At 40.6% G+C, this 144,179-nt stretch overlaps 1 protein-coding gene and 1 long non-coding RNA gene across 4 annotated transcripts; both read left to right on the top strand.

The window, feature by feature from the left end:
* Positions 1-39,549: 39,549 nt before the first annotated feature.
* Positions 39,550-47,386, top strand: LOC129204276 (uncharacterized). The gene is made up of 4 exons (XR_008576311.1): positions 39,550-42,621; positions 44,075-44,158; positions 46,035-46,172; positions 46,953-47,386. It is a non-coding gene; the product is annotated as an uncharacterized LOC129204276 (long non-coding RNA).
* A 574-nt stretch (positions 47,387-47,960) lies between these two features.
* Positions 47,961-140,510, top strand: GALNT2 (polypeptide N-acetylgalactosaminyltransferase 2). 3 transcript variants are annotated; one of them, XM_054819907.1, is made up of 17 exons: positions 50,882-51,008; positions 51,126-51,293; positions 98,197-98,287; positions 104,077-104,230; positions 109,379-109,477; positions 110,071-110,138; positions 110,431-110,496; positions 113,795-113,916; positions 119,207-119,294; positions 122,997-123,084; positions 123,631-123,734; positions 128,497-128,623; positions 132,509-132,601; positions 132,798-132,881; positions 134,658-134,784; positions 138,579-138,698; positions 140,010-140,510. In XM_054819907.1, exons 2-17 carry the CDS (start codon positions 51,252-51,254, stop codon positions 140,163-140,165), a joined length of 1,629 nt encoding a protein of 542 aa, XP_054675882.1. In that variant the 5' UTR covers positions 50,882-51,008; positions 51,126-51,251; the 3' UTR covers positions 140,166-140,510. The 3 variants fall into 3 exon arrangements, with proteins under 3 accessions (XP_054675881.1, XP_054675882.1, XP_054675883.1); XM_054819906.1 differs by lacking the exons at positions 50,882-51,008; positions 51,126-51,293 and adding an exon at positions 47,961-48,153; XM_054819908.1 differs by lacking the exons at positions 50,882-51,008; positions 51,126-51,293 and adding an exon at positions 89,287-89,305.
* The last annotated feature ends 3,669 nt before the right edge of the window (positions 140,511-144,179 follow it).

Raw genomic sequence — 144,179 nt, 5'->3', positions numbered from 1 at the left:
TTGCCTCCTGCCAGGCTCGGGGCAGGTGTGGGGTGAGCCCGCCTTGGAGGGCAGGCAGAGAAAGGCAAACTGCAAGTTTCCAGAGAGGACCTGGCTCTATGAAGCTGTAAGTGAGGCTTTATCGTCAAGCCGTAAACTGGCCCCACAACATCACTTGGCTGGCTAATGTCACACATAATAAATTGAATGAGCACACAAAGATTTACCAACTTGAGTGTCTCTGTCCTTATTATGAATTCACCAAGTGGAGCGAGGTAAGAGCCCAGGCTCTGCAAGGCAAAGTAAATAAAATAAAATAAAATTAAAATCTAATTTTCTCTGGATTCCTACAAGCCCCTGGGAGGACAAGAGGATCACAAAGGGTATTTGTTTTCCTATAGATTTCCAATCATAATTTTGTTGCCTCGTATTACATACGTATACACAATGCCTGTTTATTTCTTTCCCATTCCATAAAAAAAGTGAAAATAAATTGGGGGAGTCCAATTACTGAAACTTAATTAAAACAATTTAAAAATGACTTAAGCAATTATCTAACAAGTGATCTTTTTGGTAACAGCTGTACACAGGCAATTTATTAGTTACTGAAGCCAACCCTGTTTTTTAATATAAACAGACTAATTAATCAGTGGTTAACTCTTGTAATGACCAGCTCTGGAATTTAATTATTGCTGCTGTCATGAAGCATAATAGCTTATTTCCCAGGGTTATTATGCAAATTGCCACCAGTGACCACTCTGTGTGAAGCTGAAAGCACTTTCCATGATTATCTCTCATTTCCACATTCTCGTGACTTTTTGGAACGCGCGGTTTTCCTAGTGTGAAAAGTTTCATGCAGCCTTTCAGCTCAGTAGCAAGTTTCTGGGAACACTGGAGTGAAACAACCCAGTTCTTCCAGGTTTTGGTTGCTGGAGGGGAAAGGAGGAGGAAAAAATGTTTACTTCCCACATTAGAAACTGGCTCTATGCACACCTTTTTGAATGGGGCTGTGGAAAAAAATGGCCAGGATCTGCAACAGGCAGATGTTGGAGAGATTTATTTAAGCATTTAGCTCAGTTTGGCGATAGGGTCCTGTGCATCCAGCGAAGCGAGGCAGACCCCTGTGGAGGAGAGCTGAGACCTCTCCACAGCTCAGCAGAAGGCAGGAGTCTAAGTGCAGGCAGATAAGAAAAATGCTCAATGTGAGACTAAGAGGAGAAGGCAAGAAACCTCCTGGAGTCCCCAGAGCTCATGAACAGCAGACTAAGAGCTGCTTGCGGTTAGAAGAAAGGGAGAAGAAAAAAACCACAGAGATGACCTAGTCCTCACCTTCACCTTGGCCTTTGAAAAGGCTTTGGGATGATGACTAAGTTAAGAGTAGTACATTGAATAATAACACTTCAAAGGAGGATGAGCATTAAGAAAGACATAAAAATCTCTGAGGTGAGCTTGCATATCTGGACTGTGTATCCGTGGACGTGGCAAGTGGGCAGGAAGGTGGATGGATGTGTGCGTACAGCCAGCCCGTACATCACCTCCCTGCCCCTCCTCCTGCTCACCCCCCCAGGAATTGCCCCCCAGGACCGAGTACCTAACCAGCATAAACTGTGCGTGCACAGGGACCCCCCGGGCCACCCCTTCTGCTTCCCTGCCATTACCCAGCCCTGTGCACATTACAGAGTTAAAGATTTTTTAACAGCTTTAATAAACCTGAAATGTCCAGCAACAGAAGCCAAATTTGATCATCTCGCCAGAGCTGACAATAAAGAGGTTCACATAAACGCGGTGGGAAGGAAAGCAGAGAGCAGAGGAGCTGTTAGAGAAGAGGCTAGCATGAAGCAATTGCAGGCAGCAGTCAGTAGGGCAGTAAAAGCTAATAAAACCTTGATGTACAAACCAGACTAATCAAAGAACAGGTCTCGCATTCGTATCTCCCGTCTCCTCAGCCTTCACATGGCAGCTGGTGGGAATAGCTTGATTGTTTTTGTAGATAAACAGATCCCAAGTAAGCTATACCTGAGCATCTCTGTCAGCCCACTGAAGTGCAACAAGCCTTCAAAATCCCTAAAATGAAGCCATGAACTTCCACGAGTTTTCAAACTGCCAGCTGTCCCCAGCCTTGTGGTAGAGAAAAGGCTCGGGGTTGGCTTTGAAGGTCTGAGTCAGCACGGGGGAAAGGAGGGAGGGAGAGGCAGCCTTTCTCCAGATCCTGTTTCTGGTCTATCAGACAACCTATGTTAACCTCATGAATACAAAGGGAGAACAGGTAGGAGTTGCTGTAATGGACCTAGACTAGACATGAATCTCAATTTCTGCCTGCCATAACCACCCCTGCCCAATTTTTAGGATGAAGGCACCCAGTCCTCCCTCCCCATCACACAAATTCCCCCACATCTGCAGCCCTCTCTGAGGTTAGCTCACATCTGGGGAAAAGTGAGACACTTTTCTCAGAGGCCTCATAACGTAGGTTAGTCCCGGTCATGACTAGGATTGAACTCTTTTTGAGAAATCTAGCACCCTTCCACCACCGGCGAAGGCAGAACAGGTGGTTTTGAAGCTCTTTAAACCCTGGCCATTATTCTTGGCAATGGAACAGTGTTTTAGTGGCTCAGCATCCAGAGCTGGGGTTAACCCAGCTTCCACTTAATTCAAACACCAAACCCAGAAGGAAGCAGAAGAGCAGCTTTGCTGGCTGGAAACGCACCATGGAGGCAGCTGGCTTTGCCCTGGCTGCTCAGACCACAATAAAGCGATGTATGGCCTGACAGCACGGGCATTTACTAGCCAGGCGTTGCAAGCCTGCACGGGTTGTAAACAGGTTGCGCACATGCTGCACATGTTTCCTTGCTGGGGAAGAATTCGTCAGGGTCGGCGTCTGCCCTCACACTGTCACTGGAGACAACAGGAGGGACTTTGCCGACGTCAGTGACTCTCTGCAGCTGTAAAAGCATCCTCCTTCTGCAAGGGCAGAAACAGGCTCCGGCAGTGATGGGTCAGACCCCTGAATGTTGCGTCTCCTGAACACCAGGAAGCAGCTGAGATGTGTGGCCTGTGTGCCACCATCCCTGGGGAGCGGAGAAGGTGGTTTGCCTGCCTGCGAGGCAGGACAGCAGGAGGAGTGCTCCACTGGTGAGCTGGGCACTGCCCTCTGCGTGTGTTTCTCCGTTATCTCGAAGGTTTGATGACTCAGAAGTTTGTTTTCATGGGTGGGGAAAAGGGTAGTTATTGCATTATTCCTTGTTTGCATACCACGGCGTGTCTCCAGGAGCACAGATGCTCTTACAGCTCTTGAAGCCGATGGAGCAGAGATTAGTCCGGTCCAAAACATCACATTTATACTGAGCGTCAGGGGGCAGCACTCCCCCCACGTGCTGGCAGAACCAAGTGGCTCTGTAACTGATGTTCACACCTTTCATCTGAAAGCACATGGAAGTAGGGCAGTCATATATTTCTTCCAATTTGGCATTGAACCGGAGGCACAGAACAAGCATAATTTCCACGCCAGGCTGGAGATGTAATAGGAAAGCCATCTAACAGGTGAAAAATGACGTGGCCCCTGATACAGGCAGCTACTCCCTCCTGCCTGTCACAGCCTTCCCCGCTGCTCCCTGACGTCTCTGTGTAATGTAAACTGTGCTCATTTTGCAAGCTCACTGCAGGCCAAATGGCTGTTAATCGCACTCAACTGTGCTTCTGTAATTGTCTGCAGGCATTCAGCTCCTATGCGGGGTATCTTCATGCTGCAGCTGGAATATAATATTGAATTATGTGTTGCAATACCCAGACCGCTTGTAATCCAGGGTGGGCTGTGAAATCTGATGCTGTAGAAGCACAGGCTTCAGTGTGGGCTGTCAAAGCTTGCTGGGAGTCTGGATACCTCCCTGCGCTGTCACGACTGACCACGACCAGCTCTGTTGTGTCTGCACATATCATGGTCACACCTCTTGGCAGCGGGGTGGATGTGCCTGAGACAGTAAACACTTGGAGGGGGACCATCTTTTTGATTCACAGTGATGCAGTAGCTGGTGGGTTGAGGTCCCGGTTGCTAGCAGGACCCTTGGAGTTTGGCCAGGAGAGAGCACTCCTGCCTGGCCTTGCTGCTCCGGGTCTGACACAGCAGGTCCTGGCTGCAGGGTGAGCCCTGCAGGTGGAGGTGTGAGCAGCTGCGCACACTGGAGGTGGTGGGTAACAAGCACAGGTTGCCAAAGCTTAGTAGTAAAAGCTGTTCAGTAAGTGCTTTGTGTGTAACATTCCTAAAGAACAGCCACCTCCTTGCTTTTGCTGTGCCTTCCCTTTGCAGTCCAGTGTCAAGGCATGACTTGCTGGCTCTGCGTTCCTGGAGGAGCCCTCTTCCTTCCACAGTGGACCACTCTCAGATGTGCCTCATCACCACCAGGGATGTCTTTCCACGGTCCTAAAATCATTCAAATGTATTTCATTAGCAAAAGAGGATCTGTTTTGACAGAGAGATTTTTCTTTAACAGATGTTCCTCTTTGTGGTTATCCTATCTTAATATACCAGTCTTGTTTTTGTAATATTTAACTGCATCCCAAATGGGATGCCCCTGCTCTTGTTTTGTCTCCCAGTATGCTGTACTTCCTCCCATGGATATTGACCTGCATTAAGTGAAAACAGTCTTTTTTTTAATACCCAGTATCTTGAGTATTTGCTGTTTCGATTGCGTTAGCCCCTAGAAGGACCTCACTATACTGCCTACTGTATAAGCAAATGGCTAGGGAATTTGTTCATTTTCAAAACAAAATGCATCCTTAAACCTAGACCTGGATGACTGATGAGCAAAATAACGTTGTGACTATGGCTTGATTAGACCTTAGCATTTAAAATAAATTAATCTGCTTTAGTGATGCTTAGACAGTTTTCCTGCCTACTCCTCAGTAGCCATGACATGGTGGAGCTTGATTAAAGGAACATGGATTTAAAAATCGTGTTCATACACATGTTCACTCGAACTGAATTTGAAATGTTTAAATATCCTTGTCTGCATTGCCTTCATGCTAATCAATCACAGAGGTGAATGGGCACATTACCCATTAGCTAGCCAATTAGGCAGCACAGCTCACAAATTCTAAGTAAAATATTGGGCAAGATAGCTGTCCATCACATCTGAAAACAAATTACCCTTGTTGCTAACATTTTTGTCCTGTTTCTTATCTGAATTAGTCCTGCTTCAGCTTTCAGCCATGGGATCTTATTACGCCTTTACACCGCCAGATTACAGATCCAGCTGCCGTCAGAAATCTCTTTCATAATGGTGTTTGTAAGTCAGGATCAAGTCACCTTTTATCTTCTTTTGAATAAGCTAGAAACATTAAGCTTTGTTTGTCTTTTACTACACAGCCAGGTTATCCCATCTTGGATTATTCTTGCAGCTTCTGTCTGAACCTTTTTTTTTTTTTTTTCTGCTTTTATGAGGCAGACACAAAATTTCCTTAGAATTGCCAAAACCCGTAGCTGGCAATTCCCTGCCTGGGGACTGCATCCAGCCTCACATAGCTCCGAATTAGCCATTAACTCAGCAAGAAGGGTGCATTGGGCACGGAGCTGAAACTTGTCGATTGCTGGAGCGCAGTGATGGTGGCTCAAGTGTCTCTATTATATTCAAAGAAGCTAAAGTCCAAGTCAGTAATGTATAAAAACTTTGTAGTTTAAAAGTCCAGTTTCATGAAGTTGAAAACCTTTAAAAGCCAAATCATACTAGAGAAAGAATTTTAAATGCAAGACATCACGGAAGTCCATGCAGTTTTGTTTTCCTGCATCTCAACAAGGGTAAAGGAGAAGTAGAAAGGTTCAGAGCAGGACAAGAAGAGTGATCACAGGTATGGTGAAAATAATTTCACTCAAGGAGTGATTAAATAGACTAGACTTCGTCAGCTTGGAAAGGAGTTGATTGGGGAGGGAAGGCGACAGAATACAACTGAAAATGATGTAGAAAAGGTGAATGGCGATGACTGAGTGCAATGATGAGGAGGCATCGAATGAAAAGACAGAGTGAGCAAAAAGAGATGCTTCTTTATCCGTCCTCTAATCAAACTCGAATGTTTCCTGTCATGTGGGCTGTGGGGCTGCTAAAAGTCCATACGGATTCCAAAAGCGACTGGGCAAAGGAAGGGAAGAAAGATCCAGCAAGCCCCGTGGGATGCAAACGCCGCAGCTGCCGGCTCAGACTGCTCTGGAGGGGGGACACAGGAGCTGGGGGGGACAGAGGGGAGGTACAGGGAGGCGCTGGCTGTGTTTGTGCTGCTCAGTTGTTTGTGGCAAGCTGGCCACTGATGGAGGGTCACTGGATGGGCCTTTGATTGCACCCCATCCAGCTGTTCTCATGGTCTTAAAATGAGAAGTGTAATTGGGAATTTTATACAATCATTTATTACATGCCCCAAAGCCACACAGCTGCCCAAGTAAGAGAAAAAAAAAAAGTTGCGTTGGTAAAAAGAACCAGGCTGGCTTGAAATAGGCAAATGTAGCTGAATACAAATGCACACACACACATAGAGGAAGAAGAGATAGTAATGAATATAAATTAGAAGGGTGAAAACCAGAAAATGTATTAATGAAGTGACAGGACACAAGGAAAAACCTAAGGCAAGAGAGCAAATGGCAGTAAACCAAAGTTTTTAGTATGTCTCTTAATACAAAAAAATCATAACAATGATACTAGTCTGTAAAAACATGTTTTTAATGTAGAAATGGCAAATAGTTTCAATATATCTTCTTGTTCCAAGTGTTTTTTTTTTTTTTAAAGTCTGCATGAAGAATTCACTGAGGGCGAAGATGAAATCTGTTCCCTTCCAACAGTAACTTGGCAATATGTGAAGCAAGAGCTAATAAGCTGGCTGTTTTTAACCAGTAGGTCTGGCTGCAGCAAGAACTTTAAAGAGCTGGATGAGGAGATGTGTGGGCTATTGAAGTTGGTAAATCATGTGAATGCTACAAAGACTTGCTTGCCTGGAGAAACAGAAGATACAGATATTCGAGGTGACCCACTTAGTGGATGAGGGAAAGGCTGTGGATGTTGTTTACCTGGACTTTAGTAAAGCTTTTGACACCATTTCCCACATCATTCTCCTGGAGAAAGTGGCTGCTTGTGGCTTGGATGGGCGTACGCTTCGCTGGGTGAAAACTGGCTGAATGGCTGGGCCCAAAGAGTTGTGGTGAATGGAGTTAGATCCAGGTGGTGGCTGGTCACAAGTGGTGTTCCCCAGGGCTCAGAACTGGGGCCTGTTCTCTTTAATATCTTGATCAATGACCTGGACGAGAGGACTGAGCGCACCCTCAGTCAGTTTACAGACGACACCAGGTTGTGCAGGAGTGTTGATCTGCTTGAGGGAAGAAAGGCTCTACAGAGGGATCTGGACAGGCTGGATCGATGGGCTGAGACCAACTGTATGAGGTTCAACAAGGCTCAGTGCTGGGTCCTGTACTTGGGTCACAACAACCCCATGCAGTGCTACAGGCTTGGGGAAGAGTGGCTGGAAAGCTGCCTGGCAGAAAAGGACCTGGGGGTGTTGGTCAACAGCTGGCTGAACATGAGCCAGCAGTGTGCCCAGGTGGCCAAGGTGGCCAACAGCATCCTGGCTTGCGTCAGCAATAGTGTGGCCAGCAGGACTAGGGAAGTGATTGTCCCCCTGTATTCAACACTGGTGAGGTATCACCTCAAGTACTGCATACTGCATACTGATATCACCCTAATGTGCCAAAAATGAAGTTAGAGACAAAGAGAGTGGCGGAGAGGAAAAGAAAGAGAGAGAGAGAGAGGAAAAGAAGAAAGATATCACCACTGTTGGATCCAGCGATGTTCTCTGCTCATTGTGGTAGTCCTCAGGTGGCGGGCACACGCCAAAAACTTATGTTTTCCCTTTTTATAAACCAAAGTGCCCACCCCATAGGCAGGGGTCTGTCGTCACTGAGCAGGCACAGTATGCACTCAGGAATGTTCAGAAATGTTCTAGAAATGAGTTGATGGGTTGTGGGGGTCTTGGGGGTCTCACTGTCTCCCCCCTTCGGGGCTGACCAAGTGAGTGATGATCTTTCACAGGCACACATGTGCAGAAGACAGATGGTCTTTGTTTGCATGTTTCAGGAATAGGGGAGTAGGCTCACAAGATGTTATCCTGCCTCCACAGGTTCCATTCTTGGTCGACACTCCCTCGTCATTAGCCCATCCCTGCCCGTGTCAAGACGGGTGTTTGCGAAATTCACTTGTTATCAGAGCCTTACAGCCCCTCACTACAAGAAGGACATTGAGGTGCTGGAGCGTTTCCAAAGAAGGGCAATGGAGCTGGTGAAGGGTCTAGAGAACAAGTCTTATGAGGAGTGGCTGAGGGAACTGGGGTTGTTTAGCCTGGAGAAAAGGAGGCTGAGGGGAGACCTTATCACTCTCTGCAACTGCCTGAAAGGAGGGTGTAGCCAGGTGGGTGTTGGTCTCTTCTCCCAAATAACAAGCAATAGGACAAGAGGAAATGGCCTGAAATTGCACCAGGAGAGGTTTAGATTGGATGTTAGGAAAAATTTCTTCACCAAAAGGGTTATCAAGCATTTAAACAGGCTGCCCAGGGAAGTGGTTAAGTCACCATCCCTGGAGGTATTTAAAAGACACGTAGATGTGGCACTTAGGGACATGGTTTAGTGGTGGACTTGGCAGTGCTAGGTTAATGGTTGGACTTGATTATCTTAAAAGTCTTTTCCAACCTAAACTATTCTATGATTCTATGAAAGTATTGGTAATTATAGGCATATCAGCCTGACATTGACAGTGATCCTGAGCAAAATAATGTGATTTCATTAACAATAAGGCAAAGAAAGAACTATACTTAACAGTAATCAGTTTAGGCTTAAGGGAAACAAATTGTTCAATACCAGCATGGTACCATGTGTGTGTGTTTGGTAGCAGAGGTGTTGGGAGTAATGTATTCATATTTCTCTGAGGTATTTGTTATGCTAATGATTTTTTTTGACAATTATTCAAAATAACATGTCATATTACATGGGATTAAAAATATGTTAACAGACTCGGCCCAAACCCTACTGTTAAGTATAGGACCATCTTCAGTAGGCAACTGCTGGCTTTCTTGACCTGTGCAGTTTAACCCTTGACTGTATGAATGATCTAAAAGCAAAACTACAAATATTGCCAAAGGCTGGGGAATGAGGTTAATGAAGAAGACATGTCACTGAGCTGAATTACTTCTTAAAACGAGAGCCTGCAAATACTGTGTGCTTCAGTACAGCCATAAGTGAAGTGATACTTGTAGGGAGAAGACGAGTAGGCTGCTCTTACAGAAACAGGGGTGCTGCCTTGGGTGTCAGCAAGCCCAGAAAGGACTTGACTGAAGCCTACATAGCTAGACCAAGAACAGAAATCTGATCCTAGAGGGCTCCTCACCCTACGGGCTTAACAAGGTCCAACAGTTTGGAGCTGAGGCTACAAAGATCCATTCTGAGATAAGATTCACTCTTTTTAACACTAGTTCCTGGCCATCTACCTACTTCCCAAGATTTCTGGCAGACCCTTTGTCACTGCAAATCTTTTGTTTGAGAGAGCCTGTAAAGGTCTTTTTATACAGGAGGTCAAACTAGAACAGCAATTTTCACCTTTTTTTAGTAAATGGACATAAAATTTTCCAGATGCCTACTGCTCTTTTTGTGCTCTTTTACAGACCTTCTAGAAGTAGCCTGTGGACCCGTCAGGAGCCCAAATTGGAGCACTGATCCCTTCTGCATACCTAACCAACAAATTTACAAGAAAGTCTCTGAAATGGGCACAGTGTTACTGTGATAGTTTCACTGGCTTTATACAGATGATTCCTCCACCTCCTTGATATTTCCTTGTGTTCCCCACATCCCTGTACTATTGCATGGGATGCTCAGCTCTGTGTCCAGGCTGATCACTCCCACCCTTTTCAGTATCCTGTGGTCCAGCTTTTAACGCTCACCATGTTCTTTGTTCCTACAGACACGATCTGGCTCCTGCATTACAAACTGCCCAGGCTGGTATGTATAAATGAGTTTCTCCCTCACTACTTCATACTCATTTGTTTTTATGCTCAGATAAAAGCACTGTCATTGATGATTTTTATAATTTATTTCAAATAAAAGTATTCAATGTGGCTAGCTTGCAGGCTAATAGTAAGCAGAGATATTTATTGTCCAGCCTTATTCCTGACCATCTAGGAAAAATCTTTGACTTTGATAGGAGCTGGATTAAGATTTGACCAAGCAAGTTATGTTAGGATTAGGATTACAATTTTGTGATTAGTTTGCTTTTCCTGTTTGGACTGCTAGATGACACTTCTGCCTCATTTCTATAACAGCAAGAAGGGACAAAGCCAGGATTCAATTAAGTCAAAGAATGAAAGGCAGAAGAAATGATCTTCAGTGGTGCAGGATTGTTTCTTTCTGCAGAAGCACACAAAGTGCCTGTTTGTTGTGTGTGCATTTGCCAAGCTGAGAAGTTATAGGCAATATTGATTTGGGCTCCCAGCTCTTTGGAAGCTGGCACTGGGTGGAGGCCAAGAAGGCCGAAGTCTAAAGGCAAAGTCAGTCGGCCTCAATAGGCCGTTCTTCGAGAGAGGGGTCCCTTCTTTTCAGTGTTTGCACCTGTGTGTGTTGTGTGCGTGCCCGTACGGAGCTAACAAGAGGCACCATTGTCCAGAGACCAGAGCATGGAAACCGAGGGAAGGACGCTCCACGCTAGTCCGTGGTTTCAAGCTCTCTTGCTGTGACGGCAGGCAGTCCGTGTGAGCTCTTCCCTTGCCTAAATTTAAGGGCTGTGAAATGGGAATAACATGATGCATGATATGTCAAAGGTGGTTTGGAAGGCTCTGGGTGAAAGCTCAAAAGTAAACAAGTACTAAGTTTCATTATGAAATTTCATAAATCCTTTTCCTGAATTGTGATGGATATTAGCTTTTCATATCGCTTCATGACTGTGTAAACTGGGAACCGAGACCTTGTTTCTCCAACAGTGAGACAACTTAATCCAAATTGATTTGATTTTTATATTTTCAGGTAAGCCCTACAAGATTCCACAATAATTGCTCGGCAGTGGCTCCGTGCAGGTAAGAAGAAATACAACTTCACCAGCCCTTCTGGGCAGAGTGCTTGAACTAGGTGTGGAAGGTGAAGTCTCCATAATTACACAGTCTTCTGCCATTTGAAATGTTTCTGCCGTGTTTTCTTCCTGCTGGGGGAGTGTGGCAACAGATCTGGCACTTCTCTATCACAAAACGTGCTGGAAAATGCGAATTTAAATTATCTTTTCCTCTTTTATAAACAATAGAATTTATATAATAACATTTACAAAGCTTATGACTCTATCAGATTTATATGGCCTGTAAATGTGGAAAATGTGTGCCAAAGAAGAAGGGCAAAAGCACTCTCAGAAATCAATATAATATGAATGTCTCTGTACAGCCAGCCTACAAGAAAAAGGTGATGGTTGACAAATTCTTTGCTCCCTGCAGTACTCTGGGTTCTTGGCTGACCTCAAACGTGCATCAGTTAAAGCTCCACATGGACAGGAGGATTTTGCTCACATCGGCATTGTCTGACCTCTCCGTTTCTGCTGAATATCTGTGTCACCTCCTGATTGCTCTCTCTGTAAAATAATCCTCCTTAAATTATTTAGATACATATTCCGCCTTCCCCTTGGCTGGTGTTCTAATTCTGGTGAGTGAAATGACCTCAATTAGAAATTCTTGCTTAAACGTATAACATCACTGAGAGGGTTGCAGTTTGTCTTGTCCCTTCTTGATTTTCTTCAAGCCCCATTTTGTATGTTTTTGCTTGTCTGCAACTCATTAGCTCCTGTCATTACCTTCCCTTAAAACAAAACTTACTAGAAGATAATTATTCAGTTTGCAAAAAGGAATTTTAAAATGCCATAATTAAGGTTACAGTTTTCCTTTTTATATCCTTGGGGGGATACTGTGTTCTCTAATTATATAATCATACAGAACCAGGCCCCATATACACATATGTGCATGTTTTATATCAACATAATTTTTTTTGTTTCATTAGAAATACTTCCAATTTACAGAAGCAAAAGTGAAATCAGTGTTATGGCTATTCATTGGTAACTCAGAGCCTTTTATTGTTGCTCAGGTTACTATACTAATTAAGATGTACAGCATTGTGTGTCTCAGCCACTTTGTTTTAGTACCATTTCCAAATACATTTTGCACATTATTCTTATGTCAAAATCAGTAATAATGTGGCTCCAAAAGTAGTTGTTTTCTGACAGAGAGAGGACTTCAGCTTCACCAATTCTTGCAAAGAAAATTGAATTGTTTGTTTCTTAGAAATGATCTGGCACCTACTCTGAAATTTAATTCTGTGGCCCACTAAAAATTTTATCATGTTTTTATTTTTTAATTCATACATAGTAAACCTCTGGTGCGTCCTCCTTCATTTTATATTGCCCCCGAGAAAATGAGGATGGATAGTATTGAACTCTGACCTTCACGTGAGCCAAGGCCCTCTCTGTCAGGACAGGCTTTTCAAGGTCACCCCTGGCTGTCACATCCACGTGATTTGAAATTTATTGAGAATCCAATTCAATTTTTACCTCATCTTTCCAAAAGCGAGGGGTTTTGTGGAGAAAACCCACATCTGTCTGACATGATTTGCCTTTCAAAAGACTCTCCTGACTCATGATTAATAAATAATTCTCTCAGAATGTACAGTTTATGGTCCAACTGTTTGATCCCTAATCTCCAATATTAACTGTGGATTAACTCATACTTGCCTGGCATTTTGTATCTGTATCCTGCATGAGAGGCTCTTTTGCATTCTTTCATTAATCTCAGTAATCTCCGGTTCGTGCTCATTAGTACCCACACATGTCCTCCGCAGGTTTATTGTTAATATATTTTCTTAACAAATTCAGAGGCAAGGGAAACATTTAGTTCCTCTGTCACTTTTTTTTTCCCAAGAGCTCTTATTTATGGACCCATTATTTTTCCATAGTTTTCATTCCTCCACTATATTGATGGCATTTCCTTTTTTTAAATATTTATATGCTTGCTTTCCTCTTGGTTGCTTTTTCCCCTTTTTGCTCTACATGTCCATCCTAATGTTACTTATGTTTCTTCCCATAAACTCCTCAGATTGCTGTACTGTTTTTTTTTCCGTACCCGCAGTTACACCATCGTTTCTTTACTGGAATACTCTAAGTATGGCCAAATTCCACCCTGATAGTATTTGTTGGATTTGGCAGATGAAAATCAAACAAGCCACATCCGGCATTGGTTTAATATGTGGATAGATTGCAACATTAATCTTATATTTACTTTGAATATTTACTGTCAAAAGACACTTTTCTTCTTCCTCCTCCCTTTTCCCCCTCCTTTCCCCTATACATTTTTTCCTAGTGTATATCACTGCATGCTGTGCCCCGGACGGTGTCACTGGGCAGCGTCAGTGACTTCTGATTCCAGCCAGCCTCTTGCTGCTCACACCAAATGCACCTCCAGCACTCGTGCTGAAGGTTGCTGGATGAGCATGAAGCGCTGCTGCCTTCCCCTCGAGCCACCGGACAGGAGAAGGAAAGAGAGAGAGGATCAGACCCAGAGCTGTTTGGCTCTGCAAAAGGCAAGCAACACATTTTCTGCTTCTTGAAGATGTTTATGCTACAGCTTTCTTTTTCTGCATCATCTGGCGTCTCAAGGAAAATCTTACAAATGTATAATTTAATGGGAAAAGGGAGTTGGTTAAGAAAAGTTGTGGTAAAATGAAAAGAAGTATTTTAGGAAAAAGAAGAGGTCCATTTCAAACTCAGTCAAATGAACATGACTTTGCTCTATTTTGTAAAACAATGCCTCTATTTTTCCATCACTTGTAGCAAGTATGCAGGAAGCGTGCTGACAGGAGAAGAGATTTATCATGGAAAAGTATAGTCTATGGCCAAAGTAAGGGTAGGCTTTCTCACTGACAACAACTTTAGGAAGATGCTTGAGATGATAGGAATGCAGCCGCCTGCTCCCTGTTGGATATAACTATCGGAGAGGTACCTGGTGGGTTTTTTAATCTGTGTAAATTTATTATGCAGGTAAGCGTAGAGATACCAGACCTGGCAGCTGGGTACACAAGTATCTGGTACCTTGCCATCCCCATTGCTGGTTACTATGGCTTGTAATTCTGAAATCTCACTGGCAACAGCATTCTCAGTCAGTTTTGACCACCTGTGTGAGAGCAGGGGAGACAAACTAGACCAGGCTAGTTACACCTGCTGCCAGTTTTGGTGTATTTATCATTTTACCACTTTGATTAGCGACAGTGCTGTGAGGCTCTTACTGTGGACTGGAGCCCCACTGTGCTACGTGCTGTGCAAGGACAAAGCAAAAAGATAGTCCTTGCCCTGAATACTTTACTTTCTTGAGATAAAAACCCATCAAGAGAGCAGAATGAGATAAAGGGACAATAGTCGTCAGAGCAACAGTGAAGCTTCAGGGTTACAGGCTAGGGATGCAGGTCTCTGCAGCAGTAGCCTTATGAAAGGATGAGGGCAGGATTGCTTTAGTCAAGTCAAAGCCAGAGAAATGGATGTTGCACCAACAGAGATGTGAGATGATGAGGAACAGGGTAAGATTCTTGCTGGGCGATTGCATCATATTCTGTAAAATAAATGATGCAGAAAAAAAAGAGAGTGGAACCAAGGGCAGAGACTTGAAGCCCCAAAAGCTGAAGGAAGGACACAGAAGACCTCCCAGTTGAAGGGATGGGAAAGAAATACTCAGAGGAGACAAAGAGTGTGCCTGCATTGAGCGTGATGGACAGGTCAAGATAAAGGAAGAGGAGGAGAGCAGTATGAGTTAGAACAGATCATTAAGGACTTGCCTGTAAATCCCTTGCTGACTCCTGTCCCTAGTGATATCTAAACACCAAAAATGTATAATTTCCATGTCCTTAGTTCCCATGTGTGAAACAGAAAAGGCTGTTCGCAGCCAGGTAGAATAAGCAGACATCTTCAGGGAAAGCAGCATCCCTGACTGAGAGCTGTGACTGTGCAGGAAAGAGGAAAAGTAGGGATGAGAAGCAGGTTATTCCCAGCTGCCCAGTGCAGGAAGGAGGGAGCCTTGGGGAGCTCTCCCAGAAGCCAAGAGCAGAGGCAGCAATTGAAAGAGGAACTGGTGGGAGTCCAGGCATGATGCTGAGGTCACCAAAAGCACGTGGAAGAAGAAACATGAGGAAAACAATTGAGATGCCAATAATATCATTGGCAAGGGAGCTGCTGAAATCCACCAAGAGATCAAAAACATCAGGACGAGGAGGGAGAGGAAATGGGAAAAGAAAAGATAAAGAGCAGGATCATGCCGACACCTCCCTGTGCACGTGTGGACAGCAACCCCTGGTTCTTCTGCTGTGTTCAACAGTGTCCCTTCGCTGTCTTCTCAAGGAGGCTGGGCAGAGCAGATTTGGACAAAGATGTTGGCCGGGGCCAGAAGCTATGGGGCTGGTGTCCAGCCAAAGGCTTCGTTCTGCTGTGACCTTCTCCCTCTGCTAATCACCTACCTCTGCCCCAAAGCACACACCTGAAACAGGCCATTTTCTAGCCATTGTGCTTTTTAAAGCTCATCCTATGTTTTCCACTGATGGCTAGTGACACAAGCCTGGTGGCATTTATATCCAGTTTTGTTTCTTTGTTTCCTCACGCTTGGATTTACACCACTGCTTTGTGTTGTGTGAGATGGGGAGAGCCTTTACATAATATATGGCAGATGATGTTTATTAAAAAAAAGAGAGAGAAAACAGAGAAACGAATGATTTGGTACAGCAACTCAATAAGCCAAAACATATTTTACAAAAAAACATCGGCAGTCGTGTAGTATAATATCACACACCAAGCAAAATTCGTGGCTATGCATAAGTTAGTGCACTACCTTGACAGATAAAAAGATTAATGAAATCTTCCCTCTCTGCTCTCAGAAAAAAATAGTTCTCACAGACTCCCTTAAATCTCTTCTCATTGCCAAACTCCCATTTTCCTTCTCCATGAACTCAAAAGCCGGGGATGAAAAGGCATAGAGAAATTTTGCCAACTTCCAGCTTCATATTTTCTGGCATCAACATTTAATTATCTCTGCAGGCATGTGGCAGGCAAGTCTGTTGCCATATGTTTTTTATACACAGAGGATGAAATTTCGTGTGGTGATTAGAAGGTGGTACCTGAGGTGGGGTGAGGAGGTTCATTGGCTTTTAAACTGATTGTCTGTGTATTAGCAAAAATGTGTAGGGCACTTCACATACAAAATAAGAAAATTTAGCTTACAGTGGGAGCTAAATATCTCAAGCCCCAGCCCTGCACCGATTTACCTATGCACTCAACCTGCCTGTGCTGCTGGAAGGGACTGGGAAACCACTGGGCTTGATCCAGTAAGCCCCACATGGGTGTTTAAAGCCAATTGAGATGCTCTCGGATAATGTGCCCGGGCTGCAGCTGGTGGCCCGGAGGGCGCCCGGGGTCCCCCGGCACTGATCCACTTGCCGCAGCTTGCCCATGCCTTGGGAACTGGAGGGCACCCTGGGCAGCACCAGAAAGGACCCAGTCCCTGGGTGGCGTTGGGAGTCTCGCTGGGTGGCACAGAGCTCCTGCTGCGGGCAGAGGTTTTAGATGCCCACGTGTGCTCGAGGTGCCTGGGGCAGCTGATGTTTGGGACAGCCAGCGGGGCACTGAGCTGGGCAAGAGGGTCAGGCTTCCCTCTGGCACTGCTTTCCTTTCCAGGCTGCTTCGTTAACACAGGGAACAATGATGGAGAGAGCTGAAAAATGAACTTGACACTCATTGCTTTCCCTTAGACAGGACCCAGCTGCAGCCCAGACAGCTGTTTTGTCTGCCTTCTTGCTGGTTATATTTTCCTAAGATGCTTATTATTTTAGGTATCCTGAGTTGTTTATACCCCGTCCTCCTTCACAGCTTCCCTTTTAGCAGCTCTATGGACTGACAATTTGGTTTCCTTTGCTTTTTTCCCTATGTGAGAATAAAAATTGGAGTATTGAACAGTTCAGTTTCATATTTACAAGAGAGGTGCATGCTGGCAGAATGAGTAGCTACACACCTTATACAGTCCTCCTGTACACACCCACCCCTTCTCTTCTCAGGCCTGGCCCATGGTCTCTGCTCTGTCATGTCTTTCTCTATGCAGGTGAAAAGGTACTTCTTCTGAGGTTTGGTGCATTTACCCAGATCTAGCTGATGAATGAGCCTGTGGCTACCACAAAGCAGCATCTATGGTTAGTATGAATGTCACACAGAGACAAATAGGTGTGCTTTGGCAAACTAAATCCCAAAAGCGATTTTTTTTTAATTTTTGCTTTTTTGAATTTAAAAAAATTATTTTACTTTATCTGAATGCCCTTCTACTCGTAGTTGTCTTTTCTTCTTTCTTTCTTTCTTTCTTTCTTTCTTTCTTTCTTTCTTTCTTTCCCCCTTTGGAGGAAAAAAATGTGAAAAAAAAGATGTAAAAATGTAAAATGATGTATTTTTCCCTCATGGAACAAATCAGAGCTGAACATTTTTAACCAATTCCTCTAACTCACATGGCTCTCTGCAATAAGCAAAGAGTGTAAAAATGCTTAACAGGCCCTTGCCTAGACAAATATAAAGCAGTGAGCCCAAACTTTCCAGCTGGGTGGGTCATGATGTTATTCTGGTGTCAGGATGGGCTGGATGCCAGAACCATTTCTCTTCTGTCTGACCGGATCTCCTGCCCATGCATCATATGGTCTATTGCTGTAAATCCCAACCCCTTGTCAACATATATGCACAAGCACAGGTTGGTTGCAGTTTGTGCTGTTTGGGGCTGGTGCACAGTCCCCAACCCCAGCAGTCTGTAAAAGCAGATTAGGTGAACATCTGTCAGGAGGGCTGTAGGTATAGCATCTGATGAGGCTTGATGGCTCACAGGGTCCCTTCAACCGTGTGGTTGTGCATGCTATCCACGATGTTCTTGCCGTTCCTGGGGAATCCCCAGGAGGTGGCTGGCCATCACCAGGGCAATTAATGCTGCCTGGTCCCCACCACCCTCTTTCTGAGAAGTGCTGGGACAACTCCTCCTTGGTCATTCCCAAGAGAACAGGTACCATGAGCAGGCTGTGGACTGGGTGAATATTCCTAGTGACCTGTATTTGGTCTATATATGAGCTGTGAGTTTGGTACTCTGGGTGCAGATGCCTCAGGACCTCTCCAGGTGACACACTGAGGTGCATGTAAGAGCAATGCAGAACAGTAAGAGTAGGAAAGAGCCACCACAGTGAGACATTTGGATGAAGACAGACTTTGCTGACAGGCGTTGGGGTTTTCTTGCCATTACCCTAAGGAGTTAGCTGAATAAGTAGATAGTGAGGAAGCTGCTCGAGAGGCAGGGGGAGACTGGACAGATGGCACCAAACTGGAGTGGGCAGCAGCATCCAAGTGTGCTTCTGAAAAAGCAGCAAGGGAAAAAATTGAGGAGGAATGGGGCAGAGGTGTAGAGAAAGGCAGAGCAAATGGGAATAAAAGCAAGATTTGGAATGTGATATAGGAAAGAGAGAGAAAGAGAGAGAGAGAGAAAGAAAGAAAGAAAGAAAGAAAGAAAGAAAGAAAGAAAGAAAGAAAGAAAGGAAGGAAGGAAGGAAGGAAGGAAGGAAGGAAGGAAGGAAGGAAGGAAGGAAGGAAGGCGGTGCATAAGGTTCAGACCTGGAGAGGAGAAGGAAAAGTTAAAATGTTGGGAAAGAAGGTTAGCCATTATACTGGCTTATGTGTGTGGCTTGGGGAAGGATTATGGTTACTCCGTGGGGATGAGTGAGGTGACAGTAATAGCCCAGCAAGTGTGTGGCCCAGTATGAAATTGCAAGCTGTGTCCCTGACTTTTAATCACTCTGAGAAACATCTGACTAGGATTAGTGTGTCCATGGCCAGAGCACCTCCCTTAGCCACCCCCTCAGGGCAGGCAAGCCAGTGTGCTGGCAGTGGCCAGCACGCAGTGAGAGGCAGGGATAGTGACTGAAATGAGTAACTTGAAGCAGGGTCCTCCCTCAGGACCTCAGGACCTCCAGGCAGCACTTTGGAGGACCTCCCTGCTCTGCATGGACCACAGGGGCAGGCCAGGGAGACTTTCCTCCTGCCTTCAGCATCGCAGCATCCTCCACCAGCAACACAGTCCCAGGCAGCGGGGAGGGCAGGCAGGCAGGGTGCCCCGCACCACCCTACCCCGTCCTGCCTCCATCAGTCATTGATGCCCTTGCCCCATCAGCACGAGTGGCCAACAGTCTTGGTCCCCTCACAGTTTTATTCACCCACATGGTTTACAGAGAAAGGGCAGCACAAGTGTCATCAGCAGGTCGGTTGACCCTGACTTGGTCCGAGCAGTACTTTGAATTTGCAGGGTGCTCAGTGAGTGCATACTGTGGTAGCTGGTAAATGGTTTCCATATGCTATTCATGTTCGTATTGTTCTTCTGACAGGTGATACCTTTTTTCCATTGAAATGGTATCCCCTCGTTGGCAGGCTGTGGGTCAGCGAGGGGGAGATGTGGTCTGTTCCAGTTAATTCTGTAATTGCCATCTAACTGCTGACAGAAAGCATTTGGGAAGCTTCTTAAGCAGCCTAATGATTTTACATTGTGTACACCTAGAGGAGCACTCAGCCTTTCCAGCTCTATTGGTGCGTTAACATGTCATGTAATGAAACTATTCAGCTGAGATTAGAGGAAAGCTGTAGGAGCAGGCAGTGGGGAATTGGTTAGAGTCACAACTGCGTCTTCCTGACACTTGTATTGCCAGGGTCACAGAAACAGGCAGAGCGGAGCATGAAATAAGTACATTGCTGATAATTTATTAAACAAAACAAATTGATATCAAGCCATCTAACAGAGAGAGTACGATTCCTCTCCAAAAGCCAGCTATTGGAATACCACCCTCACATTCCCATATAGCACTTTTTGTCCCAAGATCTTGAAGCACGTCCTGGTCCGAGCATTCTCAGTTTGCAGATGGGAGTCAGGAGCTCAAGGGTGGCAAGATGCAGTTCTCCTCTGCCTGTCCACAACCTGAGAGCAAAGCTGGGCCTTCAGCATGATTTTTGTGTGCTAATGCAGTGCTGTCCCTCCTAGGCCATACTGCCTCGTTTGCCAAATGGGCAACAAGTCATCTACTTTAAAGCACCCCCTATTCAATGATGTCCTTTCATTTTGGACAAGGATTAGCATTTCTGTACAGCATTCCTCAAAAATGCCTGTAGCTCAATAAATTGCAGTTGGAATTAGATGGCAATTTCTTTTCCACGACAGAAGCTCCCCCAAGCCTTGTTATTAATAGTTTTCAAATGTTGAAGTCAACAGAATTGCAATTGTTTTTCCCCTAATCTTCCAGCCAAGGGAGGGAGTATTTACACAGATATTGCTCAGAGTACTTGAGAAAATGTTCGTTTGTAGCTTCAAGTAAAGGGCAGCAAATTTCCAGCAGAGTACCCCCACTCCCCCCCCCATTATTTCACGGTCCTGTGCTTAGGGATCTCAGCCACGGTAGAGGAGGACAGCCTTCTGCGACCCTCTCAAGAGCTCGGCAGCTTGTGCTCCCGTGAGTAGCTCCCAGTAGATTCAAGGGACTATGTTTGTAAGCACCACTAAAAATTCACACAGGTTTCAGAATTTGCCCCAGAAAGTCTGGTAGTGAAACTCATCAGAGACCGGAGTGCTTTCTCAGTGCTCTAAACAGAAGAAATTATCTTTCTTTTGTTCTTTCATTCCTTCATTTCCTTCCTTTCCTCCTGCCTTCCCATCCTCCCTGGCTTGCTTTCTCTTCCTTCTCTTCTTTCTCTCTCTTCTCCAACACAGAAAATTGAAAAACCGTCATTCTGGAATTCCTTTGTCCCTGCAGAAGGCACTGAATAGTGATTCCAAAATAGCCCAGCCTTTTCTTTTAATCCATAATTCATCATCCTAAATTGTTGTTCACTCACTGCAACCCTGAACAAAATGTCACAGATGCCACATAAAGAAAAGAAATCAAGCAAATGAAAAAGGGACAAAAGGAAAAGCAGCAAACCCCAAGGGTATTTGCAAAGAGAGATAATTTAATCTAAAAGGCTCCTCAGCTCTCATATAGGAAACCTGACTTGTGTCATGCGTGTCACCATGTATGAAGGGAACGCAGGACTGATCTTACCCTGAGACGTGCTGTAGAGCGACTTATTGGGTGGAGTAAAACAAGGACAAGACTGAGAAAGACACTAGAAAATTACTTTCTCCACCACCTGTACCTTCACAAGCAGGACTGGGTGTGCCAAGACTTTCTCCAGCCCAAGCAGACTCTCACCTGACTGCGATTTGCTCCAGCTGACACCAAGACCTGGCACTGACTCTACCCTGATCCCCATGAAATATGGTAGCAGCCATGGAAATGCTGGGAGAGCAGGACGGCAAAGCGGGATAGGATCCAAGGGTGGTGGTGGTGATGTCTTCAGGCCCCTGAGACTTGCACCCAGAGCAAAACTCATCAAGCCTTCCCCAACACATGGAGAGTCTCGCAGTGCTACACACGCCAACCTGAATGTCACATTAATATGGGATTTCTTGAAAATGCCTCCATCTGGAAGGAATCCAGAGAGAGAGTTTTGTGGCTTGCAACCTGTGACCTGTCTTCAGCTCTAAGCACATCGAGCTCTGGTAATGGTCACCTGGAATCTGCTCCCTTCTGTACCCTGTGAAGTGCCACCAGCCTCAGGACTAGGAGCACACAGTTTGGATGGGGTTGTGAGAAGAGACAGGTAGAAAGGCAGTCAGGCAAGAAAGGATCCTGAGGGATGGAATAATTACATTAATATGTACAAGTCTGCTTGCTTGCTTCTGCTCCCATTGATGTCAGCTGGGAATTTTACTACGAACTTCAGGGGAAGCAGGATCAGGCTCAGTTTTGGGAAGAGCAGATCAAAACCGTGGACAAAACGCTTGTACATGTGATTGTACTGTGATTGAATCTTGTTTTTTTCTGAGTTGCCCATGCAAGGATGTTGGAGAAATCAGATTAAAAGAGAAGATTTTAAGGTCCCCCTGACAAGAGAAATGGAACAGAGAAAGCCATGGAGTTACTAAATGCAGTTGTTATCCATTCATCCCGCTTATCCCCTTAGGCTTGTGGCATTCACATTAGAGTTGTCCTTTATATACATTGGTTTAAGGTAGTCTTGATGCTCCAAATAATGCCAGGAAAAAAAAAAAGAAAAACATATTCAAAGCCTTTTAAAAGCTTGCTCAGCTGTGAGAAAGAGGGGTTAAGTCCTTGATCCAGCAAGGTGTTTAAACATATGCCCTTATTTTAAGCATGTGAGTGGTCCCATTGATTTATACTTAAGAATTCTGCTGAAGAGGGGTCTTTGGCCTCTGGCTTGGCAACGCAGTTACACACGTGCTTTGCTTTTGGCGTGCGTAGTCCTGTGACTTTCCTGAGGAAACTCACATGCTTGGCCGGGTCGGGGCTGAGGGAGTCTTCAGGAGGTGGACGGCATCTCAGGATGGTCAGGGTTAGAGGGAAGAAAGTCCCAGATCCATGTCTCTGGCTCAGTCACCACCTCTTTCTTGACTGTTTAACTCTATTCAACTGCTCATAGTTTTGGGATAAGCTGTAGTGGTGAGAGAGTTTCTCGGGGGGAAAAAAAACAAACTTTCACTCATCATTTTGGCACTTACAGTTCTGGCCTTCGCCAGACATGGAAAAGAAAATATGTAGCCAAAAAGTTCAGAGTCTTGAAGAAAAAGATACTATAAAAGTTTGGTTTTAATCAGGGAGAGGAGTTTTGGGAAGCAGGGAGGAAACAACAATTTGGGTCTAATTCTGCTCCTTCTGGCAAAATACCACCCCTCCACCCCCTATGTGAGATCATTAGTGTGGCTTTTCTCCAAGCTGATAACAGAATTGCTTGGCTTGTACCCCTTGCTCACATGCTCAGATAAACCCGTTGCCAGTTTTGGGTCTAAAAGGGATTTCTCCCTCAGGTCAGATGTGCCAACGTGGCTTCACCGTTCTCCACAGGGGAGGCATGGTCTGCTCCCCCAGACCACTTGGGATGGTCCGCCAGCCCTCTTCCCAGGGCGTTCGGTGGGAATAGCTTTCGGACTTTTACTGCAAGACTTGAGCTTATAGTGGGACATTGGGTGGGGTGGACCATCCCTCTGCCGTAGGTCCTGCCACACATTGCCTGTGATGCCGGGACCTTGGCTCAACAGCCCCAAGATGGTCCCTTCCCAACCCATGTCTCTAAAATCCAGCTAGTGTGTGCGTCGTGGAGAGGGAGACCCATTACAAGCAGTAGCTGCTGGTGTGTCGGCAAGTAAATATTATCCCAGTAAGGGGATAAGGTAGATACATACACAGTGTATGGTTTGTCGATTCATTTTGACAACTGTGATGTCTTCTGACTTGCTGTCAATGCACAGTCTGAGCCCCACTTTCAAAACAGAATGAAGCTTCTGTGCAGGGCATGCCACTAAAGCTTTGGTGGGAGCTGAGCAGCGCAGGCAGCTTGAGCAAACCACACGGAGAAATATCTGAGCACACTGGGACGCGGGAATGCTGGGGAAAGGATGATGGAGTTGTCTGGGATTCCAGCTCCTTGGGCCTGGCCCAAGACTTTACACTTTGTTTATACAATAGTAATCCCAAGCACTTCACGTGATAGATCCCCGGTGATACATTTCAAGGGAATTACACTGATTTACACTGCTTGAGGCCTTGGCCTATATTTTCCAAAGGATTTTCCAAAATTTGCTAATGAAAAATACCAGAGTGGTCTAATCAGCAGAGGGTCAGGTTACAGTGGTCCGCAGGCTGGGTAGCGTGGGGAGCCCCTCTCCCCAGCCTCCCCTGGGGAAGCCCCGATGCAATCTCTTCCAGCCTGCTGGGGGGTGCGGGATGGGGTCTGTGGGCACCAGGACACCTCTGCTGGCTCTCACCAACTCTGGAGGACTCTCTGTAATGCACTCAGCTCCTACTTTCAAAAGCTGTGGGGTACCCTTCAACAGGCATAAGATTTAAACCTGAGGTTTGCTATCCAGGTGGGAAGAATTTACTCCTGCTGCATTTATGGATCAATGGAGAAAGGGCGTAGGAGGAGAGAAGGGCTGATGAGAACGTAGTATGCAATCTAAACCAGATTGTTTGTTGGGATTTTGAAGTCTATGTAAACCATATTATTAATACCTAAACAAGGCTTGCCTTTTTTTTCTTTTTCTTCCTCTCCTGTCTTCCTGTTACAGGATTGCAAAACTCATTTCCAAACAGACTTATTTCTTTCCTGTTACTAATAGCAGCAGAAGTGATTTATATGCACACTGGGGGAAGGAATGTATCTGAAAAGAAAAACCATCCATCCTTTCTTCCACCTGTATCCAAACTTACTCTCTTTTCTTCATCCTTCCCTCAGGGCTCAGACACACGATGGAGTTACTGTGGTTTCTGGAGCTGCCATGGTAACTTGATAGCCTGTCCAGGCCCGAGAAGAACCCAGCTTTGCGTTGTTCAAATCAAAAGGTCCCCCTTTTTGTTTCAGTAGCTGGGAAAGGCTGAGACGGTGATTTAAGAACATTGCCTGCCTACAGGCCATGAGGTTTGGTCTGAAATTCACTGCTCCAGTAGGAATTTGTGTTGCAGGTTTTCACCTGGAATTCATTTGAATGATTACATCATGTAAGCTCTGGCAAAATGGATTTTATAATGGAAACACTGGCTTCACTGTAGTGGGAGTAATGAGAGGGAGATACTTCTGGATGTGATTATTTAAGCTTGTTTGGGCTATTTCGGTTTTGGAAATCTGAAAGTCTTCCTGGGGGGCCACAACCCAGCCTCAGGCTGAAGCGTGGTGGCAGGTCCATGGGTAGCTCCTCTCCCCATGATACAGCTGCTGGAGAGGGAGACACAAACCGTGGCCAAACAAGCCCTGCAAAGTCGGTAGCCCTGCCCAAACCCTTTTCTGTGCAAGCAGTTTATCAACCAGTATAGAAGAGCTCACCACTTGCACCGTGCCCATGCTGTGGAGAAGGGTCAGACTTAACTGAAAGGAGTTTCAGAGCTGGAACGAGTGGCCAGGGAAGGGCTTTGTCAGGCTGGAATACAAGAAGTTAGCAGCAAGCACTGCACCTGATTTTGGTGGGAGGATTTTCTGTGTGAGGTTGGCAAGGGTATGTTAATGAGTATCATTAGAATTAGGTAACAACGCACTTCCATGTAGGGTTGCCTAACTCTCTTGCTGTGCTTTCAAGCTGAACATATGTTTTCAATTATTAACATGATTAATGGGAATGAGGTGACTTGAATCCCAATGAGCTCTATCTTGCCATCGTATGCAAAACCCACAATATGGCAATGTTTATGCAGTGTGGAAGTGCATGATTTCCTACACCAGGAGGACTTCTTAGGTGGTCCAGGTGTCTAACCCTTAGCAAGTTTAGAGATCTGCAATTAGAACCACTTGCTGTATTAAGTCCCTTGGCTCCTGCCCCGGCATCTCCGGGATTGTGGCATGTGAAAACTGCTGTGAGGGAGCCAATTCTTGCTGTGCTGTTCCAGCTTGGCAAGGGTTTTGGTCAGGAGACCGAGAAGGGCTGGGAGACCTGAAACCACCTTCTTCCCATCGTCATCTGGAATAACCTCCAGGTTGCATAAATCTCCAGTTCAGCTGAGACTCTCCCACTGTTTTGTGTGGGCTGTGAACCTCCCTTTTTCCACTTGTGGTGGACAAATTTTGCTAAGGTGTGCATCATTTTCACCCTGCCCTATGTCTTTGGGAAGGGAATAAGGTTGAGGATTTGGAGCAAGAAAAACAGACTTGGAAATTCTTTTATTGTTTAATACAGCTGCCAGACCCAGAAATCATTATACTTGGGCCCTTTTTCCCCCATCAGTTAAGTTTTGGTCTAATTCTTTCTGACACATATGTCACTCACACAAAATCTGAAATCACTCACTGGAAGCGAGTCATTCAGCCCCTTAACAAACAGGAAAATGTTGAGTACTAGCAAAATTGTACAGGATGAGTGTATTTGCTGAAGGTCCAATCCAGAAATGGACGGAGGAACACCATCCTTCAGATCAACAGAAACAAAGTTGTGCCATGAGCACTGGAACTCATGGAGCCAGCCTTCCCATCAGCTCGGGTCTGGTGGTTAATGAAAGTTCCCATTTAAATTTTCCTAGGGCTACTAGACTTTTACATTTGCTGTCTTTTGCAGATTCTGTGGGTTAAAATGAAGTTAAGTTCGTATTATAGCCTTTACCTCAGTCATGATGCAGATTTGGGCTCTATCCTCTGCCTGGATGCCTATTTCCATGGATTCTGTAATAAATTAGCTATCCCCAGGTAAGGCTGGAGCTGCTAAAAAGGTTTGGGATTGCAAGGAGAGCAAGCAGGCAGAAGGAGGATGATTTCATAAATCATTATTTCCATGGGAAATGTGACTAAAATTGCTATACGGTGCAAGCGCAGATGGTTTTTACAGTACCAGCAGTGCGTGCACATGTGTGTATGCAGATAGACATACAGTATCAGTTCGCATCAAGAAACTGTGTGACTAAATCTCCTTTTTAGTTTTGAAATATTATATATATATGTACATATGCATATATACACATACATATAAATTACATCTTTCTGTCTGACTCTACGCATATACATGGGTGCGTTTTTCTGTCTAAGCATTCCATATATATTTAGACGGAGTATGTAGCATTGTCAAATAGGCTGGTATATTTATCTTACTGCACCTCAGACATATTCTTTTCAGATTTACCAAATCAAACAAATAGATTGCATATCAGGACTCCTGAATTCAGCCACTGAAAAGAGGGATGTATGTGTGTGTGTGTTAGTGTACGTGAGTGTGTGTGTGTAACAGGTGACGTACAGCCATACAAGGGTTGCACTCAGGTGAGAGGCAGCCACATAATATAAGAGCAGTAAGGTCATCCCAAATAAGCACCTGGTGCCACAATGACTGCCACAACCCGAGCGTCTGTAAGCTAGTGGATGGTTCCAAGTCGCCTGTTCATTCTCCATCTCTCTGCGAGTAATTTTACTGTTAGCAAACACAAAAATTCATGTCACAGGTATAATCTGTGAATGGTTATGGGTGGTATTTCCATGTGTGACTGTAGCCGGGATCTGTACAAATAAAAACTTGCCTAGTAATACCCTATTACACTGTAATATACTTATATTAGGTATAATAACTTAAAATAAACTTATTACACTGTAAAATACTTATAATTGGATCTGCACTCAACTGCTGTTTTGCTTCGGTGAGCTGCAGCAAAGGAGCTGGAGCTTTACCAGTTACCTAATGGCATGTTAGTAGAAAGCACGGAATGGGCTCGACATCATTGCTGCTACGAGTGTACAATCACACAGAACTTGCCATCAAGCAGTAACAATTTTTGGTAATTGCCAAGCACGGCGAGAGGCAGCAATCCTCTATGTTCCATTACCCATTCTCCCAGACATCCACTTTTGCTGAGGAAGGGATTTTAGAAACAGAACTTATATTTAAGGTCAATCGAAGTCTGAAGAGATTCCAATTTTTTTCAAGTTGCCATTAGTCAGCGCAATGCACTACTGCAAGCATTTGGAAAAGGCAAGGCGGGGGGCAGCTGCTCTTGTGCTGGGAGCACGGGCAGGCGTCTGAAAGCAGAGCAGCTGCATTTCGGCTGGGGCAAGGCAGGCCCAAACCGGCGACCTTAAGCGAAAGCAAATTGCTGTTGGTGAGACAGCGTGTGCCAGACTGCGAGCCGCTTTCCGCACGGCGCTCCCTTGGCATCGGCTGGGCTAAAGAGGTTATTTATGGCAGGTAGCGGGATTTCAAATGGAAAAGAGAAAGTGCTTTAGCAAAGGGTGCTGAGGTGTCTCAGGCTGAAGGACGCGCGCTTATGGCTGGCAGGGCAGGTCCCAAGAGAGATCTTCCCCTCCTGCGTCCCCAGCTGCCTCCACTCAGGAGAAAGCCATGCGTGTGCTACAGCCGGGCCTGACGAAGAGGGCTGACTCCCTCACGCTTCTCTTGTTTCTCTGTATGTAGCGTGAAGTAAATAAACTCCGGCAGCCTGGGGTTTAATAACAAATGCTCATCATTCCTGGGAGACGGGCACAGTTAAAGGTGAGCAGGAGGAGACTGCTGTGGGTCGTGCAGCAGTGTCAGCTGCTGCCTAAACAGGTTGCAGGGTTTGTCCTCCTATTCCAGCACCCGTTTTTTGCTGGCAAACTTTCAACAGCCTTGGCGCCTTTATGCCAAATCTTTGTTTTTCGTTCTCAGCATCAGATTAATTTGGCAGTTGGTCTTTTCTTTGACCTTGCCAGAATCTCACTTCTCAAAATATCTAAAGAGGATGGAGAAAGGAAGATTTCCAAAGATAGGTCTGAGCACTCATCAACCACGCCAGGGCCTCATATGGCAGTGGTGGGGGGACCGCTGAGCCCCCAAACCATCCCTGACTGGGACCCAGGGTGGGCTCCCCACTGAGATGAGGGCTGCGAGGTGCGGCGGCGAGGAGGGAGCGGAGGCTTGCTTTCTCCCTCCCCTCCTTCTCTGACGCTTGGTGCGGGCTGGCAGCCCCTGCCGAGCAGCCGGGGGAGAGCTGGGGGAGCACAGCGGCTGCTGCACCCAGGCCTGCCTTCCCCACACTTCAGTCACAGCTTTAATTCATTCACTTCCAGAGTGAATTAAGATAAACTGAATTAAGGGCTCTCTATTTCTGAACGAGAGTGTTTAATCTGCTGCTGATTGTGTCAGCACCTAATCCACTTCCAAAGTTAAATCAATTTAATTCTCCTGAATGTCCCCGTATCAACAAGCCCTGAATGAACCTCTCTTCCATGCCTAAGGTGGTGGGAGAGATACCGAGTTTAAGGAAGTTTTGGGCACCTGATGACCCTGACGTGGACGTGAGGCATTGCAGTAACCTACTTCCCGAAAACCCTGTGAAGACTTCCCTGTGAAAACCCCCGTGCCCGTGTCAGCGGGGGCGTTCGGTGGCTTCAGCAGAGGAGCGAGAGCCAGAAGCCCGCGGGTGCTGGTGCTGGCTCGTGTTCAGCTCCGTCACTTCGCACGCCTGGAGCATGTTCCTCCAGCTGAAGGAAACAGCATGAACAAACCCACATTCTTCTGCCCACATTGTTTCTAGCTGCAGTAAATTTTAAGCAAAATCATATATTGTTTAATGAGCAAAGTTTACTTTTTTTGCTTCTTCTTGCAGGTTTCAATTTATAAACAGTACTTAAACCTCCAGATTAGAATATTTTACAACTACAACATGGCAGCACAGCAAGTAGCACTTTGATGAATCCCAATAGAGACATAGTGACCTGGCAGCATAAAAAAGACTTCAAACTCAGTTCTAATAGAACTGTGCAGATTTGGCTAAAATAGAGCTGTATATCGATACTAACGTAAAACTGAGAATCTTGTATTTGTGGGTTTGGTTTTCTTTAAGGTGGAATGATGCTGAGAATACAATGTTTATTACCACCACGCTGCTATTTATAAGAGTAAATTCAGACAGAAGAAAGCACTGCAGAGTGTTAGAATGGTGGTAAAAAAAAAAAAAGACAGTTTTGCTGTTGGAAACTGTACATCTAGAACATCACAGCAGGGGACCTGTGTCATATTTTAAGTACTTTTACATTAAATGTTTGTTTGAGAGTGCCATTTGAATGCCACCTCCAAAAAAGTCAGTAACTGCTCGTCACAGGACAGATTGGGGAAGCATTTGGCAACCATCTCTGCAGCCCCCAGTAAGTACGTGTAGCAAGCCTCTATGCGACTCACAGAGGGTAAGAGTGGTTGCAAATATGAAGAGGTGTGGTTTTTTGAGAAACAGTACATTTTCACTCAGAAAACCACGATATTTGTGGAAGAGAACCAAGGCATTCATTAATTTCAGTCAAATTTGTCAAATCTGGGATTTCAAAATACTTGGGTTCATGGTTTTGATGTTCAATGTGTTGTTTGGGGAAACCCTGGGAAATCTTTTATTATTATTATTAAAGGGTAATATAATTTAAAATAGAAACAAACTATTTCAAGTCAAAATAGTTCAGGAGAACTCATTTTGAGCAGGCTGTTATTTGTTTCACAAACCTTCTAATTCATTTTGGTTCACTTTGACCTGAACCTGGAGCTTTTTTTCATCCCCTCCCACCTCCCCCTGCAATTGCACATCACATTAAAAATCCAAGTATCACAAATCCTAGATCCAGCTTTCTTTCAGGTCTGTGTTTCTCCCACACAGTCCTCCTGGGCTGAAAGGATGTGTCCATGACACAAGTGGTGTACGTCCTGCTTTCCAATCATGGCAAACCCCACAAGCGGAAGAACTCGCCACTGATGAGTGGGTTTTGGAAGACACCCTCTCTGCTGGTGCCTGGGGTTTTTTGGAAAGAGCTGGTGGTTTTCATACGGAAGATCTCAGGTTTGCTCCCTCTCCCAGATGTTGGCCAAGAAGCTGTTGTCACCTGTTGATGTGGAAGCTCACTTTCTGAGATTCGTGTCATCTGGTCCAGACCCATCAATGTATTGCAGCCAGGGGCTTTTATGTGAGCAGGGTGAACAGGTCCGAAATCCCCTAAAGGAGATCTGCATTGTAAGCTGTAGGGGGTAAACATTCCCCTCTATAGTGATGGAAGACAGGACTGGATAACAAGTGATTTTCCATCTTAGCAGATGGCTTTTGCACTTTCTTTTTGCTGCTATAGGCAGAATAAACTTCTCTAACTCATTCATAAAAATACTACCTCATTCTGTGCAAATCTCACTTCAGTTGTAAGTGCAGAGTCAACTGTGCTGAGTAAATATTTATTAGATGCTAATAACATGGTTCAGTATTTCCTAATTGTATCTTCTAAAGAATAAAACTGTGCTACTTGTGCCCAGAACGCAAGTGTCTTATCACTTCTAATCCTTCTCTTCTCTTCATTTCTCCATTCCTTCCTTATGGGTTTTCTTCTGGCACTTGATGATGTGCCTTAAATCTGATTTAAATCTATTTGATTTAGAGACTTTTCTCATGTGCTTGCATGACAGTATGATTTTTGTCTGGCTATAGTATTAATAACAATTACACAATATTTTCTTATCACCACAGCAGGGATGATATGATCCTGTGGTTTTATCCTGCTCCCAACTGAATTTCTGTGGGAAGTCACCCTTATCTATGACAGGAACAAGCTTGAGTCCATTACAATTGCAAGTCATCAGTATCACCCCTTAAGGTGTTTACCAAGGGGCTCAGAGGTCCTGCTAGCCCAGGGCTGAGCTGAGCTGCCTGGATGAATTTGTGGGGATGTCCTGTGATTTGTGCTGCTCTGGTCACAGCTGGAGACCAGAAGCTGAGCTAGAGGGATGGCCGGTTACTTGCTCCAATGCAGCAATGCTTCTGGTTGCACTAGGTCAGGCAGTGGCTCGTAGATGTTTGCCTGAAGGGCCTGAATGTGAATAGCTGAGATGTCTATAGACAGCAAGCAGCTTCCAATCCAAGACACCGATTTGCAATACGAGATGCAGTTAATACCAGCTTGAACCAGCTGGTGTTCGCCTGCTTGTCCATAACCCTGAATTATTTATCTATTACCCATTGCACAGCGTTTTATTGCTGCAGCTTACTCTTTTGTGCCTTGCACTTATTCTCAAAAGAATAGTACAGATCCACAGAAAAACCTCCGGTGTCAGTATCCTGCAACTCGAAATCCCTTGTTTCACTGCAGCAGTTTTGAACAACATGAGAAGAAAGGACAATTTCTGAGATAGATGTTGTTCTATCAACGTAGGCTTTTGTGCCTTCTGCGTTCATCCAGCCTTTTTATTTTCCCCCAGTCCTCTCTCACAAATAACAAGTGATGCACCACAGACAAGTCTGGCAGGTCATCAAGATACAAAGGTTGGACCGTATGTTAGGAGGAGAATTCAGATATCTTTAACGCTTCAGTCATTATTCCCAGAACAGCATCCTTTTGGTTTATGGACCTGCAATATAATCTGCCTGATAATTTATATACTATTTGACCTACCACCGTCTCAGATTATTGTTTTTATCACCCTGGAATAACTGGTGAAAAGTAACAGTGACTTTACTAAAAGCTTCCAATGGAAATGCATTTCCCTGTGCTGAAGGCAACGTGCCATATCTAAGGGAATTCCACACACAAATCATTTCTGTGTATCCTTTTGGTTACGCTTCAAATTTTGTTATCGTTATTTATTTATTGAGCATTGCCAATGATCTCAGTTTTCTAGACTGTGTAGGAAATGCACGCAGAGCCTGACTCTCAGCCAAGTTAAACTGGCGTGTTGTCCTCTGGTGAGTCTGGCTTTCACTCCCTTATCTTACGGGCTTACCATCAAAGAGTTTCACACGGGTGCATTAGGTACCAAGCTCTTCTTTGTTTTGTTTGCTGGCTGTACATTCAAACACCTTTGGGGATCTGCCCTTGCTGAGAAACTGGGACTTAAATCAGCTGCGGTGGGAATGTCAGTGCCCCATTCCTAAATCACACCCGTCTGCTTTTCCTTTTATTTTCTTTCTCTTATTTCTTTTATCCCCCTTCTCGCACGCTGAAAAAGTGCTGTATCTTATCGGAAGCAAATGCCACAAGGCTTCTCCTATTCCTTTGAACACAAAAGCAAAATTCTCCTGGATGTGAATAGCACACAAGCAGGACATTTGGTGATGTGAGATGTTGCACAACCAAAAAGTTAACCTGCGTTACCTTCTTCCCTGCTTGGACGTTGCTCACCAAGGGGCTACAAAAGGTCCCACTGATCTGGGGGAAGATTATTTCCTTGTGAGCTCTGCAGGGAGCAGCCACAAGGCTATATTCCCAGGCATTTGGCAAACTAGGCAGAGATGTGCTGTGGTACCATGAGTTGTGGGGAAGGGGTACCTAAGGAAAGGGGAGGGGCAGTTCTCTCCACTGCCGTTTCTAGACAGGGCCATTTCTCTTGGGAAAGCCCTGGGAACATCCCCCTCTGGACTCCAGCAGAGTTTCTGCATTACTCCAAGCGTTATGGAGCAACATGGGATGGCGTAACGTACAGGCGGTGAAAGGCTGCCATGCCCTGATCGTGGAGCTTGTGAGCTCCCCGCTCTGCCTCTTACAGCTACTTTACTACGTGTAAAGTATACAAGGATGTGCTTACAGCTCGCTTGGGCCTCGTGTGGCTGTCGCAGCATAGAGCGGAGCCACAGCTAAACCCCCATGTATTTATTAAGATCTTGGACAGACTTTGCAGTCCATACTAAACCCTGCATAGCTGTAGTCCTGCTGTTTTTAATACTCAGCTAACGTAAAACTAGGCATTCTATCAACTGCAATTGGTACTCTGGCTTGTAGCGTACCCATAGCTGGAGGGGTCGAGTACAGAAACTTACCCCAGCTGCAGGAGACATGGGAACTGATGGGAAATGTGAAAAATGTGAGGGCTTCTGTGAGGACAATAGCCCAAAGCAATAAACATAGAAGTAAATAAATTGGTAAATAGCTGAGGAAACATGTCCCTGGGTGTAGTAAGAAAACTAAGTGGAAGAAAGGATATAATTCGAGAAAAGGACTGGAAGAGAAGGAAAGGAGAAGAGATGGAAAAAAAAAAGACAATTTTACTGGGTGTTCACTTTTCTTAGGGGCAATTGGGAGAGGGAACTGGGGAATGGGAAGAAAAAAAATAGAAAAATTAAGAGCTGTGAAAGGAAGGAGAAAAAAGAAGATGCTGAAGGATGGAAAAATGTTAAAATTAACATGTTGAAGTTATGGGAAGGGAAACCATAGTCTGTGAATGGAAGTAAAAAGCAAGTAGAACCAGACTTTACTGTCCTTATGCACAACAGCTGGATTGTGGGTAAGGCAGTGAACCCAGGGGGATGCTCTGCAGAGCAAAGGGCCTGTCTGCATGAGAGAAGGCATCAGAATCTGGCAGGAGGATGGAGAATTGGATGGCTGAGAAAGTGCAAGAGAAAGAAGAAAAATCAATGTTACTGTGGAAAGGCTGATAACAGAATGTTGTGGAAACAAATTTTGATTTTTCACTTTCTGAAATGCATGATTGCTGAGAGGCAGGAGAAGAACTGGTCAGGTCTGGTGGTGGCTGAATGGTGTGTACCTGAGCCCCTGCATTTTGGGTGCAAGTGTGAATCTCCCTCTACAGAAGTTTTATTGAGCTTTTCTGTGATGGCTAGGACTCACTTGAGTGCATCCAGGCAGTGACTTTTCTTGGTGCACGCTGATGTATCAGAAGCCTGACAGCTTGTTATGAGCAAATTAGAGTTCTACCAGGAGCCGTCCTTTATTCTGACTTAAAATCTTTTTTGAATGAAAAAATTCTTTTCAAAATACAGGCAATTGCACTTTTTTTATACTTTGCAAGAAAATAATTACTTGCATGAAAGCTTTTACATTTTGCTTTACTACCTCTTCACACAGGTTTGGTTGTCTGTCGGAGGTGGGGGAGGGGGATATTCTCCAACCATAACGAAAGCACTGCAGGGCGATGCCAGGGAGATCTCCAGTCTCAGTCCTGAGGTTGCCATCCAGCTTTACTCTCCATGCTAATTGCAGCGCTGGGGTTTTTGGGCTGTGAACAAAATCACTTGTAAGAGCCACTGTGAAGCACGGCAAATCAGCCTGTGTGGTGCTCCATCCTCCCACAGCTAAACCGTTTCTCATAATTTGAAGTTATCTCACACACGTTGATACTGCGCTACAGTCTGCAGCACACAGCAGAGCAGAGACCCAGACAAACGGTGCCCATGGTGCTCCAGACCACTAAGACAGGGACCAGGTGAGGGGATGGTGGTATCTTCATTTTCGTGCTGCATGGGCACTCCCTGGTGCTCTATTACAAACCTATGTGGAGGAAAGAGTCTGGTCCTTTCCTCCAGGTCCCTGGATCGTAAAGCTGTTGGCAGGTCTGCAGTGCAGCAGGAGAGGAGGGATTTGCCAGGGGTGCTGGGCTTTCAGGCTCTGGCAGAGACCTTTGGTTTATGGGACTCCTTGTGAAGCAGCATGCAGGGGGTAAACTGGAACAATGCTGTGGATTCCTCATTTTCTGGAACCTGGCAGGCAGGGATGTGGGGTTCACAGCAGTTCAGGGCTCACACAGCACCTGCACAGCAGCCCACGGGTCAGCCTGGGGGGCTGCAGCATCCCGCAGCTCAGGCTTTGCCTTCAGTGGGGTTGATCCTGGGGTAGAGATTGGAGCCCGACGGTCTTCATGAACAGCTGAACCCTGACTAAACCTTCTCTGTTTTCAGCCGCAGTGAGAACAGAAATTCAAGGTGGCCTAGAAAATATTATGAGTAGAGACCCATATCAGAATAAGATCAAGGAGTGACTGGAAGGGGAGTATGTGTGACCACTTGAGTGTACCCATGTCACGTAGCTGGTAACATCCACGGTACACTGGGGAGAGAATGCAACCCCCTCAGGACTGTGGGAAACCCATGAGTGCAAGCAAGTAGCAGAGTTAGATGACGGGAATGGTCCCTGCTTGTTCAACAAAAGCCTGACAAAGGAAAGGTGTCGGAAACTGAATTTGTATCTGCCAAAGCTGTTGAAGCGACTGAAAAGCACCTCCAGCTCAGCTTCAACACTACACTGTTGCAAACAAAAAGGAACTGGATGGAGCTGCTGAAATGGGATTGAGAATGTTGAGAAGCTATATGAAACCACTGAGATAATTTCCCTGCTCCAAGTGGGATCAAACATACCTGTAGCACTGATCTATTCCTAAAATCCTCTGCTAGCATAGAGTCCCGAGTCTCCTAAGGATTATTACCCAGCCTTGGATTTTCCTCCAATATCTAACTGCCATTCTGCAGGATCTAGTGGATTCTTGCCTGAAAACTGGGCAAAGGGAATAAATGAGTGTTGTCCTTTCTTGGACAGTCTTTCATATACTGGAAAAGTATTATAAAAACTCCCTTTGGAGCTTGTAGAGAGACCAAGCTAATTATCTGAGATGTTTCTGATAGGCCACATTCTCTAAATGTCTTATATTCTTGTTGCTCTTTTTAAAAGCCACCCAGAAGTAGATCCAATACTCCAGCTGGGTCTTCACCAGTGCCTTGCAAAGCTGAATAATTCCCTGTTGCATATGACACTCCTGTAATAATACATCTCAGTATGAGATTTGTCTTTCAGGAGATTTACCTGCTTTGCTCATATTTGCTTTGAGTCCTACTGTAGCTCTCACATCCTTTTTTTTTTTTTTTTTTCAGTCCTTCCACCTCTTCTATGACTCCTCATTTTGTATTTGTGCATTTGATCTTTCATTTCTTCATGTAGTGCTTTGTACGTGTTATTTCTAAATTCTGTCTTGCTAGTTTTAGACCATTTCTTCAACGTATGGAGATAATTTTGAATTCTGATCCCATCCTCTGAAGTGCTTGCATCCACTCCCACCTAGGTGTTATCCACAAATTTTATAAGTGCACTCTCCACTCCATCATCTCTGAGGATGGCACAAAAATACTGAGGTAGGTAATAAAACATTCTTTTTAAACCTTGCAAAGATAAATAGTGAGTTAAGTTCTGATAAAGAACACTTCAGGATGAAAAAGGTGTAATTTAGCTCTAGGACTTCTAATCCCAGTTTGTGTGAATAGTTTGCATGTGCTACATACTTGAGTGTGGAAAAAACACAATCCTAATTTTAGTGAGGAGTTTTCTTCCCCTACCAGCCTAACTGCAGATGAAAAAGGACACTGGTAAACTGGAGTATAAAAAGAGCCATATTGTAGAGCACAAGATAGTACCAGAAAGAAGTTTAGCATTCAGGGAATGTACAGCACTAAAATACTTGTCAGTGTTGCAGTATTTTGACATATAAGTGGGACACATCTGAAGCCTTATCTTTGCCCTCCATTGCCTAGTGCTAAGAATTGGCACAGTGACAGAATTCATCTTGCTCAGGAGTCAAGATGTTACAAGAGCCATCTCTAGTAAAAAAAAAAAAAAAAAAAAAAGAAAAAGAAAAAAAAGAAATAGCAACACCTATAGTAGTCTTACAGCCCTGGGTTGGCAATTGCAGCATATATACTTCTGACAAGTCTGGGAGGTTTTGTCTGAACTCAGAAATGCACAGTTTGCGAACTTGCTCTCTGAAGAAATGTCAAGAAGCATTGGATGAAGAAGATACTTTCCTTAGCCTTTGGGATATTACCAGTTGTCCCAAATTGCTGTCAACCTTGCCACTGCTTGTATGGTTTTCCCATCTGTGTAATCAATCGACAAAATATATCTTTTTGCTTCCAGAAGGTATTCATCCTGCCTTTACTTGATGCTGCTTTTTCTATGTAGGGTGGAGATCTAACTGGAACAATGAGCTGAAAATACATTAAATTCCAATTGCAGCTGTTCTTTATGGTTTGGTTGGTTTTAGCAAATTTAATGGTTCTGAATGGTGCCAGATCAACAGCTTCCATACCGATGTTCCCTTTCTTTCCAATTGAGCAGGTACGGGATCAGTGCTGGCTTTACTAAGGCTTCCTTACTGGGGTGTATCTCAGCCCAGTAGGATGGAGAGCAGTGTACTCACTCGGTTGCAGTCCCTGGAACAACCCACAACACAAGTGCAAACGTTGATCACAACCTGTGCTGTGGATTCCGATCCACTGCGAGTGGCCTGAGACCAGGCCATCTCACAGACAGCTATCGAGCGGCTTTGGGGGACTGAGTAGCCCGGCCAGGTGTCTCTGGCAGATCCTGGGAGCCCCGTGCGCTGTTACCAGCCGCCTGTGCCTGCCAGCTGTCCCAGCAGAGCCGTGGAGAGCCTGCTTGTGGCAGGGCCAGTCTGAATGCTTCTTGGCTTTTCTCAAGGAAGCAGAGGAAAATCTTGGCAGGAAGATTTACATGGGAAGGGGGTAACTGGTTACACACTGAAAAGAGGCCTTGGCTCAGCTGATTTATTTATTCAAACTTTTCTCAGCTCTAGGTAACGTCACTCCCCATGGGGCATGCAGAATAAAAGCACAGCTCTGGCAGGGTTTCCTACATAGAAGAGGTTCCTCTCTGAAGACTTTATTTCCTTTGGAAGGAGGAATTCCTCCACCTGGAAAATTGCAAATACAGACCTCTGTTGTGTTTGTAGGTGCGAGCCTTTTGGTTCTGCGTTTCTTGGGATGTCAGAAGCACATCGACTCCTCTCAGACATGTATCAGCTACTGCCTCAAGTTCTCAACAGGACCCTGCTTCCTCAGCTGGGGGCGTGGGGAGTGGGAGTCCTGTCAGGACCTCTTCTGGCTCTTGGAAGCCCTTTATTTCAAGGCTTTTTTCATGTGCAGCAGCACAGTACAATTTTTCAAGAACTAAAACAATGACACGTGCAGACTGACCCAGACAAGTGCTCGAGATCTGAATCTGTTCAGGTCTTTCACATGCAAACTCCCCATCTTTCCTCTCTCTCTCTTCATAAGCTGATGGCTCATGAGATCACAGCTGATCAAATTCAGCAGCTGAAGTACCAGTGGGATCCTGAACTAATTTGGTGTCCCATCAAATTCTTTGATATAGCTATACAACAGCTCAATGTGTTAGCAAGTAGAGGGAATAAACAGTTCTCCTTAGTGTATTGGGCCTGCTGATGTTTTTTTGGCTTTTAGAACAGAAAATCTAACTAAAATAATAATCTTATGAACCGCCTTATTTTTCCTGTTTATTATTGTTACTCAAGCACATAGTACGCTGAAGGTAACCTAGCCAAGAAAGCAGTGCAGACAGCGAGCAAGTGCTTTGGAGAGCCAGCAGAGAGCATCGTGATCTAACCCGGGGAAACTGCAACTGCTGGGTTAATTATTGTTATTTAGTCACATGCCAGAAAACATGTGATTAATTGTAGCAAGAAAACACACTGCCCTTCATCCAATTTGAAAGAAATCTGCCTACCAGGAAGACAGACAAACTCTGTGAAGCTGATAAACTGAAATAGAAGCAGGAAAGAGCAAGATAAATGCTAACAGTGGTCCTGCAGCAGGTGAGGCTTCCCATCACATCCAGCCCCTAGCAAGGTCCCATCAGAAAGGAGGGAAAACCATGACACCCAAGCACAGAGGATGTTGGGTTTTTTCTGGCTGAAATCCTCTACCAGTGGCTTGACAGAGCCCTGGGGAAGCGTGGGAGCACGGGGAGATAAATTTCTTAAGTACAGGGTTTCTCTGCAGTGTGTAGGTGTGTGCCTGGCTCACGCGCAGTGACACGGCCCTGTTCCTGATGGGAACCTTGCCTTCAGGTGCGACAGCGTCTGTAGTGTTGAGCTGCCGTGTGCTCTGCGCTCTCGTCAGCCGGAGCTCTGGGTCTCAACTGCTCCAGGGCACGTAGCGTGCAGGATCCTGAAAGGGCAGGTGACTCAGACAAATAATGGTTTAGGTGAGACACTGCTAGGCTTGGCAGGGGCTGCGCTGGTTAAAGGCAGGATTTCTGCTGGTGGACGGCTAGGATTTCAGCTGGTGCTCCACATGGCGTACGACCGCCAAGGTCAATATTGTGTTCGCACATTTGTCTCGCCACTGTCACGCTGCACCTCTGCGGGTACATCTGTGTCCCTAGGCAAGTATTTAGTGAGCTCTTCTGAAACAAGGACACACAAAGAATGGCTGGTAAATGTTTTATACTGCGCAGTACAGCCAAGGATGTTTGTTCCTGTAAGACCGTCCTGGGACATCCATCTAGAGGGGATGACTCAGGCAGCACGAAAGAAAAATAAGTGTACAGCAGAAGTGCTGCTTACAAAGATGTGATACTAGAAACAGAGTTTTTCTTGTTCAGCTTCACAGAGTTTTCTATTCCCAGCATCACAGCAGGAAGCATTACCTAAAATGTGGGGGTTTTCCCCTCCTTAACAAGTGATGCGTGAGAGGCTACGGTGCAAAGGCGTGTCCCTCATGCTGGGCTTCCTGACACAACCAGTCTATGCCCATACATAACCAAGCAGAGGGCATGCCCTGTCTTTTCTGATTCTCCCTTCCTCTTCCTCTTCCTCTTCTTCTTCCTCTTCCCATGCCTTCCTTACCCTTGCCTCCTCTGCCACCCCCCCTTCCTTCACAGAAGCCTCTGGGGCTGGCAGTGGCCCTGTGAGCATTACCATGCACAAAGTCTCCGGTGGTGACAGTTTTTAGGGCTGTTCTGTGCAAAGTGTTCGTAGAAGTGCACTACTCTGTGTAAACGCCTTTTTTTTTCCTCCACTGTGTATTACCACCTTTCAGTGAGAAAAGGAGCTATATGAAAAACCTATTTCTTTTTCTCAACTTACATCAGTTTTAGCCTGCTGTAGTGACACAGCCTTCTATAGAGTTACTCCCAATTTACACCAGTGCATGTGAGATGACAATCAGGCAAAATATCTCTCTTGGACTTATGGAAGGAATGACCTTGCTGGGGAATTCCTGAGCCCAAAAATGTTACTTCAATAGGGAAGGCCTCATTTACACCTGTATGTTCTGGAAGAATCTATTTTACAAGTAAAAATAAAATCGTTATTTGACCATCTCTCCAACAGGTGCATGTTTCTCTCAGTTCAGAAATAGTTTTGAAAACTAGAGAAAACAGTGAGCAACACTCTGGTAAGGAGAAAGGAAAAAGGATCTTAACCTCAGTTCACAAACCCACAGACCTTCAGCTTACAGAAACAGGATGGAAAGTTATTTTATTTGCTGTTTGACTTCTTGGAAGAAAACACCCGCTCCTCTACCTGAAACTCTTGAAAGAACAAAGAGGATGGAAACTACACGGTCTCTGCAGGGCAATCCCAGTTTCTCTTTCAAATGATTTTATTTGTGTGACAGGCGTCAGGGCCAAGTTCATTGTGGTTCAGCCGTGTTACACAGAGGGTGGATCTGGCTACTTCTGTTGGAAGAGGAACAGTGTAAAACTAATTTCTCCAGATTTGCTGGTTTTGGCCCTGTTTTCAGAAATAGTATCTTTCATGATTTCAACAGATGATGATAAAGGTTTGAAGCCAAAAGGGTCATGAAGACTACAAACGGGGTCAGTTTCCATCCCCTGTGGTAAGTGAGCCTATTTACTGTCTGTTCCAAAGCACTGAAAGATTAAATTTGGGAGAAATCAATATATGACTTCTAGAGGGTATGTGAACTGAAATAGCTGTGAGCATCTCTTTTCCCTCTTACATGAAATATGCTCTTGAGTGTGATACAGAAGACCTGTGTAATTTGTTATCATGATTGTGGGATCCAAACATCAAATTTTGCAAATTGGCAAATATGCAAATGGACATGATAAAGTAACATATTTATCGATGATATATATGCCGCGTGAAAAAAAACTACTTTTCATTGCACAGTGCAAAATACTTTTGAGCAATATCCGAGAGTATAATCTATAGCATTGATAAAAATACCTCACTGGAGTTTGTTTAGCCACAGTTGTAATGCAAAAAGCAGACACGGTACTAAAGCAGGTGTGTGGGGAGTGGTGCCCTTCACCCGGCGCAGGGGAGTCTCTGGGGGTGTACAGCACTGCTGACTGTCAGGCTGCGCTGTGTCCAGGAGGAATAGCATGGATGGGTTGCTATAGGCAGCATACCACTTTGGAGGCACGGGTTCCACTGTGTGCATCTGAGTGGGAGCCAACAGTATGAACACAGAAGAATGATATTTTTTTTTTTAAAAAAAAGCTTATTCAAAGATATCTAAGCTGTATTCAGCATGTCCACTATGGCACCTTATCATTGCCAGTTATTAGGATGCTTCTCCAGAAAACTGGAGACCTGCTTTCCATGTCTCAGGCTGAAAGCAATTTTATTTAACTCTTACTGTAAGGGAAGTGGGGAAGATGTAAGGAGATGCTTTCTGCTGTCCAGCTGAAAATAAAATATTTTATAGCAAGGAAAGATTTTTTTCTCTCTCTCCCCCTCTGAATCATATACAGTCACTGCAGAGAAGCATTTGCAATACCTAGGTATCAGTCTTTCCAATTCAGACACTGCAGAGAGACACTCTGAATATGGTGCAGTATCTTTGAAAGGCAAAGGCCTATATTGCTTCCTTGTACTCTCACCTCCCTTCCTACCACTTCTCCTTCATTCCTCTCTACTTTTGTTCTTTTCCCCTTTCCCTTACATTCCCTGTGGTGAGCTGACGATGGTGCAATTAGCCAGGAAATACTTTATTTAAAGAGATAAGCAAAACCTGCTTCTGGTAGAACACTCTGATTTGGAGAAACCTCTTTCTTGATCTCCAGGAATGTTATTGTAGGCTAATTTAGCTGTATTTTGCTGTAGCAAAGCTGTATCATAGATAGATAGCCTCAAATTACTTGGCTGTAGCCTTACTGACCTACATTATGAGTTTGAATAGACCAAGTACCAGTCGAGATTACAGTACCATTGTGTGATGTGTTCACATTTGTCTTTGTTGCTCAAAAACAGACGTTTGTATTATGCATTAGCAGGTAGTGTTTACCCCTAGCCTCCAATGACTTACGGGACTACAGCTGCGCACCACTGCAACGCAGTCTTGCTCAAGAGGGAAGGATGGAATTTCCTGACCTGTCTCAGACAGTAGATCATCAGTCTTCACCACTCCTGGCAGCTATGAAGGATCCAGCATGAGCCTCAGAATTCAGATAAATGCAATGAAGGGGCATCAAATTACCTCAATCAAAGGTGAGGTCACTGTTTCAGCAGCCGATTCTCTCTTTCATCTATCATCGCTCTCCTGTGAGAGATGCTTCTGAGCCGTATCACATTTTGAAATCCGATCATCGGCCTACAGAATGCCGCAAGAGGTTTGTTGTGTGCTGCTGAGGTTCAGTCCAACACGCTAAATGACTCAGCTTGGGAAGAATAGTTGGCAATGGGACTGCAGTTTGTACTGGCTTCTGCCATCTTTAGCGGGAGGCCTACCAAAGGCTGAGTTGTTCTTTCTTTGTCTTCACCACCCATAGGAAAAGAATCTGTTTCCTCTCTTTAGAGAACTGAGCAACTCCAAGGAATGTTGAACATTGAACTTTATTTAATAGAGAGGAAGGGCTTCCAGATTTGGATCATTTGTCTTGGAAGCACAAGGGCTTAAGCTGATACTGCAAACCTTTGTGAGAAAATGCAGCGTTCACAATATCTGCATCACATGACATAATGTGTTGATCGATTTCTAATGGGGAAACAGCACAAAAAAGCTGCTATCAGAGGAAACAGCCATTGCTTTATGCTTTAAAAGTGAAGATACTACCTTCTTGATATCAAAGTCTAGCACGAGAGAACTTTAGTTCTAAAAGGCCTGAATGCATTCAGACCTGTCACGGCAAACCCTGTACAGCCCAGGCAGGGTGACGTGCTATTTTCAAGGTAAAATGTGCATGATACAATATTTGCTACTTGGGGTTTTAACAGCTCAAAAAACATTCTTGGAGGGTAACAAGATTTTCTGGAAGTGAGCCACTTTCAAATGCTATTGCCAGCACGTCTGCCTACTCTGGGTAGCATCAGAAACTGTGCTGAAAAATTAAACAAACATAGTTCTTGGCATCTAAACAGATGGGAAAGGACATGTTGACTCCCAAGTCTTTAGCTGAGGAGGTAGTCTGTTTCTCATTGTTACCACTGTGCAGTGAGGAATTGCAAAACACCCACATAGATTTTCAGACCTGCTAGCTGCACTTAACCTTTAATCCTGCAAGTACTCAGCCATGAGCATATAATTTTAAACGTCTGAGTAGTCTGACTGACTCCAATGGGAATACGCACTGAATGAAGTTAAACATTTGCATAAACGTTTGCAGGATCAGGATCTTTCACTACAAACACAAACTCGGTTCGGGCTGAGTACTCAGCGCAAGCTTTCAAGGCATTAATAAACCTATATCCACACAGATGTATTTTAAATTTCACGTTAATGCGTGATTTCTATGTTATAAAACATCTTATATTAGGCTAATGAGGAACTTTTCTCATGAGAGAGGAGGAATGATACACTTTCTGACATAACTGCATACGTTTGAAAGAATGTAATCTGAACTGGATCAGCAACATGTTATCTTCTGTGTATCAAAGAGGTTCAGGCACCTTCATCAGATTTTTTGCCTTTTACAGTTTTTAAAACCTATTTTCTGTGTTTTAGACCTGATCTGAAAATCCTCCTTCCTGTCTTTGCAAGGACAAGATTGCTTGCATGAGTAAAGGATTGACTCACTTATTCCTAAAGGTGAGGACTACTTTCCATTCGCACTGCCGGAGGATTTGTTCACCTCTGACTAGGTCATTTAACTCCAGAAAAGGATGAGTAACTTTTGTGGTCTTTACTTAGGAGAAGATGAACACTAACACTCTGAATTAGACTCTGGTCGTGGTTGTGTCTCATTTTATATGCGCTCTTAAATAAATTGGGTGAAATTCCCTCTGGTTTACACCCTAGCTAAATAGATCAGAATTTGGCCCATCGAATCTAGGTGTCTGCATTACAGATCAAAGGCAAAGTTTGGATGATTCCTTCTGCAAATTTCACTCCTATTTGTACTCTCACATGCTTGAGCTCTCTTTTGTTTAAAAGGCTGTGGTTGATACAGAAGCATTTATATTCTGTGAATCATTCTAGCAACGCTGCTCTTGAAATATGCTAATATTTTCTTTTGAAATACACTGGAAAATAATTTAAAAATATCTTACATTTTTCTTGAATTCTTTCCTTTAATTGAAGTGCTTTTTTTTTGGGGAGGGGGTTTGCTTTGCTGACTAAACACGTTAGGACTTTTGAGGCAAAGAGGTATGTGCATGCAAATGCATTGTAATAGAACAGGCAGCTTTTCCTAGAGTTAAAGCAATGTAACATTTTCCATTCTAAACCTCTCTGTTTTCTGTGGTCTCTGAAATATAAATGATTCAGGATGAAATCTGCCGGATTGGCACTTTGTCCAAACGTGAATATTTTGGAAAGATTTGAACAAAACTGGTTCAGCCAGTTCAGAATATCAGGAGAGTGAAGAAAAAAAAAAAAAAAGTGTTTCTCGAGCTAAGTAGGTTCTTACAGCCTTTTTGGAGCATTTCTGTAACTTTATCAGCAGAAGGCTGAAAAATGAAGTCTGACATGGAAGTAGCCTTCCTTGAAGTAGACATGTATTTGCTCGTTCGAGAAGAAATTAGTTTTGATTTGACTGAGTTATAAACCTTTGAAAACTGCGATTGAGCATGTGCAGTGGATTATTTCAGTAAGCTTGTGAAGTGTGCGGCTACAGAAGGATTTTCTGTACATGCATGGCTGGCTAATTTTGCTGGAAAGGGAAAAATCTATCTAAGCACATTGCTAAAATCAGTGAAAATACCTGGGGCTTCAGGGAGACCTTTGAAGACCGTCTCAAGATCTTTTAGACTATGAAAAGGGCAAGGAAAGATTCTGTAGGCTTTGCAAGGTGTTTAAAGAGTAAGTGGCCTACAGATTTTGCAAGGTTAAATGGGATTATGGTTCCAGAATTGGGCATTTTACACATGCAAGCATACGATGTTTTCTGTGGGGAAGCATGTCATGCACAGCACCCTCTCCCTCAGCAGATCTGCCCAGTGAAGGAATCCCCCAGCAGCAGGGAAGCTGCTTCTTCGTCTCATTCTAGCTGATGGTAGAGCTTAAAAGGCAGGATTTTATCAGCATGGTCACAATCTTGGGCTGCAAAGCCTGCTCTAAATTATATAGAAAATGTTGCTAATTAAAATTTAGCCTTTGGGGTGGGATGTGTGTGTCCTTGTAGATGCAGGCACAATCAGTGCTTTTGCAGGAACTGCTCTCACTTGCATCAAACACATTTTGGATAAATTAAAAACTCTCATCCAGAACATCTGCGTGTCTCCTGGCAGCCCATGCTTTTGCATTGTACCTCGCCTCAATAGATGCCAGTTATTTGTTTCCAAAACTTGTATTTTGCACGAATTGGGTGTCTCTCTCCAAGTCCCTCCAAAACCAAGAATCATAATGCTGAGTTTATTGAAAAAGTCATTTGTTCTGAAGAGATCTCTTTATTTTACACTCCCTGAAAGAATGCTTATTTGGGATTTCTTCCTTTGTCTTTTCACCCGTCCTGTCTCTCCATCAGGGCTCTGGCAGGTGGGAAGGTGTGCAGTTATTCACTGAAATCTTTGCATGCCAGACAACTTCTGCCCAGGCAGTGCCAACACTGACACAAATCAGCGTCTGACGAGACTGTCAGCAGAGTGACTGTGCCGCCGAGCAGGTGAGCTGTTGGTGCCATTTCTTTTGGCTGCTGGATCTTTTCCTGCTCATGCAACAGAATTCTGCCAGAGCCCTGCCACATCCTGGCATGGCGTGGTGAGCAGTCTTCTACAGAGGCTCTGTAGCCACTGGTGAGGCTGGACTGGCAGAGGTCTGACGTCGGTATAGACAGAAGGAGGACAGAAATGTGCGGTACAGTCGGAATGGGTGGCAGTAAAACAGCGTATTGAAAAAAAAAGGAGGTGAGATGACAGAGAAAACTTTTAACCCCCTGAAATGTTCTGCCTTGAGTGGATACCATGGCTCTGAAACAGAGGTGCTTTTTAATTGTTAGGGAATGTGTCCCTTCCATTTTTAGTTTTGCATTCTCATATCTTGATGTCTCACGATGGGATAAGATAGCAGTGAATGCCAAACAACAGGAAACTCAGTGGCATGGCAAAAGAGCAATGTGAGCTGTGCACACACAAGTCAGTGAACCACAGCGAGAGCCAGCAGCAGTGTAGCATCTGTCCTGAGGTGTTTAAGGGTGGAAATGGGTAAGCAGAAAGAAAAGTAATACCAGGCAATGACCCCCTATCAGCAGACCAGTCTCTAAAGGTAGAGCCCCACTTGGGTCAACCTCCTGGGAAGATCCAGGCAGAGTGCCCCAGAGGTCCCTTTAGCCCTGTGTAGGGGTGACCACGCTTCCAGAGTGGGTACTGCTATCTGACTAATGCAGTGACCATGGAGGTGCAAGGGGAGTGGGTGCGTGACCTCAGTGGGATGGTGTGGTTTTCAGGACCTTGATGTCTCCCACGAGGCCACGGAAGAATGCCTTGAATAACGTGAGAAAGGTGGAAACTTACCAAATGAGATGCAGACACTTGCCATGCAGAGGAGACTGGACATCATCCGACATGACTTGGCTTTCTCACCTTTGAGGTTTAATGAAGACCAGCCTCACTGCCTGCCTCAAGTAACTTCAAGGACAACACCTTCATAAAGCATGTGAGAGACACAGAGACACGACTTGTGGCCAGCCTGGAGTGTCTGTGGAATGGTGGTACGGGTGGGAGCCAGACAACCCAAAAGAGGAGGGACCAACACATCAGTGCTGTACTAAGGTGCTCGGACACTGCACCGAACGGGGGTGCAGCCACTAGCAACCCCTGCCAGCCGGGATCACCCCTCACGTCAGAGGTCCCGCTCCCGGCGCTGCCCACGCCCCAGCTCCGCAGGGGGCCCGCAGACCGATCCACGGACCGCGGCCACAGACACTTCGCCGCTTCCGGCCGAGGCAGGCGGGGGTGGGAGGCGGCGGGCCGGGGCCCGGAGCGTACCGCGCCCGCGAGGCGGCCCCCAGAGCGGCTCCGAAGCCACGCCGCGGCACCCACCGCCCCCCGCTCCGGGCGCGGCCCGGCGCCTCTCCCCGCCCGCCCGCCCGGGGAAAGCGCCGCCGCAGGGGCGGCCCCGCCGCCTCAAGGAGGGGAAGCGGTTACCCCCCACCGCCCGGCACCCGCCTCACGGGCGCTGGGGAGCCCGGCGGCAGGGAGGGGCCGGAGGAGCCGGCCGCGGGACGGGTGGGCGGGGTCGGGCCGTGCCGTTCCGGTGCGCGCCCTGCCGCCGCGGGGAGCGCGCAGCTCCCGGCCCGTGAGGGAGGGGGCAGTGGCCCGGCCGCCAGCCCGGCGTGCTGCAACCATGGCGACGCCGGTAGTCCCGCCCCGCCCCGCCCCCCTCGGGGCCGAACGGCGCGGGATTGGTCGGGGGGCGGGCGTTCGCCCTCTGCCCCCTGACCCTGCGCGGCGGCGGCGGCAGGAGCGGAGGCGGCGGTTGCTGCTGGCCGTTTCCTGGTGGCCTGGCGGCGGGTGGGAGGGAGGATGCGGCGTAGGTCTCGGCTGCTGCTCTGCTTCGCTTTCCTCTGGGTGCTGGGCATCGCCTACTACATGTACTCGGGCGGCAGCGCCGCGCTGGCCGCCGGCGGCGGCGGCGGCGGGAGGAAGGTGAGAGCCAAGCCCGGAGCTCTGCGCGGGGCGGGCGGGGAAGGTGCGCTCGTTCCGTGCCCCGACGGCGGAGCGGCTCGGCTCGGGCCGGGCTGGGGGCGGCGCTGCCCAGTCCCCGGGGCGGGGGAATCTCCTCACCCCCCACGGGCGGGGGGCGCTCGCTTTCAGGCGGGGTGAAGCTCCCCCAGCCTCTCTCTTCTCCCCGCGCCCGTCCGTCCTTCCTCCCTCCCGCTCTTCCCCAGCCCGTTTCCCGGAGGCAGATGGCTTCTTTGTGGACTTCAGACCGGTTTCAGCCTCGTCACGTCGCTCCCTATCCAACTGCGGCCGGCCACGTCCCGGGCCGGGGGAAGTTGGTGTGGGAGGGGAGAGCGAGCGGGCGGGCGGCGGGGGGGGGGGGGGGGCTGGGGCTGCGCTCCGGGCCGGGGGGGGGGACGGGACACCCGCCTCGGCTCCGCTCCCCTCCCGACAGCTAACGTCTGCCCCTTCCTTCTTTCCTTCCTTCGCCCGCCGGCACCGGAGTCGTTCGGGCTCGTGTTCCCACCGAGAGAATACGCGAGGATCCGAGCTAGAAATGCATTTTCCTCCCCGTCTTTTCCTTCTTGGATGCACAGCGATTTCCTTTCTCCTTAGCGCTACGCCTAAAAGATACCGCTTTCTGATCGGTTTTGCAATATTTCAGGAAATAGCTGGATTTTTACGTTTCATGTCTGTGGTGTGGAAGGTCTGTCTCTTCCTCTTTTTTTGACGGCTCAGTTACTAATGTTCAAGAAGTTGTCTATTAATAGTACAGGAATAATTTTTCCTTAGTCTGTCCATCAACTTATTAAGTAAATTTTTCCGTGTGTTGTAGTAATTCATTGATCAGGAAAATAGCTGGAAGTACATAATAGTTCACATTTATGTCAATCAAAACAGGTTTTTGTGGTATGATGTGGGAAGTGGCAACTTCATCCACTAGCTCTGTTTAGAAAATTATGAATAACTGCTTTTTTTGGGGGGGGGGGGTTTCCCCCCCACCCCCCAAAGACTAGCAAAACCAAGAGCTGTTAGAAACTGTTGTTTAAGCCTTATGTTTGGGAATAGGAAAGGTGACAAAACATCTCATAATTGCTTCATTTTAAAAAAAAAAACCCAAACAAACCCAGAAATGGGAAGAGGGCAAGTGAGTGAAGTGCACTGCAGTTAAGCAGTGTTTGCTAATAAATGGCAATCTCCTGTTAAAGAGACGTAGTGTTTCTTAAGTCTAGCAATGTGTAAGAAGGGGAATCTTTTTATGTTGCTTTGATGCAGTTTGGTTCATTAATGCATGTATCCCTGGTAAAAATCTGCCGATGACTGGTTCCCGTGGCAGGCTGTGGAAGCAAATACTTGCATGATTACTTACAAGATTACTTATGTGAGCAAGGGTCTAGAGAATGAGTTGCTGCGCATTGATAACTCTCTGTTCTGATGTGTCCTGGTTTGTTTTCTCCCTGTAGCTTAGGAATGTGTTCAGCAGCAACTTTTGACATAATATATTAAAGTAAGTGTTACGTGTGTATTGCTAAGTACAAGCTCTTAGTCCTTCAAAGTAGATATAGTAGCAGAAATAGATCAAGCATGGGATGAAAAGTAAGGCAGTAGCCTAAAGCCTTTCTGAAGAACCACCAGAGTGTATTTAGAAAGTAAAAGCAATCTGACGCTGCTGCTGATGTATAATGGGATAAAGAAAAGCCATCTAAGGCAAATATATCTGCAGATAGGGAAATATGTTTTTAACTCTTATGGTGTGTTACATCTGGAGTTTCCAGACAGATTTGCGACTCTGTTCAATACATTTTTACTGCTGGGGAAACTGCAGTGTGGGATAGTGATTTGCCCAAGGTCACCTAGAAGACTAGGTAAGAGTAAAACAGAAAAGAAACCAATTTTTCTGAGTACAAGTCTGATACTTAATCTACTAGAACCTGCTGCTGTTTATTGTTGATATCAGTAGGAGTTTTCAGTAGGATTTTTAAGAGATCTATGATCCTGATACTTGCTTCGGTAGTATAATTTGTTATCATTCTGCTCAAAATTTAGTAAACCTTACTGGTCTGGGTAGTTGGAAGAGTTTAGTAAAGATAATTTAAAGAAAATGAGACATTTCATAGGCCTGAGCTGAAGCTCAGTATTAGGTTTAGAAATGTGAAAGTTTAAAGTAAAGCTGTGATGAGGAAGAAAAGAGGTACTGTGGCCACAAGAAACAAGTGGGGAAATTAACAATTATGTGTGGATTGGTGATTTAGGATTCTATTTTCTGTCAGCGAAGCGTAAAATTTAATCCTGGGCCTCAGTGTAGGTTAGCAAATGTAAGTAGAGGAAGATGTGTGTAATGTAATAGCTTTTGAATCTCAATAAAAGGCTTATTAACTTAGTGTCAGACCCTGGTATAAAGCAAAACCACAAACTGTCTTAAACTTACGAACAGAAACACTGCTGTAGTAAATTTCTTGGTGTGTGTGACTTCATATAGTCCTTATTACTTGCCCAGTATTTCAATATAATGGAAACAGAGTTGCTTATGGAAGAACATCACTTAATGAATTGAAGCCTCTGCCGCGCTTAGTCTATAAAATTACAAAAGCCAGGAGGGGATAGTTCTTCATTTGTGTGAGCAAGTAATTTGCATGTTAATTACAGGTCTGGTTATAGAAACAGAATGTTTTTTTCCATAAGGATGATTTTTGTTTTTCCGTACACAGACCTAGTGTATTATCCAGACATCCTGGACTTGTTTGGTACAGCACTTGGTCCCGTGATGTGATGAACACCACTGATTCCCTTTCTCTTCAGTGGAGTTGAAAGCGTTTGCCCTTTGCCAGGATTGCACTTGAGTAAGAGAAGAGAGTGATTTTTTTTTTTTTTAAACTTGTTTTTCTTATTAGAGTAGTGTCAGAGTTAACGTAACCTTCTACTTATTTTGGTTCTCCATTTACAACCTTTCAAATTAGATCTATGAAGCTCTTTGGATGTTGCAGTTTGCAGTACAGCCTTGCCTAAGTTTTTGGCCCCTGGCAACAGTGGTGGAACCCACAGCCCTGTGTGCAGTGCTCTGGCCTGGCAGGAGCTGAGCAGGCATGAAAGGGTCTAAAGCACACAAATCAGAAGCTGTCTCATTGGTAAGTGTGTAAATAATAATAACAACAACAAAGAAAATAGGAAGGTGTAATGCTTCTTATTCTGGACCTAGGCATAAAAACTGTAGTAGAAAGAAATGAGATCTTCTGTGTCTGGAATTTAGGGTGTGTCAACCTCTTTTTTTTTTTTTTTTTTTTTTTTATTGCTGAAAAGAAGAAAAAGGAAAAGGATAGAGTTGAAGCCTTTCATTCAAAAAGTGCTTGAAGGGGCAGAAATGTTTTGGGGTGTGTTTTTTTTCCTTCTCTCCAGTGAATCTCCAATTAAAATGATCGTGAGCAGGAGAGAGACATGGGTTCAGTTCACTCCTTTTCCAGCCAGATCACCGGGTCGTAGGTTGGAAAGGGTGAGTCGGATTCACTTGTTTAAAGGTTAGAGAAACAGTTGCCAAAACAGAGGCTGTGACACAGAAGAAAGCAAGTTGCAAGCCCAACAGTTGTGAGACTGAGAAAATTGTGGGCTACTTTTGTGTTCACTGGATGTGTTTTGTGTTAAAAAGCCTTTGGAGTGGAGACTGGAACTCCCCTTCTTTTTGTGTATGAATTTCCTAACCCAGAGGAAAAGTGGTTCATGCTCTGTCTCTGATTGGCACAACATGGAGCAGCTTCTGCAAGATGGTTAGAAAGCTACTCATAGTCTCCCAAGCCAAAGCCATCCTGATGATGCGATCATCTCCTAAGACTGGTGTGAATTTGAATTTGTGTATTTGTCATACAGGTTTTGAGTTCTTTAACCACTAAGCTCTTGCACAATAGAGTGAACTGGGTTGAAAAAAAAACCAACCCCAGCAAACCCAGACCCCAGCCAAAACCCAGCTGTTTTCTAAAGAACTTGCTCTTCTAGGCATTAAGAAAGTATCCCCGTGTAATTGAGCCCTTCAGGCAGGACAGAGGAATGTCTGCATCATGTTGAAAGCACAAAACGCTTCACTGCATACCCTGAAGGAGACATGTAGGCAGAAAGGGGATTTACCATTGAAAGCCAAGGCATCGAGAGAGGCCTGCTAGGTTAAGTCGCTGCTGAGTCAAGGTTTGGAGCCTTCCTTCCGGATTTAGGTGCCAGAGTGCTGACAAGCTTTTGCTTTTGTTGCCATGTGAAAAATGCCAGTTGTTTTTTAAGTCTGTCCCCTCCCACCCTGTCTTTGCTATCTAGAGGAGGAGGCTAAAAGCAATCTTTCAGTAATCAGAGATGGATAACTTTTGCCAGTGCTCTTTAAAATTAGAAACATCTTTCTCTTTCATCAACACCCTGCACTCCCCCCAAAAAAACCAAAGAAAAAACCAAATGCCAACAAAACCAAACCCCAAAACCACCTTGAACTAGAAGCTTGTTAGTCTCTTGGCTCACCAGATTTACTGAGTGTGATGGAACAAACTGGAGAAATCTAATTTACGGTTAGCTGAGCCACAAGGAGGCAGGCTTCTCCTGTAGAACTGGTTATTGCCCTGCATATAGTGCTGTTCTTCCTTTCCATATTCTGTTTGGGGTTTTTTGTTTGTGGGTTTTTTAATTATTATTTTGGAGCAAGCTTTTGATAGGTAGCTGTACCATGGAGCTAGCTGAGATGAAATAAATGCAAAGGTAAAAGTTGATGCTTTGCCTTGAGTATGTAACTGATTAAAAGTGACTTGATCATTTTGGGGAAAGCAGGGGAAAAAGAAGCAAGCTTTGCAAGTTCTTGTTCTACCAGAAAAAAACTTTAGAATAACTCCTTTCAGCATATGCAAAGGTTTCTTTTCCTATTTTTCTCCTTTTTTTGGAACCTCTGAACTATTTAAGTTACTGTTAAATGAGGGTCTTATTGCCATTATACATAACGATGTACACAGGAGAGCAAGAGTGCTACATATACTGCAGATCTAGTGTCTCTAACTTTCTTTCTGAAGGATTAAGTAGGAGGAAAAAGGAAATGTGCTTTAACTTTAGGTGCATTAACGTGTTTTTGTCAGAGAATGAAACTGTGGAGTTTAACTTCTTTTGACTGTTTCTCTCAAGGTGCATGAAGGCCCTAGAGCTTCTCTTTGGAAGAGGGGTAAAAGTAATCTCCCAAATCCTGTTGTTTTCTTTCATCTGAGGAAGGCATTGTCTGTTTTAATTGCTAAATAGTAAGTTTAGTTTGCTGCATAACTTCTAGATTTAACTTCAGTCCCTTATATGATGTGACATTGGATGTGATTTCCAATATCTTGATTTTTAAACAAGTGAAGATATCAAAGGTCAAAAAAGCCAAATTATCATGTGTCTTTCCTGTGGCATTCATTTCCTAGAAGGTGCAAGGTGATAGAAAGGGATGTTCCTCTGTATAACAGGTAACAGCTTCTGCTAATATATGTTTTCTTCTATACAGTTCTATATTATAATATTCTATATTATAATAAATGGGAAAGAAATTAAATGCCTGGGCAATTCAGTAATAAAGCTGTCCTTTTCTCACTAGAAGGTAAAAATGAGTCTCTGAAGTTTGTTGTACATGTATGTTTTCTTAATCTAACGTATGTCACTTGACAAAAATGACTGTCTTGGCAATGCAGTCACTTATTTTTCTGGATTACTTCATAAAATTTAACTTTGAATGTGATGAAAAGACAGTCAAATGCAAATTTTGTGCCGACTGTTTAGGTCTGTGGTCATACTGGGCTCTTCCCTTTTTCTCCCCTGATATTTGACATGCTTCAGTGAGGTTTTTTTCCTGTTGAAATAGAGTAGTGAGAAATTAATTCTTAGCTAGAAGACTGTTGTATTGTCCCCTGCAACCTGCCAGATTAGAAACTGATGACTCTGGCTTTGGTACAGGTGCTATCGCTCTTGGGTTACTGATAGCTATTTTGTTTCATAAATGGAGAAGTAGAGCAGGGCTGTAGTGATGGCAGAAGGGATTGGAGAAACAAGAATGACTTCTTCAGTAGCTTCATATGAACCAGGATAGTTAACCAGCTTTTCCCCTAGTTTTTCCCTTTCATGTGGGTACTGTAGTACTTTGCTGTGCTTCTCCGTGTTATTCCATTGCTGCTGTGGTTTGCTGCTTACCGTGATCTCCATGTACAAAGTTTGTAAGTTGTAGTGATGTCCTTTGACAGATATAGTTTAAAAAATAAGTAGTGCACTAATTAAGTGTGCCATATACCCTACCTGTTCCATCTTGTCAGTCTTGTGTCTTGAGGTGTACTGCAAACAACTGCCAGTTGTTCTTTCCCTGTGTTCTGGATCCTTTCAAAAATACAACGTGAAAAGTGATATAATAGCACTTTTTTTCTCATTTAGAAAAGGCACAATATTCGTTCGTATGAAGTAAAAGAATATTAAATCTCAGTGGTGATTACCAAAATGAGATTGTCATCACTTGGTCTTTAGACCAACCTAGAAAAACAAAATGTAAACCATTTAAACATATGTTAGAAAACTTCAATCTCGATCTTCAAAATTACATGATAATTCCACATTTTTTCCTTAGAAATCCTGATTATTTTTTCCTCTTTTGTCTTCTCTGTTCTTTGGGTCCTTTTCCATTTACAATGTTATGTGGTATCCAAGTGCTTGTGTATAACTGGTACTGTTAAGTTGAGACGATGGTAGGTCTGATGAGAGATGTGGTATTGTCTGCTAGAAAGCCGCTCACAATGATACCCTTCTACAGAACAGAAGACACCCCTTTATACACCTATATATACTGGGTGTCATGAGAGAGTAACACTTGTTGCATGCTAGAACATCTTTAAAAAGAATAATTCCAGCAGACAGCCTAGAAAATGGTTTTGGTTGGCTTTGTGGTATCTACTCATGATTTATAAATAATTTAATACATAGTACTTTTGGTTAAGTTAAAGCTGTTTGAAGAGAAAACATTAGGATACAGTTGATCCTGTAAAACTGAGGTGATGAATGTAAGCTGCTCAAATGAAGTAAATGCAAATGATAAACATAAACTTGGATTTTTAAGTTGATTTGGTCCACTTAAATCTCTTCAATAACCTACTCTCGACAGTAGGTTAGCTATAGCGGCACAAATCAGTGCATAGCCAGGTGTTGTGCAAACAGGTTTTTCAACTTCCTGGCTATTGATAATTTGAAACTAAATATGGTTTTTATTAGGACTTAGTGGAGAAGCCATGTATTGCTAATTATGTTGGCAATGCCATGTGTTGGCAATACGTTTGAATTCTAATAAGGAATCTGCAGGAAGCAGTGAGACATTTGGGTTTTTTCTTTTTCTTACCCCCCCCTCCCTGGAATATGGGGCTGAATGTCATTGCCCAAATATATGGGGATAGTGTGGAAACAGATCTATCAGTGTGGGCATTACAGAAGGAACCGCTAAGCAGGTTGTTTTATTGCCATCATGTAATGCAAACTGGTGGTATCTTAAGCTATATAAATTTAAAACCTGGGTACGTTCTTTCATGCTGTGTGTTTTGAAATTAGTAGGTGCTCCTCTTCTGCTTTTCCCTTTCATGTAAGCTTTCAAAGGAATAAGGGATGTATTGAGGCGGGAAGATAGGGAAAAAAGTTAAATGGTCACATCAAAATGTTTGTTTTATGTGTTTGGGAATTTAAAAGCATAGCATGAGAGTGTAGATAACACTAGAAACGGAACCATTTCATATTCCCTCTGGGTCTGTAAGGTTCTTTGACAGAAAGCTTCATATGGTAGACCTCTCCGGCTAAGTGGAAGTGAAGGTATGCGTGGTGTGGGGTTGCTTCCTCCATTATTTGGAGAACAAATAATTTTATGAAACCTGTATGTGAATGATGCATACAGAGTACATACTTATCTGTCATTCTCTAAGTGTTTGTTTGCAAAGTAATCTTACCGTGAATGAAGCAGTCCTGGAATATTTATTGTGACCTGTAGCAGTCATTAATGATCAAGAAAATGGAAAAAATCAGCATCTGTTTTCTTTCTGTAAACTGTGACTAATACATCCCCTGTTGGAATATAGCGTATTTTAAACTTCCATTGTGGCTTTAAGGTATGCCTTTTTTGTTTGTTTTGTGGGTTTTTTCTTTATGTGTATCAACTTACATGTTAAAGTTGTTTTTCTTCTGTTCATATGATAGCCTTCTAATGTAGCCTGTGTGAATTAGTATCAACACTTTTTTTTTTCCCCAGTTGCTTTCTCATCTGTCTAAACTGTTTATTTTCCTCTCTATCCCTTTTTTATACACTGGTTTTGTTAATTGCCGAGGGTACCTTTATTGTCATTTAAACAACTTAAAATATGCTAGTTCAAATAGCTCCACCACCTGACAGAGCACGTCTGTGTAAAGGGACTATTCAAGCAGATGTTAGTTTTGAGCTCTGCTTACGAAATTCAAATGGGAATGGAGTGAGATAATAATAGAACAGAAAGTCTGAATTTTAGAGCTATGTAGTGCACACTAAAGGCAATAATTTGGATTTGTCGTCTTTATAACTATGGTCTCTCATGGAAAAAAAGAGCCTATTGAAAAGGTTGCAGGTTCAGTTGTTAAATAACTTTTCTGAAGTTGTAAAATTGTCATAAAACGTGGGCACTTTTTTAAGGAAAGCAAAGAATAACTAGACATTCTGCTGAGTTCAGGTATTAGCAAAGGGCAATAGACTGTCTGTACTGAGTAACAGATCTGCTTGAAACACAGACTTTAACCAAGGAAAGATTATACAAAGAATTGGCACTGAGCTAATGCTATTATTGTGTACAAATTCTCAAAGAGCTATGACTTGATGAGGAGAAAATGTTTTCTACTTGTATGAAGTTCCAAATGTTTAGCCACCCTGGAAATAATCAGCACAGCTGAAATTAGTTTCGGTTACTAAAATAAATTTGCTGTAGCTGGCCTGTCAGTTTAAGGATGGTCGATAAATATGAGTGTATTTATGGATATGTGCTTTAGGGAGATGAAATGTTAAGGTTTTTAGATAGCTTGGCTTTTCTTTTTCTTGCTTATTAAGTGAAATGGAAAAGTCTGTTCACCCAAGTACACTTAGGTTCTCTTAAGGTCTTGATAAGGAAAAGAAAAATTTCCTTCTCGTTAATTACTTAATTTGGTAGCAAACTGCTACTGACTAATGGTGGGCCAGCCTATATACTTACAGGTCATTGTTCAACCACTGGGAAGTGTCCCTATCACAAAACTACTACTGTGGTAGATGGACCTACCAAAAATGTGGGGGCGATTGAATTACAGTAGTTATCTGCTGGAGTGTTTCACAAAATTAGGTTTGTGTATGTTGTCCAGACAGTGTAGTAAGTTCTTGTTACGGGTGGTGGCATGTCTCCTGCTACAGTGGAATGCACCAGTCCTCCTGCTTATCATAGCAGACCATCAACAGCAAGCTTGCTCATTTTCTCCTGCGTTATCCATTTGGAGCAAATAAGGGGTGTTCTTTAGTCCTCTGATTTGTGTTCTCACAACACAATGGGTTGCTTTGCCAACAGCCACTGACATGAAGATGTGCAATGTCATTTAGCCTCAGGAAATGGTGAACGACTGTTCTACTATGCAGAATAGTTATTACTCATATACATTATGTTAGTGAATACTTTTTAAAGTTTTAATTAAGGAAATGTTCCTTTTTGTTCCACTGACACAGCATCTAGCTTTTCTTTCAGTGTCTCCGTAGGCGCTGGTGGTGAACAGTAATTGTAGCAAGTGCCATAAGGACCCTGAGAGAGAGCTGGAGCTTGATTCTGTTATGTGGTGCACTTTTAAGAACCATTGTTAATACCCCTTAAACTGATAGGTGTCTATCAAAGACAATGCCCCCACCCTATTTGCTAAGCTGTGTGCTTTCTGTTAATAAGCACATCTCAAGAAATTGCAGATCTTGACAGATAGATAAATAAAAAGGCACTCGGAGTCTGAAAGAAGTATTTCAACTAAAAGTAGCAGGCAGTGGCCTAGCAAGCAGCAGCACTTCTTTGCATCTGTAGGTTTCATCCTTAAAGTTAACGTGCAAAAAGCGAAGGGGAAGAGACTTGGCTTCTTTGTACAGCAAAAGGTGTGCCTGAACATTTTTTTGAGGAAACTTTATTTTCTTTTTTTTTTCCTTTTCTTTATAGATACATAAGTGCAAGTGTCATTTAGTCTGGTAGATTGAACTGCATGGAAGATTGTTGATATCACCACTGATGTATCACAAGAGTTAGAAATAACGTTAAGACAAAACTTAATGCTGATCAAAGGAGAAAAAAAATTTGAAGGACTTGTCCACAGTGACTGTCAGGTTTGTGAGAGACTTGGTAAGGATGCAGTATGTTTTGTTAAGGTGCAATTGTTCGGTTATTCCCAATACTTTCTGGATATTCTCTAGCAAAAGTAAGCAAGAGATCGATCTTGATCTTCACGTTAGCCTAGACCTAAAGTACCTGGCTTTATGCACAGCAAAAGCTATTTGCTTAAAAATCCATTTCAGTTACCCGCTGAGATAACTAATGCGGACCATAGTGGTGTTCTAGGAAAAATATCTCTTGTATCCTGGGAACAGCAGCTAGAAAATCAAGATGATAAAATCAGTCTGCAATCATTTAATGTTCTCCCTCATGTTTGCTTGCAATCCCAAGAGCCAGAAACTTGGGCAAAACCTGGTTTTATATATGTGGATGGTCTTGGAGTGTGACTTTAGTTTTTTTTAATTTGCCATTATTATTCCTTAATGGTTGCAAATGTTTCAAATTTGACCATGATTGTGTCTTTATTTAGTGATATGCCAAAGCAGTTGTGTGGTGGGGTTTTTTTAAAGTTAAGCATGTAGAAAATATTTTTGACAATTTTAAGTAGTACCTTTGCTAGGTTGTCTGTGTATAAGTAATACTTGATAAACTTGGCTGTTGTAAACACTGTCCAACAGTATTGGAAAGTCTGGTGAAAAGATACCACCACTTGTTCAGGACACTTTTGACTGTTGTCTGCATTATAGCACTGTCTATAGAGTCCTGGTTCTATTGTGCAATAGATTGAATGGTCTTAACAGGTTATTTCTACACCATGAACTTAGAAAAGGGCTTCTTCCTAGTAGGGTTTAGATATCTGTGTGTGAATGTTAGCTGTGGTCTTATCGTAGAAATTCTCATGTGGTCATCTCTTGGTGTGGCCTTTCGCTCAAAAGCAACCCTTTTTGTCTCCGTGTATCTCAACAAGCTATATTAGGTAATCGGCTTTTATGGATTAAAACTCAGTAATTGAATGGATTTTAAGAAATGATAGTGTCCCAAGTTATACATCATGTGGCAAAGATAGTTCAAGCTTTTCAGTCTTCAGCATTGAAGTATGATGGGATCTCATGCTGCTAAGCTTACTAGAATGTGGGTCTGGATCTGATACGGTAGTCAAGCTATGCAGCGAACCACAGCTAGTGTCTAATCTCAGTGTGGTTGATGTTGACCACTTCTGAAACCTCCAGTTCATGCATGTTCAGTTTTGTTTAGAATTGTGATATTCTAATGTTTATTTCCAAGAGCAGCTACAGCTCAGATGCAGGCAGCAGTTTGGAAATATCATGGCATTTGTTCAGATTAATTGTGATTGTGGCTGTCATCTCACAATGTTGTTATCCCAGTTACTGAGAAAAGTTTCCAGTGAGAGATCTGGATAAGTATGCAAGAAAATGGATGTAAAAACTCTTTCTTCTACTTGCTGAATGTTATGTATCTTGTAATGATTTTTTTTTTAAATTTACAGAAATGTCCTTGGTGTTCCAAAAGGTGTATTAACAAAAAAAAGGGCAGTTCGGGGATGTTGGAGTCTTAAGGTATAGCAGTGCTTTGGATGTAACTTCCTTTGAATACTTTATAATGCCTGAATTGATTGCTTTTCAATTGTAAATTGCTTTGAAGTGGGTGTTTGGTTTTGGGTTTTTTTTCAAGGGAACTGCTGTTGGTGTGATTTGGTAAAGTCTGGTGAAAACTAAAACAGAAACATTGGTTTTAGTGCACCCAGTTTGTGATAAAAGCAAGGTGAATGATGAACAAGCAAGGCGTTGGATGTTAGTGGGTGTATGTACTTGATTGTCTTCCAAGATGTTATCTTCTTTTTTTAAGACATGACTAGTAGAACTTAAGGAGAAACCCTGTACTTAAGATGGCAATTTCTCTTAAAATAATCCACAGAAGCATTGAAATTATGGCAATTCTTCAAGACTTTAAGCACTTGTTTATGTATGCAAAACAGCTAATAAGTGTCTGCAGTTTGCTTCAATTATTAATACTTTCCTGTTTTAGTGTTATATACTATCTTATTTTGAGTTTATCCCTAATTTCCCTTAGCTACATGACTGTGTCACTTTCCTCTTGTACTGCCATAATAATTTGTCAGAACATCATCACACATGGTGGATTTTTTTTTTTAAACATAATTTCTTAGGTAAGGCAGGGTTTTTTAGGTAGAGATTCTATTTTATTATACAAGTGAGGATAGATGTAAAACTGGTTTTGGCAAAGTGTATGTGTAATTTTTGGTTTTTTAAAACTGAAGACAGTGGCCTTTTTATTGATACTAATACTTTGCTGCTGTTTCTCATACGATATTTGAACAAGTCTGTTGTCTTTGCTTAGAAATGTGAACTTTGCAGTGATGCAGCTTGCTATCTGCAGTTTCAAGTGAGTTGAAGACTTTTGTCTGTTTTTGTCTTCCATAGGTTAAAGTAACGTACTCGTTTTCCTGGAAGGAGGTGATAGAGAGGGAGCCTTAAATATTCAGTTTGGAATACGTACTTTCACATAAGCATCTTATCAGAATAATTAAAGATTTTTTTTTTCCTAGCTTTTTGTGATCAGCTAGTTGTTGCGGATATCAGTTTTCTAGCTCTGAATTTGTTTAACTGGCTTTTTTGTCAGCTGAAAGAAGAAGAGTCTCCAATGGGAGAGATTTTGGAAGTATGTCAGTATAGCTGTTCTTCTGGCAACTGCATGATGTTTTCATTTAGACTGTTCTCATGCTCTTACTGGCAGTAGGCTGTAGCAGCTGGGATGTCAGCATGTTTGCTTTCTTGTGACATGGTTTATTCTTCTTTTTCAGGCATACCAATTTAAGACAGTAATTTTGTAGTATTTTTTTTGCCCTGTGTTTGAATGGCCTTCTGCCATTATACAAATAGTGAAGAAAATGGCAATGAAATGATAGGAAGTGCTAATGCTAGCTTCCCTTCTGTTTTTGGAAGTTACAGTGGTTATCGCATGCCTGAATGCTATTTTTTGCCCATAGTTCACTGATGAAGCAGTTGATCCTCTTCTTCCTTCTCTTTCTGAATTCTGGATTTTGCCAGGAAAACAAAGCTTTTCCCAGCTCTTGCCAGTAAACAGCAGTGCTTGCCAGTTAATGCAATGATGTTAGCAGCATAGAACTACTGTTCAGGTGGGAATTGTCCCAACCGTACTGTTTGAATAGGTGAATAACATTGTATGGGCTGTATTTCTACTGTTCCTTTGAGTGCTAGCACGCCTAAATATGCGGTCTTAATTTGTCCATGTTAACTTTTAAGATTAATCCCCTAAATACTTTAGCCAAGAGTATTATTGTTTGCCGTTGAAGCAAATGGTAATTACTGGCTCATGTCTAAAAAAATGCAGATGCCTTTTAGCATTTTACAGGGGGAGTAATTAGTCCCTACCATGATATTAGTAATCACAGTTTTTATGTTTACTTATTCTAGTATAATTATCTCACATGTAGCACCGTGTAGCTTTTCGACTGTTAACTTGATTCTGCTTGATTTTTCTGGAAGCGCAGTTCCAGCTCTTATGCTCCTCTATGATAATAGAGGTGACTTGTAACATATGCTGCCCTCTTACTCCTTTGAGGATTGAAGATGTACAGCAGAAGTTGTATTAGTTCTATCTGCCCAGTTTCTGTGCTGTGCTCTTGGGTTTGTATTCAAATCTCTAGAGGCTGTACTCTTCATATCTGAGTTGAAAAAAAAGTACTGTGTAAATAAATGGCATGTTCTCTTTTCCCTGCAAGTACGAAAAGCTACTGATGTTGACGTGACAGTATTCCTGCCATGGAATAAACAAAGTGTGGTGAAATACTTCTTGGGAAATCTGCTGTCTAACCAGGAGCTTATAAAGAGAAAGTTAGATGGTCACTTGCTTATTTGCCATTAACTAGAACTTTTCTGATCCCAGATTTAAGCATTACATAATTGCATACTGGTAGAATACAAAAAAGAGAGCTCTCTGTTTCTGTTTCAGTAAGTAACTTAAACTAGAAACTGGCTGCTTCTGTTTCTGATGCCCTAATAATAATTTTAATAGCATCTGGCACACACCAACACACATTTCACTTGTGTTCTGCAACAGAAAAGGGTATGGTAATGATATAGGCTGCTACTTTGTTTTAAAAGGCATAGTATCCGTTGTACATAATTTTCATCAGTCGCCAGTAAAGCATCCTGTGTAAGAAAACGAAGAAATGGGGTGAAGATAAGCTGTAGGCCGAAAAGCGAAGAAAGGCACACTAAAGAAGCGTAGCCTTTACTTCCCTTTTCTCTATCTCAGAAAATCATCACAAGCTCTGTGAGAACAAATGTGAGCTTTTACTAATCTTACCATAAAATGCTGCCTGTATTACCTGGTCTCTGCATAACACTCAAATGCAGTTGAACTGAAGGAAATCTGGGGAGAATGCGATGCTGCAGATGTTTTTTTTGGTTGAAGTTCATTTGTTCTAATGGCAACAATGTATAATTTTAGTTATCCCATTAAATGCACTTAGCTTTGAGATTTACAAAATGATAAATAGTCTCTGTGCTAAGAATAACAATGCAGTTTTAGACCGAGCTGTTCAGTATACCCATTTACCAACTTTACTTGTAGACAAAACCACTTACTTCCAATTAAGAGCAAATATGAGTAGAAAGCTGTTCTCTTCATGTTTATGTTTTGTTGTTGGGGCTGTTGTATCCCTCTACTTGACCATTTGGTCACTTCTTGACAGCTTGGCTGATTGACGACTTTTTCAGTCGTGTTTGGATTTTAATGATGACAACTGGGGTTTTTTGTAGACTGTCAACTGCCTCCAGATTTGCATTAGCAGAAAAGGAGGCTTCTAGAAACGGAAACCACATCTGTCATGATACTACAGGGTCTTTTCTGGCAGCTGTAAAGTATGATGTATGCAGAGAAAAATTAAATGTGTGGTGGACAAAACTAAGAAAGATATGACACAGTCATAGTGCATCATCCTAGGGTGCCAGGTGATTTGGATTGTACCCGCTTTTGGTGGGTACATTTCAAAAGAACTTTCAAGTCACAGTAATCTATAAAAATCTGAGTTTTGTATAGCCACAAACTACACTTCAAAAATTGCTGGAAAGCTTCAGCTGGGTGGAAGAACCTGCAAGCGAAGATACAGCTTGAACTGTGGCAAAAATCTTCTAAGAGAAGGGTCAGTTTACTCTGTAACCATCACTGTGACTCCAACCACTGAAATACTGGGTTTAGGTTATCTTTAAAGCTAGAATATGTTTGAAGGCTAAAATGAAGCTGTTGTTTTTTCCATTGATGGCTGTTTGACAATTCACAGTAACTTTTGGCAGGTAGTGGAATTAGGTTCTGGTGAACATGGGACGCCCGTGGCTCCCACCACCTTGAGTGCTTCTCCGCGGTATTAAACAGTTGGTGTTGAACTTGTCTTTCAGTCATCTTTTCTTCTTGGGCCATCACTTGTGTTAGTAAGTGACACTGGTGCTACAAGTGTCAATGCCTATCTTAATGTTGCATTACTTCTGCTTATTTCAAAATTAATCAGAAGGTCTTCTGAGAGGAGATCTGCAGTTATGAAAGGGAGGTGAAATTGCCAACTTAATTTTTTCCTGTGGCTGGGTATCTACAGAATTTAACTTGTTTGCTATTTTACAATGTGGTTTTCAAACTCTACTTCAATGCCAGGCTCGGGCTGCTCATTGAGAGAAGCTGTATAGGTCACAACAATGTTCATTTGCCAAGGCTCTGTTTTGCAGCTGCTGCCTTAGAGATGCACTAATTCTGAATGTGTTGCATGTTCAGCATCCCTCTCTGTCCACCTTTTGTTACTTAAAACAAAACCTGTCTTGTCTCATTGCTGTAAAAGAAATTGGAATGGATATTTTTACTATTGCAACAAGAAATAACAAGTGCCATTTTGCAAAATATTTTTACCGTTTGATGTAAGCATGCTATTTTACTTTAAACTGTCTGCATTGAGTGGAAGTGGAAAGTATTATGTCTTATAAATTAAAGCTAATTTAATCTGCTTGTGATATTTTTGCCATTGTACTGTTTACAATCTTTAGGACTTCTTAAATATGTTGGAGCTTGTTTCTTTTTGAGGATGACAAAATGAGTCTGATTCCCTCTTTCGCATCACCATTTACTCTGTGCTGCAGTTTGAAACAACAGAGGTGTCAAACTTCAGTTTTCTACATAAGTCTGCAGACCAACACCTTATTTTCTAGATCTCAGGTTACTAGACAGTTGTAGTTGAACATGTTTTCCAAACTAGAGAAATGTTGACCTGAAATGTCAGAGATAAGGACATTGTAATAATTTCCTAATAATTTCTAAAGAGCTGATGAAATAGGGTAAAAAACATGTGGACAGGTCATTTGTACTTTATTTTTGTCTATGGGAGGAAATGCACTGTTACTGAACTATTTCATGGCATGATACTATGACCATATGGTCATGATTAATGCATAAGTATACTTAATTAAAATTTTGACAGTCCTTTCTTTTTTTCCTCCTCTATTTCTCTCCTCATTGTGTAGTGTTATCTAATAGGAATGAAATCTTAATACACACAATTATTTTCCTCCTTGAGAGTTACAGAAAGTGATAACCTTTGGGAGACCAAGTAGCTCCTGGGAGTCCTTGAAGAAGCATGTTGTTCTTCATAACAAAGTCTTTCTTCTGCAGAGCCTGAACAGCATCTTCCGCATACGGTCGTCATAATAAAAAATTCTTGGTGCGTAGCCAATACTTGAAATTCAAGTAAGGTTCAGTAGGCTTTCTTTGAATCGTTATATAGCCGTAGTACAGAGGCTGCCAAACTTACAAGTTAAAATTAATGCTCATTTTCAAGACTATACTTAAAAAAATCAATTCCATGTTCAGAGGGTTAGCTCATCGCTCTACCAAGGAGCATAGTCAGCTCTGCCCCAGTAAGGGAGCTTTGATTCGATTTATAAAAGTGACTGAGTAGATTCTCCTGTGTTGACTGGCTTTCTTTGCATCTGGTAACTGCATGTTATCCCTCCAATTTTTCTGTTTTCTCCCTTCCAGCCGATACTTGACTGCTGCAAATGGGTAGCCATGTAGTTCCTGTCCTCACACATAGTTTTTTCTGAGCATTTTCATACAAAGTTATGCTATTTTGTTGTTCAAGGTTTTAAAGAATTTGGCTGCCAGTAGGATTAGACTGGGTTATCTATTTTACAGTAGTGCTTTTTTTGATGCAAGCATGTAGGCACTGACTTAAAAGAAAATAGAGTTTTTGCCTGTTGAGGGTTTTTGGCTACCAGTGCAGACCAGAACCCTTTGGGGAGGAAATAATGTAAAATGTCATAAAACAAGAATAATTTCCCCCCCCCCGCCCCCTTGCTTAGAGAATCCTCAAATTAATGTAAAAGGGGGAAGTTCAGAAACAAAGAAAAATAACATGGTTATTTTCCTACTGGAGGGAAAGTGTGATACAATGCTGTGCTGATGGTAAGCAGAGCCAGAAGAATATAATGATCTTACAAAAAAAAGGCAGCTCTTCAGAGTGAGAGTGTGTGTGGTGGGAGGGTGGATGGCAAAGCTTCAGTTTACTATGTCAGGCAATTTGATGTTTCAAACAGAACTTAGGTATGAATTTATATAAAAGATTTCTGAATGAAGGTTAGCTTAAAGATGGCTTCACAAGGACATTTTGAAAAACAGTTTCTGCCAGATCTGAATTTGTTGTCATTTCTTTTTTCCAAAGAAATCTGCTCTAGTAGCAGTCTTAGAGTCTGCTTGTGTGGCATGGCATATCTCCAAATGCTTGGGAATTTGTTTTTGTAGAGTGGTGATGTAGCTATTTCTTTATTCTAGTTGCATACAAAATCAACCATCTTTGTTCTGCTCATTCTAACGTATTCATTCCATAAAATAGATATAAACCTCAGTATTTTTCCTTCAAGATTCCCTTGCCTTTGTGGCATTTTCAGTTGCTTGACTTGAAGAACTGGTTTTCAAACCCAGGAGTTTGTATTTACTGAGAAGGATATAAAACTTAACATTTCTGCTTTTCGCATCTGAGATTTCTCCGCAGCAGGTACTGGTGACAAAAGTGCAGTATATGAACTGCAGAGAAATGTGCTCTGTTGGCGCAGGTTAGTGACACAGACGTATGGGTAGAAATTACCACGATACAGAAACCCCCTCAAATCTAGCCTCTGATGCTGAAGCTGGACATCAACAGCTGAATTATGAAGTTGAAACATTACTTGGTTATTAGAAGCTGTTGAGAGTAGCTTTTGGATTTTAAAATGTTACTTTAACATCTTTGACTGTAAGCTATACCTGTGTTGTACTTCTGTTCAGCAAAGCCAGTATAAGCATTTGTCTGATGCAAGAAAAAAGCAAGCCATTCAGTGGTTGGCTTTTTTTTTCGAACAGCAACACACAGGAATTCTTGGCTGCCATTGCTGCCTCTATCCATGTGACTGATCTTAAGGGTTTTGTCAATCTGGTGTGGTTTTCCAGTGGAAAGGTCAAATTTTTTAAGCAGTCTTTCCTTCCCATTGACATAATAGTAGCATTGCCATATTCTTGGGTAGCTTATTTTCTGATCAGAAAGCAAGTCTTACGAAATACTGCATGGGTACTTATCTGTTAAATGGGTGAATAAGTGGTCTCAATCTGTGCAGAAAGCAAATAAAATGACATAATTATTTTGTGAAGAGCCAGATTTTAAATGTGTCCAATTCACTGTAATTACTGATTGACTAGTTCAGTAATGGGCCATTTCTGTGAAAGGTGCATCTGGTAGCCTCCATTCCATGCTGGTGGAATGGTCTTAATCTTGAAGTTTTGGGAAATTGGATGCTAATTGTCAAGCCACCACAGACACCAAAGGCAATCAATCACTCTGGAAAAAATGTTTCTAAACCCAAAGCTTTCTAATTCTGCACAAACTTTCATGGAAGTTTTTTATAAAGAAAAAAAGCAGGTTTTCCTTGCCCTATTTCAGAATTTAATTTCTCAGGAAAGGCATGTACTGGGGGGGGAGTGGAATTCTTAAGTTGAATGCAGCATTGGTGCTCCTGTGTTTAATAAACTAATGGGTTTTTTTGATAGTTTTAACTGTTATGTTTTTGAAGAATGTGCTTGGAAGAGCTGATTAATTGTTCACAACTGTTATGAGACCGACAGTTTTCATTATAATTAAATCTCTCTTTATTCAATATTGTCTTTTAAGGGGGTAAGAACAGCTGTTTATCAGTACAGGATATGTCTGAATGAAGGGCCCATATCCAGCCCCCAGCATTGCTATTCCCCCACACCTCCTTCCTCTCTTATTTGAGGTGGATTGAATTGATTTCTTTTTAACAGATTTTTTTAGCTATAAATTTTTGTGGCTTTTCCTGTGGAGGAAGGAGAACATAAGGAGAAGAAAGAGTTTGAAGAGGGGTGTTACTGAATTCAAAGGGAAGTCTGGTGGTGTTGAACTCTAGATAATTTTCCCAGTGTGTCTTGCATGGACAGCTGTGCATGACAGTATGTTTTTACAAGCAGTTATGAAGTCTCTTCTTTGGGGGGTGGGAGAGGCTGCACAGTTGCAGATATTAGCACAATCATATTATTATTTTTTTTTAAATCCAAGTAGCAAATTTGAAAGTTCAAGGGCAGATTCTGTCAACTAATACTGAATGTATTTCAGTACCTCTAAAAGTACAATGACTTTCCTCCTGGGCAATTTAGATTTCCATTCCCTCCCCGCTTTGGGGGTATGCAGTGTGATCGGTAGCATCTTGTACCTCGTGTTTAATCTGTCTGGTTAGAATCCAAAGAGCAAGCCTGTGAACAACTTCACAAACCCTGTGATTTTTGTATTATATTGGAAGCTCTTTTGCTTTGAATCTAAAAAGGCAAGTAGTGAAGAAGAGAGCCTCACAGCCAGGCGTACAAATACCCTTTCTTCTTTGGTTTTGCTGTGTTGTACAGTAATAAGCACAGCCTATAAAAAACATTTGGTTATTTTCTGAGCTCCTACTTGCTGTGAAGATCCTTCTTCTAGTAATGTGTCAATTTTCCATTCTTGTATCCATGCTGGGATATGGATAGACTGTGAACTCCCTCATAGCTGCCCATGTCCTAGCGAGTGCCATTGAGAAAGGCTGATGTAGATGGAAATAAGTCAAAATAATTGCTGTTGCTCGCAAGTTTGGCTGCGCTTGCTGTGAGATTTCATGTCAAAAGAACTGCGGGAAATTGGAAAGAAATTAAAACACAAACTTGGTGACTGAAAAATTCCATGAATTTAGGCCTTGCATGTTGTCTGTGGTGGTTTTTCTGCATGTGCATGTTCTTTCATTAGCCCTCAGAGTATAAGCCCTACAAATTTACATGAAGAAACAAGTATTGCTTTATTTGATGTTTGTTTGTGTCTTCAGAAACTCCTAGCACTAAATTGTTGCGCTAATTTCTATGAAATTAGAACTCTGAGATTTCTATAAGGTACTGCTAGCATTAAGCTACACAACTTGAAGTTGCTATTTTTCTAATCATTCTTGATTACGTCTTAGTCTCATGCATGTCAGGGGTAATTAAATGTTGACTAATTATAGTGCTTTAGATTTTTGCTGACAAAAACCTGCTTTAGAAATTGCAAATTCCTGTTCTAGTTATAGCTGTCTTCTCCCAGCCTCTATTTTAACACATAAAAATATCACTTGGAGACTGTCTAAGCAAAAATGAAAGCAATCTGAATCGCAGTGTAATTGGCTGCCCCACACTACAGAAAGCTGTAGAATTAGCTGCCCCGAAATGGTGGTACTTACCGGGCACATCCTTCTGTACAGCGGTTCTTCTTATACCTCTCAGTCACTTCTACACTTCTTTTGCTGAAGTCCAGGACAGCAAAGCGTTGGGCCGGAGCAAGTAGATTTTACCTTCTACCAGCGGGATGTAGAGCATAGTCTTAGCAGAGAATTGGGGGGGTATATAACTGTGTTTCCTTCCAGAAGCTCAATAATGTTATTCTCTGTCGCCTGCCATCCCAAAATACTGGGCAAACCTTTCCTAGCTCTCCTACCACCACTCTTGAAATTCAAGATACACTATCTTCTAAATGAATGAAAATGATAAAGTTCGGTTACATTTCACAAAATAGCATACAAATTTGTGCTGCACTAAGCTGGAATATGGAGCAATCATAAGTGTGGTATCTAGTCGTGAGTTAGCAAGGTAACATTGCACTTTATTGTGGAAAGCAGCTGCCTATGGAAACTGGTGTTTGAGGACATAGAATCATAGAATGGTTTGGGCTGGAAGGGACCTCAAAGATCATCTAGTTCCAACCCCCCTGCTGCGGGCAGGGACACCCTCCACTAGACCACATTGCCCAAAGCCCCATCCAACCTGGCCTTGAACACTGCCAGGGATGGGGCATCCACAACCTCTCTGGGCAACCTGTTCCAGTGCCTCACCACCCTCACAGTAAAGAATTTCTTTCTAACATCTAATCTAAATCGACCCTCCTTTAGCTTAAACCCATTACCCCTTGTCCTGTCACTACACTCCCTCATAAACAGTCCCTCACCATCTTTCCTGTAAGCTCCCTTCAGAAACTGGTAAGCTGCAATTAATCTCCCCAGAGCCTTCTCTTCTCCAGGCTGAACAATCCCAACTCTCTCAGCCTCATCTTTCAGAAATACAGAAGAGGATGAAATTATGGTGATGTTCTTCAGCATTTTAGAGTGTAAGACTTGCTTTTTGGTATGCCAGCTGGTATAACTAACTCATATACCTGAAGTGAGTTTCTAGAGGAGTAGAGAATAAAAGTTGATACCACTCTTGTCAATACACTTCTATGATGCTCTGTTTGTTAACTTGGCGCACGTTTTCAAGAGTTAAGCTATAAACTGCTTAAGATGGAGTGTTAGTTCTCTTAAACTAAAAGAAGGTTTTATGGAAATTCAATCATCAGTATCTTATGTGCAATACAGTGAGCAGTGGGTTACCATTCTAGAATGTAGATTTTTTTTAAGAAGTACAAACTCCATATCCTATAGTATTTCTGTAGCAATTTCTAAAGTATCACGTATAGTCTTACAGATTTAAAATGCTTCTTCACTTACTGTGACTATATAAGGTTATAATTTTAGATAAGACAAAATATTCTTGGCACTTCTTGTGATAATACTTCTTTAGTTGACTCAGAAAATAGAGAAATTGCAGTGATTTCATGGCAGAGTGACCACAGGAAAAAAATATTCTTAGTAAGAAAACAGATTTTGGGTTTGGCTTTTTTTTTTTTGTTGCTTTGTTATAAGGTACACTCACAAGAAATTGTGAAAACAAAATTTTACTTATCTAGCCTGCCTGGTGTGTTAGAGGAGTATTGATTGTTCTTGAAATTGATTTAGAGATGCAGCTAGCTGCATGCCTCCGTGATGACTATATAAAAATCTGTGGGTCTCTTCTAAACGTTTGGGGTTGTGTTTTTTAGTGTTTGTAGTGTAAACAGCCTCCTGACTGTGCTATTGGCATTGCTGTGTGTGTTGCCCAGGAAAAATGGGCAGTGCTAATGTGCCCTCTGAAGCCAACCCCCTGCTCCCAGCACCTTGCATGTGGTAATTTTCAAAGCAGTTTTTAATGGCCCTCTGTTAGACATGGGAAGCATCTTGCTGCTAGTATGAATGCTTCAGTATTTCTTAATGGCTTGCTTGTAAAATTAAACAAAGAAAATGTTATTGATGCAGTGTTGTACTAGACAGATTAGTTTTGCAGAAGTTGTGTCTTGTTTCTGGAGTTTCAGAACTGCACTTTGTCTTCTGTGTATGACTGGCTCTACTGTTTGTTAGCTGATCTGACATTCTCAAAATGGTTTTGACAACTAAAATTTAATTTCTGTCATTGAAGTCAAATGCTGTGTTTTCCCTTCTGCACTAATCTCCCTTGAGTCATGAGCTTTGAAAACTTTACTGTCGGCTAAAAACAAGAATTAGGGCCTTATAGTCTGGGTGGAAATGCAACTGAGCCTTTTGGGTTGGTTTTCCTTGGGACCTCGGTGATTTTTAACTGGAAGGTTACAGTTGGTGCAGTGTACTGCAATTCGTCTTTCCATTAACAGTCCAACCACTTCTGTTCTACTTTCTTGTCTTCCATGGTATCTTAACTCTTCTCCTTAGTCACTTCTTCCCTCCCTCTCTGTCCTTTTACTGCAGGAGAGAAGCCTGGTAGATGCATATAGTCAGCTCTTCCCTTGATTGGCAGGTTATGTTGTTACTCAACATATTGGCTGTAAAAGCATCTGTGTTCAATCAGTTTCCTGATGATACTGTGCCTGCTAACTCCAATGAATCTTTCACAGACCTTAATGTTTCTGAAGACTCTCTTAGTAATCGGAGTACTAAACGAAGGTTTAGTGGTTCTGATCCTGGGCTGTCATTCTTGGAAGAAATGGGTTTTACTGTCACCTCCTGCCTGCTGGGCCTCCAGAGGGCTGCCCAAACACCCCAGTTTCTCTAGGCTCTGGTAGCAGGTGTAGCATCCATCTGAGCTGCTGCTCCATCTGAACAGTGGAAGCGAGTGTCTTTTTTTCAAGGGTACTGGAAAAAGGTCTCTAATCTAAAACTATGTGATTGGTTTTTATTGCTGTTACAGCTATAGCTAGTGGCCAGATTTTTGTAGGTTCTGTAGTTTCCCAAATGACTAATAACATCTTTCAGATAAGTAAATTCATATTTTCCAGTGGTTTCAGAAAGTTTTGAGCAAGAATATTGGGATTTGAACAAGGATGCTCCATTGTAAATTTGCTTTCTCTTAACTCCTGAAAGATTATCTTTTAGGAAAGGACAAATTTAATGTCTGACCCTCATAACAGCAGTTGAGAGATGCCCTGAGACTCTTTGCCTTCATTTGAGGTGATACTCTTCCTAGTGGTCTGCTGCTATTTTAGAAAGAAGTTTAGAGGAGATGCTTGTATGATCCAGATAGTTACCCTAGCTGAAAATGACTGTAACAGAGATTTGTGCTTACCTGTTTAAGTGCTTGTTGCTAAAGGCTTGTTCTGTACTTTCTAAATTTCTTTGAAGAATAAGGTCCATAGGAAATACATTTCTAGAGCTTTTTGAAGTTCTTTAATAATAATAGAAGGACGAAAACAGTCAACAGTGCAAATTAATACGAAAAATCAGCAGGAATTGAAATCTCTCTTCATAGGAAATTCTTGCTTTGGCAAAAAATCAGTTATTACATCATCTTTTGTCTGTCCTTCTTAATTTGTCTGAGTACTTGAAAACTGCCACAGAAATTATATACCTGCCAAAGATTATTAAACATGGAAATGCAAAAGCCCATAATGCTTAATATTCCTTGTGTTAGTATGAAAGGGTAACAACATAAAGAACTTTTTCCCACAAATTATATGCAGGTCTTCCTGATCACAAGTTTGTATGAATATACTTGTTTTTGAACTAACGTGGATGCTACTTCTATGATGCTCTAAAGAAGTTATGTTTTTAAGGCTGTCAGCTGTCAGAAGTTATGTTTTTTAAGGCTGTTTTTGAAAGTGAATTTAGGCGAGCTGAATGATGAAAGATGTGACTTCTAATGATTGTCAGATTTTTTTAGATGGAAAGAAACTTTCACAAACTAAATATGTGAGAAACATGAGCGTATTCCTACTGTGTCTGTGTGAATAGTGTTCCAGGGTAAGCAGACCCTCTATTTAACACAAAGCTTGACAGTTCAGATTATCAGATAATTAGGAGAAAAGACGCACACAGTTTATCTGTTCAGTGAGGGGAGGAATGACTTCTTCCTTTACAGTTCAGTGAAGAAAAATGTTTTCCACTCCTTAATGCGAAGGTGCGCTATTTTAAGAGTTTTGTTCTTCACCTATGCCTTTGATCAGATGCGGCAATTCGTAGTCTGTGTTATTTGATAAATCTGAGAGACCACCGGAACGTGATGTTTTACCCTTTGTTCTCTCATTTTAAAAAACTTAAGGAAAACTCTTGGGGTGGAGAGCCATTTTTGGGGTCAACTTTTAAGATGTTCTATTGAGCAAGACTTCACTTGGAAAAACTACTGTATTTCACTTCTTGCTGTTCTTTTATTGAAAGTTGTTGGGAATAGTGTTAAAGGTACCTTTGAAGTTTGTTTCTTTTTGAAGCTGTGAAATCTACAGCGGTTTGGATTCCTGGTTATGAAGACATTTGTTCAGAGCATGACTGATAAATTAAGACAAAGCTTCCTTTCTTAGCTTAAATAAGAAAGGAGTGTGGTTATTTTTGAAGACTCAGGGGGGCTAGGTTAGCTGGTATAAAATGTCTCTCTGGGAATTCTAGTTAGCTTCTTGCAAAGATATTTCTTGAAATGCATGTAGAAAAGGAAATACCCTCTCACTTAGAACTTTCTTCACTTGTGCCTTCAGGAGAAAAGAAGTTGTATCTCAGGAGTTTATTTTTGATTTGTACTGAAACCTATGGCAAGGATTGTAATATTCCAGTGGCTCTCAAGAGGTCCTTTTAGAAGCATGATGATTATTCATTTAAGGTATTTTGTACCTGTGTAGGTGCTAGATGCTTTAAACATCTTCCTGGAGTTAAAACAATTTATGAAAGTGCTGCTCAGCTTTTCTGGATTGGAAACTTATGTCTAACTTTTAGATGTGTGCTTATAAATCTCCATGGTTAATTTGCAAAGTATTTATAATGAGATCATGCCTTCTAAGGATCCATGGTATTGTCTGATTTTCTTCTGTTCCTGATAGTCATGATGATTTTGAATTACTCTGAAGGTACCACAGAGAGATCAGATTTTCCCCAAAGCAACTCTGCAGAACTGAGTTATTAGAAACATCATAGTACCAATCTTCAATATTGCTTCAGCAATTAGGTGGATCTTCAGTGCTCAAAGTCCCTTTACCAATTAATGATGACAGACTTTAAACACCATGCATCTCTGAAAGGAGTTTTATGTGAAGGATCTACTTTTACATGATAAATTGCTTCCAATCCTCTTGCAGAGTAGGGTTTGGAATGCCTCTTTCATAAAAGGTTTATCCTAAGCTTATACCTAATAGGCCTAGTATATGAGGTACTCGACATATTTTTTTTTTTTCTTCCTCCAACTATGAAAGTTTGGGTATCTTATCTTTTTATGGCACTGATGAAGATCATTCAGTGATTTTATTTTTTGTGTGTGTGTTTGTGTAACTATATACCAGAGTTGCTTTCATTTCTTTACCTTCCCCCAAATTACTCTCAGTATTAGCTCATAGTTTTAAAGTAGAATAACTGTTACAGCTCTGCCTTTACTTCCGCCTCCTTAATGAATGATTTCTCTTCATCAAGAGCCCAGCTGTAGCAAATCCTTAAAGTTTTATTCCTTAGGCTGTTTTATTACATTTTGTCTAACTTGATATGTGTTTGGTATGATACAGTAAGCCAAATAGTTAATCTTTTCAAGCTTCAGACTTCTTACTGAATCTCAGTTGAAACCAGTTTGATGAGGACTCTTAGTTTTGTACAGATAGGTTGTTGGCGAGGAGGGAAGGAAGGTAGGGGTTTAGGGAGTATTGCTTATTTAAGATGAGAAGGAGCTGTCTTAATTGACTTCTGGTTACCTTTCTTGTCTTCATCCATGTAATGCTGAAGAGGTTCTTAACTGACTTACTAATTTTAACTTTCTCTTATCTGGGGACCTGCCTGCTATCTTGACTGTTACCCGAGTTCTTCCTTTCCTTGAAAGTATTGCATATATATGTGTAGTATAGTGCTCTATCTTTTAATGCTACAGCATTGCTTGTAATCAAGATATCTGAAAATAAGGCTAAGCTGTCCTGCCTTCTCAAATAATTATTACAGGGAACTAATAGTCATGTGAAACAGTAACTTTTGTCTCTGAAAGTGCTGTTCAGCTATTAAACTTTGCATCACAGTACTTCATTTACTGCTATCTTTGTAGGACCTTTCTCTAAATTTGCAGAAACTTACTTCTGCAGAGTTTTAATCTTTCAATCAAGTATTTCTGTGTGAGCATAGAAGTTTTGCCTTTATTAGGAAAGGTTGGCTTCAGAAAAGTAATCCTCAGAGTAATTGGGAATTTCCTTTTGTTGTCAGCATGAACACTTTGTATCACATTGTTTGGCTTTTAGCACTTGCTAAGTGAAATCAAATTAAATTGCACATGACTATTTGTTTCCAAAATAATAATTTTGGATTGACAAATGAGCTTGCCTTTGTTATCACACACTCATTCTGGGATAGTTTCCCCAGTAAAAATGAGAGTAAGGCTGCCTGTGAATCTAACTGGAAAACTAGCAAAGTAGCTCTTGATTTTAAGTATTCAGTAGAGCTTAGGGCCCAGTTATATCCTTAGATGTCATTTACACTCAATAGCAATGCAAATTAAGAAAAATCTATTATTTCATCTTTTGATGTGATACTTCACTGCTTATTTGAGGTAAAACGACAGACCTGTGTGAGAACGCACACTGTACGGTGCAAGATGGGTCACGAAACTGGCTGTTAGTCTTTCTTCTGCTTTTGTGTTAGTTTATTTTTAACTCCTGTATGTTAACAGGTGAGTTTGTAGGCCATGCAATGTAGGGAAGTAAAGGATTGTTTGGTTTTGAGGCATGTTTATTCAGTTGCATTGATTGCAACTAAGGAGTATATTTTCCAACAAATCATTTTTCTATCATTTATTGCTGATGAGCTGATCAGAGATCAGGCTAAAATTGTTATTAGTCATGAATAGCCTCTCAAGAGGGAGACTAGGTGCACAGTAAACCTAAGTGGGGCAGGTGTGTCCAGGCACTTCTGTGTTGAAACAGTTAAATGCCATCAAAACTGCACATACTTCGTTTGAGCAGGCTAAGTGTAGCAGTGGAGCAAAAGCTGATGCTCCTCCTGGCTGCAGTAAATTAATGGTGGGAAATACGGCTGGGGAAGAGCAATGTAGTCCACAGTGCTTGTTGCATTTCAAGATATTTTTAAGGAATAATTGGTTATCAGTTGCTCTCTCCCATAGGCTTGTTATGAGTCCACAGAGCAATGGCTTCCTGGCAGAGTGGGTGGCTGAGCTGGCAGCTCTGAGCAGGGGTGTATTGCCAACTTCTGCGTGGTGCAGAGCGTGGCCCGTGGCCAAGCAGTGAGCTGTGAACTCTGGGGATAGTTCTTCTGCAGGTCAGAGGCACTGAAGTGAATTTTGCCCAAAACAGTCTTTTGAATTAAGAGGAAAACTACCATTTATTCAAGTTCTTGTTTGTGTTGGCAGATTGGCCTAACAGTTTAATTCAGCTCTCGCTCTTCAGTTAATGCCTAGGAAAGGTATGAATCATGGTGCAGTACAGGGCTGTCGTGCCTTCATTCTGAGTCTTAAAATTGTCTTGCAAAAAATAAACATTGGGAATATCTGTTCTTCTTTATAAAAATATAATTAAAAAAAATCAAGGAAAACTCTAAATATATTATTAAAGTGTGTGTGTGTGTAGAGATTTCAATATTGGGAACTTCTTATAAAGAAATGTTAAGATACTTGATGCAGTGCTGAGAAAGTGGATGGACTAGAATGTATTAACTGCACTGGAAAGCTAGCTGTTGCTGCACACTCGACAATTTTATAATATTCTATTAGCTTTATCTTTTGGATAGTCAGAGTAATGTCTACAGTATGCATTCCTCGAAGGGTTTGGGGGGGAAAAAAAGTGAAAATCCTTTTCTCTACAGTCACCTTCTCAAGATGGAAAGGAATGTTACTAGATAATAATTCTATGTAGTAAATTAAACAACTACGACAGACTTGCCAAGTTTTTCTTCAATCATCCATTAAACAGAATTGTCTTAGCAACAATACCTTAATTGGTAGACCAAGAAGTATATCTAGGGTACTTTTATTAAATCTTAATTTAAACAGAGTATTATTCAGAATGGGAATGTTGTCAACCCACGGATAAGCATTCACGCAGAAACTTTAGGGTTAGCATGTTTCTTCCCTATCTTATTTTGATAAAGCACTTTTTCTTGTTTACATCTGTATAAATCTCATCAGTAGTAATTTAATTAAAAATCATTTAAAAGATGAAGATTTGTTTGTTTGGATGTGAGTCATTGGAAGTCTAATACAAGAACTTGATAAGATCATGAGTAGGAGTTAAGAGGAAACCAAACTTGGTTTTCTTGTGCTGCAATGAAACTTGGCAGCCTGAGGATTCTAGACTTCATTTCTTTATTAATACATTTCTCCTGATGGATGACATGTGGTATGTTTTTCTAGGATAAGAGAAGTATTGGCTGCCAGAACAGCTATTTCATTCTCTGTTCTCTCCCTTGTAGCTCCCTTTCCTATGAAAGGAATATGTTTTTGTACAGTTTGCTGGCTGTGCATCAAAAAAACCTGTTCATCTAATAATTTTTTGTTGGCCAGGGACTTCTTATGCATAGTCTGTGGTATTTGGCTTTTTCAAGGTACTGTAAAGGACCAATAGAAAAGGAAGAATATCTTTTTTTGTCATATTAGTCAATGTTGCCATGTAAGGTGCTATAGAACATGAAGAATGATTTCTCATAGTCTGTGTCAGCTTCTGAGAAGGAACTTGTTTTTACTTTTAAGCAGAAATCTTATAACGGAAATAAATCTAGGGTTTTTTTCCCCAACAGAGTCTTGTTTTGTGACAGGAGTTCATTACTTACTGCTCTTACAAGAAAGACAGACCTGTTTGAAACTTTACCTGTAAACAGTAGGCACCTGAGAAATGAATAGAACAAATGGTATATCTTGGTTTTGTTCTATTTAAAAGTGTTAAAGTATGTACTATGGTTAGTTTTTGCCAACCCCTTCAATTTCCATTGTTCTTGTGTGCATGAAAGCTCTTTTTCTTTAAATTCAGGACAATTTTTGTGGAGAGGATAACATTCTGTTGAGAAAATATATCCCTCCTTTGCGGTCAGTAGGGATCACTAAAATGCAAGTGAATTTACTAACAGGAAATTTGATTTACTTATGTATTTTTTAAATGTCTTGCACATCCATCTTCTGAATCAGCCTTAGACAAAATTTAGTAGTTCTTTCAATGGCTGGAGGGAAGGAGAGCAAAACTTCACAGCGCATGAGCTCCTTTACTTCTAAGCTCTCTGAGCAGTCCAGAGAGCTGTCTTCACGACCACATTCTCCTTTTAATGATTCAAGCATGCTACCTTGGCTGGACCACGTCCTCCCAATACATTATCCATATATGTTATAACAGTTTTGCTGTGGTGTGTGCTAGCTCTGCCACGTGAAGAGGACTGGTATGATCAGTCTAGTGGAGCAGAGTGTTGCTGAGCGTCTGGGTTCACGCATCAGTACTTGCACGCTCTTGATCTTCACAACTTTTACCTGGCTCATGGCTAACATAGCTGTGTAGCTTGGACTCCAGAGTGTAATGTAATGGTCCCTTGGAGATGCCTGAGCCCACCTTCAGTGGAAAATGAAACAAAGCTGAAAAGTGGTGCTCTGTTGGCACTCGGTAAGAGATATCTAGATGGAAGGCATGAGAAACTCTGCTTGCAAGTATTCTCCAATAGTTTTGAGTCACTACTAGAAGACCTCTGTCTATCAAAGCAGAGCTCTCCTTCATTCTCTGTTCTGCAGAGCCATGATGAAGAGGTCCTGGACAGCCACGCTCTTGTGTCTGCCAACTCTGCTCCTTTGCCTTTATCTCAAACACGCCCTTAGTTCTTGCTGGTTGAGTCGGTCACTGTTTGAACAGGCTAATCTTTTGGTGGCATTGTGCACATGACAAAACCAGGTTTGCTTTTCTAATTATTTAGAACTAGATATCCAAAGCTCATTAGAAATAAGCTTTAAGGGTTTTTTGAACTGTTCTTTGGCTGTAACTGCACATATTGCCAATGTGCAAACATAACACATCCTTCTGTGTGCTGAACCAATGTAGAAAGCAGATTAAGAACGCAAACTGCAAAAAGTTTGGTGCAAGAACAGGGAAAACTAATTTTAATCTAGTCCCTCATTGTAAGCCAGACATGTCCAGTTTCAGTAGTGTGGAGGAGGAAAGTGGTATTGTTCTTCCACTAGTGCTCTCATTTGGGTTCCCTGACACTTGGTGTATTTCCTGCTTCCTACACTGTATTTTTTTTTACCCTAGCTACAGAAATTAATGCTTTTAGTGTTTGACTGGCAATAAAGACATTATTTTCTTCAAAAGGTTACAAGATTTCAGTATAGTTTCTAGAAAGTTCAGAGCCCTGCAGCTCATACTGGTTTTCTCCAAGAAAATCTATCGTCATCAGGGATGCAGTTCCCCTTTTAAGGGGATGAAAATGCGAGAACTCAAAGTTAAGTAAAAATAACCAGTATTTTATTTCATCTCCAAAGGAATGATTTCATTAAGAGAACAAATATTTACTTTCTCTCATCTGGAATATGTATTATTCATACTGTTATATGGTTTGTAGATATTCATGATTAAGATTCATTTTGGACTTCGGAGCAGGTTTGTTTTTTCTTGATCCTGCTGGTGCAGAGCTCTAGGTTTCTTTTCATTTTGGAGAACCATTCCTTGTGATCTCTGCTGGCTTCCAAGAGTTTATGGTAGAAATAATCCCAAGATGCTTTTCTTTTCCATAATTCAACCTGAGTATGCAGCTTCTTTTCTTTTTTCTCCCCCCCCCCCCCCCCCCCCCCCCCCTTTGGTGCATGTGTTTGGATTTTATGACTAAACAGTACATTATATTCCACTCCCCCCCCCCCCCCCCCCCGAGAGTTCCAGATGATCCCCTTTCTTAGAATTATGGAATGGTTTGAGTTGGAAGGGACCTCAAGGACTGTCTAGTTTCAACCCGCCTGCCATAGGCAGGGACACTTCCCACTAGGCGAGGTTGCCCCAGGCAACCTTTTTCTGTGAAATCCCTTGACTCTGCTTCCGTCAATTCTGCAGATTCTGCATTTTCCCTCAAATTCCTTTATCTCTGCTCTCACTAGAGAGTTTTCTGGAATTTAACCTGCACAGATCCAAGTAGATGCAAAGGACTAACCTGGTTAAAAAGCGAGAAGCATTATCTTTTGTTCAGAAGAGAGAGCCCTCTTGATATCACATCAGAGGGCTGATAGGTTATGTTCTCCAGATCCCCTTTTGTATCTATTCCCCTGACCCATCCGCTCACCCTCCTTGATATGGTAGAGATCTTCAGTATGAGGTGGGGGGTGGTGGTGGTGGTAGGTATTCCCCAAAATTATCCCTGAGAATTGCTATCAGGTATGTAGCCTGTTTGAGAGGTGTTGTGTATTCTTCTTTGCAGAGGAGGGCAAGGAAGAGTAAGCATACAAAATAAAAACTGCTATGGGGGCAGTCTCTCTCTTTTATTTTAAATCACTCCATATAGAAAAGCAGATAAGAAACTAAATCAAAAACCCTTTTTAATCCAGAAACCTAGCAGAGTGCAAGATGGTAGTAAAAATCCATTAACATGTAGGAAAACTGGGCTAAGAAATCTAAACAGGAGTGGAAAAATGTACTACTTCAATTTGAAAGTGTTTAATCTGAGAAAATATAGGCATAGGTTCATCCCTGCGTAAAGGGACACTACGAAATACAAGGTGCTGCTTACTATTCACAAGGCTTAAAGTGCGGTTGCCAGCAAACTATTTCAGAATACTAAATTCACTAGACAAGTCTTGAATAATTGTCATAAGACTTTATATCCTAGGCTTAAAAAAACCTGCTCTGCTTTTTATTTGCAGTGGTGTCAAGGGTATCTCATTATTCCATAAATACAATTTTACCATTAATTAAAACACTTCTGAAAAATAGTGCAAAAGGATATTTGAAAATCTAAAAATTGAATTACCTTGTTTCTCTTCAGCAATGCTAGCAGCAGTGGTTTGCAGTCAGTGGAATAAACTGATGCTTAAGACAGAATCGATACCTTCTATTAAAGTGAAGTGTAAACTGCAGTGTACGAGTTTCTGTGTAAGTTTATCTTTGCCTCAAGTAGGTTGATTTTGTAAATGCCAGATCTTCCTGTGTCCAAAACTAATCAATAAACCTGTCTGCACTGCTTCAGGGTTACTGTAACCAGTAATGAACCAAGATTATTCTCAAAGTTGTTGTTTGTAGTCCTATGTTTAGCACTGTTGTAGAACTGAAGATAGCCATCCCAAATTATAATACATAGCGTTAGCTTCACCTGAAAATCCCAACAGTAAGCAATTCCTTTTTATACTGCCAGCAGTCAAAAACATTTGGAGCAAGGGAAAGGGACAGCCTTGTGAAATACAGGATCAGAACAGGTTTTGATGTTAGGTTGAGGAAGTAGAGCTGGCGGCTTTCAAAAGCAACGTAAGAAACCGCTGCTAGAACTTGCTCCTGTTTGTGTTGCAGCTTGATTCAGTGGCAGCTGATCAGTTTGAGCATCAAAGAATTCAACTCTGGTTGTAAGGGCTGATTCATCATCTTAGAGGAAAGAAGTGTGAGTGCATGAGTGAAAAAGAAAAATGTGGAAAAGGTTGGAGTCACCAAGCAATATTGCTCAGGGCTGGCAAAAAGTAGCAGATACCTGGCTTTTGTAAAGTAGCATTCTCTAGTTCAGCAGCTGGAGGACTTAATGTATGTCTCCCCCTCCTTTTCTTTTAAATTATTTGTGAATGTTGCTTTTAGTGCTTGTGTGAATTTAGGGGGTTTTATCTTTCAGAATTTTCTTTAGCACTTCATTTTTTCAACTTTAATCTCAACATGTGAATAATATCCATCAACAGAACAGCACACGCTTCAGGAGCAGGTGACGTAATCTATGTCTCTGTCTTTATCTGTGCTTTCCTGCAAGTGCAAAATAAATGAGTTTTCAAGTGGTCTATGTTTTTAATAATAAACCTTTTAAAGTTGCTGTTATCTGAAACATATGTATCCAGTAGGGAGAATTAAATGTCAAAGAAATACTTGCTTTGAATTGTTGCTTGGTGGTTCTGAAGTTTTCCTTCATTTTCTTCAGGAGTGTTTTTGCACCTGGGTATTTTTTTAGCCTTCCTCCTGCCCCAGAAAACTCTTTTGATGGACTGTGCCATTTACTTTCCTTCCTTATTCTTCTTCCTCCTCCAGCTTTTGAATCTGTTGTTCAATTCAAAATAAACTTCAATTATTTCATCTTTGTCAAGTTCTTTGAAACTAGACAATGTAGTAGATAAGGACAGATCAGATTATGATATCCCTGAAAGAACAAATGTATTGTGAATTGCAATATTTGTAACTCCTTAGGGGTTAAGATGGCAAAGCCTAACTTCTCATGGCCTTAGCTTGTAAATGCTGCTGCTTGCATAGTTCTGTTATCTATTCTGGTCTTACTGAAGTCTTAAAAATGATGGTAAAGCTGCATTTAGGCTGCAACTCCACTATTAATCTGGCTATGAGTCAGAATTTAAGGAATTTGACAGATCATGTTTACTCATTAGTCTAGAAATAGCTTTTGAATTATTAGTCTGTGTAAGTGAGAAGTAGGGCTGTGCTAAGTACTAGCTCTGTGAAGCTCAGTTTCACTTGTATGCTGTGGCTCAATATGTTGGTGCTTTTTTTCCAAAATACAAATAAAAAGTGGTTAGAAATTAGAGCAATGTGTGGATCTTTAAAATTTGGTGGCTCTAACTTCTGGATAGCATAACTAATCTGAAAATTGAAGCCAGTTTACTACACCTAGTTTATTTATCCACACTATTCAGAACAAGTCATTAGGAAGATAAGATAGTACCTGACAACTTCTGACTCATGTAGCGTGAATCCCTCCAAGTTTGATGAACTTGCTTCTTATTCTCTCCTCTAAATCTTTTAGGTGAAACAAACTCTTCTAGGACTTAAGAAATATCCAGAAAAGTTGTTTTGGTCTGGATGTGGGTTTTTTTGTTGGGGTTTTTTTTGCCTTAGAGGATCTAGCTTTCAGGCTTGAGATACTAGATGCCTACAGCTATAACCTGTTGTTCTCAGAAATATCATCATTCAGCCTTGAAGTGAAAGGCCTGGCTGATGAAACTTGACATTCCTAATGCCTCATTGTGATGGAGAATTATGGATGATTTGAAAGAACAACAATGACGTAGTTTAAAAAGCCAGTGATGCAACTGTCTTGATATCTACATGTAGTATCTCACATTACTACTTGTTCTCTTCATCCCCATGTTTGAACTGCTGGGGCTAGACAGCTGTTTTATGTGTTTGTAAAGGATGAGCCTGCTTAAAGTTCTATGTAAAATGAGATTCTGTATAAAAGAGCAATTAAACCATCTCTACAATCAGCAAAAGTGGAAAATACAGCCATAGCAATCTGATTGCACAGCCCAGTGTTGAAAACTATATGTTATGTATGATGAGATGTCACTAATAAATTTAGTCAACACAGTGGCACTTGATAATGGTGTGTGAGACTGATTTAAAGACAGCGATTGCCTTTTTAGTCAGAAAGAAGGTTGCGATCCTGTAGAGTTGATGTTCTAGTTGGATAACTATTGGAAAAGAGTAGATGAGTCAGATTTCAGGTGTGAAGTGGTGTTACTGCTGTGCAAAACTGAGGACCACATCTGCAGTGTATGTGAGGGCATAAATAAAACCCATGTTTTCGGACTGATGCAAGGAAAGAAAATGTTGCTGTCTCAAATCATGTATTTTTTTTCCCCCTGAGTATTTTGTGGAATAGCCAATACTAAAATAATCCTCACTCCCTTCCCACCACATCAGCTATTTCATTCTGTAAGTTCTGCTACTGTTTTGACTGTTACAGACAATGAAATGAAAATGATGAGAAATAAAAAGTAATATCCTATTAATATGCTGTGGTTTAACCTGGCAGGTGGCTAAACACCACATAGCCGTTGGCTCACTTCCCCTCTGTCCCAACAAGTGGGATGGGGAAGAGATTAAAAAAAAAAAAAAAGGTAATATTCCTGGGTTGAGATAAAGACAGCTTAATAGGACAGAAAAAGAAGGGAAAATAATAATATAATAATGATAAAAATATACAAAACAAGTGGTGTACAATGTAATTGCTCACCACCCTCTGACCAATGCCCAGCCACTCACCAAGCAGCAGCCCTCGGCCAGCCTTCGTCCTTATTTCTATACTGAGCATGACGTCATATGGTATGGAATATCCTTTTGATCAATTTGGGTCAGCTGTCCTGGCTGCGTCCCCTTCCAGCTTCTTGTGCACCCTCAGCCTACTCACTGGCAGGGCAGTGTGAGAAGCTGAAAAATCCTTAACTTCATGTAAACACTGCTCAGGAACAAATAAAACATCAGTGTGTTATCTACATTATTCTCATCCTGAATCTAAAACACAGCACTATACCAGCTGCTAAGAAGAAAATTAACTCTATCCCAGTTGAAACCAGGACATAATGAAACATAGACTCTTTATGGTCATGAGAGTTAAACTATTTTTTTTTTTTTAATGATTTGTAGTGTTAGATACTTACCGCATTACCTGACTGTGTCTTGCTTGATTGACCATCTCAACATATGAATGAGTTAGGATGTTCATATAGAGTAACTAAAATATTTGCAGCAGTGCAGTGACCTTTCTCAATATGAAGCTTGCTGGACAGTATAAGCATCAAACTGATAACCGTATTCTTACTGGAGCTAATTTGTGATTTGGAGCTGCCTTCTATTGTATAGACGTACATTGTCTTTCCTGAGTATCATGTAGGCTTTACTCTCTCATCTTTAAGGACTTTTCTAATACACCTGACAATGTATTTTTCAGGAAGCTGAACACACCGTTTTATTCTACCAGCTAAATTTGAGAATGCTTCTGTGGCTTGGGTTCAAGACAGTTGATACTACTATTTTTTTTTCCTTAGGTTTTGTGAAATCTTGTTGCTTCTCCTTAAGTTTTTTTTCTTCTTTGGGTTAATGTATCTCTTAATTTTATTATTTGCTGTTGTGATTAGGATTTCAACTCTTCTCTCACTGCCAGAGAGCAGTTAAGTTGGGGGTTATTTTTGTCTTCTAGTGGTAGCTCAAATTACTTATTAGGATTTCTGTTGTGCTTTCGAAAGTGCACTTGGTCTCCCACCCTGTGCCTGCCCTCATTTTTCTACCACAAAGTGAGTCTGTGATTTGAGTTCATTTCTGGCTGCTAATGTGAAAGGGTACTTCTCTCTGTGTGTATGCAGGTGTGTATAATTTGTGTGTGCATATACATGTATATATGCATGTATGCACATGAATTTAAGGAGTCTTTCTCCTCATCCTTTTTTATTTTTTTTTAAATTTTTTCACTTACTTTGGGATGACTTCTGGCTTAAATGTCAGTTATATGGGCATATCTAGTGAGAGGAGGCAGAGCGCTCACTGTTGAAAATAGTGGGGTAGTACGTATTGTGGAAACAGTACGTGATAGGAGTGGTGTTTTACTCTTATCTTTTATATAGCATTCATGACTTCCAAAACAGATATGGCTTTTACGGCATCTTTTGGCTTTTTCCAATGTTAAGGCTAATATTCCGTTTCCAAGTGGGTAGTAAAAAACCTTGTTTGAGCTAATGAATTCTAGAAAATGGTAGCTCATAAAATTCTGCTGAAGGGTTTAAATTTCAGCTTTCAAAAAATTCTAATAGTTTGAGTTAGGCAGCCTTAAAGTGGAATCTGAGTTGGAGTCATCATTCCTGTTGGAGTCTTTTGAGTTGTTAAATTCCAAGACTTTTCCTTATTGGTAGGTTTGAGAGCAGCACAAAAGCTGTCTGAGCTGCACCTGGTTTAGCTGTCATGCTTGGATCAGCCTTTAGTTCTGGCTTTCCCCCTCTTAGGTCAGCTTCTGTGATAAGGGCTCTTTGTGGAGGTTGTGAGAGATCTCCGCAAAGGGTGCACAGTTGGTGACCTCTCCTGTGAGGGACTGCGGATGAATAGGCCATAACTTGAGCAGACTTTAGGCCCCGTCTTCTTCTTGCTAGGCCTTAACATCCAGGAGGAGGTTTCCCACCTCTTTTTAGAATGGGATTAACTCCAGTGTGCCTGTATAGTGTGAAATTGCCTTCCAGCTTGCTGCTTGCAAGTGTACAGAATTCCTGGGATGCTTCAGTAAATAGCCCAGTTCTAAAAATCTTCCCCTTGTTCCTGAAAAACTTGTTTTCCTATGAACAGGTTTGTGTGGTGTTAGCTTTCTCGCAACTGAAGGTTATGTTCTCCCAGGTCTCAGATACGTCTGCTACACAGTGGAAATCTTGAAGGCTTTGCACGCAGGACCTAAATCATGTCTAAAGGGCTCCATTTATACACTTGGTATAAAATTTAGCCGCACAAAGCTGTGGCTCCTCTCTGTGCCTAACTCTCTGCATTTGCTCAGGGCTGAACAAACAGGATCCTAACTTGAAGGAATGTAATTTCTGAGAAAAGCACAGACAAACTAATGAAACACGGTTCAGAGGAAAAGCAGTGCTATGTGCTAGGAGCAGAATGCATAGCAGCAAGGCGCAATGCCCGATTTCCTGACTTGAAGTTGTGGGTCTGTGCGTGGTTGAAATTTTACTAATAGAGTGCTCTGATATTGGTTTCCTGTAATAACATCGGTTTGCGTGTTAACCTTAGATAAAAAAAGCAAGCTTTTTTTTTCCAGTTGGCGTCTTATTGCAGAACGATGTCTTTCAAAGGTATCATGTTGTATAGTTTTGTTCTGTGGTGAGCAGAGATACAAAGATCTGCGTTGCCTACTTCAGATAAAAATCTTAGTACTAAAATTGGGCAGAAAGAATTTGAAGCAAGAATAGATATCCCTTATCTCTGTAGTGATTAGTATTTCTTCCTTCTGATGCAGGGGTCTACCTTTCACACTTGTCTGGTTTGTGATAGACATTCATTTCATTATGGGATTAAGCTTTGATTAGGTAGTCCAGAGTATTTCAGATGAACGATGCTGTCTAGGTCTGGCAAAACTAAAAGATGTTACTGGCAATTATCTGTGTGAATTTTGTACTATGGAGCCTTTGCATTCAAATATTTGTAGGTATCACTTATTGTCAGAATTTTTGGACTGTACTAAACCTTTACACTTGTTATGGACAGTATTTTTCATATTTTCTTTTTTAAATAAGAATCTGCAGTTAAACACTGATGCTAAATAGTGATCCTACATGTGCTGTCATGTGCCCAGAGCTGCAGAGACTTGTCCATAAATCCTAATGTTGGGATGGAAGGAAAAATATGCAGTTATTGAAGGCAGAAGTCATCTGTCAAATGCAAGCTTGTCATAAGGCTATTTAATTAGAGGAGTTACTAAGTAATTTTTCAGACTTCTGGGACTTACTCCATCTGTTTATGTTCAAAGATGTCCTCCTTGAAAGAGATTGAAGGAAATAGTTCCCTTGTTTTTCAGTGGCTCAGTTTTTGAATCTGAAGATTAACCTTTTCTCCTTTTTTAAAAAGGTTAAGATTTTAAGTCAGTCTTGCTTTTTTCCTCCTATTGTTTTCTTAGAGAACAAAGCAATGTTTTTACATGCTACAGAAAAGATCCAAGGCACAGCAACTTTAATTCCTTGTCTCAGCCTATATATATGCCTGCGATAACCTTCTTTAGGGCTGAGGAAACATGGGGTAATGTGTTGCTTCATTGCATCATAACCCTGCAGATCTGATCCAGCAAAACACTCAACCTGTTAACTGCCTCTTGTTTTTCTTTTTTTTTTCTTTTTTTTTTTTCCTCATCCAAGGTAGCTCTCTTGGATCCTATTTCTGTGTTGTTTTGTTATAATAGTCACTTTGTTCCCTTTATGAACAAACTGTGGATGTGACTGCCGCAGCAGTTTTGCCTTTACATATACTTGCATTTCTGATAAATCCTTTTGATCTCAGTTACATTTGCAGGTTTAAATATTTATAAAACAAAATTAAGCTGAAAATGGTTTAGTTCTAATTGCTTTCCCTTTCTGCGCTCTCTACTTAAAGATGTGTGTAAAGGCACAGGAGTGGGGTTTTTTTTCTTCCATTCTTCCCTTCTGTCCTAGCTGGTACTTGCCTACTGCTTCCTTCAGAAATAAATAGATGGAGAATTAGAAATACCTGAGTTACTGGAATACTTCAGAATACTTAAGATAGTGGATGCATACATTTTGAGTTCTGCTTATTTATTCAACCTTGTGCTTTTCTTTCAATTATTTAACTCCAGTTTCCTGGACTTCTAGAAAATAAAAGACTTTCTCATGTGCGTAAATACTAAAGCATGGCACTCTTTGCTTTCTGTGCTTTTCTTTCCCTCCCTCTCCTGTGGAAAAGCTTTTTTTTTTTTTTTTTTTTTCTCCTTTAGAGAATCAGTCTTAGAGCTAAGAGCAAGCAGTGATGAATTGAATTCAGAGAGGATTAGGGACAGGACTTTGAAATGCAGGCTAATTCAGCAGACACTTCTGATATTGTAGAATTAACAAGAGATGGCATTAAATCATGCCTGAGCATTTGTTGGAGTAATTGCCTTCTTTCAAGCAGAAAAATATGTAGTGGTTTTGAGTGATGGGTGGTTTAATGTTGTAACTAAACTTGTAATCCTTTACATGTAATGGCAGCACCCCTTTCAGCACTTTTTTGCTGGTTACCCTGGCTGCTGCTCCCCTTGCATCAAATACCTCAGGATAATTTAGTGGTTGACCTTGTGGTTTAAGAAAAAAAAGCCGAACCAGTGAAATAATACATCCATACATCCATACCTCCTCCCCAGCTCACTATCAAGTCAGCTGAATGAACTGGACCACCTGATCTGCCACACCAATGTCTATAAGGGGAGAAGTGGGGACAGTCCAGAGCTGAGGATGGAGACGTGGTGCAGTGTGAACAGCCCCTTTCAGCAGCAGCTGGCCTTTAAGGCAGCTGACTTGTCAGGGTAAGTGGCACCAACTACACGCTTGCTTTGCAAAGCATTGCAGCAGTTTAAGATTATATTGTCCTTCTGGTTTCTTCCCCTTGTTGGACTAGTTGTTCTGTGGGATCTTTCATCTGCTGTAAGTTAAACAGGGGTTTAGTATAATCTTGTTAATTTTTTTAATGACTAACGTGCCTGCTGTATTCCTTGAATCTGAATTGGGGTCTGTGTACTTGTATTAAGCTACTTGAACATTCAGATTTCACACTTGGAAAGCGCTCAAGCAAGAAAATGAATACCCACAGTAATTCTCAAAGAAAAGCTATGGACTTTGAAAGAAGCACAGGAGGCAGGTACCGTTTGTGCATCAAGCCATGCCCTACTCTTTTGGGACCTGTCACCACCTTTTCTACCTTGTCCCATTCCAGAAACTGATCAATTAAAACAATCCAACAAAAAAAAAATTAAAATATTCTTTGGAAACGTTATAAAGCATGGGAAAAGCAGAAGGTATGAGATAGACCTGCTAAAATTAATGCTACTGCCTGAGTATGTACCTTGAAACACTTTTTAACCCATGTGAGACATGATGACAAAATGCTCCCTGGAGGTGGACATTCCAATAAGATGATTTTAACAAGTTGCAAAGGGCAAAGTTTTGTGATGTCTTCCTTACTCTTCTTTTTCACTGTTGAATCTTTTTTTTCTGGCATATATATAACAGATCAGATCACTTGGCTCCATGAACATAAACACCATTGCTGCTGAGTGTGCACTTGCTGTGTAAATTGTGGAACTATGTGTCTGCACTGACAATTTCAGAATATAAGGCTGTTTGAAACATTATTTTTAAAAAACCCCATGAATTAACTATTGAAGGAAATGTCTTATTTTGTCTCCATCAGTCTTTTTTTTGGGAACTAAAATTGAGCAATAATAGACTTAGATGTTTTCTTGAATTTAAATAATCATTGCAAATGTTTTGTGATGTTTTATTTGCATAGTCTGTGGCAGGTAGTGCAGACAAGTGAGGTGTTTTGGTCTTTTTTTTTTTTTTTTTTTTGAGACATGGTAAATTTAACAGGAAATACTGGATACTGTTTCTGACTCCCTGCTGCCACCCTTAGAGATGGCTATTCCTTGCTTTCAAAGTTACTGGTGCACTTGAGAGTTTACCCTTTCTTCAGTCCCAGTACCCTTAAATGTTTCTCCTTTTTTGGATTTTTCCCCTCTCCCTCCTCTTTTTTTTTTTTTTCCCCCTCCTGCCATCCACCCTTATACATTCACACAACTTCATGAATCATGAGGATTTAATAGCCTTAAAAAAACCAGCACAGCCTTTTAATGGCTCCTCTGCAGTGTTTCAGTTGTGCTCGTGTTCCTTCTGGTGTACGAGGCTTTCCCCTCACTTCTGCTGTGTCTGTGGAGACCTGACAGTCCTTCCACGAGTCAGAGCGAGATTCTGTTTTACTTTCTGGTCCTTGAGCACTTCACAGCAAGTGCTGGTCCTGCTTCTGTCTGTGGTACCCTCTGCAGAGATTTTAGCTTGGTTGGTAGGGCTTCTTTAGGTGTGGTAGACTTGGGTTAGCTGATGTTGTTAGAAATAGCTGCTGGCAAGAAGATGTGTTCTTATCCGCACACACTTTATCTGAGCAGGGAGGTGTGTTGGTGCGCTGTCTTGGCTGTGCTCTCTAAGGACCACTTCAGCTCCAACAGCTCTTTTTCACCGTACAGCTGAAGAAAACAAAGGGTGTGTTGTAGGTTTTTGGGTTTGTGAGTGTTTTGTTTCCTCTTTCCGATGGTATACTAGCTTGCCAATTTTATAAGGCAAGTAACGTTTAGGTTTTTTGCTTTCTTGATAGGTGGCAAGGTTGATCACTTAGTTTAGATGCTTATTGCTGGAGTGGATGAAATCTTTGGCCAAAAGGGAACATGGTTTGTTAGACGTCACCTGGGGCTGGATACCTGAATTCTTACAGAGCTGTTAGTGTTGTGGGGTTTTTATACCTTTAGGTTCACATTATAGGATATCAGATGCTGATAGAATTTATCGTTTGTTATAAAATACTGAAATACAGCCTAGAACTACATAGCATTTGTTGGCTAATCAATTAACCCACTATATATTAAGACAAAGTGGTCATTTGGGGGATAAGTCATGCTGTCACTGTTAGGTTATCTTCAAATTTTAATTAGTTCTCTAAAATATACTGAAATGCAAATCTTCATATTTAACAGCTTGCCTGTTCTTAAAAGCTTACTGACTGAATAGCCCTTTTTGCCCTGCCTGGGGGTTTCTGTTGCTTGTTGGCTCTTGCCAGTTGAAAAAGTTTGTTGTGCCCAGAAATGTTAAATGAAGTTGAACCAGAACTTGCAGTTGATCCCATTTACTGTACAAATAAACCTGCTGCTGCAAAGCTGGATCAGACCCGCCTTGGAGACTATGTATACCTTTATACCAGAAACTTCAGATAAAGTGTTATTTTTGTCTAATCCATTCTGAGTTTATAAAATGTCAGGTTTTATAGTTGTTTCAGTACTTCAAATAGTGCCGGTAAGCTCTAAAATATGTACTTTGCCTTAAGTAAAGGTAAAATTTCAGAGAAGGTAAGGCACTAAGGCATTTAATTTTGTCTGAAGACTACAGCTTACAGTAATTAGCATTTTCAAAATGTTTTGAGTGTGTTCACTGAGAGTATATCTAAACATATTTCCTATATATGAAGCAATCAAAGTATAATCTTGATTACTTTTTTCCCTTTTTTTTGGAGAATTTAAAATTGCCTTCTTGTATGCATGAGGGATGTGTGTTTGTTCCCCCCTGCTGGAAGCTTCTATTTTTGGTTTGAATATTCAAGCATATGAAAGGAATGTACCTTTGGCAGCGATTTACTTAAACTGAGTAAAGGAATAAGAATGAAAATTAAATCATCTTTGCTGTAATAATTTCAGACATTATGGCTAACAGTAGTAATCAAATATCGCAAAGTATATATGTTTTCAGTGTTTTCTGTTTATGCTTTGCTTCTTGGTGTACTCAGAAATGTCTGTTTTACTAATGCTAAGCAAGTTGGCAATCAAAGGAAGTCGCATTTGTTTATGGAATATTTCCTGCTTGTGTTGCCTGTAAGCAGCAGTTTTCCAGGCATTTTCAGAGCACGCATTATCTCAGTTTCATACAAAACATTTTTGCTGACAAGGGAAGACATGGGTGCCCCATAATGTAATTATGTTAAATTGCTAGAGTGCTTGCCTGGCACGTAGGAAAACTGGATTCATTTACTACAGCAAGAGAGAGTGGGAGTCATGTTTCTGAAGACGTCTTGGAAGGCAGCAAGCGAGCGTTGGGTCAGAAAGCAAGCCAACATGCTGGACTCTGTCCTCAGATCCTCCTGGGTTAGGAGGAACTGGCGCTTCAGAGCCTGCTTAGCTAATCTATAAGCATCCAATGTCATATCTAATTAAAAGATTGTAAACTGAACTGGGGGGAAAAAAGAGGCAGATATTAAGTGCTAGCAGTAGCAAAGAAGATTGGGCTTTGGCTGTGTCTGTGGCTTAGGCTGCTGTCTGCTCGGCTTTGAGTCCTTTTCTTAGGTAACTAAGCTCTGTAAGGAGCTTCATGTTTGGTTTAGGGATCTGAATTGCAGCAGGCATTAAACAGTTGCAATGCCAAGTGCTGCTCTACATAACATCAAAGTGCTTCTGTGTATCTGGCCCCAAGTACATGATCAGAACAGAAGTATATGCAGTGCTGAGAGGAGTGTCGTCTGCAGCAAGAGCACCCCTTCCAAAATCATAAACTGATTTGACTGATCTGTACTGCATGATGCAGCGAAGCCTTGTATTAGGCCAGCTGGATCAAATGTTGTTCTTTGAAGATGCTGCCAATATTCGGTTTCCTCTTAGAAAATCATCAGTAGAAGAAAATCTGTCTGCAGTTGGCCCTTGGCCAACATCTTAAAAGCAAGTACCAAAACACATATTAAGCTTTAGCGTGTACTTTGTGCCATGAAGCCACATTTCTCAATTATTCTAAGTGTATGCTGGCAAGGCAAGTAGATCTTTGTTTTATTCTATGTAATTCCCCGCTTTATATTCTGCATTAACTTCTTTGAAAAGTTGTGCTGGTAGGTGGCGATGAGCAAAGCAGTTGGTTTGATGTGTGTCTGGGATAGCTGGATGACTTTTAGCCCATGGCTAGCGCTGTGTGTTAGCCTGTGAGATGTTTTCATCTGGCTTGCTGCTGTTTCCATGGAAGAGACCGTGAGCAGCTGTCCAGGTAGCCCGTGGTGCAGTCACAGCTCCCATCCATCTCCTGTGCCCCAATGTTGCATGTTGTTCAGCATGTGGCTTGGCTGTGAGAGGGATGGCTTGTATTGGAGGCACATTCAGCTCCCAAGTAAGATGTTTTCAACCACAAGAGCTTTGCTGAAGTCCGTGTTGACTTGCCACTTGTAAGGCGTGTGATATCTTAATATATCTAGTGATCTTACATGTTGCTAAGTTGTTCTTTTGTTGATAGGAAGCCAGTGTGGGATAGAAATCTCTGCTGTAATGAGGTCTAATACATAGCAGTTAAATGTCAAATCCGTGATACTTGAAACTTTAATTAAAAGAAAAGTATTGGAAGACAGAAATAGGAAAAATGGTAGTGGTTTTAACTGGTTTTTGTATAGGAGCAATACCTAGAGACTTGGATCAGTTTAATATCCTTTTTTTTTTTTTTTTTTGTGCCAAGTGAAATAACAATTGACAAAATGCTAATTGCTTTGCAATGCTTGTAAGGAATGTAGTACTCAATGCAAACAAATATACCAAAACCAGAAGGGTAAGTGGTCTGGAAGATCTAAGTAATGGTAATGAAATTATCCACTAACGTACATATGTGTATAATTACAGCTTTCTAAACTCAAATGGCACTAGTTTTAAATTTCTTGTTGAATATGATCGTGTCTTGTTGTAGATGTGTGGAAATGCTGTAAAAATGTATTTGAATTTTGCTTTGCATTTGTACTACCTCATCATCCCTTTCCCCACACCAGAGCAGCTGCAGATGTGTAACTAATCATTTTGTGAAACAATTATTTCAAGTCTAGTTCTTGAAACTGGAGTTTTGCATTGCATCTTTGTCATATCTCAAATTCAATCTACAGGGTAGTCTTAATGGGGTGAGTGAGTTGAGCAGTAAAAGAAAAGTGGTAATAGCAAGATTTGTAAACTGATATAGGCTTTCTGAGGCATACAGAGTTTACCGTATCCTGAAAGAAAAAGTTGCTGCACTTCAGTGATTTATCAGCCTAAAAAAAAACCCCTAAAATACCTCTCAAATTTATTCAATTTAACCATAATGAATTCTGGTTATGGTTTGCAAGGAATGTTTTAACAAATTGGTAAGTAAATGTACATCACCTTAACTTCTGAGCTTTTGGCGTAGCAAAGGTATTTAGGTAATTGAATTTAAAAATTACATTTAATTTAGGTTTATTTGGTACATCTAAAATACCACTACAGTACTGTTGTAAGATTTCCCACTGAATGGAGTTGAAAGGTTGCAATTTTTGTTTCTTTGACTGTTACCTGGTACTGAATCAGGAATTAATGGGAAGCAGTGACATGACGTGTAATTAATGTATGCCAAATCCCCACAACACATGTGTTTATAGGTGGCGTGTACTTAATTTGATGTTGCTATGTGTCCTGGCCTGAGAAAATGACTGCATGAATAATGACCACAAATGTATAACTCTAGTGGTGTTCCATGTTCATCTAATGTTTGGTTAGTGCCTATGCTAGTTGGCCAGCTACCTTTTTATTTTTTAATAAGCTCAAAATACTTGTCCAGGTATATTTACATATTTAGGTTGTAGCCTCATATTGTCAGCTTTTTTTAGTATGCCAGGAAAATATTAAAGTATTAAGTATTAATAGTATTTTAATACAGAAAAGGCATTAGCCTTTTCTTAATTTTTATTTGTTAAATCTCCTTCTTGTGCTCTCATGATTAAAGAGCTGTGCCTTCTCTTAAACTATTTCAGTTGCTTTCAATCTTGCCTTAAGCTTAGCTTTTTGTATGAATGACTTTTGTTGGTGCAAGCATTATCTTCTACCAGGAAGATTACTCATCAAATGCAAGGGGCTTTTTAAGATCACAGTAAGAGTTGAGATTTTGTTTCACTCTAAGCAAGCTGAAAAAGCAACTCTGTCCTGTGGTGACGACATAGGAATGTCATTTGACCATGATTCATTCGTGTATTGCACCAAATTAGCACACCGAAGCAATTTACAGTCAGAGATGTAAAGAAATTGGTTGTATTTGTTTATGGTTTTAATGTTTGCTTTCTTCTCCTTTTGTGCAATTGAGTTCTTTCTAAAGGGTATAACATACTGTTTACCCCTAAAAGGCACGGGATGCCCACACGTACCTTCCAAATGCTTAATTAGGTGAAAGTGCTTATAACAGAGCATCAGTTTTAACTTTTCTTGGAGAAATAAAATACCACAAAGCCCTAATCCTGGGCACAAAGGTTTGAGGTTAATATCCCATACTCTCCCATCACTGTACTGTCTTAAAGGGAGTCCTAGGAGGGAAGTTGACCATCCGGCAATCTGCGGTGGGAACTTTCATCCTGGTAGCTTGGCTTGCCTCAGAATTTCTGAAGGCTGTACCCACGTAGTTTCCTAGAAGCCTCAAATTTATAAGAATTCAAATTGCCATTTAGCTATAAGATCTCTAAATCTAACTTTGCCTTTGCTAGTTGTGTTTTGGGTTTTTTTGGAAAACAAAGAACAACAAATCCCACAGTGAAATAACTTGATAGATAATTATGCTTAATGGCACATGCTCTTCAGCTGGAAGGATTAATGGGAAGGCAGAGCCCCCCCCCCCCCCAAAGACTTAAATGGGAGGGAAGGAGAGAGGGAGGGAATGAGGAAGCACTCAATAGTTTCTGTTTAACTACAGGAGAAATCGTTGCAATTTTTCTGATTGCTTAATGTTTTGCATTTAGTTTTTAACTTATATAGGTATTTTTTTAGACTCATTGCAGTAATTTGGGACAGTGAAAAGCTTTGTGGAATTTTGCACAACTTGATGTTCTTATTGGGAAGATCTTTTCTTCCAGCTGCAGTTGATACTTGCACTTAAGGGTTTCCATAGCGTTGCTATCTCTAAAATGGTGCACAAAGCCAAATAGCTCGTGAAGTACAACTTTCTAAAACCATAGAAAGCTTCTGTTTCAATGTGTTGGTGGGACTCAGTGCACAGTGACAGATAATTTCCCTCACCAGCATGAGCCATGATCATTTTCTTGAAACGTGTTGTGTGTTTTTTGGAGGTGGTTTTTTTGGTGGTGGTGGTTGTTGTCTTAAATCTTTCTTTAAGCAATGTTATTGACCTCCACGAGGCCCAGTGGACCAAAGCATGTACCAACATGGTGAAATGTAGTAGAACCATCTGCAGAAATTCCTTCTTTCTAGCATCCTCAATGCATGATGCTATGAAAAACATGCATTTGTAGCATTTGATTTTTAACTAATTTAGTGTTTACATGGCTGCTTTTCTCTAAAAGTTATTAACAATAACAAAAAAGCATCAGTATTCAGTTTTGCATTTCAGTATGTTATAAATCAGATGCTGACTTATGTTGGAAAATTCAGACGTGTGGGGACGTGCTGAAATGCTATCATTTGTGGTTGAAATGTTCCCCAACATGAATTTGGCCTGTTCCAACTACTTACTATTCTACCCCAAAAATTCTCAGCCGTGGCTTAGGAGCTGGGATGGCAGAGACAGTTTACAGTATGCAGTTTGTACACTATCACCCTGTTCTGGAGACTCTGACAGATTCCTAGAAGAGATATGAACTGTTCTGCACTACTTGGCTTCAGTGCCTGGTAATGTTTTTAGGTGCACTTGCTGATTAGTATAGGCATAGGATTGTATCTTCTTACGTGATGTAGTAAAGGTGTTGTCTTTAGTAGGGTTGTGCAAATAAAACTGGTATTATAATTGGGACTTCTTCAATGCAGATGTAGAAAAAGAAACAGAATTTCCTTTGGCAAGTGTGCAAAAACAACAGAAGCTGATGGCACAGTTGGCTAAGTGTAGTGTGCAAATTGGCATACCATTGCTAATTATCTTTTTTAAAAAAAGTTACCCTCTTCTCCGCTTCTTCCAAATGCGTAATGGGATCATTCCAGCTTGACATCTTGTATTTTTGTGGTAATGAGCAGACAAGAGTGTGGGGTTTTTCTTTTGTTGAAAGAGAAATAAGGTTTGTAGATTCACAATAAATGTTGGAAATTGGAGGAGAGGGAGATAAAACTCTTCCCACCTCCCTCCCCCCCCAGTTATTATCAATATTACTGGAATTGTAAATCCAGTGGAGTTGACTCTGAAGCCCAGAATAAGCTCCACTGAAATGAACACATGAAAAGAGCAACTTGAAGATATTTTGGAAGGCTTTTTCCAATAGGAAGGCTGCCACTCGGGATATAACTCCTAGATAACCTGACTTCTCTTTTTCAGATAACTTACCTGTTTGGGCTGTTCCTTGCTGGAGTAGGGCTTTCTTCAAGTTTTGTTTAATCTTTTTGCCTGTATTGCTTATTTGAGTATTGCCAAGTTATAAATAAATAAATCTTTCCTAATACATTTCCTTCTTAAAGATTTTTTTTTTTTAAATAAGAATTGCTGCATAAATTAAATGCAAAAGCCTATCTTAAATTTTTGTTCTATTTTTTGTTTTTCAAGTAATGGAGGAAATAATCCTTTCTCTTAAAAACCAAAGTTAGCTCTGTGGACCACTTCACAAATTAAAAATCCACAAAACTTAGTTATTGCTGTTTGCTTTGAAAACACAAAATTAAATCAATTAAGGAGATTATTTTAAAGATTATATCCTTTTTTTCAGGAGGACCCAAATGATATCGACCCCAAAAGGAAAGACGTGCGTGGCAATGATGGGGAGGACAAAGCACAAAGTGTGGAGACGCTACCTCCAGGTATTGCAGTAATGTTTGTTGCGGAAGATCCATAGCCATAAAACATTTATCCTTGAAAGCCATAAAACACAGCAGTTGTTCTGATTATAATCATGCTTTGTAGTTTGGAAGTGCTTGGATTATTTTAGCAATATGTACTTCTCTATTCTTAAAGCTTCACCTTCCTTAAATCTTACCTGCTTCACTGCTCCTTTGGGTTTAAAACCGTAAAGAATGTGACTCTCTGCTAGTATGTTTGTATTGTCCTGCAATAGGTTTGAGGTGCCATAAAAGCCTCTGATACAAAAGTAGTCCATTTCTCTTGGTGGATATTGCTGGCAGGCAACGGACAAGTCGCCTTGGGACTGTTTCCAACTGAAGATTCAGCCAAGGTTCATACTTTTTTAGTTTTGTCTTGTGTTTAATGTGGCAGATTTTCCTGAGTGGTGTACCTTATTTTTCTCATACTTGCTCAGTATTTGTCACAGGCTGGCAAATAAGATCAACATAAGTTTTGGTTTATTTGCATGAAATGGTCTTATGCCTTGAGGATGAGCTAGGAAAATTAAGTGTTAAGGAATCTTCATTTCATGTGACTGCTTCCATGAACTTCTTTCCTGCTTAACTGTTTCACATCAATGAGATTTAATATATAGCTAGAATTGCCATACTAGGGAATACAGAAATAGTAAAATGGATTTGAATATTTTACACTGTATTGAAAAGGTTTGCCATACAAGGAGGACAACTTCTGATCAAATAGCTTCACAACACGTTTTACTTTTCTTCTGTTAACCATAATGTTTAGCTTACAAATTTGTCTTAGCCAAGCATTTGAAATGCTATGAGGTTTTAAAGAAAGAACTAATCAAGGTAAACTTGCCTTTAAGCACCTGGAAACTTCCATCCCCAATAACGCGTAAGGAACTACTTTTGTTTTACAATTTTAGACCTGGTATAGTATAAGCTGTTTGACATTCATGGCTTATTTCCTGTAGCCTTTGGCCTACCTTGTCTTAGCTGCTTTCTGGAGAGGGGGAAACAAGATTCTGGTTATGTATGTATGCTTTTCTGGCAAAAACTTTACTTCGTGCATGAATTGGAAAATAAATCCTAAAAAGTTGAAGAGCCTGGCTTATGTAACATGGTTTCTGGCAGATCTTTTCAAGTATTTTTTTTCCCCCTTAACAGAACTCTCTGCAAATATCGTTACTGGGATTATAGGTCAGCCAATTTTGCACCTTCCAGCTACTATTCTTGTTTCCCCTTTTTGAAAGGTTGTTTATGTATTCTGGGCCAAATGCTATATACTTCCTTTAAGACATTCCTTTCTCAGTGGCACTAAGTAACCATTTGCGTATTAAAACAAGTGGGAAGTGTCGCAGGTTGAAAGGGAGAGATATCAGAAGCTGGAAGGGTTGAAGCTAGAAGTAAAATGAAGTGTAAAGTAGAGCAGGTCAGGGCTTTTTCATTTCATCTGTTGATTAGTAATCTCTTCTGGCTTGATTTAACAGGCAGGAGAATTGGTTACTGCGAAGTAGTATGAGAGTCTCAAATCAAACATCAAAGGCTACACAGAATTATGCACTCTAAAATCACTATTTTGATTATTTTCAATTTGTGTAGGCAAACTTTTGAATCTTTATGGCAATGAAGCTTGGAATTAATATTTCTACAGATTCTTTGCACTGCTTTAAAGCAAAGTGATCAAATTTTAGGAGGGCTTTGGTTCAAAACTTTTCTTGCTTTCCACTGAGGTTAGGAGACCTGTAGTTTAGGTTTCAGCATTATGCAGTGTAGTATCTTTCAGAACTTCTCAGAATTAAGGAATTGTTTATTATCTTTATCTTTGAAATGGCTTTATATAAAGATTAGATGGTTTCTTTTACCCTTTTGTACATCAGAGTGTATCTATCCTTTGTCATTTGATGACTTTTTTTTATATGCTGCAAAAGCCTAATTCTTGTTTTGTGAAAATAGTGGTATTTAGCTCTTGTAGTTAGAAAGACCGACCCCGAATGGTCTGCATAGGTCTGCAAAACTGTATAACCAGTTTTCTGTAATGATAGGAGTTTCAGCAGTTACTGAAACAGCTCTTTTTGTTAGTTAATGAAGATCTGGAATCTCTTAATACCTGTAAGTGAAAATAATCATATTTATATCGACTATCCTACTGCTTTTCAGCTGTATTGAGTCAATAAGGGGGAGTGCAAGCTATTTAGGGGATTTTGTATCCATCTATTCCTGCTCTTTGTTGCCTGCTACTTGGCTGTGCGCAGATTTATCTGCTACGCTTTTTTCTCTTCTATCTAGCTTCGAGCTGCTCTTGCTGTTATCTGACTTTTCCCTAATAGATCTGATTCATATTGCACACGGTTGAAAGGGCCTTCTGCCTCCTTCCTGGATCCTGAAGCCAAATTCACTTGTTCTTATATTCTGTGGGCTGTCACTGCTTTTCAGTAAATTTAGCCCTATGAAGTGGTCTGCTTGCTTTCTTCTCAAATTTACTCTCTGCTTTCTGGACTAGTGTCGCATTTGTTGGTTTTAAAGTCTTGGAAAATGGTAAATGACACATTTTAAATTATTTATATCAGGCTCTACTTGGATGGAAACTGGAATGGAATAAAATGTACCAAACTAGCACTATTTTTTAAATACAGCTACCTATTACAGAGCAAAAAAAAATCAAAATGTATTTTCTATTTAAAATCAAGCAGCTTATTAAAAATAATAGCAGTTAATTGCACTGTTTTTGTTGATTGCCTGCACCAAGACTTCAGAGTTGGGAAATACCTGGGACAAAAAGAAGCAGCTTTGCTGGAGTTCACCTTCTTTGCTTGAATTTGAAGTTACAAACTTGCTTAATTTAAGTTTGAAATCATGTAGCTGTGTTTTCTGATACTCATTCCACCTGGCAAAGTCACTGAAACTCAGGAAACTACAGAGCCAGCCAACTCCCCGGAAGAAATTAAATCAAACATGCTCTTATCTGTGCACCCCAGAGAAGTATACAACAGAAACAGTACCTATTATTGGAAAGGGTTTGTTAAACCACTTGTAACTTCAAAATTTAGTTGATAAATTGTCAGAAAGGCAAGCCTTTCAGCAAAAGTAAGGCTGGACAGTATACTTACCTTTTGGATCAGCCTTTCATTTTCCAGCAGTTAACTTGAGCTGTTAGCACTTGTAACCATGTGGGCAGCTCACATTGCAAGTTGTAGTTCATAAAGAACGCAACGTTGTTTAAGAAGAATGCTTGTGACAGCATTGCCCTTACCACTGATGTGATGTCCTCTTGTGTTTTAGCTGCTCTTTCCCTGGATGGAAGTCAACTGGAGGAGTGGATGGGGGTGGCAATCCCAAAGCAGGCACAGCATTAAAATCCATTGGAATTTGGAGTGTTTGAAAGTCCTATATAAATGCATTTCAAGTGTAGATTATGTTTTGCAAAATGCACTAAAATCTTTATTTTTAGACTGGAAAAGCAGTGACATGTCCTGTATTTCAGAAAATATTCAACATATGTTCCAAATTGAAGCTGTATTATAAATTAGAAGCAAGGGTGATAATATGGTTTAGTTACCAAGGAGGTTGCAAAAGCTTTGGGAAACGTGAAGAAGAGAGTTATATGGGGAGATGATCTTATGATATCTGTTTCTTCCAGCTTCCTGAATCAAGCCACTCTTGCATTTTGTATAGTTTTGTTGCAGGTGAGGTTTGGTGTAATTTTTGTAAGTAACTCTGTTGGGTTATTTGCAGTGTGATAGCTGGCTGAGGTGTAAACTTGTCTTCAAAGTAAGTTTCTGGAAATATTTTGAAGAACAAACTTGAAAGGCTAAGAAGAACTCTTGGCACTCTGTGGACTACCAACAGCAGCTGTAAAGTTTCCTTTTTAGAGTTCTTTCAGTAACTGGAATTTGAAAATCTGTATTTCTCCCCCCTACAGTTATTGTCCTGTAGTTTCCCCTCTGGGCTGCTTCACCAAGTGCCTATTAAATGTTCTGCAGTTTGTTTTTAACTCTGTAGTTCTGGCTTCTGTGTGTGTGTGTGTACATGTTTTAACTTCTTTAGGATGGTAATTCAGATGTAAAAATAGTTGCTTAGTATTAGCTGGCTAGCTGTTAAACCAGTAATCCAAAAGTATGGGCACTTTTCTCTTACTCCATGACTGTACTTGGATGTTGGAAGTTTCTTAAAAACAAACCAACCAATCCAAAACCACCTACTCCTCCCCCTTCCCCCACTCCCCTTGATATTTTTGCCTTACAACCTCCATCACCATCTGATAACCAAATCACACCTTGGGTCCAAGTTGCTTTTGTAGATGGCTCTACAAAAAATTTTAAGAGAATTTTTAAGTTGGTGGTATTTGTCTGGTTAAACAACAGACAATTTTTTGGTTTAATGAGGGAAAGTGTTCTTTCAATATCAAAATCTTCTAGCAGGGGTTAATGCACCATAATTGGGGCATTGCTATGGCTAAGAAGCTGTAAATGAGACCTGCCTTAGTTTCCACGCTGTGCAGGTTGAGAGACAGCAAAGGCAAACCTTGAAACATCTGAGCAACCTCTGACTCTGGTTAATAGCTGTTAAATAGTATTCCCTCTATGCATGTGAGCTTAGTTAAGGATATACCTGAGCTATAATATTTGTCTAAAAGCTGAACTTGAATGGAGGGACATCTCTGCAACCTGCTACTTATTGAACTTAATTTGAAAGCACCTCAAAAACGTTGTATGTTAATTATGAAAACAACGAGTCTTAACTCCTCTCCTCTGTAATAAACAGTGACCCCAAAAGACGGCTATTGCTTTGTTGTTTTTTTTTTTTTTTATGCCAACGGCATGCTGTGTTCACCACAACATGCTTGCAGGAGATTATCATACACATCCATGTTAAAACAAAAATGTCTATATTGCATTACAATTTGAGTTCTGATTTTGAGTTAAAGGTGATATTGATTTGCTGTAGGTAGCATAAGTTTGGCTGTCAATAGGCAAAAAAGTAAACGTTCAAGCAGAGGTAAGAACTGATAGTTTTAAGACATTTGGTAGAGATCACACCATTGTTTTACACCTGAAGATGGTGAATGTCCTGAAATTTTGTTCCTGGCAGCTGGATGCTAATCTAACTTTCTGTGTTAGTGCCACAACCAGTCACATAACAACACGGTCCTTGTAGAAGAAGGATTAATCTGTGAATCAGTTCTGATTGTAAAGGAGGTTGCAGTTAGTCATATTGAAGAGTGATCTAGTGCTCTGCCAACATGAAATGCTGTTTTTTGAGAATGTTGCCTTGTACTTCTAAAAGACCTGTTCCTCAAATGGTTTGATTATATCTGACTGTGTTTTTACTTATGTAATGAGACAGGACATTGAATTAGAATGTCTTTGAATTCTAGACTGGATCTTTAAAAAAACCCTGTTTCTTGGATAACTTTATAGCCAGGTCATCTGCCGTATTAATGTCTGTCGATATGTGGAGGGTTTTTTTTTAACGGCAATTATGGTAGTTGGGGTTAAAACAAACAAAAAAAGCCAAAGAAAACTGACAAGATGAAGCATGGTCTGGTGATCACTTGTATAAACTGAGATCTGTACAATCGTTCAATTTTATATTAATGTTCTAGAGGAATTTAACATGCAAAAGTGACTGTTGATGTTACACTGTTAATAATACTGTTGAGGTTTAATTAGGTCGTTGCAAAATTAAAAACCAAGCTATTTCATCAGTTATATTTGGATTGTTGAATGCTGTTCTTTAAATTGCAAAGACTGAATGTGGGATATCTTCCTGGTTTTCTATTGTAGGAAAAGTTCGGTGGCAGGACTTTGATCAAGATGCTTATGTTGGCGCTACCATGGTGCGATCTGGTCAGGATCCATACGCCCGCAATAAGTTCAATCAGGTAGAAAGTGACAAGCTGCGAATGGATCGAAGCATTCCTGACACTAGGCATGATCAGTAAGTGCCAAACTGAGCCATGTTTGACTTGGATTAACCTTTTTGTATTTATGGCTTTTGAGCAGCAGGTGGTTTTTCTAAAGCAGGAGCTCTCCAGCTTTCGAAATGACAGGAACAATAACTGTGGTGTGATCCTTGAACAGTAGGTTAAAGAACAATGAATCTTATTCAAGTTTTTCTGTTTCCATGACTTCCATCAGTGTGTATTCTATATCCAAACTGGTGCTGCATTTCAGTCTCTTTTTGTTCCTGTTTATCTGATGGCTTTTCTTGGTTTCTACCTTTGTAAGTCTCTTCCACTGTGAGGATAATCAAACAATGGAGCAGGTTGCCCAGCGAGGGTGTGAAGTCCCCGGGCTTAGAGATATTCAAAGCCCAACGCACAGCCTGCTGTAGCTGGCCCTGCTTTGAGCAGGGAGTTTGGACTAAGATTTCCAGGGACCCCTTTCCATCTCAGTCACTCTGTGATTCTGTTCTTCTAAGGATGTGATGATTGTCAACTCCTGACCTAAAGGAATCCATTTATGCAGACCCTAGTGAACATAGGACAGAATTGCACTTCAGATGCTTAAAAACTTTTGCTATGTCAGGATGCTTGTGCAGATTCAGGAAGTAGTGTACTTCAGAGTAAGGAAAAATACTATTTTCCTGTGGGTAGAGAAGACTTTATGTAAAAAAGGGTTTGAGTGACTCGCACGAATCTTGTTTAAGCAGAATTGATTAATATTAAACCAACAGTTGCTCATTAGGACCTCCATAACTTAAAAATAACAAAAGCAAGTTGAACTTGGCTTTAAAAACTAAGGAAGCATAGTCTCAAAGCATAAAATTAGCCAACTGTGTGTAGTTAATTTGCATACCTAATTCTGCAGTTAGAATGAACATACATACTCAGCTTTGTAGGTAGAAGAAGCTGGAGGGGACACCAGAGGGAGATAGAAAAGGAAGGTGCCTGTTTTTCCTCTATAAAGCTCTTTAATCAGGAATGGCATAGCAAAGGAGGCTTGTATAAAAAACTCAGACACTTGCTGTGTCATTTTAAAATCCCTTGTATAATAGCATGGTTTTAGGTTCCTTTAAGCAGGTGATTTGTAGATAGAGAAAAGCAAGTCTTGTATAATTTGCCATTACTTGAATGGAAAAGAAGGAAGAATCTGGTGTTTCATGTGTTGCCATGAAAGCAGTGAAAAGCATGATGCCCCTGGTATACTGAGGAGTTTAAAATGACTTTTGAATTTTCTTCATCTCTCATACTTCCCCCCCCCCCCCCAAGAAATGCATTCTAACTCTTTAGACCAGGTATTCTTTACCTGCAAGAGCAAAGCTCAACCATCAACTTCTAAAAGCTTGTATGTTTCAGATATGCTGGATTTGGAATTTTTCTAGATATTTAATAACTTCTGAGGGGAGTCTAACAGAGAAATGCTGCTCTTTGAGAAGAACTTAAATAAGAGAGATGACAGGAGACAAATTATATTACAGTGGCTATGTTTGCTTTAACTGTCAGTATTGTGATTGTACACTGACCTGCCTGGGTTTTTTCACTAAATGGAGCCAGAAAAGAACCCTGCAATGAAGAGAGATGTGTTTCTGGAGAAGGGCTGAATCTATGTTGTGATTATTACTTAGACTTTGCCATGGAGCAGATTTAAGTGCTTGTCAGTCTGTAAATGGTCATTTTTTAAAGAAAAAAAAAAAAAAAAAAGGCAAAAAAACAACCAAGCACCCTCCCCACCTGCCAAAAAAAAAAAAAAAAAAACCAAAACAACCAAAGCAGTCATTCCTACAAATTGTCCATGATGCTTTCCCTGCCATGTTGCAATTAATTTTCCTTCTATTTTGCAAGGGCATTCACTGCAGAAGCTGAAAGTCACATGAAATATTTGGGAACTGTCCAATGGAAAGAGCAAAAGCAGTAGCCATAGGAAGAGCAATATGTTACAGATCTGAACACATGACACTTGGAAGCATGTTATTTTCAATAAAATTGGAGGCAACTAGGTTAAGATTAAGATCCCTTATGGAGCTGCTACAATCTTTTTCTTTAAGAAAAGAAACCTGGATGAGGAAATACTTGTTTCTGTTTAAGCAAATTTTTATTAATTGTATTGATGTGTCTGAGAGGCTGTTTGACTTTAAAATAACTACATGATAATATTATTGCTGAAATTGTCTAGGCTGTTTAGAAGCAGTTTGTCAGGATTCTACATTAGATATCTAACTATGTGTGTAACCATGCATCTCCTTTTCGTACTATGTTATTTAGCCTTTTCTGCATCAGACAAATGTTAGACCAAAGTTTTCTACTTGCTTTTTGTCAAAGCTTGCAAGCAGTTCTAGAGAACACTTTGGTTTGTCTAAGCTTCTTGCCTTTATTTTAAGCAAAAGGGAGAAGTGAGAAACAGGCAGATACAGCATAAGAAAGGAAGCAGAGAGAGGAGGTCTGGACAGGAATGCAGATTCTCACTCCAGCTGATGCTCACAACTGCCACTTCCAACAGCTTTGAGAAACCTCTGGGTTTCCTTCTGTTGCAATCTGTTTACAATGTGTAACTGAGAACTATCCCTGTCATGGTAGACTTTGGAGATCCAGGAAATTAGTGTCACAGTCATAATAGGAAACTTCAAGAGCTGTCCTCCTGTCAGTATAAAATAGCCTCCCAGATAGGATGAAGGGTGAAATACTCCATGGTTTTTGTGGACCAATGTCCATCATGCTTACTTTGGACCAGTGGTTTCTGATCACATCTCTTGTCTGATGTGTTGGCATGATTCTTGAGAATTACTGTAAGTACATTAGCTGGATTAAACCATGTTTTCTTTCTCATTCGGCAACTATTAGAAGCTTCTGACCTCACACTCAAGTTTTATTCTTAAGCAGAGAAGCAATGACTTTCCTGTCTCTTTGGTACCCAGATATCTGTTGAGGTGATTGTTCTCCTTGCACTGTTTAAAGTGGATATTTCTGTCAAAAAATGGTTTCAACAAACCACAGAGATTTCAGAAAACTTGTTAATGATATGAACTAGTCCAGCAACTCAAGTTTCTGGGGGAAGGAATGTACTTTTATTTTTTTTTAACTGATTTTAATGACCTATGCTAAGCATCGAAGGTCTAGATTGTTTTCAGTTCAAGTTCTATTTTATTCAAATGTATTTTCTCATTCTGCATGTAAAACTAAGTGCTATAACTTGAGGAAAGAAAGTCTAATCTCTGTGCCAAAAGTGATGACATTGTTTCTTTGGTTGAGGTTTTATCTGTGGCACTATTCACACAGCAGAATAGGAGGAGGACTGCTACTAAGACAGTTAAAGCAGGATTTTTTGAAGAGCTGAGCGCAGAAATACTCAGTAAGACATTCCTCCAGTTTTATTTGGAAGTGTAAAAATCTTAATTTCTCCCTCAGAAATATGCAGTAGTGCTCTTGAGTTTTCTTAGAATTCAGAGGCTTTATTGCATTCAGCAGTTCCACTCTAAGATGTGCTCTGGCTCAAGTGCTCTCATCTGCAAAGAGGTCAGTATAACTTTAATGTGACTTTTTTAATTAGTGTAATGCAAGTGCTTCATGTGATAACTGCATGCGCAGTAGGCTTGTCCTCTGTGGGCAATTGGAAAGTTAGCAGAAAAAAGAATATCTTTTTTGGCACCATAGGCTTTGGTGTGTAATAGCTGGATGTCTCTTAGCTGTCCAGATGAATTGCCAGAAGCTCACAATAGAGAAGGTCTCAATTTTTTACTTTCCAGGAACGCATACATGTTTGATTCATTGCTTCAATGCTGGGCGGTAGCCATCTTCTATGCCGCCATTGGAGAAAGCAAGCTAGATAAGGCCTTACTAATCTGACACAGCAATTATAGGGTTGGCATGGGCTTTGTTTTTCTTCAGAGTGAGTGAGATCACCACGGCACAGGCAAGCACCGATGTGTGCGATGTTATGGGTCTGTGGTATTGAAACCACTGCTGGTCCTTGGGATTTTGTAGGGTGGGCAAGGGCAAGAAGCGCACTGTCGCTCCCTCTCTGATTCCAAGAAGTTGAAGGTTGCGTGGTTTATGATGCATGTCACAGATGTTTAATCAGATGGAGAGGCCTTTTACACAGTTTTAGAAGTTTAGATAGCAATGTAACTTACCTCTCTTCCCTTAAAAGCTAGTTTGATTAATGCTGCACAGAATACAGAATTGCTTGCTGAATTTGTGCTAGCTGGGTTTATCCCTTCTGAAGACAGCTAGGCCTGTTTAAAACTCTGCCCCTAATATTTAATAAAGGCTACGTGAGGAAATATGTCACTCGTGTATGTTACTACATGAATGGTGATGAGTATCGTGACCTGTCAGACCGTAATGCTTTCCGCATAAACTTGATGTACAGTGTTTTGTAGTACTGTTAGTTTCTAATACAATGAGAGTAGTCTCTTTTTTAGGTTTATTGTCAGTGGATTTAAACAGCTTACCTTTGTGTAGTCCTGCAGGAAGTATTTTGGGATTTGCTTCTTTTTACTTATTGTATTAAATTCAAGCTACTAGAGGTGATGAAAAATGAGTTGACATACATGGAATATTTCATTACCTTTATGGTGTGGAAGGATGTAGTTCTGTGTTTAGTTGGCTCAACATTGTCACAGCTAGCTTTTTTTTTTTCAAATTCAGAATGTTGCAATCCTTACAACTCCTTAGAATAGAAAACTGTTTTTATCTATGAGCAAGACCGGGATGCTACAGGAGCTTTAAAAATAAAGGGAGAAGTGGACACATGCTATTCTAAAGATGATACATGGTAGCCTGTGAACCTGTGCATTTTCATGGAAAATATGCTCGTTTGCTTAGATTTATTGAATACTTTTAATGTAAAATAAGGGTTCTGGTTTCATACTCAGTTGCACGAAAGATATTTACAACATACTGCAGTGGTGATATTCTGATGACTTTTCTGAACCTGCCTATATCTGACTCTGACTTCTTAGTCTGTTGTATCCTAAGACAACTGCCGAAAGTGGCAGAAGAGGAGTTGCTTATAAACTCACCTGCAAACCAGATATTTCGTTCTTCCTAAGTAGATGTTGTGTGTACATGATTTTAATAGATAACTGTTTCTGCTAAGCCTGGAATGTAAATATTATGTATAAACGACAGTGTATTATGTCTTTCAGGTGTCAACGGAAACAATGGCGGGTAGATTTGCCAGCCACTAGTGTGGTGATCACCTTTCATAATGAGGCAAGGTCTGCTTTGCTTCGAACTGTTGTCAGGTATACCTAACAGACACCTTGATTTTTTATTTTTTTAACTTTTTTCTCCCTAAGGGCCATTCACTTGTGTCAGATAATAGCTTATGATAAGGACGGGAGGTAACAATCCATTAGGCTTTTCTGAACCATTTGCAGAGGGAAAGCTGAGCCTTAATTTCATTGATGCTTCCAGTTCTTATGTTCTGAAATAGCGACATTAAACAAGCAAAATTTCTCCCCTTTACTACAAATGCACGAAAATGTGGAACCAGTTACTAGATGATGTTTGGAGGTTGGCCATATAACTAGTTTCAAGAAAAACTCAGGGAAGATGGATTCTCAGGGGATATTTGACCTAGAGCTATCTTCAGAATTCTATGTTGCAAATTGTCTAATCCACTCATTCCTGGAGGCTGGAATTTTGGGGGGAAAGATTCTGCGTGTGCCTTTCTTCACAATTGCTTTCTCTAAGAATAAGCCAATAGCTGTTATTGAAGACAGGATCCTTGGCTAGGTGCTATTGTGGCTTAACAAAGTAACTGCTTTTATGACATTATTATGAAAAATTTAGACTGCTTAGTATTGAATACTTTTTTTTTTGGGGTCTATTTCAGTGTCCTTAAAAAGAGCCCATCACATCTTATTAAGGAAATCATACTGGTGGATGACTACAGTAATGATTGTAAGTACTTTTACAGGGTCTTAACTTCATTTTGTTTATTCTGGTAAGACTTTCTGTAGATGCTGGTAAGTGACTCAGTTGAGAATAAGTCATATCAACAGGAGTTTGCAGAGACTGATCCAAACCCAGGTCTTAATTCTTTTGCATCTGTCATTATGGAAATTTGAAGAGTTCTGATAAATACTTCAGGTATATTTTATTACTTCCTGCTCACTGAAGGAGCTGAGTGTATACTTGAAAACAGCCTTTACGTAGTATGTTATCTGACATAAATTATTTTATTTTTTTAAAGCTGAGGATGGTGCTCTCTTGGGAAAAATTGAAAAAGTGCGGGTTCTTCGAAATGATCGCCGAGAAGGTAGGCTTAATCTGGGGGAAGGAAGATAAAAATTCCATTGTGCTGCCTTATCTGTTCATCAAGTCTTTTAAAGGAACATTCTACTATACATTCTGTATTGGAGGGAGGATTTTCACTTTGTAAATCAACTTGTTAACGGAAGGAATAAAACCAAATGCATTTGTGCAAGTAAAAACAGTAATTCTGATTAATTCCATATTGTTATATGTGCAGTTGCCTATTGTTGACTTTCACCTCCTTGAGAAACTGCCTTTCACCCTCAACCTCTCCTTTCTCTTACTATACTGAATCCTCAGTTAAGCTGCTCCTGTTGTACATAAGGTCTTGCTGTAAACTGTGAATATTTTAAATGATCCAGCTTAAAAATAGCTCTCTCTTTTTGCTGGTTCCCTTACTAGCGATGATTTTAAGGATCCAGTTGATGGACACCCTGACAAAGTTTGTTTGGCAGACTTGAGAGGGTTTGAGCAGCCAGGAGAGCCAGGACCATGTATGCCAGTTTTGCAGAAGCCAGTGTGCCATGTAACAAACTTGTCTTACATTTTTGTTTTCCTCTTTGTTGTTTTGTAAATTACGGTCTCATATGACTGAGCCCTTCAGTCAGCAGCTTCCTGGCTATGGAGCTTAAAGTATTAGATACAGGCAACTGTTATTCTACAGCTGTTTGAAATAATATCTGAGAGTTGACAGTTGAAATAGCTGAGTTAGCAGATATGTGCTTGTTTATTTTTATAGGTGCTGTATCTTCTAGGCTGCCAGCCCAGCCTGGGGAGCAGCTAGAATCATTGTCAGATGTCAGAAACTGGAAATGACATACACAAAACCTGTGTTGTCCCACAATTAGTTATTGCAAACTGATGGGCTCTTACTGTTTACATATTTTGTTTGGATTATACTTGTGAACAAAGACTTGTTAGGAAAGTAGGCCTTTTATGACTTGCCATGGTTGCAGGGTTCTGAGTAAGTTGACATCATTCCTCTGATCAGTACAACACTTAAAGATGGAGATAATAGTAATGGAAAAATGAAGTAATGCTTTTTGATTTTTTAAAAGTAATTATAAATATTAACTTTGTACTGCATATGCAGAAGAACTGAATTTTCATTCAAACTTAAAATATGCATCAGTATATTTGAAAATGTAATATAATTTGACAAATCTTTTGCTATGTCAGAAAAGAATGTTTATTTGCTATCTGAAAGCACTGTGCTGCCTTACTTGGTATTTTTGTGAGATTAGGATTAAATTATTACCTGTGGGATCTACTGTATTGTTTATGAAGGTTTGCCTATGCACGCGTATGTGCAACCAGGTGATAATTTTTTAAATTAAAATATTCTAAGATTCCATTTGATTGTTCGCTTGTTATCCTGGAGTTTGATACTGACTTTGCTTTTCATTTTCAGGAGTAGGCTGATACTGATATCTCAGAAACATACAAATTAATATTTAAGAGAATCAGTAAAACCAACCAGTGTATAAGACACTAAGAGTAACATGTTGGTATGAACAACAGAGGAAAGCAGTGTTTTTAAAATGAAAATTAAAATAAAGGGACAGTGTCTGTGGAGGGGATTACATTGCTTTCAGAAATATGGGGTAGTAGCTTTTGGTCTGATTTGTAGGACTGGAGTTCGTTATGGGAACAGATGTGTTTTGGAGGGCATGGTAGTCTGTGAATAAATGTTCGGGGGAACCCTCTCAATTCTGTGGTGTAAGGCTGGATGTGATTGTAGTGGACTCAGACCCAAGTGGTCACCTTAGGGTGGTGGTGGTGGGGAAATTAGAAATGCAAGACAGTACGCTCTATAAGAATGTAAGTTAGAAATAATAAGCTGTGGAAGGGAGGAACTGCGTAAGTAAAACAAACATAGCCAGAGTGCTTGAGGAATGGTTTGATGTAGAAAAAACCTGAACAGAACAGCTTCGAAGGTTGGAATTAGGGAGACAACATAAAAACAATGAGTTATAATTAGCTGCCAGTGTGCAACAGATGAGTTGTAGAAGGTGCTGTCAGAGATCAACACAGTGCGTATCTACAACAGTGAAGCACTCAGATTTGTGGTAAGAGATAGTACAAAGATTGTGGTGAATGTTGGACAGACCAAACAAGCTTATCCTCTTAAGCATCTTGTATTCTGTCAGTCATGTTTATTTTGTCAAAGGAATGGAAAGAAATGGGGTTCACTCTTTTACAATGTTTCAGTTAAGGGGGAAGAAAACAAACCAAAACCAGAACAGGCTTGGTGGGAAACAATGTAGAAAGAAAAAGAAAAAAACAAAGAACCCCAAACAAACAAAAAACCCCACACCAAAACAAAACGTAGTACTTGGCTTTGGTCTTGAGTGACAATAAAATCAATGAATTTTGAATATTAATAGAGAAAAGTAGGGAGGAAATTTACAAAGGAATGAGAGGAAGCTTGCTATTTTCTGTATTGGAGTCAATGGTGGAGTGTTCTGGGATATGGGTGTAAATATAGCAAGGGACTTTAAGAAACGGTGACGCCATCCAATGAACAAATACTAAAAGAGAAGGAAGGAAAGGAACAAAGCAAACCAGTGAGGTGATCTGTGTAATTGAGGTGTAGGGAAGAGAAGAACCTTTTGACTTTATCAGGAGTTTCTTCCTAAAGAAATCTTTTCAAGATAAGATTTTGAAAAACCCAAAACAAAAAAAACCAAACCAAAACACTCACCAAAACAAGAGCATTGCATGAAACACAGGGGGAAGACAGTTGAAAGGGTGGGGGGAAGGCTCTCAGACATGAATTAATGAAGCATGGCTATTTCTGGAAACAGTTGGATAGAAGAATGGACAGACTGTGGTGACAACTAGGACGGGAGGGCAGCAAAACGGTGGGGAGGATAAGTTAGTGATGATGCTTTCCTTCTATCGTAGAACTGTAAGAAAGATGTTTATTTTCAGGACTGATCTTGAGTAACATTTGTCAGTATAAATACCATTTATTGTAATGCAGAGATACTTGTGTATCTCTTTTTTTTTCTTTCTTTCTTTTGTCTTTTTTTCTGAAAAGGCACTTGAGTTTTTCCACTTAAATCAGATTGAAACTTGTAGACTAGGGTGCAGTAGATTGGAAGCTTGCAGACTGTGTGTTGTGAAGTCATTTCACTGAATTGTTAACTAGATTCTCATTTTGGTAATGGAACTTATGTGTTTGTCCTGTCTGAATTAGAGTAATTTAATTCATGACTAACTTGGAATGCAATACTTTCTCACTGCTGTTGATTGTTTTCCTCAGTAAGTACTTTAAACTTTTTATCTTTGCTTCTCAGGCTTGATGCGCTCCCGTGTCAGAGGGGCAGACGCAGCACAAGCAAAAGTGCTGACCTTCCTGGATAGTCACTGTGAATGCAATGAACACTGGCTGGAACCACTTTTGGAAAGAGTAGCTGAGGTTAGTAAAGAGTTCTTGTAAAGTAATTTCCTGAAGGAGCAGCTTTTAAATTTTAAAGCCATCTGGTTTATACTACATTAATTTTATACATTTTTCTAAGGAAGCTTTTTCTCTGAAGTGAGATGATGGAGGTGATCGGAGTGTTCCATGATTAAAACCCACTTTTTGTTCATTTAATCTGTGAACACAGGAACATAAAATGTGAATATTTATTATAATCTTTACAAGCAATTCAAATGTATGCTTCTTTGGTTCTTTAGGGACCTCCTCAGTAAGTGTTGAAAATCTTTAGAGCAAGGTATAGTTCTCAATCAATATAATTTCAATGTAATTCAGTTTACCTGAGTATTTATGCCTCATTAAGATTCAGTGTGATAATAGGAGAGAGGTTGAGCTGTGAAACCAAAATTCTCATGGAAATTAGCAGGGACTGTGGGCTCTCAGCTTCTATGAAAATGCTGCTTCGTCTGTGTCCTGAAAAAGCAATTGAAAGGATTGAGAGTGAAAATATACTGTTTTCTTCAGGAGTTGGTTATACTTGTTAACTTGCTCTGGAGGAACTCAGTTGAAGTGGAAAGTGAATCAAGTGTGATCCCAAAAAGCACTGGGGAACACTCAAGACAACATGTTTTTTCTTCTTCCTTAATTGCATTCCCTTTCTGGTAAACTCCCCTTCCTGGAAAGACTTTCTTTCAAAATGCTCCTGGTCAAAATGGTTTTGCTAATCTACTCTGTTTTGTTAATGCCCAGTTCTTTGCTTATCCTCACTACACTTCCCTTTGCATTTCACCCCAAAAAGGAGAAGAGGGGGGAGGGGAAGAAGTAGTAAAACCCATATACTCAATATGCCAGTGGAGAAGCTGTCAATTGATGACTGATTTTCCTTATTCTGTTTCGTTCTATGATGCTTTACTGTGTATTCCAGAAATACTGTAAGTTGCCTAAGACATGTCAGCAGTTAAAATCCTTTTTTGGAGTAGAAATAAATTTTAATCAGCTCAAACCTGGACAGTGTTAAAGTACCTAGAGCCTACAAAGGCCTTGAGCGTGGGTAACATAGCACTACTTCTATTTTTGTGCCTGTGTGAAGTGTTGCAGCCTCAGAAGGGTTGGGGGGATTTCTCTGTAATTATTAACTAGGAAAATAAACTTGAAGGCATTAAATATATCTCAGAAGGAAGTGGAGAATCCTTGCAGCTAAAGCACTAATGGATTCTAGAATGCGGGAACTGTTTTCAAGCCTTTTTGTGTAAATGGTTTGAAGCATCTACCTGTTCAAGAAATCAGAATAGAAATGGTAGTTTTGGTCAACAAAACCTTGCTTTTAGTAAGACAGCTATTTTACTATTTACTGTTTTTCTTGTCTCTGACTTTTTCAGGGTATACTCATTTAGCTTTCTGAAACTGATATGGGATATGAAAAGTGTTACCTTTTTGTCATAACAGAATGTAAAACCTCTTGTTAAATTGCTGACAATTTTGTGAAGATCCAGCATTACACATGGAATATTTGGTGGGAGAAACTGGTGGATGCTTTGCATCGTGCAACAGCTACTTTTTAGCAGCATGTGAATTATTAGATCCTTCAAAACTTGCTCCTTACAATTGTCACCATGATACACACTAATCGTGTTCCATTGAATAGTTTTCAGCTGTATGAATACAAGTTTCCATTCTTAAAAGCTTGATGTACTGTTAAATAAATAATTGATGTGGAATGCCAGTTTACTTCCATCTGAGAAGATTCCCAACCAACTGGTATGGGGTTTGATAAAGTAGTTTCTAAGCTTTCTGCTTGTTCAAATAATTAAGGCATGGATAGTGTTTATGTATAGTGTATGCTAGTTCTTTGTTATTTTAAATGGATTGATTTTGCTCACAGTGCAGATGGTATGTTACTTGATGTTAACTGGCAGCACTTTCTTGGTAGTCTCAGTGACAAGAACCTGAACAGACATGAACTCACTTCTGCTCTGGCCTCAAAGGTAACCTTTTCAGGTCAGGGCAACTATACATTAACAGTATTTTAATATAGTATTTTAATATTAATACAGTAAAAACCCAGTAACATAAATAAACAGTATTATTAATACAGTATTTTCTGATGCGCTGCTGCATCTATTCTATATGTGGTGGAAAGTGTGGGGTTTTTCTTTTTTCCTTTTGTTCCACAATTGCCCACTTGGCACTTAATTCTGTTGGAGGTCTGGGGGATTAGTTGTGTGTGTTACAATATAAACATTTATAGCTTCCAAGAAGCAGTCTGAATTGAATCAGTTCTACAATACCCTATCTGATGTGCTGTGACCACTTTAGAAAGTGGTGACGTTGACCTCTTGCTTGTGTTGGGAGCACCTGAGACATCAAGCTCTCCTTTGATTGAAGGATGATCCATCCCACAGTTTTCTTTGAGATGGTTTCCTGATTAGGGTATCTTTGTCTATTGACCCCGCTTGCTTAGTGTTCCTAGAGGGGTCTGACACTGCTAGGGATTTTTCTTCAGCAATTTGAGCAAAGGCTTAAAGCAGAAGCAACGTACATACAAGGTGAATATTTTAGAGTTCAGAATGTACAGATAAGAACGTATACAACTCCTGTGTAACCTGGAGCTGGTAGATCTTCTCCCTCTTTGCTCCCTCCTGGAGAACGGTTTTCTGCCTGATTCCCTAAGGCTACCTTTTATGCCCTCTCATTTGTGTGTGTGTGTGTGCTGGTTAGGGGAGATTAAATAAGGAGCCAGTGGAGTTCAACCCTTTGATTTTCCCAAAATGTCAACATAGTAATAAGTAATACACAGTCTTGAAAACATTGGTAACTACTAGCTAGCTATTTCATGAACATTTGTCTACTTGGCTTTTTCTGTTTCCAATTTCTAATCACTTTATTCTTTTCCTCATATAACTGATGTATTATAAAAAAAAAAGGAAGATTCTGATGCAGAACTGAACTAATCTGTTTTGATAGCACAGCTGTAATACCTTCCTAAAAGTAATGTAGGAATTTTTAAACAAAAACGACCTTAAAAGGAAGAAAGAACTAAGATTAAGAAATGAGATGTGGATTCCTTTTTCATATCTGTCTCAGATTTTTCTGACCTTGAATGAGTCAGCTTTTAACTGGCACAATGCTGAAAGAAACGTATTTATATTTTCTCTTAAGAGTGTTGTGAAGCTTAATTTTTAAAGTGTCTTGAGATTTTTTTGAGGGGGGAGGAAGCAATGTATGCAGAATCTTGAGGATAATTTCTGATGGTTTATGAGAATAATATATAATAGTCTAACTCTCTAGAGCATACATAACCTCCTTATGAAATATTAAAATGAAATAGTTTGCTGCAAATTTCCAGGCACTAGATACTTGCAATATTCACAGGCTATTTCTTTCCATTATCCTCACCAAGAAGCACATGGTTTTCCAACTGTGTGTTCCATTATGAGTTATGGCGTCAACCCCTCAGAATGAAACAGGAGATTACAAAAAGGCGACTTCCTTTTTGCTTGTGTTTTTGTTTCTAAAATGCACATCAGATTTCTACTTTAATCACACTATGGATAAATAAGTATCTTGCTTTAGGATAAGTTAAAGGGAGCTGCTTTTTAGTATTTTAAGTGAATGAACTCCCTGTACTTTAGAGACCCACAAGCTCTTGTTAATGCAGAGACTGCTAAAAACTTTGTAGTGCCCTGCAAAGCATCACCTTAAGAATGTGCAGGTCTCTTGTCTGCTTTGCTGCTGAGCAAATCTATAATTTCAAATCACAGAAGGAACAGCATGTTTCCAAGCCAACAAAGTAGTTGTTGTACATCGAGCAGAATGCTCACAACCTGGGTTTTTGTCTGTTGGAGAAACAACTGTAAGTTGCTTAAATAATGTTAGGTGTAGCAACTGGTGTTAGTGTGGTGTGGCACTGATATTGGTAGAACTAATCAGCAGTAAAAGCCTGAGGAAATCACAAATGCATAGAGACAGCATGCTACCTGCTTACTCAGCACAGTGAAGATAAGTTGAAGCCTAACTGAAGCGCTACCTAATGTGACACCTGATAGCTTGGGCAACTTTTACCAGTGGGTTCAACCGTGCCAAGTAGAACCATTTGAGAAAATGCAAATTTTTGTCAGAAAAGGTTTTTAGCTAAGTCCTTAGATGTATAAGCTGTCTCAGTTTCAGCTAAGGAAAGGAGGAGAAAGAAAGGAAGGATGGCTTTGTTTTTGTATTTCATGCTGATGGATGTATTGTGAATAACTGGATAGGCTGAATATCTTCTGTCTCATCAGTCTTCAAATAAAGGAGTTTTCTAATTCTGTCACTATATACAGAATGTCTAAAATAAGGTCCTGGGTGCACCTGAATGTTAAATTGTGGAGCTCAAACTTTTAGTTTGAACTCAAGCAAAATGTTCTATCAAACTACCATAGAAGTTATGCTTCAGTGTGTAAATGTAACTTTTTTTTTCCCTGTAGTAAGTCATGGAGACAAACTGGCTTAACCATGATATTGCATTTCTAATATTAGATGAGTCTTTTTTTAGAGTACTGATGTCTTGTGATCCTATTGGATGATGTGTGCGGAGTTGTTGGAAAGATTTTTGGTTTTTCTTAGATTATTTTGACAAAAACATTGGCTAAGGTAATTAACATTGCTCCGAGGAGTGTACGAGACCATGGTTGGACAGAGGAATGTGACATCTGTACCCCTGGAGTCTTGGCTGCTGGAGATTAATAGCATTCATTAGTTTGAGGTGGTTTTAGGTTCTTTTTCCTGTCTAAGTATCTGATTGTGAAGTATGATTCTTCTAGTGTGAAATGAGTTAGCATTAACCTAAGACTTTCTGATTACAGAAAGGCCTAAGTGTTCCTTAAAGGTTGAAATAGTAAGACTGTAGTACGCTGTGTGGCTAGAGATGTGCTGTGGAAAACATGAATTGCCTGGATTCTTCTTTTCTTTGAGCTGGGTTTTAAAAGTAAGAATGGAAGTGCTGTTTGCTCGACTGCCTTTAGAACTACAAGTTTGCTGCCTTCTTGAAGAGCAAGTCAGAAGGGGATTACTTGAATATAAGGAGCCTAGAATAGAAAGAGGATTCCCAGCCCTATGGTGTGGTTTCTGCTTTCTGAAGCAGTGCTGAGGAATGCTATTCACAGCACTGGCTATTCAGAGTCGTAAGTTGAAGTAGGGGGAGAGCTGGGGGAGATGTGCTGATGAAATCCTGCTGAACTGTTCAACATCTCATCCTGCCTGAATCTTTATATATTGATTTCATTATTTCAATATTACTTTCTAATATTTATTTTAGGACAAGACCAGAGTTGTGTCTCCTATTATTGATGTAATTAATATGGACAACTTCCAGTACGTGGGGGCGTCAGCTGATTTAAAAGGCGGTATGTACCTGTACTGGAATACAAATTTAAAAAAAAAAAAAAGGCATCAAGAATCAAAGCTCATAGTCACTGCAGTTGTGGAATGGGCAGTTAACATACTGTTCTTCCCTTTCACGTATCTAGTTTAAGTTCTATAGGTCAGTTGTTTCTAGGCTTGGATTTTAATTGGCCCTATTGTCTTCTGCTTTAAAACAGTTCATCTTTATTATACTAATTCTTACAAGTTTATGCTGCCTTTTTCCAATGTGCAGTACTCACTCCAATGTTTGTAGGATTGTGTAAATGTGTCAGAAACAGTTTATGGCCAGAGCTCATGATTCTCTTTTTAGAAAAGACAGACTTTAATTGCTCTCTAGCTTAGAAGCCCATCAGCAATGCAGTGCCTATGAGGTTTTTTTCAAGATGCTGGTTTGCTTAAAAAATTAAACTCTTCTGAATAAGCTGAAAGCTTTGGAATGTGTTTAAAAAATAAATGTTTTTGTTAGCCATGATTTGTAATTGTGAAGAGAGTAACATGTGACCTTGAAAATTTGTAGTGTTTATACCTTTATAGTTACAAAATTTCCTGTTAAATTGAGTTTAGAAGTCCTAACTACTACGGTTTCACTATGTCTAGCTAGTGTAAACTGTTGACAGCAAATAGTAAAAAAAGACTTGTGAAGCCCTCAAAAAATTTAAAAATTCCTCCCCTCGCTTTCTTTACTGTAAGCAAGAATTTAGCATTAAAATTACTATTCTGTGTCCCTCCTGCCCCCCCTTTTTTTTAATAATTGTTTCCACAACCCTGGAAATTTAACTGTCTGCACAAAGATATAAGATGAGCCACGATATAGAAATTATGCAGTGCTGTTCCCACAGTATTTCAGATTTTCTGAATGGACTTTCTTGAATGAGGAAGGAAAAAAACAATTTCAAGCCTGTTCTGTCAGTTACTAGTTTCTAACTGGCCACCAAGTGTTGTGCCAGTAAATAAAATAAAAGCAATATTTGCATGATGTTAGATATGCTTCAATTTCCAGTCAGTGATGTGGAGGTGAGAGGTTCTATATCTTTTTAATGAACACTCTAAAATAACACCTACAGTGCATATATTCACAGTATGCTGATGTATAGTTCTCTGCTATTATCTGTGTGCTAGCTTTATTAAAACCTTAAGGCTTTTACCCAATCTGTTCATTATGCCTTGAGTATGGAAATCTCTCTACCATTATGTGGCTTTTATTGTTGTCTGCAGTAGGAGGAGGAATTCTTTCATTGAAACCTTTGACTGGTTCCTGTGGGGTTCATGGTCTTTAATTCTTCCCAAGTGAAGTGGGAGAAGATTGAGAGATCATTTCAATTGTTACTGCTTTTCATACTTCATCTTTGGAACTACGTTTCCCAATTTTTTTTTCTTTTTAGTGCTCATTTTCTCCCCTCATCCACAATAGAAATAGATTTTTTTTTTCTTGATTTTTTTTTTTTTAAAGTCCGTGGACCCTCCATACTTCTGGACTGAGGAGTGAGAAGCTGTCTTTTTTTAACATTAACAATAGAAATTTTGTACATAGCAGTGTTTAAAGCTATTTGGGAGTCTGTTGAAACGCAAATAATGTATTTCTTTTCAGTTCCCAGAGGACAGATTACCCTGTTAGAGGCACTGCAGCATTTGGCATCATGGGACACTTTCACTGGGGCCAAGTCTAAAGGTGGAAGCCAAACTATGCTTTCAACCTTAGATACAGTATCTGTGTAGCTGAAGCATGGAGAGTTGAGACAGCTGGGACAGCATTTGTGCCGGGTCTGCTTTGAAAGGACTTAATCACCCAAGACAACAAACTAGCAAATGCCACTAAGTTTTTAAAGCGGACAGAGCTAAAATAATTCCCAAGTCTGGCCAATGCTAAATCCGTGCACTTCATGGTACAAATTTTTTTTTTTGAGGGAGGATTTGCAAAAGTGTTTATGCCATCCTGAGAAACATTTGAATTACTGGAATAAACTGTAGTTAACTGAGATCTAATAATTTAGGGTATGCCTATGATGCAGTTTACACTGGATAGAATTTCATATTGGATATGCTCTTGTGTTTAAAAGTCCTTTTACAGAGTTACTGATATTATCTCATTGAGTGCAGATTTTTCCCAGAGTCAGTGAAAATGGAGACGAAAACCCAGTTTTTATGGGTAGACAATTTATACGCTTGTTCAGAGTTTGTAAGAGTGCTGTGTTCCAAAAGAGACCCCTTGTGTTCACTGGAGTATATGTAACTCTATCTCTACCGCTTCTGCCAGAGAGCAGTAGGTTTGTTTGGTTTTTTTCAAGTTCTCCCAGATGCAAGTAATTTTGCTGGGTATGTATGATGAAATGCGACTTTTTAATTGCATGCAAATATTGGAGCTCATTTTACTTTTCATGCTGGAGGCTTTGCAGTACCATCAATTGTAGACATTTTACTGTTTTGCGACTTGGAGTTTTGGAGTAGTTAGGTGGTCTTTCATTTTTACAGTGCAACACTTCATGAAATACGCATGGAGAGAAAGAGTTGGCATGCATGATGTAAAGATTGTTCAGGATAATTTCTGTACTCTGTGTGTGATAACTGTCTTGCAAGTTAAAATGAAAACAATTTAGTTTTCAACTCTCTGCATCAGTCATTACTGTGCATGTTTACAGATGCAGACAGACAGTTTGTAGGACTGTAATTGTTGTCTGTTTACCTTAGCTTTTTCCCCACGAAGTAATTGCTTTGTCTTTATGATGGAGAAAGAAAGCTATTGACATCTGTGCACCAGAAATCTGGAAATCATTCATTACATGATTTCACAGGATATCAATGTGTAGTTTTTTAAAAGATGTTCATGCTTATGGGCATAACCCAGCTCAAAAAACTGTTAAGAAAGTGTTTTCTAGAGGAAGTTTGTCTTATACCAACTGTGTATTATTGCCTAAAGGAGGTAATTCAAATGGTAGTCAGGTAGACAGCTGCTCTAGGTGACCTGTTGGTCTTGTCTATTCTAGTGGTCTTTATGTGCTTCTGTGCTTAACTTACTAAAGGACCAGACCAGCTGTTGCTGTGTGTACGCATATATATACAGACATACGTAAGGGAAGTAAGATTTTGGTACTCTAGCGCTTGCCTCAGCTTTAAAAAATGAAACGCTTAGAAGCATGCAGTAGGAAAGCAGGAAGTTACACAAATGTTAATAAGTGGGAGCTACATAACCTGTTGTGACCTTCATGATAGAGAGCTCCTGCTGATAGAGCAGTACCAAGAGTACTGCATAAAGCCTATGTAAACATAAATGTGATTGCTTGATAAGAGTTGAAATGCAGTTGTACAGTAAAGACTATAAGGAGCACTTGTAATGGCTGGAGGATCTTCATATGATGTTCTATTTGATGTAAGGATAGGAGATGTTGGATTCATATATCAGGCTTTTGCTTTGTCACTTGTTGACTGGGTTTCTTACTTTGTGTAATAGATGGCAACATGAGAAATCAAAGTTATTTTGTATTTGAGATTACTTTTTTAATTGACCTGTCAACTTCTTTACCTTTCATCTGGATGCCTACTTGTTTGTTTTCTACCCAGAAATTTGTACAAGTTTAAATTTTTAATTTAAATTACAGTTCCCAGTGTTTTCAGTCAACTTTACTACTAGAAGTTGAATGATGACCACAGTCTTTTTAACATTCTACTCTAATATTTTCTTCTTGAAGGCTTTGATTGGAACCTGGTGTTCAAGTGGGATTACATGACACCAGAGCAGAGAAGAGCACGGCAAGGAAATCCAGTTGCTCCCATAAAGTAAGTCTGTACCACCACTTCTCTCTCTAATAGATTATAGTTTGCAACTAAAAGTTAGAAATCATCTTCTCTGAGTCTGAAAGGGAATTTTTACTATAGCTTGCATTAATATTGAAATTTCATTCGTATTTATGTAGCATTATGAGGCTCTCAGGAATAAATTATATTTAAAAAAATACTTTAAAGCACATTAGTAGATTATTTAGCCTTAGCAAAAAGTAGATATTGTTTTATTTTAAGTTGGTATATTTTGAAGGCTAAAAATACAGCATCGGTTTTACTGTTTTATTGCTTGCATAACTTGTCACCCTTTGCATAAGGAACTTGTGAGCCAAATGGAGATACGGAAACTACCTCAGAAGGTGGTCATAGCATTGTATATGCCATAGAAATGTGTGCAGACGATGTTTGAAGTGATAGATGCAAAATTAGTTGCATTCAAAAGCATAGCAAATCTTTTCAAGGAGGTATTAATCTTGAGGTGCAAATAATAGTTACCTCCCAGTTCGTGGTTCTATAAGTATTTAATTTTTCTTGTCTGTTTAGGACACCCATGATAGCTGGTGGGTTATTTGTGATGGACAAATCCTATTTTGAAGAACTGGGAAAGTATGACATGATGATGGATGTTTGGGGTGGAGAAAACTTAGGTATGTATGTTATTTACCTTCAGATCAGTCTTGAAAGAAAGCAGGTTTCGTCATTGCCTTTACTGTCATGGTCTTCCTGATTTTATGCAAAGAGGGTTATAACCAGACGTAAAACTTCACATGCATTATTGGCAAAATCCAAAAGGTCATTTCAATGAAAGAATTAAAACAAGATAGGAACTATATGTAAATGTGAGAGAATAAAAGTATTTGTTCATTAAGCAACAAAATTTATTTGTAATGGAAGTTGACTGATAAAAAATTACTGGATGTAGATAGGCAGTCACATTCAAAAATGCTATCTTGTTTGAAAGTCACATCCTCATATAAAGTTACTGATTAAAATACAATAATGTTCAAATGCTTGCCACTTAAGGCATGTTTTAAGATGTTGCTGAAATTTAATCGAGAACAGTAGAACACAGGAGTTCATGAGTTTAATGTTCTTACATACGCCTTAAAAAATCAATTAAAACTTAGGTGACTGAAGAATAATCTATTTCTTAACATTAATACTACTATACTGCCTGGCATCTAAACTTAGTGAGTCTTTTAATTTTATACACCTACTTTAGCCCTGTGAGATAATTATGGTTTAGAAGGCATTTTTCCTGTAATTCCTTATCTTCAGATGTTTAAGTGAGTGGAATTTAGGGAAGAGGGAAGAGAGGCTGAGAGATCTTGTGCTTTAGCCATTTCTTCTTTGACCTGGTGGTTAGGTCTGGCTTTAGTAGGGGTTTTTGGCTCTTTGCATTACAGTATTGTACAAAGTTTTTCTCCAGTTAAGACCAGTATGCTTTCGTTAAAACAAAAAAGAGTGGAACTGTACAACTTCTCAAGACTTCTAGTCTGTCATTAATTTAGTTTTTGAGGGCAGAGATGCATCTTGGACATTCCAAGTAGTGTGTTTTAGGACCAGTTCTAAGGATGGAAACTTCTCTACTGCATGTGTTAGCTGCAAAATCCTAAAATAGTTTGAACTTGTAAAAACCCAGGAGTATTTTGAGTTACTGAAATATGCATATGCATTGAGCATATGCTTGGCCTACAAGGAAATGTCTGCTGTATACAGCACACCGAGTATGGAGACGTGGTAACCAAATGTTTAACGCCCCTGTAAGGACTTAAAGGCTGGAAGCAGCATCCTTACAGTCCAGTCTCTGACCTTCCTATGCAATACTCGAAGAAACCTCTTGTGTATTTTGAACAATTACTTTCCGCATTTCTGTTTGCTCAGTGTTTTGGCTGTCTATTGCTAAGTTGTATTAATATGAATATCATTTTTTAAATGTCCTGGAAGGTCATTGGATAAACTTCCCACAGCAATACTTGCATTCACTCTGAAAACCTCTTTTGCCACTAGAGCACTTAAATATTTGATTAGCTGCAAGCATGTACTTGAGTGACAGAGTTTTTTTTCTGAAAATCTAGCAGCTGGTTTTATGCTTTGATAATTGAGGCCTTGATAGCAGGAAAGGGCATGAGCAACAGCTCCTCACTCCAGGTGCATGCAAAGGCTGCATGCAAAAAGCTGTTGATGTTACTCCTGCTGCAGTCTGTTCCCCCTCCTCCATGGGAAGGAGATGGAGACTTTGGGGTGCCTTTTCTCTGCTCCCTGAAAAGGGCAAGTCAGTCAGTACAGCAGACAGCTAATGATTTGTTCATAGCTGCCAGACTAACTGAAGATGAGTAAAAATCGCATGGTGTGTGATTTAATTGGCAATAAATGGCACATGCACCAGAGACTGGAAATCTGTGACATGCAGTTTAAAATTCAACATGCACATTCATCAAGCCTCTTTACTCTCAAGTATATCTCTGAATCAGTGGCTTGATGTTACATGCAAATAACCTGCTAGATGGACCTGCAAAATAATTCTATACATTATGCTTTATAAAACTTAGCATTTTTCCTTCACTCACGTACAGAGCAGCTGTTATACGAGATTTTGTTCACATGTTAGTATAGTATCAACTTTACAAATTTCAAGATGTGCCTGCAGTATTTTGCCTAAATTAGCCAAGAGTCAGCTCTTACCATGAAGATACAGTGCATTTTCAGATTGTTGCTAAATGTGACTGATAACACGCGCTTGCTGTACAAAATGTGGATCAAGGTTTGTTCGGTCTTATCCTGAATTTGTAAACTCAAATTCTCAGAGTCTTTACAATGCTTTTTGATAAGCACAGGAGATACAGAAGTACACTGGAGAACTGGATGGACCATTAGAAAGTTTGGTTCGAATTTGAAAACCTAGACTTCTGTTAATAATTTTGCTAAAATCAGAGAGCAAGTAAGACATTGCCTGTCTTCTATATTGATGACACCCTACAATAAAAAGAGCAAATCTGTTATTGAGAAGTGTAATGTAGTCTCATACAACTGAAGAATGTTTGATGTAGTAACATTTCTTCTCCCACTATTTGACTATGGCAAAAAAAGTTGCCTTAAGGGAGTTTGTGGGGGTTTAAGTTTTAGTTGCTGTACATTCCTTTTTCTTTAAAAATCCATGCAGGCTTTAGAAGACTGATACATGTAAGAGTTAGTTTCTCCCTGTTTACTAGTCTTTTGTCTTTCCCATAGAGCTATTTTTCATAATTTTCACTTTTTTGAGAATCTTCAGAATCTAAGGTCTGGAAAGTATACATGTAGGTTTACATTACTGGGAATTCGTGGAGGGAGAATTAATCAAATTAACGTACACAGTAGAGGAAGCTGTGAATAATGAAAAAAGTTGACACAAGGTGTTTCTGAATTACTTCTACAACAAAAATACTTTTTCAGTGCCTACATACATTCAATAGATGACAGTGACTGGAATAAACCTTCAACTGAATAATTTAAAAAAGAAAGAGCTTCAGGCATACTGCATTGACCTTTATTTTTAACTAGAATCTCACTTTACCTCATTTCAGAGGCATGTATTTTCTAATACTTAAATAAATCTAGTATTTAGATTTCAAGCATTTAGTCTGTACTTGCTTGTCTAACACAAAAGCCTTTATCTTTGATAAATCTCCCCATCTTCTTTCACTAGGCTGTCCTCACTGAGTGCAGCATCCCCTCATGCTGGACTAATAACTGTATGAACTTTCTAGCAAAACTCCTTAAATAATACTTCAGGGTGGTACAAGACAACTATTACTCCCCTGCTTTCACAATTTGAGCTGTTTGGGACCAAATTTGAGCTAGATTTGGGAAAGCCTGAATTCTTCTATGTGTAATTTATTCTAGTAGAAACATAGAAGTGCTTTTGTTAAACTTGTTTAATAGCAGCAGTGACTAGTTGTTTACTGTGATTCTCTCTTTGTTTTGTTTTCATTCTAAGCTCAAAATAAGAGGTGTAATAGGGAAGTCAGTGCTGTGAAAGATGTACAGTGAGAATGTCATGTTCAGTTGCTTTAAAAATTACTTTTGCCTCTTGTCCCATGTTAATTCAACTGGGAAATCATGACTGTAAGTTGCTGGCAAAACCAATGTCATTAATATTTTTGGAGGATGATCTCTCTATAGATTGGACTGTTGACTATCTAGGATTCATGAATATGCCTCATTGGTCCTGATGCAACAGAATTTATCACTGAAGTAAAACAAATAGGAAATGATCCTTGTAAAAGCAAAGACCATTCAGAAGAAAGGCAGTTAACTTGCACTGTCAACGGTTGAAATCACAACCTCTTTCTGCACACACACACACACACACACACACACACCCCCACCCTGTTTGTCCTTTTTCTCTGGACAGACCATCAAGAAGACATGCTCTCTAATCTTTGGGTTTCTTGTTTGTTTTAAATTTTAATTTTTGAAGTAATGCTGGTTTTATGACTTACTATGTGTATGTGGGAGGAAGGCTTCTGGGGGAAGGAATGGTACCTAGTATAAGTTATAATAGGTAGACACTGAATTTAGAGCTTTTTTTTTTTTAAATTTGTGGAAAGATACTGAATGATCATGAAAAGGCTTGAAACTAAGGGTAGCACTCAATAACTAAAGGGGGAATCATCACAATTGAAACAGTGCTACTGGAAGCACCCTTCTTACTGCACTTATTCTGGGTTTTTTTGGTTCTCTGTCAGCACTAGGTGACTTGTGCTGTCAAAGATCTAAGTTGAGAAAGGTGTGTAAATATTTCTAGACCTTCTTGTCCTCACTAGCTGGGTCAGCTCACTAGATTGGCTTAGAAGTATACTGTCTATAACCTTCAGTTTACAGAAGTTGCATCTTTATTCAGTCTGTCTTCAAATCAAGATTGACTTGATATAAATCCTTCTTCCATGGCGAGTGTTTGGGAGTGTTTGGTTATCTGCTACAGTAAGTTAGCAGCTCGAATCTATTGATTGTTTTATCATGCCTTGATTTTGTCCACTGTGTTATTCCATCTTTAGCTGAAAAATTCTAGATCATTAATTCATCTGTTAAGTGTATCAACTGTTGCTTACCCTTTAGATAAAGCATGGTAATGGTACGCATAGACCTAACTTACTCTGGCCAATTGCAGCGTGGTGTATGAATTTGGGGTATGCTGGTAACCTCAGATAAGAGAAGACAAACAGTTTTGCTTCCAAGTTAATATGGTTATTTCTCTTGAGCTTGGAGAATAATAAATGGTCAGATATGCCTTAGTTTTCTGAGGAATTCTAGGATAAACAGTCTTACGGATCTTTCCAGCAATAGCCAATGAAAGCCTTCTCTGTAAATAGTGTACTACAAAATTACAGTATTTTGTGATGTTGGTCTTCGTTCATGTTTTTATTTCAGAGATCTCATTCAGAGTTTGGCAATGTGGTGGGAGCCTAGAAATCATCCCTTGCAGCAGAGTGGGTCACGTATTCCGCAAACAGCATCCTTACACGTTTCCCGGTGGGAGTGGTACCGTATTTGCAAGGTAACTGTTAAGTCAAGTCTTCAGTTAAATAGCAATGTTTTGGATTTCTTAGATGATCAGCAGGTGGCAGTAATTTCATTTTAAGGATCTCCTCTTTAGAAATATTTGCAATATTATCTAGCGTGGAAAAATATTAATTGAAAGGAAATTAATGACTTGGAGGCAACTACGCAAATTGAGAGAAGAACCTGAGAGCTAAAAAAGGGAAAGTTCTAGCAGACATAGCCTGAGAATGGAAAAGGAGGAAATGCTTACCTTGACATTCTATCAATTTTGAGAACTTTCTGTTTATTTGGTTTTAAAGAAGGCCTTATTTTCAGAACTCTCACACAAATCCTCATTTTGTAGCAACAGTTTCATCATCCACTAAAAGCCAGAATACACTTAAGTTATTCATAAGCTTTGCTTGCTTTTTGTTAATACATGATTGGTATGTGATATGCAAATGATTATGTAGACTGATTCTGGCATTTGTGCTAGTCTGTTGGCAACTGAGCTATTTCCTCAGTTTCTCCTCTGTAGAATGAGAATAGAAATTCTGATTCATGTTCATAGTGTTTTGGAAGTAATATGGATAAAGGTATTGCATGAGTGTATGGTAGATGTTTTGACTAAGCTTCTATCAGTTGTAGCTGAAGAATCACTGTGGGTTTTGGCTTAGAGAATTGGACTTGATGCTCAGGGGGCTGGAGAAGTACAAATCTCAGCTGAAGGTTTGGTGGGTTAAGAGCTGCAAATAAAATTATTTATTTATCCTTGAAGGGATATGGAGCCCAAACTCTGTTTAACTTGAAGCAACATAGCACAGATGTACTTAAATTCATAAGAATGTTCTAAGCTGCCGATATATTTGGAGTTGGGGTGTAATTTTTCTCTTCTATGCTGGTTATGCCACCAAGATGAGGCTAATGAATTTAATGTTAAGTCTTCTAAAATACAGTCACAGTTCTATTTCTTCCAGTAGTTATAGTCGGGATTTTTCTGGTCCTCTATTCTTTGAGATCTGTATTTTATTCTACAGTGAAAAATGAGTACTAGTACTTATGGGAAAACAAATGCTAGCAATGAAATACATCACATCTCTATTCCAGTATTTATGGTGTGCATCAGGAGGGTAGAAGGATCTACCAATTAAACTGTATTATGTAGGCTTAAGATGCAATGGTTTTAGTTTCATGGTAGGTTTTAGAATGACAATGTCATGACAAGGAACATGGTTAATAAAAATAAATAAATTGTGCAGTATTCCCACTCCTCTGCAGCTCTTCCATCTTTGGGCTGTTGCCAAGGTGCTGCTTTTCTTGTGATGTTAAATTGGTACTTAAACATAGCTCAGTTAGAGTAGGAAAAGAGTGTGGCTGTATGCATGCAAGGATACAACATATGTTAGAAATGCATCGTATTAGCAGGGATTGAAGATTCTGCGCTTGTGGTGGAATTAAAGCTTTTGGACTTTGTTGTGAAGTCAAATCATCATTGTGATTTGATCCGTCAAATGTCCCAACAATTACTGTGACAGATCTTTTTTTTTTTTTTGAAGTTGCATTGTGTTTTCCAGTCATTTATTGTCAAAATTACTTTAAAAAAGATCCCACATGTACTTGAATTGTGAGGACAGGTGAAGCCTGCAAACTAGCGTCTTGGGTACTTACAGCCCTTTCCAGATCTACCTTTCTCTTTAAGTGGCTTACTACCTTTGTCCTTTGCTGTCCAGCTGTCTCAACTTCTGCAATGTCCTTAAAATTCTTTGTTTCATTGGAATTATTCTTGAATTGACCTAGAAAAGTTGTGTATCACTTAAAAGCAGGGTTGACAAGTTGCTGTATATTTGAAGGTTTCCTCCTCAGTCAGTTTTCTTGGGTGTCAAACCAATATAACGATGCCTTAAAATCAATTTTAGCAGTGAGAGAATGAGAAACCGAAGGTAACGGTATACCCTGGTAGTACAGGTATTATCTGGTATGTGTAGGACCGTGGTGCCAAGAAACTTGATGCAAGGAATCTGTGCTGGTCTCGCAGTCGGGACTTGTTAACTTATGCCATCATCTGTCCCTTGACTGTATGCAATTTGTTCCGGAGTGCTTTGGGTAAGCAGCCCATTTTTAGCTGACTAGTCAGTAAGCACTGCCTTTTGCCAGCCAAAACAAATTGGTGATTCTGGATGAGGGACTAGGAGTCCTGTTTCATGAGAGAGGAGACCACATCCTGGCTGTGTGGTGTGGGCAGATACAGCTTGTGCCTGGCAGGATTTGTTAGACCAGTATGCACTGCCTTAATACACCGCTTCAGACGAGCCAGTAAACCTTGCGGACCCCAGACTGCTCCATGCAAAGCTGCCTCTGATCGCTCAGTGCTATGCTTCATTAACTGTGGCTCAGCATTAAGCGCTGAGTGCACCCTACGCTGTGTTCCTCAGTACCCTACCTTCTTTAGGGTCTTACTAGTTTAGGCAGTTCTCAGCATCTACACAGCTTCAGTATTTGTGTCGCACTAAGCCAGAATTGTTCATCATGAGCATGGGGAAGTGTGATGCAGGCATGCGTTCTGGCCTCAACGGTGCCTTTGGAGTCGTCAAACCCTGGCAAACCGAATAGTTCCTCTCCCACCACCAAAATCTGTTTGGCCTGTGGGCAGCCAAGCTGATTGCTGAGCAAGTAACAGGGGCAGGTGCCAAGTGGCTGGCTGACACTCACAGAAGCCTGAGAGACTGCAAGTGAAGATAAACTGAAATAGCTCTCTAATCTATATTGAATGGGATTTTGCTTACAAAAAATTTAAAGGAATCTTTGCATGGAAAAATCAGTCCTCAAGGAAAAAAATGATTGAGGTCTGTCTTATGGCTTTTTTTCTTCCCCATGTCTGTCCTTCCTCAGCAACCTGCAAGAAGAGCTCACTTTATCCTGACTATTTTTTGTCTTTTGAATTGGAAAATCATATTAAAGAAGTTACTGGCTGACTGAGTTTACTCCAGTTGCTTTAGATGAATTTACTGCCAAATGTAAAATAAGCTTCAGAGCATGGCAGTTGGAAGTAAAATAAGACTTCATTTTCTAAGCATAAAATTACAAACAATAGAAGTAAATGAGTTTTACATGGAAGCCAGGGGATGGAAAAAGGCATTACCCTCTTGCAGTCCAAAAGGAGATTTAAAGACACCAGTTACACAGAGACAGGAATGATAGTTAGAAATTTGTTTGATTAGAAGTAAAGAATTTGGGTTAGTGTTTTTCACATTTATTGCAATAATTAATCTCTCTTGAATTTTAAAGCATTAAAAATATTTTCTAATTACTGGTTCTCCTCTGTTACCTCAGCTACAGCATACTTGCTTGGTTCATAGCCTTAAATGTCACAACTGCTTATGTCATTTTGGAACTTTGAGTGCTCTGCTGGTAGGAATAGGATGAAGACTGAAAATGTTTTGCCTATGTTAGCATGTCTGCTTTCAGAAAGATAAAAGACATTATTAAAATTGCCAGTTGTTGAGATTTTTGTTTCCCATTAGCTTGCTTATCCAGGTGAACACTCACTGATTTTTGGCTTTCGTCAAGTTACTCTTATAAAAAGAAAAAAACAAAACAACCTAACGACTTCCATGAAATTTGCAGAAAGACCTTCAAGATGTGTATTAAATTCTGGATGAAAACCTGAAGCAGTGATGAGTGCAGAAAAGACATAAATTTCATTCTAAATGCATTGATCTCAGTTATATTACTCTCTAATGGTTTTTTATTACCTAGGTCTTTAACAGGGAATCTTCTGCCTGGCTTCAGACAACTGACTATGTAGTACTAGGAAGGATTAAAATCAACCCAAGGATAAATGACATGATTTAATTGCAGCTAGAGAAAATATAACCTATGTGTTTCATATGATTGTCCCTAGAAATACACGCAGGGCAGCAGAAGTCTGGATGGATGAGTATAAAAATTTCTATTACGCAGCAGTGCCTTCAGCCAGGAATGTACCTTATGGCAAGTAAGTCACAAGTGCTTCTTTGCCCTATTCATTTATTCTTCATGAGATGGCACCTTCTGAAGTGACAGAAGTGCTAGCTCTCATGTGTTATCTCTTTAAGATATAGTTCTATAGTTCTTGAGTTTTCTGTGTATTCCTTACTATATATGAAGACAGCAGCCTGACTTTGAAAACTGCTTCTTTTTTTCCCCTCTAGTATTCAAAGCCGAATGGAACTCAGAAAGAGACTTAGCTGCAAACCCTTCAAGTGGTATCTTGAAAATGTTTATCCTGAGTTACGGTGAGTTTTGACTGAATCAGAAAATATAGTATGGAGCTCAGTTTTTTGTTGGGTTTTTTTTTCCCCTCCCCAGAAATCATCAGTTTCTTCTTCTCCTTCCTTGGATGTAAAGGATGTTTTTAATTTATTTGTGAAAGTAATGCCTCGTGCAGACTTATGTGCTTTGGATTTTATTTGTTCTATTCCTAAAGAGCCATTTTTTCCTAGTAAGCTGCTTTTTCTTTTTCCACTTCCCGCAACTACAGCTGCAGTAGCAGGTATTTTAGAGAACAGTGTCCAAAGGACTCCTTATCTGAGCCTGAAGTTTAGTCTTGTACGCAAGCCGTTTGCTCAAAAGTGCATGGTTCTGTATCCTGTTGTCATCCCCTTGAAGCTTTTACCTTCACATAGGCACGTGCCTAGTGGAGTGAGGAGACTGCATCTCGATGTGGTACAAGGAGCAGGAGTCAGCAGACAAGAAAGCCTTGTATGTTTGGCAGACAAGGGTAGATGCCTAAGACTCTAAGAAGCTGAGTCTTCTGCTCTTTCTGGCTCTTGTTCTCTGTCACTAGATAATCACTAACTTTTGTCGGGGGATGAAAAGGGGGAAATGAGGGGTAACATTACTAACAGTTTCTGTAATGTGAATGCATCCCAATTAATGAAAAATCCTCAGAGAAACACTTTTTGAAAGTATGAAAAAGGGGTTTGTTCAATAACCCGTTAATAAGTATGTCTGTCAGATCTGAGTCTATAAGCTAGTTTGTCTGCTGTCAACCTAATATTATTAGTGTAATGGTAAGATATGGTGTGTGGCTTATAAGAATACTTGGGTTTTTTTCCTGGGGGTGCTTCATGTCAGTAGTCAGGTAACTGCTAGTGGCATACAGGCTTGGAATGCAAAAGCACCAGCCATTACAGCCCTAGTGAAACACGTACAGAACCACACATACTAAAGGGTCTCATAAACCAGGATGATGCTGAGGAAGTAAGTTATTCTTTATTTTCTCTTAGAAGTGCCAGACAATATTTATTTTTGTTTAATTTGTCAGAAAAAATACATCTTGCAAGCTCTCCTGGAAAATGTGCTACCATAAGCATTGCTTAAGTGTAATGTCATCTTAGTCTGTGTCATCTCTCATGTGCTCGTTCTCTGGGTTGAATTATGATGCTCATATTATAGTCTGAAGCTTTAAAAGAGGCTAATATGCCCTTGCTTTACTGTTTGAACTCATGGCCTCTACCCTACAACTGTACTTTGTTGAATGGGTTTGCCTAGGTATTTCTATACTGTATGAGTGCACTTTATGTGCAACCAATAGAATATAAACATCAGCAAAACATTGATTTTTTTTAAATTCCTAACCCCTTTTCTAACATTTCAGTAAAAGTCTGGGAAAAATGTAGAGTGTCATATTTCTGCCACAAGCTAGCTTGGCTGAAAAAACAAGAGGGCTTGATGACCTTAACTGATAGCATTAAGCTTGAGTGACCTTAAATGATAAGTCATCTTTAATTTGTTTTTTATATGTTCACCCTCATTCACCAGTGCAAGTCTTTTTGTATTCTGTCCTAAGCTTGCAAGTTTACTCATGTTTGATCAGTTCATGCTCAGATAATTGTCTTCCCTCCTCAGAAAATGATTGAGATTTCCAGATAGTAGGCATCACTCATCTTTAACCTGTCATCTTAAAAATACTCCAAGTAAAGACAAGGAGTTTAAAAAAAAAAAAAAAAATTAAAGAAACAGAATTATAAAGAAATTGAATTAAACAGATATTTCTGGGTTTATTCTAGGGTACCTGATCATCAAGATATAGCTTTTGGAGCTTTGCAACAGGGTACCAATTGCCTTGACACTTTGGGCCATTTTGCAGATGGTGTTGTTGGAGTTTATGAATGTCACAATGCTGGGGGAAACCAGGTCTGTATGCCATTATTTTTTTCCACAGTATGTGATGTTAAAAAAAAAAGGGGGGGGGAAGCTTTTAAACTCAAGCAGGTACTGTTTACTGGTGATAGGAAGATTAACCCAAATCAGTAGATCAGTTGTTACAATAACAGATTGGCTAAATAACTTCTTCCTCAAACATTATTTTGCATTTACAGGATTAGAATCTGAGCCCAGAGATTCATTCAGTGTGCATCAGATTATCCCCTTCCTTTGTCTCTATTAATACTTACTTTTACACTAGAGGCCAGTAACTTCCTTCCCAGGATTTTTATATTTGTATAGAAAGCTTTTTTCAATGAAATGGTGTGTTTGATTTTTTTTTTTTGGGGGGGTGGCTGGGAGTGGTTACTTAAGAAAATATTTGAGTTGTATTAAGCATATGGCCTAAGGTCAGCAAAACAGAAGAATGCTTTACTGTGGTGCCCTAGTAGTCATTTCCAATTTGCAGTGGTGGGGTATAAAAAAAAAAACCCAACCGAATCTGTCTTAAATGCCTGTTTGGCTCTACTAGAAACCAGAGATGCCTAAATGTCATATCCTATTCACTCACAGGAAAGGGAGTGTTTCAACAAATCCTTTCTAATCCTACTCTTAAACTAATTGCAAGTGTGTCAAATCTGTAAATGAGAGCATTAATTATTTCAAAGAATCTATTTATGCAGTTGTGACTTGGTTATTGTTCACAAAATACATGCATACATGCTCACTGTTTTGTGTGCTGCTTTGTCACTAAATTCTTTTCAGAATCAACCTGACCAGAAATCATATGTAAGATTAATACTTCAAGTACATCTGGTAAAATAGAAGGCTGACCAATTACATATCTACTGTTGAATGAATATCAGAGTTTTGCTTGCTCTGATTTAAATTAAAAGGGGAAAACCCTAAAACCAGATGAAGCCTAAAATGAAGAAGTTATTTCCTGGAAGATGTATCACGTTGGTTTGAATGCATTGCCGTCATACACCTGAGAGATGCCTCTTTTCCCTATCATTAAAGAGAATATATCTGGGGGAGGCCTTTTCTATTACTTTTATGAAAGTACACTCATCTTTTCAGAACGCCACAGTGTCCTTTAGGAGAAAGGGCGGATGTGTCAGAATTGCCTTGGTGCAGAAATCTTGGAAGTTTCTGGTGATGTTGTGTATTCTCTATAGATACACAAAGTTATCTTCCTCTTTCAAACTCCCCTCCCCTGAACCTGACCCTTTTTTCTGTGTAGTTGCTTCTGTGAAGCTGACCTTCAACAAACAAATGACCTTGGACAAACAAATGCATACTTGCTCTGAACAGGTCCCTGTGAGAGGACATTCAGACAGATGAAAAGGCAGAACAGGTCAAAAGCAGGTTTTATGTCCAAGCAGAACTTGGATTGGATTGGAGGGAATGAACAACATGGGAGAAGAGGGATAGGGAACAAACTAGAGTCTTTATTAAATCTGTACTATGTGTTTTGCACCTATTATTATTATTATAAGGGTTGGGGAGGTGGGTGGGTGGTGGGATTAAGAGTAGTCAGATATTAAAGGCTATGGAGACCTTCTCCTGTAATTTAAAGTTTACGCTCTGGCTTATGCTCAACACAAAATGCAAAATTTAAGTCAAAATGGAATTTCTGTCCTCCCCCTGCCTCCCTCCAACTGGTTGGTACAATTCAGTGATTCAAAAGGCAGATGTACACCTCTAAAGGGCTGAAGAAATTGTGGTGTATTTGACCATTATGTACAAATACTTAGGGTTATGATAAGGAGCTAAAGGTAAAGCCAAATGTGCTTAGTTGCGAGGGAAAGGCTTCAGGTTAGTGGTGTTCTACTAATTTCTACTAATCTATTTCTGATTTATGACACAGGTTTTTTCAGATGTCCTGATTTTCAAATTGTTATGTAGAGCTATCCTATTTCCAGCCTGTGCCCTGAGCACGTACACTGCTTGCAACTTCTCTTCTGGTGTAGTGGAATTTACTTAATCTTATCTCCATTATAGCTAGTCATAGTTTCTGGTCACTGGAAAAAAGCATTTATACATTGTGTTTCATACTGTGAAGGGCCATCAGGTAGATGTCTCCAGCAGCAGAGCTTGGAGCTTCTGTGAAGCAGTACCTTTGGCTTTTTAATGTGTTAATTCCTTGTGTGATTTCTGTTGTGTCTGGGGCTCTTGCAGCCTTTTGATGGAAGGGTGAGGATGTATAAAACAATATTTTCAAGGCTCTAACTTTCTCTGACTGCAGGGTTCTCAAACACAAGTTTTACCACTTCCCTGGTAGTATTTTCAACTGTCACTATTCAGTATAAAACTTAAGGGGGCCATCTGTTTCAGGGCATTTGTGATTCCTCATAATTCCTCTGAAAATAACTTGTTTAATTCTTTAAGTTATTAAAAGTGGCTATTAATGATTCTTGTTAACATGTCACAAACTAAACAGAACTGAGAAGGCAAGTAATTTTGCTGTCAACTGAGGTTAACATATTGAGAGTGAAAGGAAAAGTTTTCAGTTTAAGGGTTTGGGAGACAAAGGCATACACAGAGTTCTCCTGCCTTTGTTTTGCATAGTTATTGTTATGCTAGTACTTGCATAATATGGTACCCATCTAATGGCTTGCTACCTGTATGATGGCGATTACTTGTAATCACGTGGGTTAGAAGTTCTGATTGTTTCCTGAGCATCTGTTCTCAAGGGAATTTAATTATTGTTAAATCTGCTGAGTTTAAAAGTGATTATGCAAGCCAAAAATTCAGTTATGGTATCAGAAAATAAGTAAGGAAAATGAGATGGGATTAGTAATTTAATTTCTTCCTGAAACACTGATTGCTTGCAAAATAACATTCAAATGTAGCCAGGCTTGGCCTGTATATCTAGGGCTTTGTATTATACAACTCTGAATCCTCTTTAGTTGCTGGAGAAAAACTAATTGTGGCATTTTAAGTAGCAACAAGCATGATTTGGATAATCAGCGTGGTTGATAGATCAGCTTCCTTCCTCAAAGGGTAATTGGATGAATTAAGACCAATCTGGATCCTGGAGCCCAAACTTTGGGGAGAAAGGCATGGAGAGAGTCTGAACATCAGCACGAGGTCAGGCTCTGAATAGGATGCTGAGATCAAACAAGCTGGGCAATGGTACATACAGAACAGCTTTTGTTTGCTCTGAGTTGCATATTTAAATGCATTTAGAGGAAATTCTCCCTCTACCCTTGAGTTTGGCCCTCTTGTGTATTGCTTTCTGGTGATCTCTATCATATGAAGAACTACTGTTTCTTTACTGTGGTACATGTGCTTTTGTTTAGTGTGTGGGTAGGCTGGCCAGCGATGCTGCAGACCAAACTTTTAGGGGTTTTATATACAAGTACGATAGTTTTTACATGTATAGAATTTCTCCTACATAGAAGATATGGGGGGTATCTAATACACACACACACATGCATAGAGAGAGAGAGAGAAAAAAAATGTAGCTGGGCACGTATTTGGACAAATATTTCAATCCTGAGGACCTGTGTGACTGCCCGCTGTACTTGTGTAAAGCCAGCAGAGGGAGCAAACAGCCAGCCCAGCCCTGAGCTGACTTGGGGATACTGAAACAATTGGAATTACTATGTTTGGAAAGGACTTTTTTCCCCCTCCTGCTTTATGGGAAGCAATGAACTGCTCTAATGCTCATACGTAGCTATTTACAGGATTTTAACCTGTCCTGTATATGCAGAGATAGCGTGCGTACCTTCTGCATGTGTTAGTATACACAATTTTGTACACTTTCTTCTTTTTTCTAGGAATGGGCCTTAACAAAGGACAAGTCGGTGAAACACATGGATTTGTGCCTTACTGTTGTGGACAGAGCACCTGGTTCGCTAATTAAACTTCAGGGTTGTAGGGAAAATGACAGCAGACAGGTTAGTATGTCATGAATGCGCTTTGCAAACAGTGGGGACAACAATGGTTGTGAATGAGAACACAAGAACGCGCGCTGGTAATCATATCTGCTGTCCATTCTGCTCTTCAGTCTGTGTCTCTGTCGTTTGTGGGTGCGTCACATCTGGGCAGAGCAGCAGGAGCAAGCTTGTGTACTGCGCTTTTCTTTTTGTAGGCCAGTGACAGTATTTTTTGAACATGTAGAGGTTTTATCCCAACAGTAGCCTTATGTAAAGGTTTCACCCAACAGCACTGATGTGTAACAGTCTTCAACCACCATGTCTGTTTTCTCAAATAGAATATATAGTCCGCAATGTATTTTTGAAAGGCCTTATTCAGTGAAGTTTGAAGATTATGTAGTCTATGTCTCAGAAGAGTATGGTTTGGCTTTCCTTTCTTCTTTTCAGCTGTGACCTATTTATAACAGCACTAGACTCCTTCAATTCATTTTTATTAATGCGGCATTGTAACTCCGTCTATTTGTCATGCCTGAGGAAAATCACATTTGCAGAGTCATGCCATCTTTTTGATCTAGTCGTATAACAGTTCATCTCTTTCTGCTAAGTCATCAGTTCTGACCGTCTGCCAGCTTCCTTGCTTCTGTATCTCAGTTTTTGCAGATAGATGAAATGCTGTTCCTTGATGAAGGAAGAATATTCTTGGCACCTTTCAGAAAAGGAAACTAAGGAAGCAAGATTTTCTTTATAAGTTTTAAAGGCACAACACATTAGAAATACAAAAGAAAACTTTTTTTTTAACATCCTGTATTTGGGATTTACTCTATCCTTGGCATCACCTTGGGCAAAGAGCTTCTGACAGCACAGATTGACTGGTTGTCTTCTGTATAACTGAAAGGTGCCTGACAGATTTCTGTATTTTTGTAAAGCTCTTTAGTGATTGTGCTCCTTGCTTCTCTATGTTCAGAATTGTAGTGTTATGTAGATGGGCTTTGTGATTTTTGGTTGGTTTGGGGGTTTTTTCCTTCAGACTGAAGATTTCACACAGGTAACATGGTGTGACAGTGCATTTGAGAAGTGCAGAAGTAGAGGCAAATGCTTTGGTGTATTCTGTATCTATTGCAGTGCATTAGCTGAATGAATGGTTGTTTTGGCAAGGCTTGCCGTAATTTATATACTCGTATTCAAGGTTCATCTAAACTGCGTACTATTATTGCAGTTTTGCCAGCTTTCCCAAGCACAAGCCAGGGAAGCTTCTGAAGATTCCAAAGGACAGGATGTAGGACTCATCCTTTTCTTGCTTTTCCAGCTCAATAACTGTATTTTCTCTTCCAGAAATGGGAACAAATTGAAAGCAATTCTAAACTGAGGCACGTTGGCAGCAACCTCTGTCTAGACAGCCGAAATGCCAAAAATGGTGGTCTCACCGTCGAGATCTGCAGTCCTTCTTTGTCACAACAGTGGAAATTCACACTTAATCTGCAGCAGTAGAAGGACTCGCAAGCAAAACGCTGTTTCGATTCATAGACGTTGGGCAAAGTTTTGATTGAATTACTGATGTATTTCTTAAAACTTTCCACGGAACTTATATACCTCAGTATTCCACCTTTATCTGAAAGTAGGAGAGTGCTGAAGCAGACACCAGGGATCCAGGGGACTTGGAGCACTGCAAAGATGTCACTGAACATGGCTGTGGCACAATTCCTTCTTGGTGTGAAGACTTCAATGGTTCCTTTCTGTCTTCAGTTATGTACTTGCACAGCAGATAACTAAGTCTAGGAACAACTGATGTATGATAAAAAAAAAAAGGATCTGAAGAAACACCTGTGGGGAACAGGGTGTGGGAGGGAGGGTGGGAAAAATTACTAGGAGAACGTCATTTGCAAACTCCATTTGCATAGAAATCATGGTTTGTCGTTTCCAGAAACAGAAGTGTCATTTTGAAGGTTTTTTCCTCCTGTGTGTACTTGGTAATTTGAATATGAACTTTTATATGATGGACTCTAAATATAAATATATAAAAGTATATATATTGTCAACTCCCAACGATTTGTATCAGTTTTCATCATCCTATAATTATCAACGAAGTGATTGACACGTATAACCGAAATTGGATTGGAATGCTAGGAAAGTGAAACTTTACGAAGGTGCGGATTTTGTGCTGCTGAGTATGGTGTCCGTGCTAACACTGGATGCTTTTGCTTTGCAAACTGGATCTACTTCTTAACACTTCGCCCTCACTGGAGATCGTGAAGCTCAGGAGGAGAAAGTAAATAGCAGAATAAGCCAATGCATCTGCACAGATGATTGCTTGGATTGTTTATTCCAGCTTGGAAATTCATTACATGTGCTCTGGATAACGTTAAACTTGTACTTGATATTTGTGTTGATCATTTCTGTAGTACTTTTGTCTTTAAAACGCTTCTTCCTTTGTTACAAAATTACATAAACAGTGCAGATCTTTCATGCAGCCATGTGGGTTCAGCACAGTTTTATTCTGGGCCCTAATGAGAAAAATTTCTTTGTCTCAAACTCCCCTTTTGTGTTGTAGAAATGAAATAGAATAGTAACGTCACTGTCGACAACACAAGATCTGAATTGTAATTTGCAAGGATGAGCAGCTATGTAATATCTCTGAATTGCACTTGCTTAATTTATAGACCTACTACTGGGGAATTTTCTTCTGTTTTATTTCTTTAAATGGAGCTTTTGAATGGATTCAGGCTCGGCTCTGCGAATCAGCCTGGATACCCTGGAGACCCTATGTGTTTTTAACCATAGAACCCATGCATTTTGCAGCTTCAGTCCAGCTGATGTCATTTTTATATTAAAATAATACTGTCAAAGTTAACCCCAACTTTGACCTGTCCTTTCTTATGTTTGCATAGACTATATACTTTTTTTTATTAAAAGCAAATGCTTCAACGAGCTTTTAAAATGAAAAGGAACGGTAAATGAGTACTAATAAGCAAGACAGCGTTGACAAAAATTAGTGCAGACACACAGTGCCAGGAGGTGGGTTTGGTAAGATGATGGATCTCAGAAAAATGTAAGGGTTGATCATAAGGAGATGAAAAACATCTGCTGTACTGTAGTGTGCTGGTACAGTTCCCCTCTTTCTTTGTTCCTGGGAGTAGTTCCCAATTTTTGTTTCTTTTGGCTGCATTTGTACATTAGGTGTAGAGGTGGGTGGTACTCTTCTGGGCAAATGGCTTTAACTGGGCCAGTCCATAAATACCTTGTGTGTCTGGAGCTACGGTTTGCACGTACCTGCAGACCTTTTGGATGGGAGCATTAAATCCAGTTTCTCCCATCCGTCATCTGATTTTTTTTTAATGAATAATTAATACTTTTTTCCTTCTTCACAGTCTGCTTTCTCCAAAACTTGCCTGTTTTAGAGGCCATACAGTGGATAAACTATTTTTCAGCTTTTAGTCTCTCCCTGTCTGTAGCCTTTTAACCTAGCTGAGAACTTGAACGTGATTCATAAACATAGCAGTAGATTTCTTCATATTCTGGAAAATAAATGCTGAAAATACGGGCTCAGAGTCAAATCAATTGTTTGAGGTTTTGAAAAACAGAATTTAAAAGGAAAAAACCCAACCACACAGCTTCTGCTGCGGAGGTATTTCCATTTGCAACTTTGATCATAGTAAGGGTAGTACTAACTGAAATCAGCAGTTGCAGCTCTGAATATTGACCTGCCTCTTAACTCTGAATCAAAATTGCTAGTAAAAAAATCCATGTTCCACCTCTTAAGTCTTTAATGTCAACTGCTGTCACATAAAGTAGGAATATTTTCACTGATTCCCCATGGATGCTGTGCATAGGAGTTTTAATATAGGAGCTGTACATTAAAGACAGCATGTCTGTTCTCTCAAAGAAAAGCAAAGAAGTGGTATTCTTTTGTTACGTTTACATGACAGTGTGCCAAAGTTACTTACTGTGATTTTAGGGGTTTTTAATGTTGAAGAAATTCGCCCATTTGAAAGATAAATTAAGAGCCCTTGAAGCAAATTGCGATGGAGTCTCCTGAGAACTTTTCTTACCGTCTTCAGAGCAAGAATGGTGATATTGTTTGTTTTGCAGATTTTTCAAAACATACTTTGGAGACTGTTTTTTCAGTTGGTTTGAAAAGTCTGCTGTACAGAGCTTGTACTTTGTTCATTTTATAGATGGAAACCATCCTTGAAAAATTGTTTAACTTAAATAAAGAAGAATGCTTTATAGATAAATGTGTGGTGTTTAATATAACTGAGTAAAACAAAGAAGTCTGCCTGGAGCTTGTGGATTGAAATAGTTTTCAAATGCTTCAGTTCACTTAGTTGTTTCATAAAGCTCCCCTTCTGAAGGGGTGTATATGTGTGTGTATATTTGCATTTATGAAAAGAGAATTTGTATTTAAATTTATATGATAACTTTGAAGAAATTATCTTGTTTTGGAAGCTGCTTTATGTTGAGGAGTGAGTTAACATTGACTGTCGCCACCTGAAAATACACTGTTAAGCTACTCCCCCTCCTGGTCCATTAGACCTAATCTTCCCTTCTGCTGTCCCTTGCCTCGCCTGATGAATTCTGATGTCTGTGGTGCACTCAAATCTAGATCTTAAATACTCCATAATTAAAACAAAAAATAGATGACCTTTTTTTTTAAAGGAAGGTATTTTGGAGGACAAACACTTCACAAGTCTGGTTTAGAGAGCTTGCAAATGAGCTTGCACTGGCACAGCTGGGGAGGGAGCAAATCCTCTGTGGTAGGTGATGGCAGCTGTGCAAGTGTGGGGTTCTGCTGCTGCTGTATGAGTAAGCGGGGTGCAGGCGGGGGGCATGCTGCTGCAGTACAGCATCACCTTGGCACAGCTGGCCTGCAAGCCGAACGGGGAGGGATGGCATGATGCTCCCCGGGAGGGTAAATGGGAAGCGGGAAAATGGATGAGGTAAATAAAAAATCTCATCTGTGACGTTTTGTCCAGCTTCAGAGATGCCTCAAGTCAGTTCTTGGGGCACATCCTTCCTTCCCACCCTGTGGCATCCAGGAGTGGGATCTTTGCTCCTGGTCTAAGGACCAGGCTTTACAGTTAGGCCCAAGGAGATGATGAGCTAGCATAACCTGCAAGAAGCATTTATAGGAAAGCTGTAAACATTGCTACTCCTTTCATTGTACTGACAGGAAGATTTTTACTTATCAGGCTGTAGGCAAGGAGAGTTCTTGGGTACCAACTTAATCTCCCCGTGCGCCACAAGTCAGTGACTAGTTGGCACCTTTCAAAAAGTCTAAATTAAATGAAGCAAATAGATCTTTAATATTTATGGTTGTCAAAAGTAAAAAGGCCCTGTCAAACTGCAGTAAACAGAAGAAACAACCTTGCATTTGCAGATTATATCTGAGAACTCAGATGAGGATTCTCCATCTGAAATGCCCTTTGCCACCTGTGAGCTGACAGGTGATACTCAAAGGTAATTACAACAGGTACCTGGCAGTAGAAGCTTTTCATCTAATCCAAT

Source organism: Grus americana, chromosome 3 (assembly GCF_028858705.1).
Source record: "Grus americana isolate bGruAme1 chromosome 3, bGruAme1.mat, whole genome shotgun sequence".
In the NCBI taxonomy this organism is placed as follows: domain Eukaryota; kingdom Metazoa; phylum Chordata; class Aves; order Gruiformes; family Gruidae; genus Grus; species Grus americana.
The sequence above is the reverse complement of the archived record's forward strand: the minus strand, read 5'-3'. Positions and strand labels throughout refer to the sequence as shown.

Excerpts from the sequence above, each read along its gene's own strand:
- GALNT2 (XM_054819906.1), top strand. The coding sequence starts at position 48,031 with ATGCGGCGTAGGTCTCGGCTGCTGCTCTGCTTCGCTTTCCTCTGGGTG. Across the intron at positions 119,295-122,996 it reads GTCAGCTGATTTAAAAGGCG|GCTTTGATTGGAACCTGGTG; the intron begins GTATGTACCTGT and ends TTCTTCTTGAAG. Across the intron at positions 132,602-132,797 it reads AGGAATGTACCTTATGGCAA|TATTCAAAGCCGAATGGAAC; the intron begins GTAAGTCACAAG and ends TTTCCCCTCTAG.